This window comes from Dipteris shenzhenensis, chromosome 7 (genome assembly GCF_047967505.1).
Source record: "Dipteris shenzhenensis isolate YYH24624 ecotype China chromosome 7, Dip_SZ_1.0, whole genome shotgun sequence".
NCBI classification, from domain to species: Eukaryota; Viridiplantae; Streptophyta; class Polypodiopsida; order Gleicheniales; family Dipteridaceae; genus Dipteris; species Dipteris shenzhenensis.
The window spans coordinates 57344993-57489171 of NC_141602.1; the positions used below are offsets into that span (position 1 = coordinate 57344993).

Sequence of the window (144179 nt, forward strand, 5' to 3'; positions counted from 1 at the left end):
TCTTTCTTCGTACAGTGCTCTGACCTTTTCTTCTTTTGTCCTTCTTGAATAGGTTGCTAGCGTCTTGCATTTCACTAACCTCAACATGCAACTGGTGGAGTATCAATGCGGCACATATGGTGAAACACGCGTTAGTCACGACCCATCGCACCCCTATTGCTATGCATGTGCTAGTGTCCAATACATCTCGAAAGTTCCTTGGTTGAAAGGTTGCATTTGCCACCGTGAAGGTCTCGATGTGTCAGTGACCATTCGTGGTGCACATGTTGACGCTCTACTTGGTGCTCCTACATGCTTCCTAGACTTGTGCAAAGAAAGTGTCCTTGGTGTTAGGTCTATGCTCCTTGACCTGAAGCCTAGTGGTAGTTTCACTATCAATAGTTTAGATCATTTGGTGGCCTTGGAGCCGAACGTATAAATCCTTGAATGCCTTTGTGGTTTCTACTTATAGTTGTCAATGAAGTTTGTTTGCTAGCCTCCTTTCAAAATGATTGGCCATAAGATGATTCATTTGTGACTTTCTTCAAAGCCCCATAGCTTGGCAAAATGATCGACGAAGTCAACATAGAGCAATACGACAATGCTAAGTGGTGATTGTTCAGAACAAAACATCCAACAAACCATGACTTAATGTTGTGCTTGCTAGATTTTTGCCTTCTTTCACATACGATGTTCTTGCACAAGCACATTGCAACTCTCCAAGAACCAGCTCTTATTGCATCGCCTTAGAAAGAGTTGTTAGACAACTTGTATGCTTCTAAACCCACTAGCACACTGATTGAGCACATCATCTCGATTGTTTCAAACGCGTCAAACTCATGCGCACTACTCCAAAATTATCTTGTCCATCTCGGTGCCACTTTCCAATGTTATTTTATGTTAATTTGGAATGATGCCATAGATGCACATGTTCTCTTCTGCACCAACCAGCAAAGTGAATCTCGGTACACCTTGATTATGGATGAGCTATGCTGTCCTACAAAGATATCCCTGCTTCACCCTAAAGTGCATTGAAATAATCTAAGTTTGAGGATACAACACAAATGATATCTTTATCTTTCTCGACGTGCGTTAATTTATCGACTCCAGATAAGACATCACTTTTGTAGTCTTTTTCCTTCACAGTACCATAGAACTCACCGATGATATCTTTATCTTTCTCGATGTGTGTGAATTCATCAACTCCTGATAAGACATCTCTTCTAAAGTCTTTTGCCTTCACAGTACCACTAAACTCATCTACTCCTGATAAGATGTCACTTCTATAGAGGATTGCATTGAAATCATCTAATTTTGAAGAGGCAACACTTTTGACGCCTTTGCCTTTCTTAGTATGCAATAATTCATCCACTCCATAGTAAGCATTGCTTCTAAATTCTTTATCTTTCTCAGTATCAATGAACTCATCCATTCCTGATAAGATGTCACTTCTGTACTTGAGATCATTGAAATCATCCATGTCTGAAGGGACAAAGCTTGGCTTGTAGGCATATTCTTTAAGTCCTTTAAAAGTGTAGTACACTCTATCTTTGTCATTAAAAACCACATTTCTCTTTTTAATCTTAAAAAATTGCATCCTCCATCTCAAATATTTTCCCCATACCATCATTAGTAACTTTCACAATCCTCATCTTTGCAAATGACCACTGATCCCAGTGTTCAAACCCCAAAACTTGACCTTTTGCTATGTTCCTATTTGCAAATGATATCATTTGCAAAATATCTCCCACACTGAAATCCAAAGAATTGCACTTTGTATTCTCGATGATATGTGTTGGATAAGTGTCATCTCTATCCCATGCAATAAATGATTTATCGAAAACATTATAAGGCATAACATCTCCAAGTACTTCCATATCTCCACACTTATGCTTTCACTCAACATGTGCACTAAGAATCTTTGATACAATAACTGCAACCTTATCTTGGCCAAGTCTTTGAAAGTGACAAAGAGAATTTAGATCACTATCATGGATTAGCAAATGCAACTACTTCTCTTCGGCAACATAATATCACCTCCATCCCAGGAATGAAATCTTTTGCCATCTTCCTGTGGAACAATTATAGAAAATATTAGTCTCTTTTGAATATTTCTCCTATTACTTGTAGCTTTTTATTTGATTGATCTATTTTATTTTACTTTTTCTTTATTTTATTAAATTTTGATGGTGATACAAGGATACAAGCATTTAGCTAATAGCATCTCTAATTTAAATTTGTGATTTTTTGCGTGCTTTTTGATGGATGTGCATCACACTGAGGCAAAAATGGTGTTTAATATGAGAATCGACCATAAAAAGCATATCAGATGGGCACAATACTTTGCACGTGCCTCAACCTAGGTGGTTTATACTTGCATGCAAAGTGGTACACCCATCCCATAAGTACTTGTTCAAATAACACACCTCGGACTGCATTTTTTTACGGTTGTGCATAACACTAAGGGAAAAACAGTGTATAATGCGTGATTGACCATGCATAGCATATCTGATGGCCATAATACTCTGCACGCACCACAACCTAGGTGGTATTGAGTTGCATACAATGTTTTGCACCCATCCGATAAGTACTTGTTGGAATAACACACTTAAGAGCGTGTTTTTTTATAGATATGAATCACACTGAGCCAAAAATGGTGTTTAATGCTTAATCGACAATGCAAAGCCTATCCGATGGGCACAATAATTTGTACACACCTCAACCTAGGTGGTATTGAGTTGCATGCAATGTGTTGCACCAATCCGATAAGTACTTGTTAGAATAACAAACTTAGGACCATGTTTTTTTCCGGATGTGAATCACACTGAGCCAAAAACAGTGTTTAATGCTTAATCAACAATGCAAAGCCTATCCAATAGGCATAATAGTTTGTACATGACTAAACCTAGGTGGTATTTACTTGCATGCAAAGTGAAGCACCCATCTGATAAGTTCTTGTTCGCATAGCACACTTGGAAGCGAGTTTTTTTAGAGTTGTGCATAACATTAGGGGAAAACCCGAGCATAATGCGTGATCGAGCATGCAAAGCATATCTGATGGGCACAATACTTTGCATGCACCTCAACCTAGGTGGTATTGAGTTACATCAAATGTGGCACACCAATCCGATAACTAGTTGTTGGAATAACACACCTAGGACAATCTTTTTTAACGCTTGTGCGTGACATTAAGGCAAAAACAGAGTTTAATGCTTGATCGACCATGCAAATCATATTTGATGGGTACAGTACTTTTCACAGGCATCTATTCAGGTGGTATTAACCTGCATGCAAAGTGAAACTTCCATACCCTAAGTAATTGTTCAAATAACACACCTAGGAGTGCATTTTTTGACGGTGGTGCATAACACTAGGAGGAAAACTATGTATAATGCATGATAGACCATTCAAATCATATCATATGGACACAATACTTTGCATGCATATCAAAATAGATGGTATTGACTTGGGTATAAAGCGATGCATCCATCTGATAGTACTTGTAAGGATAACACATCTAGGAGCGTTTTTTGAGACGGATGTGCATCACAGTGAGGCAAAAATGGTGTTTAATGTGGGAATCGACCATGCAAAGCATATTAAATGGGCACAATACTTTGCACGCGCCTCAAAATAGGTGGTATTTACTTGCATGCAAAGTGGCACACCCATCCCATAAGTACTTGTTCAGATAACACACCTGGGAGCACGTTTTTTGACGGTTGTGCATAACACTAGGGGAAAAACAGTATATATATATATATATATATATATATATATATAATGTGTGATCGAGCATGCAAAGCATATATGATGGACACAATACTTTGCATGCACCTTAACCTAGGTGGTATTGAGTTGCATGCAATGTGGCATGCCAATCTGATCAGTACTTGTTGGAATAACACACCTAGGACAGTGTTTTTTGACGCTTATGCATGATACTAAGGCAAAAGTGGAGTTTAATACTTGGTTGACCATGCATATCATATCCGATGGCCTCAATAATTTGCACATGTCTCTATTCAAGTGATATTAACATGCATGCAAAGTGGCATGCCCATCCCATAAGTACTTGTTTGGATAATGCACCTCGGAGCGCTTTTATTGATGGTTGTGAATAACATTAGGAGAAAAATGTTGTATAATGCATGATTGAGCATGAAAATCATATCTGATGGACACAATACTTTGCATGAGTCTCAGTCTAGATGGTATTGATTTTTATGCAAAGTGGTGTGCCCATACGATAAGTACTTGTTCGGATAACACACCTATGAATGTGTTTTTTGATGGATGTGCATCACATTGAGGCAAAAATGGTGTTTAATGCTTGATTGACAATGCAAAGCCTATTAGGTGGGAAAAATAATTTGCATGTACCTCAACCTAGGTGATACTTATATGCTTGAAAAGTGGAGCACCCATCCGATAAGTACTTGTTGGAATAATACACCTAGGACCATCTTTTTATATGGTTATGCATGACACGAAGGCAAAAACGATGTTTAATTCTTGATTGACCATTTAAACCATATGAGATGGGCACAATAATTTTCACACACCTCAACCTAGATGGTGTGGACTTGTGTGTAAAGTTGTGCATCCATACGATAAGTTCTTATTCGAATAACACACCTACGACTATGTTTTTTTATGATGGTGCATAACACTAAGGGGAAAACGGTGTATAATGCATGATCGACCATGCAAATCATATCCACTAGACACAATACTTTGCACACATCTCAACCTAGGTGGTATTTACATGCTTGAAAAGTGGCACATCTATCCGATTAGTACTTATTGGAATAACACACCTACAACCATGTTTTTATATGGTTGTGCATGACACTAAGGAAAAAATGATGTTTAATTCTTGATCGACCATACAAAGCATATCCAATGGACACAATACTTTGCACAAATATCAAACTATATGGTATTGAGTTAGGTGCAAAGTGGCGCACCCATCCAATAAGTACTTGTTCAGATAACACACCTAAGAGTGTGTTTTTAACAGATGTGCATCACCATGAGACAAAAATGTTGTTTAAATGCAAGAATCGACCATGAAAAGCATATCAAATGGGCAAAATACTTTGCACATGCCTCAAAATAGGTGGTATTTACTTGCATACAAAGTGGCACACCCATCGCATAAGTACTTGTTCAGATAATACACCTGGGAGCACGTTTTTTAACAGTTGTGCATAACACTAGGGGAAAAACAGTATATAATGCATGATCGAGCATGCAAAGCATATCTGATGGGTATAATAATTTGCACACATGTCAATCTAGGTGGTATTGAGTTGCATGCAATGTGGTGCACCAATCTGATAAGTACTTGTTGGAATAACACACCTAGGACAATGTTTTTTTACGCTTGTGCATGACACTAAGGCAAAAGCGGAGTTTAATGCTTGGTTGACTATGCAAATCATATCATATGGACACAATAATTTGCTCACATCTCAACCTAGATCGTATTGACTTGGGTGCAAAGTGACGCATTCATCCGATAGTACTTGTAAGGATAACACACCTAGGAGCATGTTTTTAATAGATGTGCATCACAGTGAGGATAAAACGGTGTTTAATGCGGGAATCGACCATGCAAAGCATATCAAATGGAAATAATACTTTTCACGTTTTTTGACGGTTGTGCATAACGCTAGGAGGAAAAACAGTATATAATGCATTATCGAGCATGCAAAGCATATCATATGGGCACAATACTTTGCAAACACCTCAAACTATGTGTTATTGAGTTGCATGCAATGTGGTGCGCCAATCCAATAAGTACTCGTTGGAATAACACACCTAGGATAATGTTTTTTGATGCTTGTGCATGACATTAAGGCAAAAACGGAGTTTAATGCTTGGTCGACCATGCATATCATATCCAATGGCCTCAGTACTTTGAACAGGTCTCTATTTAGGTAATATTAGCATGAATGCAAAGTGGCATGCCCATCCCATAAGTACTTGTTCGAATAACACACCTCGTAGCGCTTTTATTGAGACGGTTGTGAATAACACTAGGAGGAAAACGTTGTATAATGCATGATTGAGCATGCAAATCATATCCGATGGACACAATAGTTTTCAGGTGTCTCAAACTAAATGGTATTGACTTGCATGCAAAGTGGTGCACCCATCCAATAAGTACTTCATCAGATAATACACCTAGGAGCATGTTTTTTGACGGATGTGCATCAGATTGAGGCAAAAATGGTGTTTAATGCTTGATTAACAATGCAAAGCCTATCTGATGGGTAAAATACTTTGCACATGCCTCAACCTAGGTGGTATTTACATGCTTACAAAGTGGAGTACCCATCCGATAAGGACATGTTGGAATAACACACCTGGGGCCATGTTTTTATATGGTTGTGTATGACACCAAGGCAAAAAAGATGTTTAATTCTTGATCGACCATTCAAAGCATATGCGATGTGCACAATACTTTGCACAAACCTCAAGCTAGATGGTATGGACTTGGGTGCAAAGTTGTACTTGTCTAGTGATGGAATCATAGCAATTATATCCCTTTCTCTCATCCGAGTATCCCAAAAACACACATTTTATATCCCTTGGCTCCAACTTCTTCCTTATCTCACTTGGCACATGCACATAGCAAACGCAGCCAAACACCTTCAAATAAGCCAAGGTTGTTGGGCTCGTACCCATAAAGCTTTTCAAAATGTGTCAACCCATGTATGGCATCCATGGGTGTTCTATTCATGATATACACGGCCATATGCACCCCTTTAGTCCAAAAAATAAATGGCTTTTTTTATCTCATCCATCATGGCTCTAGCCATGTCACCAATCACCCTATTCATTCTTTCCATAACAAAGTTTTGTTGGGAGTATATCTACAAGTGTCAACCCATCTCTTAATGCCTTGACCATATAGAAACTCATCAAATTCATAAGGCATATATTATCCACCATTGTCCATATGAAAGCACTTGATATAGCACCCAAGCTCCTTCTCTATCATTCTTTTAAACTGCAAAAACACTTGAAAGGCATCACTTTTTGCTTTCAAGAAATAGACCCATGTCATCCGGCTGTAATAATCTATAAAAATGATATAATATCATGCTCCCCTAGGTGTTGTATGATCCGTTGGTTCCCAAATATCTGAGTGAAGTATTTCCAAAGGGTACTTGCTCATTCTCCCCCTCTTTGGAAATGGAAATTTTGTTTGTTTTGCAAATTACATGTAGGGCATACATGGCTAAATTTTAAATGGCCAAATATGGGCAGCCCTCTCACCAATTCTTTGGTTCGCACCTCCTTCAAGCATCTATAATTAATGTGCCCAAGTCTTTTGTGCCAAATTTAAGCCTCTTGATCTTGTTTGGGGGCATTATTGGCATACATACCTTGCTATAAATAGGGATTTCCTGCATCAAACGTGAATAATCTTCCTCTCTTTTTCCCTTTGGCAACATTGCCCACTTTGCCATTATGAAACTCCTCTACATAGCATCCAAACTTACTAAAGCACACTTGGTAATCTTCATCAGCCATTTGACCAACGAAAGCAAGATTTTTGGGATTGTAGGCACATATAAAACATCTCCCAATGTATTCTCTACACCATATTTATCCCTCAAGGGAATATCACCAATATGAGTAATCTTGTGCATAGTGTCATATCCCCTAGAAACAAACTCCTCACTGGGCATCTCATCCTTGTGAATGAACCAGTCACCATGATGCATTATATGATTCATGGCTCCTGAATCTATGAACCAATCATCACCAAATGAAGGCTCTTGCATGCTGATCATAACACGCTCCATATTAAAGAGGTGAGCACCATGTCCATGCTCATATCCATGCTCTCTTCCACCAACATAATGATATATTTGTGGTCTTCCACCATGTCGTCTATGTGTGGCATTATGCTTGGCATAACAATCTCCTTCAACATCCACATATTTTCCACAAAAGTGACAATTTTTAGCTTGTGGAGTATGAGTGACCCTTCCTCTACCACGGGGTGTGGCTCTCCCCCTTCCTCTTGGCATGTAACCACGTCCCCTTTGCACAAACTCATTTCTGTCCATAGTTTTTTAGGGCCATATGAGGCTCTTCCTACTACCGGCTAGATTGAGAATTGTTTTCTAGTGATTATGTTCATGTGGTTGTTTCCAATTTGGACCTCTTGGGCCACGCATAGTAACGGTGTCCACAAGGAAGGCGTGCCATTGTTGTACAGTTGCCTGTTATCGTAATGCGCTCTTGTACCTGCCCTTCTATCACTTTATCCAGACAATTGCCAATGAACATTCCATATCGGAGCGTTTGAAAACTCCATCTGCACCGTTGACGATGCCGTCATTGATGTCGAGGTTTCTTGAGCATATTTCAATGATCATTCTTGGTTAATATTTGGCTACAGCTCTTGTGCTGGACATCCTTTGCATGGAGAATGTGTGGACTACCTGGCAAAGTTTCAAAAACTTGTAGATTACATTTATCCTTTGCATTGTTCGTGTAGAAAAGGTGTGGAACGATATTTTTATGGGTGGGGATGTGGAAGTGTTGCTCGTTCAAATTTTGGATGTCCTCATCGCTTTGTGTATTAGTTCTTATTTTGTTTAATGTATGTAAGAAGCTTGTGTTTGCCACATTGGCTGCAGCAACTCATAGTATTTGACATGCGTTCTCCAAAATGATCCTAGCATTGATGAGCTTGTTGCCTGCTCCACAAATATCCAGGAGTCTTTGACCAAGCTTGCTTGGCAGAGGTCGCCACAGAGCAGGACATCTACCCCTTTGAACGGTTTTTTGTGGTTATGCTTGATCTTTCTCATATGCATGTCTGCCACCAAGAACGTGTTTATTCCAACCAAAGATATCTCATCTATTAAGACTACCTCGATGTCCTTGTATTGTGTGGCTAGCAGTTGAAACTTTTCAGAGGAAAGACATGTATATGTACTTGTTAATAAAGGTAGGTGAAGAGCAGCGTGTATCATGTTACCGTTAATTACCCTTGCCACTTTCCTTATATAGGCCAGTAGCATGATCTTTGGCAAGTCTATGTCTGAGTTTATTTTGTGTGAGTGGTGTCAATGCAAGGCCTCTGCTATTGATGTTGCTATGAATGTTTTGCCGGCTCCTGCATTGCCTGACAAGAACAAATGCACCTCTTGACTTGGGTTTGTTCTCTTCTTTAACGTAATGTCATCCAGGATGTGAGTCATTGACTGAGGTTCATTTTCCTCAACTGCTCGTAGTAATTAGTGTTTGTTAGAGCTTCTTGCTTAAAATGATCGAGGTTGTTGTTCTCTTTTCTCTTGTTGGCAGAGTCGATGTCAAGGCCAACGTCATATTTTTCTGTCGAACATTTTGACTGGCTTTCACGTGTGCTTTTGGAAGTCATGCTGCTGTCATGATCTATTTCTGTCGCAATGGCAATGATCTTGCAAAACATTGCATGATGAGTGTCAATAAGATCTTGATGTTCTGTATACATGTCTTTCCATGTTTGGTGGGTGCTTCCTAATGCATGCTCGTTATTTGCAAATGGTAAGTAAAGCAAGCAAAGCTCTTTGTGATAATTTTCTGGGTCTTTTGTTTTGTTGTAGTTATTGAAGCGTATGATTCTATCTCTTTTTCTTTTCTTGGTGCTTCCTTTTAACTTACGTTAGAATTCTTATGTTATGATACTGATGTTAGCATACTTGTTAGCATATATACGTTAGCATACTTATGTTAGCATGCTTATGTCAGGATACTGATGTTAGCATAATTATGTTAGCATACTTATGTCAGGATACTGAAGTCAAGATACTTATGTTAGCATACTTGGGTGAAAGCAAGGTAATGTGCAATGCTTTTTCTACTATATAGCATGAAAATATAGCAAAATACATAGTCCTCCTTAGATGAAGAAAAAACAAGTGTGGTTGTTATATTTTTCAATAAAATATAGAGAGTTCGTTGCATGATTGCGTGCACCACTACCAAGTAGCTAAAAGACTGATGAGACATTTCGGGTAGTTCTTAGATTCCAACTCCCAAAATTCTGCTTCCTCTTGATCATGTTGTCAACCATTCCTACAAGCTAAAGAGCTTCATATTCATCGTTTATGCTATTTGTGCTATTGTGCAGCTCATGACTTCAGTTTCCCCATAGTGAGGAATCAAAAATGCCTGAACTAGAGGGTAAAGTCTTGACGAAAGAAGTCTCTGCTTATCACTTTCTACTGTTTATGAAGTTTGCCTTGCAGATGTTGGCATAGACTAAATGAGGCCTCATTTTGTTGAAGTTTAACACATCGTTTCTTGAATTGATAACATGGATATAGCAACTCATTGTGCTTGGAAGGAGGAGGAAGTATGCCATTCGAGACCTTTCAGTAGATGAAACCAAGCAAACGTCCTCCAAACCAGCTTTCCAGGTGGTGTACTTCTTAATAACGTCATCGAAAAATATGTCGGTGTTGTCAGGTTGTAGTAGCTCCATTTGAGCTTGACGCTTTAGTAAGAGGCTCCTGTCCTCGATCAAGTTGGTATTTATGTATTTGAATTCCCTGGTGGTCATATTCAGTGGAAGTGAGAGGCATAGGTACACCGCTTGCTGCACGCTGATATGCTGTGTGTTGAGTATTGCGTTGTCGACTTTATAGATGCGCTCATCCGCAGGAGCGTTTTCTTTGATGCTTGTTGCCATTGCTGATTTCATTGTTGCGCTTGTCTCTTGGTTGACCTTGATCATGTACGATGTACAGTACGCTGCTGCTCCGTGTGGATTAAGAATGAATTGGACATTGGTGTTTGCACCCCAGAGATTGGTCAGCATGGGATTGAAGTTATTTGTGAAAATGTCCTTTGGTGCTCTTTTGATGAATACTTTTGTTTGGGAAATACTGCTTCTTAGAGTGAGGTTGTAATCAATTTCAGACATTGCCAATGTCTCGAGGAATCCATTAAATGTAAGCGCAACAACTGCTATGCCTTGCAAAGCTGTTGCTATCTTGAGATAGTTTTTCTGGTGTTTCTTCCTATTTGCATCGTTGTGTAGTGGTGCAAGAATCTTGGTTTCTTGCATAGGTGGGCGTGGGAAACCGAACCTGCAATGTATGTTCTTCCTTTTGCAAGTTTGTATGTGCTTGTGGGTTTGTAAATCCATTTGGTCGGTATTGAGTGAGTCATTGTTCGTGGTGATGTTTTTGTCAATGAATTGCTCTATGCTACTCTCACTGTCTCTGTTGTAACAAGGCGCGTTGTCTATCCAAATTAGCCCATGGTCATGCTAACTGCCCCTGTTTTGAAACTCCGTCACAAAGAAGAAATCCAATATCCGACCCAAAATGCTCTCCTCCTGTCGCAGCAAAGTCTTCAAAGCTCTAAACTTATGTACGTAATACTGCGCTGTTGTCACGGGGTCACTTCTCATTAGCTCCTGTACATCAGGGATTGCCTCACCTGGCTCCAACGGCAGGTTGTTGCCTCTCAATTTTGTGAGGCACCGCACTAGAGGCAGCCAACATTTCTCAACTGCGGACAGAGTGATGAAGAATGTTGGTGGACCGAGTTGCCGAACCATGGCAAAAACATTCCTTTTGAGTCGTAGCTTGTAGTCTGCAGATGTCCTTAGGCACACAAAGGCACACAAGCCTACCCGCAACTGTAGCAGCCTCTCAATGTTTGTGTCCAATACGGCTGTTCCTGCGTCGAGCCTTCTTCCACACAGTTGCCTTTCCTCATGTGCACCCACGTAGAAGACAAAACTTGTCGCACCAAAACTTTCATTGTTTTGCAGAACAAAGTTTCAACTGACATTGTGAAGCGCCGATCTTGGTTGCGCAGTTCCCATTTGGCTATTTCCTAGTAGCTTGTTGTAGCTGGTATAGCATACGTATGCAGGTGGCCGAAGAACAGCGTGGGGAAAGCGAGCTCTTCGGAGTGTTCGTCCTTGACGAGACTCAATGGGGTGAAGCCCTTCGATGGAGCCACTATCACAGGCCCATTCTCAAAATCAACTACTTGCTGCGAGGTGTATATGCCATGGACAAATGTGTCTGTTGCGACGGGCAGATGATTGGGGCTGCTAACAATCTTCACCATCTGCTGGGGGCGATGCGTCTTCTTCTTCTTGGATGTTTTGAATATGCGAAAGACACGCTTGGTTTATTTTTACATTGTTTTGTTGGTACAAAGGAGTTTCTAGCATCTCTTGCAGTGCCGCATTGTTAGCATGGGTCGGACCAGCCCGCGCATCTCTTTATCGCTAGTGTGACTGTTGGAAGGTGCCTGCACTTGCTTTCCTTTGCATAGTGCGGCTCTCATTTTGTAGATCTTGTTGCATGTGGCAACGACGTTGTGAATAGTTCCATGGTGGCCTTCCTTAAATGCAATTGCAATCCTCTTTGCACGTGCGTCCGGGTCTTAATGCAGAAGCTGCATCAATGAAACCTCATCCTCCTGGTTCCAATTGTGGTATGCTCCTTTTTTTTGAATGCGCGTGAGTGGCATGATGGTGGTGGCCGGAACATGGTCCTGGTCAATAAGCAAGGCGTTGCATTGGCCGATGCCTGAAGAACGTAGTTCTAGTATTGAGTGTGTTGAACCGGAACATTGCAAAAGGACAACGTATGCGTCCTGTGTGGTTTCATGGAACCTCTGAATCATTCGGCACACAAAGACGACCGAGGCGCCGCAGCGAAGGAGCGTCTTCGGGCTTAGTTTATTTCCTGCGCCGCAGATACTTGGAAACTCTGATGGAATGTTGGGAAGCCCGGATGGCATCATGGCTTCATCGATGTAAGTAGCCGCTTCGGAATGCAAGGTCGCAGGAAGGAATGCATGGACGTGCTGAGGAAAGAAAGAGGCAACAGAAAAAAACAGATCAGTATTGCCTGGGTGTTCCGTTGCAAATGCCGGGTCCAAACCCATGTTGACGAAGCATGGATCCACATTCCAGGTTCCATCACGAAAGCTAGTTTGTCCTTTGCTGCAGCCGTGTCGTCCGAAGTGCATCGAGCGTGCCAAGCAACAGCAAAGAGGGGGAAAATGGTATCGGAGTCGGGGATTCCAACAAAGCGTACTGGAGGGGGGTGGAATGTTGGCTGTGCGCAGAGAAAATGTGTGGGTTCTTGTATCGTAGTGATCGCACACAAGCACTTCTGCAAGTACCGCGTGCCACAAGCCCTGTTCAAAATCAGAAATACTCTTCACAGGCCCTCGGTGATAGTGGCGGCGTTTTGCGTGGAGACTGTGTTGGCGATGCAATAGTTTCGCCATGCACAACGTTTTTTTAATAGCAACGCATAGGCTGTGCCATGTTACTTTGATATTATGACATCGAAAGGGCCACATGCCTTCGGGTCGTTGTGTAGTGCGTAGCCAAACTAACGGCATCGATCACATGTGGTTGTGCGTGGCTCAAAAGCGAAGACAATAGTATCCATAAAAGCAAGAAAAGATCATGTAGCTATCAAAGAAACCATGTACTAGAACTTGATGGAGAAATGAAAAGGCTTACTAGGCGTAAACAATGAGTAGTGGGTGTGGGGTGGAGTGAAGAGGCTAGGTATTTTCCGCGAATGATGCAATGGAATCTATGTCGCACCACTATCCTACACGAGATGGAACAAAATGTCTTGCAACTTACTGAAATTACGACAACCTATTGATCACACGAGATTGGCTTGCAATAGCCTACGAAGTTTGCTGACACATAGGTTTATGTACAATTTTTTGTTTTATTCATGGAAGTAAGTACAATGGAGGGGGCTCTATCAATATCAAAGACCAACGTATCCACAAAAGCAAGAAAATTCCACATAGCTATCTAAGAAACCATCTACCAAAACTTGGCGAAGAAACGAAATGGTTTGCGAGGCATGTATAGCGAGTGGTGGGTGTCGGGGCTACGCAATCTCCGTGAAGGATATAATGAGGCTAGAGCTATTAATGGTAAACTCTCTAGTGGGTCTCTTTCCAAGAAGCATAGACTGGATTGCAACCACACTACTGCGATTGTGAAACTTAAGGAAGGAGCAATACAGGCCAAGGACCTCGTCAATATGCAGGCCACGGACCTGAATAGCAACCTGGTGGCCGTCATGCTGCACCACGTAACCCTTGAGGGACGGTCCTTGGGAAATGGCTTGAGTGTTGTCGCAACTGTAGCAGAACGGTCTTGCTGGATCACGACTGACGTGTGCTCCACCGCATGTCTCACAGTGGTATTCAACAAGGGGGTTGTTAAGACTGATTAGGTGAAGTACGCCTACAACCTACATCAAGCGCAAACATCATAAGCGTAAATTGAAACAACTAGAAGTATAGGCGTAAGCAATTGAAGTTCGAGTTTCACCTTTTTCTCATAGCCAAGATGCGAGACTTGGCTGTTGAACGCGTCGAGAAGCGTGGTTTCTAGATGCCCCTACGGGACTGCACCGAGGATGGTGATGTCGAAAACCCCTATGGCATGCCTTGCCCACATATAAGAAACGTTTTTTGCCACATACATTTCGACCCCTTCATCCACAAACTCTTCCACTAGTCGTGCGAGCGTGTGCCTCCTATTGACCATGAAAGATAGCTGCTGCAAACATGAGAACCTAAGTTAAAGAAGGCAGAAAACATTGTCACTCTCTCGAAAATCATGACTGGGAGTAGTGTGTGTTCTTTACCGTCGCGCGGTCCTCGGGGTTGGGGCCATCCACAATGATCAGTTGGTCTATTGGAGGGGCATCCAGGTCCCCCTTGCGATAACAAAGGCTATGGTGTCGATTACTGAGGTGAATGGCGCTCGCACATTCTCCATCTGACTTGCTGCCCAAGGTGTGTATCGCTTGATCACGTTGTCAGGGACGAATGAAATATCACCATCGAATGGCTCGCCCTTTAGGATTGTGGTCGTTGCATCTATACGAAGGGAAAATGAGCACATGCCTCAAAAGCATCTACTTGGAAGACATCCTTTAGTTCGTTTACGTACACGTGCGGGACATGTAGCATGATCATTTTCGAAATGAAACAATCAGTCATGTCAACGCACATGTGAACAGGGTAGGGTACATCCTTGGCTTTGTATGTCCCAACAAACTCTGATAAGGCACTAGTACAAAGGATCGGCAATGCGTTTGGGTTTACAAGATTCGAAGCAGTGGGTGAAATGATCCTACTAGGGCCACTCTCATCATCCATCCGTTGCATATCTACACTCTGTTATATGTTATCAGGGTCAGGTTGGAAAAGATGCCCCAAAGGCATGGGCCTGGCATTGGAGCTTGTTGAAAAAAAGATGTTGCATGATGCGAGTGGCTGTAGTTATCTGCTATGGGGAGAATACTAGACAAGTGCATTCATGTACTTTGTGTTTCTTTCTTTGTTTTGGGGGGTTTGTACTCATGATCTAGTTTGGTGGAAACTCAGTGTCTACCAAAGCCATGGGTTCAACAACGGGCAAAATACACTTGTTGAGAATTGTCGTAGCTTTAATAGGACTTTCCTACAATGTGAATTCCGTGCTTGGTTGGGAGTGAACATGGCTTACAAAAAATAAAGCGCATTGAAAGGTGTCTCCGATAATGTATGTTGTTTATATTATTTGGTTAAGAGTACGTTTTTCCTAAGTATCACATCACAAGAGAAGTTTGCAAAAATTGGAAGCATGGTTGAGTTTGAAATATAGTGCAAAAGTAAATCCATACGATGGCAAGCCATCAGAAATCCATGCATAATTCATTGCAATCAAAAAAAGTAGAGTAAGAATTTATCAAAAGCATTTCCAAGTCATACCAAGTTTCAGTGCGCAACCATTCAAAAAAACAGAGTTTGCGTATTATAGCATATAAACGAAATCTTTAGTAGTAGTGTTAAGTAAAACGCATTGGCTTCCTTGGTGACATCCATGTACGAATGATGACCAAGCACCGTGCCATCGAAAAACAACAAAAAATACAAAGCCACGCTGGGACTAGGTGTCGTCAACTTCCAAACCACCATTTTCCTCTGGGACCGGGGGTCTCACATACAGAGGATGTGCTACGACTAGTTAACAAGGACAGGGTTGCAAAGCATCCCAACAAAAAAAGGAGCTTGGGCGCTATATGCGGGTAGTCTCCCTTGGGATCAAATCGTCCATTCTCTTTTTCAAAGCCTCATCGGTCAAGTCATCAAGTGGTGCGTCTTGGAATACGATCATGTTAGAGGAAGATGCTGGCTGTGATAATTAATAGACTGAATTCAAAACCATGACAATTAACAATCCATAAAGGATTGTCTTCACCATAACAGGAAATCCATTACAAGAATCCTTCACATTATCAGAGGTCCTCCCTCCCCAAGATCTCCCATAAGGTCGGGTTCATCGTGTCTGCCCACTAGCGAGGTGACATTTACAAGAACGGACCAATCAAAGGCCTCGTCATCTTCAAGTTCACGCACAAATGGAGCACGGCTGTCTGCAGAAGAGAAGCTTCAGTCTAGGAAATCATGGAATAGGCAGATTCACGACAGACACGCAAGAACTTACAAAAGCCCAGCGAAAACAAGTATGGAAGAGAGGTCTTTGCTCGCAGTGGAGTCTGCCTCCGATGAAGAGTCTACTGACAATAGATTTGAATTGTGGCACAAAAGCAACGAAGAGCGAGGAAAATGGACCGTCCATGCAAACGAAGCAAAGATACATGCAAACGAAGCTCAAATGCATGCGTCGAGACACGTGGATGGCTAGATCGCGATGGAAAAGGGCCAAGTAGACACGTGATGAGTGTATCATAATGCCATCCCCTTGACACGTGGAAGGCCAAAAAAGAGGAAGCGAGTATTAATAGTGGGTTTGGCCTTGATAAAGCCAAAATTGCAATAATAAAAAGCTCATCATCACCACCATCATCAATCAATCAAAAAGAAAAGAAACAAGCAGGTTCCGCTCTTCCCTCGCATTCTCCAACTCATCAATTCTGCGTGCTTCCTTCTGCTCATTCATCCCCTCCAGGTACCTCTCAACCCATTTTCGTTTCAAAGGAATCGTCTCCATCTTGTCCTTGGCTTCAGCTTCTAATTTGTTTTCTGCATTTGCTCCTCCCTTTCCTCTGCTTTGCCGGAGCCTCTTTCCAATAAACCATTCTCCAATTTCGCACGCCCACATTGTTTGCCGCCAGAATTCAATCCGGGTTTGCCATTCGTCTCCCGAGTACGATTTAGGCTCTCCGACACTCTCCTCGATCGTGCGATTCGCATTCTTAAGGCTGCTTTGTTGCCCTTGCACCTTTTATACAATTCTCAGGATACGAGAAAATGTAACTCGTCCAAAGCGCTAGTTACTACCTGCGAATCTTTTCATCGTCGAATCTGGCTTTCGAGTAATGTGGTACTCCACGGTCATCAATTGCCCCTAGGCCCTAGTTTTCCCCCATAAAGTTGCTTCTTATCAAATGAAACGTGCAGCAAAAGAACTCACAGCGTACAGCAGTCACACCATCCCGCTGGAAAACACTTTGCCCAGATTCTATTTTATTAATAAAGGTCTGGCTCCAGATTTCTGCGTCTCAGTCTCTTGAGCGTATACGAGTTCCAGCCATCAACGTGCACTGCTAGTTCTAACCTTCGGAGATTGGGCCTTCCTATGTATCATGCTGCTAAGCTCATAACGGTCTCCATGTAAACCCATTTACTGCCCTTCAAATATGAGGTCCTCATCTTTGCCAGCTTTGGTAGGCTGTGTGGGTCCTTCCATGAGCGTCAACGCACTATTCTTGGATCTTGGCTTATAATTGATTGCACGACCAGTAAGAGAACCCGGTACCGTTTGGGAGTGGTGCCTGATGCTGGTGAGAGAGCTGCCAGTTTCTGATGATGGCAGATTAGAATGACCTTGTGAGGCAGGTTGGAGGCATACGCCTTACTCTCCAAAGTATGCATTTTGTGGTCAAATTTATATGTGGCACACGTATGTTGGGGCTTCTAGTAGTATCATGTCCAGAAGGGATTCAGCACTATGAGGCCATGGGGTTAAGGGGCGTGTGTGTGTGGATATCTCTCTCCTTCACCGGTGAAAACTAGACCGCCTCTGGACCCTCTGGAAGGACCGCAACCATCAGGTCTTTGGCGATCGGTGTCTGGCTAAATATCAGTTCTTCCGTGCCTCTTTACGACAATTGTTTTATGATTGCCAGCACACGGGACATAGATTATCTTGCCTTCTTGTCATATAATGATGTCTTCTGATGTTTGTAGTTCTTAGTCCCTTTCTTTGGGACTATTTTTTGTAATATAATGACAAATGGATTTAAAAAAAAAAGTGTGTGCGCGCGTGCGCAAGCTCTTTTAGATCTTCTACTCTGGACTTTGTGGGAAGATGTTCGTCAGATAGATTACATTGTTTACTTGTCTTCCATGAAATTTTCTGATCTTGTATTTTGCTGGTCTCCACTTTGGGGACCGCCTCTTGTAATATAAAATTCATGGATTTCACACTTAAAAAAAACGTGTCTGTGTGTGTATGTGCCCACACAGTTGAAATCTTCGAGTGGTTTTGGTGGCCTCCACACGTCTCATCTTTGGATCCATCAACAACATGGGTCTTGAGTATTCAAAACCTGGCAAACATCCTATGACTTAAATCCTTTCTTTAACCTTTGGCTTATTGATGGCTCGATGGATTTCTCTTTCCACACGACACTTCCCATGCGGCACATCTTCATGAGAGCTGTAAGTCTATGGAAGAGAGACTCTTTCATGAGGAAGGACAATTTTATTTCTCGCTATACACGCTTTTGGAAAGGGTCACACCGTTCACAAGGATGCACACCTCTTCAAAACACGTATCCTTGTGATATGTACCTTTTCAAGTGTGTCTTGTCACTGCCAATATAATAGAGCCCATAGTATAGAACATGTATTGAGACAATCAAGATATTGTACTAGTGCTAGCCTTCGTCATGGCTGAGTTTGCCCTTCACCTCCGGAATGCCGACAGAAACTCAATACGAAGACTTTGTATAAATCGATGCTCAAGTATGTGTGGGTGTGTGGATTTGTATTTGTGAGAGCATACTTTTATACTATGGTCTACACCCACTGTTGGGTGCTGATGATGTCAGTGGGGATGTCATAGTAGCTAGTCCTTGCTATGCGTGATAGAGTTTATGGTTTTCAATCTTATGAGTAACTATCGTGAGATTGCAACTGCTCTATGTTGTGTTTTTAGACGATGAGTTTGGGAATGTTCCTGGATTCATCTAGGTATAAGATATTGTACATTCTTTGCTATTGTTATACTCTTGTTTTGTTCAATAGGACATGGTCAAATCATCATGGTTAGAACCCAGTGTTGCCAAGAACATTTCGTTTCATAGGTTTCGAACAGAAACGTTTCGTGAGTTTACCGAGGGTTTTGTTTAGAAATATCTAGATATTTTATATAATACAACTTATTATTAATATATAGATAATCGTATAGATCTCTCTCTCTCTCTCTCTCTCTCTCTCTCTCTCTCTCCCCCCCCCCCCCCCCATCGAGTGACATTGATCGTCCAGTCTCTAGCCGCAGACGTGACAGAGACCCCGACCCGACGACCGCAGCACGACACACGAGACATCGAGGGGACACAGATCACTCTGGGGACCTCCCGTCATTGTTTAGACCCGGGATACGTCCCACGGGAGTCACGGTGGCTCTGGTCTTGCGTCGAGCCTCGTCCAGGAGACTGAGACGCACAACACCCCTTGACGGGCACCAACGTCCCATCACCGGCTATGCACCAGCCAGGGCAACATGACATACAGAGGATTTTGCTCCGCTCCAGTCTTTTTCTTTTCATTGTTACACTCAGATGTATTTGATTATGTATGATCAGACTTAGGATTCAGCATGGGTGATGATGCTCGTTTCAGTAGCTCCACCCTTACTGTGATTTGTATAAGGTTTTCTTCCAGTCTCATAGACCTATCGGTCTTCCGAAGACTAATATAAAATCTCTCTCTCTCTCTCTCTCTCTCTCTCTCTCTCTTCTCACACATAGGATGGAGGAGGTGATCTGATCTTCTCAAGGGGGAGACCCTACCATTGAATGGGGCCTCTTCTCTGAGGGAAAGCGACCTATTCCCATCACAGATCTAGCGGTTTGGCACACTTATGTGAGTTCACTCTATGATGTCCTGATGCAGACACCACTTGACATGTCATTCATGCCCACACAGAATGTATGGGGTGCGCTTTGTCGGCTCCATAATCAGAGAGCTCAGGATCATGAGGGACTACGGATTGAGGCACATGGGCAGGATGTCCTAGCTCCGATTTTAGTGGAGATCTTCAACCACGCTGTATGCCACGGTTCCATCTACTTGGAGCACTACCACCATTATGCTCATTCACAAAGCAAGAGACCCCATGGACACTAGAATTACTGCATCCTTATGATTGGCCACACGCTGGCCAAGATCTATGGGTCGGTACTAGGAGGGAGATCAGCAGTCACACAAAGGCACATGGGTAGCGGGCTCTTGGACAAGGAGGTTTTCGACGACAGCACTCCACCCTTGACCACATCTTCATTTTGAGGGCCATCATTGAGGAGGCAAATTCGAGGCACTAGAAAGTCTACGCTTGCTTTGTAGACTTCCCCTTCGACATTGTCTCATGCTCTCGTATGATCAGGAGACTTTAGGAGGTGCATATTCTAGAGGTTTTGATTTGGAGAGTGATGAGTCTATACGATTCCGTCAAAGGGAGAGTTCTGTCCATGGGGGGTCTATCAAATTTGGTTTAGAGCACCGTCGGAGTGAAGCAAGGATGTCCTCTTACTGGCCCTCTTCGGGGTCTACATTAATGAGATCACATCCTTTATTGACCACCTAGGAGGCGAAGGATTACTATTGGCCAACTTGATGATACATATATATTGCTATATGCAGATGACAGTCCTTATATCATCTTGAGCAGAGGGGCTGTAGAGGCATCCAGAGGCACTAGAGGTGTTTTGCAAGGAGAGAGGTTTGGCAGTCAACCTTGGGAAGACCAAGATCATGATATTCAACACCTCACGTGCTGTACTACACTGACATAGATTCACTTACCGAGGTGAGTCGATAGAGATAGTGTAGTCCTACACATACTTGGGGGCAGTCTTAAACACAAGGCCAGTTTAAAGGTTGACACATGCAGCGAGAGCACGACTCATGCGTGGATAGGGAGCCTTGGCCCGACTAGAGAGGCAGTGCTTTCAGGCTCACTTTTAGGACCCACCGATGCGCTTTTTGACTCTCTAGTGAGGCCAACTGCCATGTGCGCAACACCTTTCCTAGGGAGCGACATCTTGGCAACAGAGTGGAAGAGATTTGAGTGGCTATAGGTGATTATGGGTTCCAGGATGATTCAAAGTAAGCCTTCAGTCCCACATCAGATAGTACAGGCAGAGTTCGCTATGACACCTCTCTAGGTCGATGCCATCTTCCTGATAGTGACTTATCTCCAAAGAGTGTGGGCCTTACCTCACGGGAGACACCGAGGTTGGCACTAGAGCCTTCCATATGACCAGCAGAGAGTGGGGCTGATACATGGTATGCATGCCTCTCCACATGGCTTGCCAGCCACAATATCCACATGGACTGGCTGCCCCCTTCCAGTATAGCATGGATGCACCACCCGAGTCGCTCCCTCGTGATGAGATTAACCTTATCATACGGTTAGATCTCCTCCAGTTCTATACATCTTGGACTTGGGGAGCAGACTAGGAGTTCCCCACCAAGATCCGGTTCTACTATCCGGTTCTACTGTGATCATTTCTTGAGAGTATTGGAGGATGGACTCATCATTAGACTCGAGTACCTTGAGGATAGAGGAGTCTCACATGCACTGAGAATTGCTATTGGTTAGATGCGGGTCTCGTCACATTAGCTATGGATCGAGGCAGGGAGAGCCGCATGCATACGTAAAGAGTAGTAGATCTGCAGATTATGCACATTGGAGACAATTGAGACAGAGGAGCATTTCTTATGTGTGTGCCAGCCTATTATGAGATCTGGCGATGCTATCACTACCTCTTTTAGGAGGGGCATGGCTTTGGTCCACTCTCCCGATTGATCCACTTTCATGATCAGGTATGTATTGGACTCTATCTAATCGAGATGCGACCTCATCAACAATTTCAGGCTGCTTCACATCTGGTACTGCGGTTAATGCCGAACTCACATATGATTTGAGCCATAACACATGAAACAATGGATGCATGGTCCATATCGAAGGTCCAAAACGTCGATGAGAAAGCTTCAGACACTTCCTTCCAATCTGCTTGAGACGTTTCTTCATGATCCAAACATAAATCCATTGCCCTTCCTTGTTACTCACGTCATGGCTGTGCTTGTTGGCTGGCGTTCGATAGGTCTCTTTTGGGCTTGGCAATGTGGTCCTTTACTGACTCCATGATCTGCTCATAGGTCTTTGTCATACGATCCGTTTCGTAGACCTTTTCGGATGTCCTGGTGAGAAGGAACTTAAATTTCTTGCCAAAAGCTGCTTCATAGGGCACTTCAAAATGTCAAATGATAATTGGTTTTAGACTTCTGTCTTGCCATCTGATTGCTGATGAAAAGCTGAGCTTGGTACCAAAGTTGTCAAACAGGGCTCTCCAAAAATGACTGGTGAATTTGGAATCCTTGTTGGATACAATGATACGGGGCATGCGACACATCGGATACCATTTGAGAAAAAGACGAGCTATGTCCTGTGCGTTGATGGTACCCTTGCATGGAATAAGCATAACAAACTTGCTAAACCTGTCCACAATGGTTAGGCACATGGTGTTTCTGGTGGAAGGTTTGTAAGAGAATCCATGCTAATCTATTCAAAAGGCTGATCCGGAATCTCAAGGGGTTGGAGTAATCCTGGTAGCTTCTCGTGGAATATCTTCGCTTGCTAGCACACCTGGCAATGAGATACATACTGATGAACATCACTGTGTAAATGAGGCTAGAAAAACTTGTGCTCCATCTTCTTGAGAGTGCTTGTGACTCCTCTGTGTTCGCCTGCTAAAGAATCGTGCATATCATGGAGTATGGTAGCACAGTATGAGGGCAAAACACAAAGTCGTCCTTTGAAGAACAATCACCGGTCATGTATAGCATAGTCGCCTGGGTGTGCATCAAGCATGACTTTGTGCCATGGTGTCTGGAAATTTGGATCCGTATGGTACTGGTTGCGCGTCTCTTCTATTGAAGACTCTTATACTCTGGAAATATAGGTAACCATTCCTCTTCTGCTAAGAGCATCTGCAACAACATTCTCTGAGTTGGGCTGATACTTGATCATGCCGCCAAAGTGCTGAAAAGTCTGCCTCCATATGGTCTGGTGATTGGACCAGTGAGCAGCGGACATGGTTTGAAGCCACAGCAAGGCCTAATGATCTGTGCGAACTGTGAAATTCTAACCATAGAGAAAATGTTTCCATGTCTTGAGGGCATGGATGACTGCACATAACTCCCTGTCATAGATTGAGTATCTGGTCTCTGCTCGAATCAACTTGCATCCCTCGACTGCGACTGGATGACCGTTCTGCTCCAGTATTGCGTTTGGCATTGGTCCGTACATCGAAGGGCTGATCCCATTGTGCCAATGCTAGGCACTGTGCTGTGGTGACTACCTCCTTCAGTTGGTTGAAGGCCAAAAGAGCTACTGGAGTATAGGTGATGGGTTGCTTCCTAGTCTTCACTCCTTGTAAAAGGTCAGTGATGGGAACTATAATTTTTGCCAAGTCCTTGATATGTTTCTTGTATGCCTGGCAAATGCCCATGAACATCCAAACCACTTGAGCTGTGGTAGGTATGTCCCACTCCACTATATCCTTCACCTTGGCTAGATCAAGGTGAACACCTGTTGGAGTGATGATATACCCCAAATAATGTACCTCCTCCAAGCAAAAAATGCTTTTCTTGGTGTTGATGTACAACTGGTTGTCCTTTAGAAGTTGAAAAACGTGTTGAACGTGCTTCACATGCTGTGGTAGATCCTTCAAGAAAATTAGAATGTCATCGAGAAACACAAAGACACTCTTAGCGATCAACGGTTTGAAGATCCTGAGCATCATACAATTGAAGGATGTGGGCGCCCTGTGAGACCGAAGGGCATCACCACGAACTCATGCTGGGCTTTCTCTTTACGGAAGGCCGTCTTCTGAATATCCGGCTCATGAATCCGGATCTGACGGTACCCACTCTTTAGATCAATCTTTGAGAACCTATTCAGGCGCTACAAGATGTAGTCTATCCTTGGCATGGGGAACCTACTCTTGATGATCAGCTTGTTTAGTGCGCGGTAATCCACATGTCCGAGCTGAGTCGTCCTTCTTGACGAAGAGGATCGAAGCTACGTACGGTGAGTTACTAGGGCAGATGAAGCCATTGCGTAACAACTCCTCTAACTGAAGCCGAAGCTGCTCCTTCATTGTCTTGCTGAGACGGTGAGGATGCTTGTTAGGAGGTGATGATCCAAGTAAAAGCTCAATACGATGGTTCTCTGGCTGACTCGGTGGTAAGGTTGGAAGCAAGCTCAATGTGATTAAAGTGTCGTGGTAGTGCTGAAGCAAAGCTTCCTGCTCGGGGGTCCTGGCTGGAACTTCTGTAGTGGTTGCGTTGACATAGACAATGTATGCCTCTCCTCCCTTGCGAATCTCGTGTGCCATTTGGTTTGCGGAAATCAAAGGGCGAGGCAAAGTGTTCTTTAGCCAAGCGATGAACTTACCCCCGTGATTTGGAATTGTGAGATCCAAACCCTGATTCTGATAGTTTGGGCGAACTTCGAATTGGAGCCACCATCGGGCTTCCAAGATGATGTTTGTTGTTGGAGTTGGTGCTACCTTGAAAGTACGGGTATCTGCCCATCCTCCTATCTTCAGAGTGGTTGCTGAGGCCGCCTTGTTGCTCTCCGCCTGTTGTCTTATGAATGCCCCATTCAGGGCGATGGTATTTGATGGGGTGACAGTCAACCTGGCTTGCCGAGCAGTTTTGGTAGAAATGATGTCCTCGGAACTCCCTGAATTTGCGAGAGTGAGGACTTTTTGGCCGCTGATTTGACCATAAATTGGAACATCGTGGGAAACTGTTGAGAGTCCCCCTCCCGTTGATCTTCGATCCCCTCTATGACCACTGAGGTCGTCTTGGCTGGAGTCAAAGCTGTAGAAGAACCACTTGACGTGGATCCATTTGCTTGTTGCTTCTTAAAATGCGGTAATCTTGCTTTTTGTGCCCTTGCTCATAGCAAAAGAAGCAACGGTTTTCTTTGGCATAGGTCACTCGGGCTACTGCATCCAAGTACCCTCCATGGCCAACTCCTAAAACGTCAGAGGTTTGGTCCTCTGTCCTACTGTCACAGTCGTAACAAAGCTCTTGAAACTCCGAGGTAGTCTCCTCAGTACCATCAAGGCCAAATGGCATGAGTCTGTCGTCTGACCAATTGCTGCCAGCTGATCCCTCACCACCTTGACCTTTGTCAAATGGCTATGTACCGTATCTCCTTCTTCCATATCAAGATTGTAGAGTTGATGCTGAAGAAGCATAATCCGGGAGGTGTTATCCGTCTCATACAGATCCTTCAAGGTGGCCCACGCCTCTACTAACGTCTCGGCCAGTTGGATATGTGGAAGAACAGAGTCCGCCGTAGTCCCTATGATTATTGTCAGGGCATGGGCATCTCTGTCTTCCCGAGCTTCGAGCTCCTCTCTGTCTACTGCCACGACTATCTCCCCTTTCCTGTCCGCCATGTCCTCCGGCTTCGACTCCACTCCCGTGGTCAGCTTCCACAACTTTCGAGCCACTAAATGACTCCGGATCTTCACTTTCCAGATCGGGTAATTAGTCCCGTCCAGTTTCCCAGACTCTCCAAAGTTAGGGGTAGTGAAAGAGAGAAAACTGAAGGGGCGGTTGCAAAAGAGAGAGAGAGTGCATGTAGCAAAGGGTCATATGATAGTTCAGCCATCACGTCAAACTTAGATGATGAAAAAATCTAAGTACAAGGTACTTGTACCTAGACCTAGGACTAAGTGTCCTAGGTGTCACATAGGACTAAGTGTCCTATGTGGACTAAAAGGCACTAACACTACAAGTGCCTACACTTATGCCTACAAGGCACATACCATGGCCTATAGGGCATCACTAGAACCACCAGAAGATGGCCTACAAACCCCCCTCCATGGGATGGGCTGAAGTACTTTGGAAACGTCAAGAATACCTGGTAGTTTCTGGTCATGGTGGCACATGTTCATCCAAAAGGATATAGCCACCTATGAATGTACAAGGGATGTCAGATCATGTAACAAAGGGAACCAAGTGTAAAGCCTGTCGGAAGACTTCGAACTTGGGACGAGGAAGTGCCTTTGTAAACATATCTGCTATGTTGTCCTCTGTGGGAAGATAGGACAACTCTATGTCTCTTGCTGACAACCGCTCCCGAACATAATGATAGTGAACTTCAATATGCTTGGTACGCGCATGAAACACTGGGTTACGCGCAATGGCCAAAGCACTGTGGCTGTCAGTGTAGACAATAGTGGAGGATGCCTGGCAAATACCAAGATCTGTAAGTAACTGTCGAAGCCAAGCACACTCTATTGTAGCGGTGAAAGCTGCCCTGTACTCAGCCTCACAGCTAGATGTGGCAACTATTGGTTGCTTCTTGCTGAGCCAAGAGATACATGAGTTGGCAAGCAAAAAACAATTGCTAGTATGTGACACTCTGGTGGCGGAACATCTTGCCCAGTCAGTATCCGTGTAAGCATGCATGGTAAGTGAACCCTAATCACCATAGAAGAGGGCTAAATCTTGAGTGCCTCTGAGATATCTGAAGACTCTCTTCACTGCCTGCCAATGCTGTGAGCTGGGCATGTGCATGAATCTGCTGAGCTGAGATACTGCATACTGCAAGTCAGGTCTGATGTGACATAAATAAATAAGGCATCCAACAGCCTGCTGATAAAGAGTGATATCACATGGTGGGCTCCCATCATGAGCTGAGAATTTCAAGCTAGGGTCCACTGGAGTAGAGATTGGCTTGCAATCCTCAAACTGAAAACGATCAAGGAGCTGTCCAATATACTTGGACTGAGACATCATGATACCCCCCTCAACATGAGCAAACTGAATGCCCAAATAATAATGGAGCTGTCCCATGTCTGACATGTCAAAAATCTGCTGCAAATCAGCCTTGAAAGCTGCAATTTGCTGAGTATCTGGGCCCGTGATGAGCATGTCATCTACATATAAAATCAGCACTAAAAAATCAGATCCACTCCCACGGACATAAAGAGTGGGTTCTGTGGGACTATTCTGAAAACCAAGGGATAGTAAGTGTGCATGAATTTTGGCAGACCATGCCGTGGGTGCCTGCTTCAAACCATAAAGGGCCTTTCTAAGCCGGCATACCTTATTTTCAGAATTAACAACCTCAAAGCCAGGAGGTTGTGTGACATAGACTTCTTCCTGCAGATCCGCATGAAGAAAAGCGGTCTTGATGTCAAGTTGCTGCACTTGCAAATGATGATGGGCTGCAATGGCAATGACACATCGAATGGTAGTAATCCTGGATGTGGGAGCAAATGTCTCCTCAAAGTCAATGCATTGTTGTTGGGCATACCCTTTTGTAACAAGACGGGCTTTGTATCGATCTATGCTGCCATCAGATTTCCTTTTTAATTTGTAGACCCACCGCGTTCCAATGGCATGCTTGCCAGGAGGGAGATCTACTAATTCCCATGTGTCAATTTTGGCAATAGATTGTAACTCAGCTTTCATTGCATCCATCCACTCTTTGCTGTCAAAAGCATCTTTATGGCACGAAGGCTCTTCATTGCAAGCTGTAGCAAGAAGTGCAAAATCAAGAAAGTGACCACGCTGTCTATTTCCTGATCTTGTCCGGGCAGCAAAAGGCTGATCTTGTTTGCTGTCCCTTGATGTATCAAGAAGCCATCTGGGAACTTGTCAAAAGCATCTTTATGGCACAAAGGCTCTTCATTGCAAGCTGTAGCAAGAAGTGCAAAATCAAGAAAGTGACCATGCTGTCTGTTTCCTGATCTTGTCCGGGCAGCAAAAGGCTGATCTTGTTTGCTGTCCCTCGATGTATCAAGAAGCCATCTGGGAACTTGCCTTTGCTGTCTATTGACAGCTCTTTCTTCAATGACTGCATCATGAGTAGTGGGATCATTTTGTGCCGGAAGAGAAACCTGCAAATCAGCACGAGGTTGAGGCTGATTATTGCTTAGTGGAGGGCCTGCAGGAGGCTCATGTTGCTGGTCAAAATCCTCTTCTGATGATGGCAGAGGTAACCAAGATTCAAAGGCATCAAACATGTCAACATTTGGCTTTGCTTTGCAGTCCACAAGAGGAGAAGCTGAATGTTCAGCAAAGATCACATCTCTACTGACAATAATCTTCCCAGTATTTGGTTGATATAACCGATACCCTCTGTTCTCCTGGCTATAACCAATAAATATGCATTTGATTGCCTGGTCGCCAAGCTTATGTCTCAGCTGAGATGGTACATGAACATATGCAAGAGACCCAAAAACTCTCATGTGTGAAAGTGAAGCTTCCTGCCTTTCCATGCTTCATAAGGTGTAATAGTCTTCAATGCCCGTGTAGGTGATCTATTCAGCACATAGTTGGCACACAGTACTGCATCAAGCCAAAATTTATTAGGCAAAGACTTGGCCTTAAGCATGCATCTGGCCATCTCCATTGTGGACCTGTTTTTCCTTTCAGAAATAGGATTTTGTTGAGGAGTATACGGAGTAGTGCATGAGTGAATAATGCCCCGTGAAGAAAGAAATGCATCAAACTCCTTTGACATATACTCTTCCCCCCTACCTGTGTTGAGGGTGACAAGCTTGCATCCTGATTCATTCTCAACCATATTCAGTCATCTCTGAAAGCATAAGAAAACTTCAGATTTGTCTTTTAAAGGATATATCCAGCAATATCTTGTGAAATAATCAATGAGTCATGAAATACTTGTACCCCCCAATGGCATTTGTCCTCATTGGGCCACAGACATCACTGTGCACTAGCTGCAATTTCCTTTGTGAGAGTTTTGGACAATTCTTTTGAAAAGGAAATCGATGCATCTTACCTAAAAGACAACCCTCACACACATGTTTGGAAACTGTGTGAGTTTGAGGTGCATGAGTTGCCATCTGTTGTGAATGTAGCTTTGCAAGAGCTCTATAATTGAGATGGCCCATTCTCTCATGCCAAAGATGACTTTCAGCAAGCTGTGAATCTGAAATAGCCAATGCTTCAATAGAAAGTGCAGCTGAATGATGATCAAGGTGATAAAGCCCTTTTTGTCATCACGAAGATCATAAACTAGACATCTGTAGCCATAAAAAATTACTCTGAAACCTGAAGTAGCAATTGCTGAAATTGAAATCAAGTTGACTTCAATGCCAGGCACAAAAAGAACATTTGTCAAAGTGACAGGATGGCTTGAAATGGATGTGAACTGCACATCTCCGACTCCTTTTACAGCATATGAAGCATTATTAGCACACGTAACAGTATGCGATTGGTACACCACCCACGAATAATAGCTTGATGACAGCTAAGCTTATCTACTTTAGTTCATGGCTCAGTTAGTATGCCACCTTAGATAGTTGAGTTTGGTTTGAGACCCACATATAGGGTTCTTCTATTTCTTTGTACTAGAGTTCTTTTGGCTTTCACAACTAAGAAGAGGAAAACTATTTTTAGCCTCCACCTGTGTGTGTATTCCCCCATTGTGTATGTGAGAAAGCCGCAAGTGAGACTCCTTCCCTCTCTCCCACTATCTTCACACATAGTGAGATCCAAAGCTGATTGTTGGCTCTAGCTTTGCAGGGTTCACGGTTACAAATATCTAACAGCATAGGGTACTTTTTCCACTTGGGGGCTCTCAGAGGTCTTATGGAGTTGACATTCCTTAGAAGGATTTGGGCCCAATCCTCAATGAGCAATGGACAGCCCATGCCCAATCATCCTGAAGAGCATGTGCATGTGAAGCATCTTCTGGCTCATGGGATTCAATAGCATGAGAGGCACTGACTGTCAATCTTGCTTTCTTTTTCTCTGAAGCAATGCACTTCCTGCATTCTGAAATGTCATGTCCAGGCTTGCGACAATAGTTGCATCTTTTCTTCTTTACCTTATCTGCTGTATTTTTAGATGAATGGGAGGAATTGCAGCTGCTATGCGCAGATTTTGGCTTGCCCATAGGCTTGGAAGCCTTGCCTCTTCCTGTCTGCTGTGAAGCAAATGCATGATCAGGAATAGTGGCTTGTCTATTAGCTCTACTTTGCTCTTCCTGCAAAAGCAAAGTAACTAGCTGATCAAAAGAATAGTGGTTTGGATTACCCATGGCCACTAATCGAAGGGTTGTAGCAAACCCTTGATATGTATCTGGCAGTCCATTCAATGTGGTACTAACAAGCTGTGAATTTGGCACCACCTCATCAATGTTGGCAAGTTGTTCCATGAGGTCCTTGACCTTTGTCAAGTATGCATCCATTGACTCACCTTCATTCATACTGACTTCCTGTAATTGCCTTCTCAAATATGCAACACGAGCTTCATTGCGAATCTGATAGAGAGAAGCCAATTTATCCCAAGCATCCTTTGCTGTCCTGCAAGACCGGATGTGTGGAATAATGATTCTCTTGCATGATAAAGCAATGCATGAATGCGCATTTGCATCTCTTGCATCCCATCTTGACTGTTCTTGAGTTGGAAGAGCAGCAGCAGGAGTGCTAGAGGAGGAGGCTTTAGGAGGAGTACCCCCTGCAAAAGGACCAGCAGTAGAAGCAACCACTGTAGCATTGGCTGGCCTCAGATCAGCCCCAGAAACAATATTCCACAAATGCTTTGCAACAAGAATATGTTTCATGAGATAAGACTACATCGGATAGTTGGTGCCATCCAACTTATCATCTTCACGAAGAACTCCAAATAAATCTTGATTGTTCCCAACCATAGCAAATGTGATACCCTGAAAAAGACCTAAAAACCCAAAAGCCTCAAGGCTATCACTGCAAAAAGCTGGCTGTCCAAAAATGACAGCAAATATCTGCAAATTTTTGACCCAAATCAAAGGGCAAATGCAGATCTGACCCAAATGTGACTGTGAGAGGCAATGTTCACTGCAAAAAACAGCAAATATGGCAAAAGCCCCAAATTTAATGAGGGCAAATAGGCGAAAAAGAGGGCAAATGTAGAAAAGCCCCAAATTTTACTGAAATTTTTGCAAATGTGACCCAATGTATGATAATGTGATTCAATGTCCTGCAAAAGTGACTCAATGTCTTGCAAAATGACTCAATGTCTTGCAAAATGTGACTCAATGTCCTGCAACTTGACCCAATGTACTGCAATCAAAAAGAGATTGCACACCAAATCCCAAAAAATAGCCTCAAGGCTTGCAACTGCAGAAATAGGACTTGCTGTCCACAAATTGACTGCAAAAGTCCTCAAAAAGCCCAAATTTTTTGATAGTGTCTTGCAAATTTCACACGTGCCAAACCTGTACGGAAATCTTGTAACAAGTACAACTGTATGGATGTACGAAACAGTACAATGTACAGATTGTACGACGTACGGCTGTACGATAGTATGGTACCCAATGCACGATGTACAACGATGCAGGTATGACCTGTACGGTTGTACGGTGTAGGAAGTACGGAACAAGAACAAATAGTGTACGGATGCAGGTACGTGAGTGTACGGGTGCATATACGCTGTACGGATGCGTGTACTACACTGTATGTTGTGCAGCTGTACGAAATACGAGTACAGAGACCAGTACGGTGTGCGTACGGACCCGTACGACGTAGGTACGACGGTGGTGCAGAAGATACATAGATTGGCGCAGGTATGGTGACAGTTGTATGGTGACGCAAATACGTACAGTTGTACGACGGTGCATGTACGGTGATTCTGGTACAGTGACTCTGATACGCAACTGTACTGCTGTACGGCGGCTCAGATTCGAAAGTTGTACTGCACAAGTACGATGGAGGTACGGATTTGTACGACGCAGGTACAGATCTGTACGACGCAGGAAACCTGTACGGATAGATACAACAGGGAGTCTTGGGGCAGAAAGACAAGTCAAACCTTGCTCTGATACCACTGAAGGGACGATCGCAAAAGAGAGAGAGAGAGTGCAGGTAGCAAAGAGTCGTACGATAGTTCAGCCGTCACGTCAAACTTAGATGATGAAAAAATCTAAGTACAAGGTACTTGTACCTAGACCTAGGACTAAGTATCCTAGGTGTCACATAGGACTAAGTGTCCTATGTGGCCTAAAAGGCACTAACACTACAAGTGCCTACACTTATGCCTACAAGGCACATACCATGGCCTATAGGGCATCACTAGAACCACCAGAAGATGGCCTACAAAAACTGTGGGAGGAGGAAGGGAAAGCAGGGGCTGAAGAGGCTATAGAGGTCGACATCTCTGCTGTTTATACCACACAGCAAAGTCAACCAAACTCAATTTCAGTAGGCCAGAATTCTGAACGCACTTGACTAAACCTGAGTCACCCTCCTTCTCGCAAGGGCACAATCCTCGAGTCGTGGAAGTCGATTTCCTAGAGCTTCTGAATCAGGGTCGTCCTTTAGCAAGGTCCCTTCCTTCAGGCTCCCACACCTGTGAGCCTCCTACTTGGGCTCTGATACCATGTTAGAAATAAACCCAACAGAGGGTACGCTCAGCGGAAGACTTATAGTAATGCCCAGGAGCTCACACAGTGTGGTGTAGGGTGTGGAATCACAAACTTCTTTACTTAATGTGCATCACACAGATGTGTAGACTCATCAATAGACAATGAACCAGCCAAATAGAGAAACCACCAAAATATATATTTCCGTCCAAAACTATGGATACAATACAAAAGAAATAGATCCAGAGTCCCACCAATGATGTGGTCCTCTGATCTTACCACAAGGTCCTTCTCCTATCTGTTAGCTATCTCTAGACTCGAGCCCGCGTGCTCCACCTAGACTTTCTATCGAGATCCCTTCCACCTTGCTGTCTTTGCACCAGCCTAGGTGGGCAGCTCTCCCAGCTCTCAGTCTGCAGCTCCTTGTCACCTTCTTTACCTCCTGATATATAGGCCCAAGAGAGGGTTCCTTGCCTGCTCCAATCTGCTGGTTCCTGCTGCGGCAAGTGATGATGAAATGAGGCAACAAGCCTCTCCTTTTATAGGGCCCGAGGGGCCTGTCAAAAAACCGACCAGCCAGCTCCATACTGACCGACCAGTCTGCTGCTGGTCCAGCCCTTTAAGGGCTCTAAAACTGGGGCTCTTTGGCCCAAACTTCTAAGGCCTTTGGCCCTCCACTCTAGGCAAGGGCCCAGCCTATATAAGGCATGCCACTGCCCACTAGCAGCCTCATTTGCTGCTCCACCAGGCCCCAGCCATGTCAGCGCCTGTTCACCCTGCTGCTGCTGGTTCTGCCCTCTGCCAGGTTCTTCTCCAGCCACATGTGCAGTGCCGTACTGAACCGTACTGCTGCTGACGTCATCGTGCCCTGCCAGGTCAGATCTAGGGCTTGCTGTCCCCGCCTTCTGCTCCTTCCACAGGTTCCGTCCTTTGCAGCCATGCTTGTCTCTGTGAGGTGCTGCCCATGTGGCAGCCCCCTCTCTTTCTCCTCTCTTGGGCACATCCTGCCCTAGGTCTCCCTCCCCCACGCTCTCCTCATTTGGGGGCTTACAGATGGGGAGGTGACCTTTCCAACAGAAATATTCTAGTCTTATGAAGGTATATCTAAATCTATGTGCACGTGCACACACACACCTCTTGTACCAGCTACTTGAAGGAGGAAGATAAATAGAAATTAGCATGAGCTACTGAAGAAATTAGCAAATGCTACTGAAGAAATTAGCATGAGCTAATGTAGACCAGTTTTAAGCCTTTGTTATGGGAACCGTGGTTGCTGTTACAAATATTTTTCCTATGAAATTTGTGGAGACACTCAGATACGTTAGGTTCTTGGAGATTGTTTATATGGTGGGAGATTTCAAAACTTACATGTGGTTGATGCTGTCTTTTTCCGTAGTTCCTTTGGAGCTTATCGTTGTGTTGGGTCACTGCCTTTGGATATGAAGGCACACTGTTGTCTAAGCATGCTGCAAGGCAGATGTAGGGAATGTCTCTTTGTTGGGCATGCAAGCCATATGTTTCTTACTAAAGTGCCACTATTTTGTCTCTTCAGGTGGATTTCTTAAGCAGTTGCCCTTGGTCATGTTGCTTTGCTTTTGCTGGATCTCATAATGATGGATCTGCACTGGATCTGACCTTACTGAACTTTACTCAATCATGCAAAGTAAAACACATAGGCATGGTCAAGGAAGGTCTTCAAAGGTTTCCGAAGACAAAAAGCACAACGGATGTGAAAATATCTTGGTCCAGTGGCTGCATTCTCAGACATCAAAGGAATAAGCTGTGCCTTTTCAAGCAGAAATGGGAATGTCTGGGACGAAGTCAGACAAGAATACACGCTCACAAAGAAAACAGAAGCAGCATTCTAAGGATCCTCCCAAAGATGATGTATCAAGGATCATCAGGCGAGTTAGGTACCTTATGAATCGTATGAAGCGTGAGCAAGATCTGATAGATGCTTACTCTGCAGAGGGATGGAAAGGGAACAGGTTCGTTCATTTACTAATGATGTTGGCATGATATTTTGTGCTAATTTGGAACATTGGAAGCTGTGATTGTCATGGGAAATTGACTTATGGAAATCTTAAGAATCACATAAGAGCATTCTTCAAAAGAAATTATGTTAAAGTTTAGGAGTGCATATTGCATGCACACAAGCATCAGTCCAAGTGAATGCATAGCACTAGTACATATGGCTCTGCATGTGGGGATGATTGGAGATTTTGGATCTTCAGTGGTTCTCTGTCTGTTTAGAAGATATTTTCAGTTCGTGGGGAAATGCAGCTTTTAGAAAACATATTTTGGTGTTTCTAGAAAAGCTTCCTTCTTGATGCTGATGGGGTTGAGGATGCAGTCCGCACCCCCCCCTGCTTCCTGCCCGCCACCCCTCTTTCTGTCTTTGTATGGGGCCTCACTATTAGGGAGTGGCCAACACCTTGATAACAACTAGTGGCATGAACATCCAGATACTTTGGTATTCAGTTGCAAAACTCACCAGTTCTGATAGCTTTCATTTCACTCAATTCAAATATGTTGGTGGTTTTTTTGGAAAGTTCAGTTCTGCTAAATTGCAATCAACTAAAAGCTTTTTGACAAGGGAGTTGCAGTGGTGGACATTTTTGTCTTTCTGAAATGACATGTCTCTTCCTGGACTTTGTTTGTGCAGCCTTGAAAAAATCAGACCTGAACAAGAGTTGAAGAAGGCTGAGACACAGATTCTGCAGTGTAAGCTTGCAATTCGTCAGGCATTACAGCAACTTGATTCCTTGAGCTTAGAAGGTTCTATTCAGGTTTCTGCATTTGACTCTGAAGGGCAAATTTTCCACGATGATGTAAGAGTTCCTGTGTGAGAACCTTTATATGCAGGGATACATTAGCTTTGTTGTTTGACCCTGAATGGTGTGGTCACAATTTAAGGACTCATAACATAAAATTTTTAGGCTGCTTTGATTTCTCCGAGTTTACTGAACGTGATTCTGTGATTATAGTTTGATGCTATTCAGCTGGTTGCAGATATTTTGTGCAAAATGCAAATCAAAAGACTCCTTACCTGAAAATGACATCATACTTTGTGATGGGGCTTGCAATCGAGCGTTTCATCAGTTTTGTCTGGAGCCACCTTTAAGAACTGAGGATAGTAAGTTTCACTAGTAATGAAAATACTTTGACTTCACCAGGACGTGCACTCATCATTGTCTATTTTGTATGAGATATATATTATCATGCAGTTGAAAATGAGCTTTTTTTTTGCTGCAGTTCCCCCTGGTGACGAGGGTTGGTTCTGTCCTGTTTGTGATTGTAAGTTTGAATGCTTGGATATTATCAATGATTATTTAGAAACCGAGTATGAAGTGGAAGATAGCTGGGAGGTATGTTAGGGTATTGCATTTGATACTGTTCTTACATATGCTTTTTGATCATCTTCATTTCATGTGAATTTCTCTCAACTCTAATAGCATTCACTGGATTCCAGAAAATCTTTGCTGAAGCTGCAGAGGACACAACTGTTGATGCAAAGCTGCTTGATGAGAAAGAAGATTGGCCTTCTGAAGATTCAGAGGATGATGATTATAATCCTGAGGCAGAAAACAACAAGAAGTCTGAGAAGCCTTTCGAGCACAGTACTTTTGCAAACACCAGTCATTCAGGTGGAGATGATTCTGATGATGGAGATGATTCTGATGGAGGTGATCCAGAGTCAGACTTCAGTGATGATTCAGAATCAGATTCTAGCGATGATAGCTCCGGTGTGTCCTTCTTTGATGAGTTTGCAGAGACATCAAGGACTAAAAGTAGAAAGGCAGTTCTAGTTGAGGAGAACAGTGAAACAGAGCAGCCTTCACCTGAACAAGCTGAAGATGTGGTTTTAGTATCAGGAAAACGACAACGGAAAGAGGTGGATTACAAGCAGTTGCATGATGTATGTACACAATTTTCACTCCTTCATACTTGCTGGACCATCCCACTTCCTTTTTGTATGTGCAAGGTTTTCAATGGCATTTTACATGTGGTTTTTCCTATGCGCGGCCATTCTATTGCTGTGCTCTATACAGACTTCATGCTTGACAGATTCTCATCCCACTTGGGACAAAGATTTAAATGTTAAACATGAAATCAAGGTTTTCTATATCTACCTGAACTTGACACATGATTTCACACATAAGTGAAAGGTAGAAAGACAGTCACAATATCTCATCTTATATTTCAAAGTAAAAGGAAGAATCTTTCAGCAATGCGTGTTAGCTATAACAGTATGGGATGGGGGGGTTGGGCAGACCCAAAGCGAAGGTGGCTTGGTCAGCTAAGTGCATGCAGAACAATTTGTTTCTTGAGTATCTTGTCCAACGCTTTTGCTGCAATCACCTGTATTAAGAGCCTGCAACACCCTTTGTTTTGTTTTTGCATACCAGATAATCAGGGCATCTATTTCCATAAAAAATTCCCCTAAAGATCTCATCCATCACATCCCAGGGTCGCATCACTTAATCCATATCCAAATCAAACAAGTGCCTTGAGAATGAGTAATCATACAAGAGTCGAGTACATGCATCTTAAGAACACTACCCACTCATAATGTGCTGTCCCTTCACAACCTCAACTCTCAATTGATGTCAATTTCATTGGCTGCAAAGTTGTTAGTGTAGAGGGGTCACTGTTTCGCCTGTGAAGACAATGGGGCAGGATGGAATTGGTATGAGAGAGGATGCAAAGTGGGCACACTTGGTGCCACATGGGCAGATCTAGGAGGAGGAGGGCAGGTCATGGCACTTTGGCCAGCCATCTAGGCTGCACTGGCCCAGCATAGGGGGCTGGATGGGGCCGATGGAGACAGCCCTAGTGGCAAACAAATGCCCAAGCTGTTTGAGAACCCTGCAAAGGGCAAGTAGAAAGGTTGTGAGTGGCTTTCTGGGCCTTAGATCTGGTCGGCCTAAGTAGCAGGTCAGCCAGGTCATAATGCTGGTTGCCTGGCCTTGGAGGTGTCGGCCACTATCTCTCTCTCGCTCTTTTCCTTTAATTGAGTGCCAAGAATGTATGTGATTGCACTTTAATCTCTAAAGCTATTCTGCTCTTTCTTCTAGCATGAAACAAAGCTTCAACCCTTATGCAGCATATATTGTAATTCCACCACTCCAGTTTGACTCATTAGCTGTGCCATACGCTCGAATGAGCGTCTTCTTTTGGTGTGAGAGGTCGATCTCCTTCTTACCTTGAAAGACCATCGTGGGGGCGGCGTTCAAAGCAGTGAAGACGGCATTTGTAGCTGAGGCTGTCACTTAGGACAATCCTTCTTGCCGTGCCCAGCAATGTGGTGGCAATGAAAGCAACGATGTTCTTGGTGGTATCGCTTTTGTTCGTCGGGCTGTAGATAGCCTCCCGTAATACTTGCTTTAGCCTTCTCATCTGGAGTCATCTTTGGCTTGGACTCCTTCTTTTGACCAGAAGCCTGATTTGGATTCATCTTTGGCTTGGACTCCTTCTTTTGACCAGAAGCCTGGTTGTCTTTCTTTTGGTACTGGCTGTCCTTTTGATCCTTACCATAGTTCAATGAAACGTTTCAGAACGTTGAAACGTGAAACGTTTCAAAATAATAGGTGAAGTTTCAAAAAACCAAATTGTATTTTTTGGGTCCAAAAAATATAAATTTTATGCATGCATACATTTGGTATGCCAAAACTGTGCAAAACTAGCTAAAAACATAGAAAAAGAGTCAAGACTTGACAGAAAGCCTATAATGGCCAATGGTAGAATAGATTATAGACTCCAGAATCCAGATTAGAAAACTCAATCAAGCCTTCGACTTTATCAACAAGCCTATAATGGCCAATGCTAGAAATTAGAATAGAGTGTAGATTACAAAGCTCAATTAAGCCTTTAAATTTTAGAAATTAGATTTCAGTTGAGTAGATACTAGAATCTAGATAGGTCGCAAAAAATCAGATTTCAGATTACAATTTACAAGCTCAAGAGTCAAGCCTTAAACTTTATCATATTTCAGTTTTCACAAGTTCAGGAATCACAACCATGGAGTCTGGACATAAATCAAGTTCTCAGTTTCACTCTTGTAAATAGTCTGCTAGTCTATAGACTAGAACCTAGATTACATAACTCAAGAGTCAAGAGTGAAGGCATCAACTTTAAATTTCAAACAAAACTAAAGTTCAAACTCTACTGAAATCTGAAAGAAAGTAGCAAGTTAATCAGCAAGAATCAAGATCTGTAGGTGCTTGGGCTGCGGGCATCTTCTCCCTGGCCCTCAGCCCCCTCCTCCTCCTCCTCCCCATCATCACTATCAGAATCTGCAGAAGTGGATGAATCCTCTTCTAATGATGAGGAGGTCTCCTGTTCTTCTGGAGCGGCTGCTATTAAAGTTGGTTCTGTTCTCCCTGCTCGTCTGCCTGCCTGAGATCGTGTGGCACGTGCCAACGATGCCCGCTCCTCAGCAATGAATGCATATGCATCATCATCCTCATGCATAGGATGAAGCATTTCATCCTCAGGGACTTGCACACGTATCTTATCAGGATCCACCTCCTGTGGACCTTCAATGGTCTTCATTCGTCGAATAAGTCGTAGATTGGCATGGACATATACAAGCCTACCATACACCAAATGAATTAACAGTAAATACATGTATGTTGTAGCATAACTATAATTCAAATGCTAATAATGAGCTGTGTGCTGAGTGCATATATGATATAAAAGAAAATAGATATGCTGAGGCCGGAGTGCTCACACACAAAATTATGAATTACCTGTCAAGTTGTCCAGTGCCTAGTCTATTCCTTTTTTTAGTGTGTATAAGTGAGAACACACTCCAATTCCTTTCACAGGCGCTAGATGAGCAATCTTGTGAAAGGACTCGGAGGGCAATGCGCTTCAACTCCGGCGTGCCCCGACCATACTTCTCCCACCAAGTAACAGGCCTCAACTGACCATCACGGAGACATGCACGAGCTGATCCAAACTCCCCAAAGGAGTTCCTAAATGAGAGGAGTTGGTCCTCCAAAGCATCTTGCAATATTGCATCTTGATATGCACGTTCAAGGAAACCTGTCCACCCTGCAGTCAACTCAGCATCATTCGATTGGTCCTCCCTCCTCCATAGAGGATGCAAAATGTGTGCTACTGCATGAATAGGCCTATGGAACCATGTCCATCTTTTTCCCACAAGGCCATAATCTCTTGCTCTCTGTAGGGTGCAAATGAAATATATTTAGGTTGCTGCAAACCTAGAATCTAGATTCTAGATTCTAAATACAAATGTAACATCATACATGCAATTCCTTAAAGCTGCAAATAAGAAAATTAATTGCAGCCAACAGTGAATTGAAAGTCAAGATTCCTGATTTGCATTTACCTTGTTGCATCAAGCCATGTGCACCCTTTCAATGCCTCTCCAACCTTCTCCATGAACTCATACACGAGTCCAATTGTGCATCCTTCTCTATCAACAAGTCGAAGGGTACTGAAAAGGGGCTGCACAATCCCCACAATCTCCTCAGCTGCATGCCAAAAATCACCATCAAACACAATGTCCTCAAAGGCACGTGCCTTTGGTTTGCTGGACTTATCCCAGCTCAACCATTCCTCACAGACTACCATGCGCCTTAAGTTAGGCTTCACCTTTACCAAGCGTGACAAGACTATAAAGAGATAGGCAAAGCGGGTCTTTGAGGGCTTCAGAATCTCATGGGAGCTATGTTGCCGAAAAATTGCAAGGGCTCTATGCTTCCTCGTCAAGAAAGTCACCATGCTCCGTGCCTTGTCAACCACCGAGGAAATCCAAGGAAGCTTCCCTATGTCCTCTATAAGAAGATCCAAACTGTGTGCAGCACAGGGAGTCCAAAAGATATGCGGATAGTCACTCTCAAGTAGCGCACCCATGCGCTGACAGTTACTTGCATTAGCTGTAACCACCTGTACTACATTATGAGGCCCCACATCCTCTACTGCCTTCTTAATGTGGCTGTAAATGTACTCACCTGTATGAGATTCATTTGATGCATCTATGGATCTCAAAAACATAGTACCCACGCAAGATGATACAAGAATGTTAATGAGCGGGCGCCTCCTGGTATCTGACCACCCATCACACAAAATGGAGCACCTGTATCTAGCCCATGATGCCTTAATAGGCTGCAGCTCCTTCTCAACTTGCAAGACCTCTGCTTTCAGCTCCCGAGTGCGTAAAGTCTTTGAAGATGGAGCCCTAAATGAAGGGCCAGCCTCGGCCACTGCCTGAACGAACTCCTGAAAAGCTGGAGTACGAGCAAGGTTAAAGGAAAGGTCACACTCATAAAAGAGCTTGCGAGTTGCCCGACGAGTAGATGCAAGCAAAGTTGTGACCCAACTAGCTCATAAAGTCCCTGGCCTGGGTGGTAACCTGGTTGAATTTGGAAACCTTGGAGGCTTCACAACTCGCACTGATGCCCGTCTAGTGGAAGCACTACCAATAGAAAAAGAAGCCCCTTGTGTAGGTGGTGAAAGTGGAGGAGGGGGTCCAGATGTCACAGATAGAACAGGACTCTTGGGAGGAGATCCAGGACGTACTAGTGTTGATGAGGCCTCAACTCGTGCCCTCTTTGACGGGCCACTTGGTGTGCCTCCCAAGGAACGAATTACATCATCTGGAACTTCTCCTACACATGGATTCACACCCTTTCCAGTGATACCAAGAAGATGTGCCCTTACACGAGGTGCACTACCACAAAATGAGCCACCACAATGCTTACACTTCCATTGTTTCGAACCCGAAGCACCATACTGTTGCTCCACATGCACTTGCTCCCAAACAATGTCCTTTGCTCGCCCCATCTCTAAGCTATACTACCTGCAAGACAACCATAGATCCTTTTGATTATTTGTTGCTTCAAGCTTGCAAGACAAATTACAATAAATTTTGTATTGTGAATCGTGAATGTTACAAAATTTATTGTAATTTGTCTTGCAATAAATTACAATTATTTCGTGCAAGACCAACCAACTGCTTCCAATGCTCATTGCTCACAGCAGCTAGCTAATAGCTAGCTAGCTGGCAATTAGGAGCATCATGCATGCAGCATGCAACATGCAGCTTGCCACGCTCCAACGCAACGGACAAAAGGGGCTACATAGTACAGGCTTCTATCGTGATTCGTCATGCATGTACAGCAGCCAGCTGCCAGCTAACGTACCTGCGTCACGCGTCCACGATGCACTTGGGCGCTCCTGGGACCTGTTCGTCGTTCAAACTTCAAAGGCGTTGGAGTAGACTGTAGAATGTGAATATCGAATCTCGATTGCTGCCTTGAGCCTTGCGTAGGGGCCAAGGCGCTTGGAGCTAGCAGCTAGCTAGCGACGCAGCCTGCGGGTGTCCTGTCGTGACTCGTCAAAAAGCCCCTAGCCTGCAGGTGTCGTGATTGTCGTCCAAAGGCCCCTTGCGCCGCGTCGTCGCCGTACGGGAGACGTACGGGAGATTTGGCCTTGCAAACTCTTATCTAAGCTTACCCTAGCCACGTTTCATTGAACATGAAACGTTTCGAAACGTGCTGCACGTTTCGAAACGTTTCAAATTCAATGAAACGCGTTTCATTGTGACTATGATCCTTACCCATTGTGTTGTTTGTCTGTTGCGGGACTTTGGAATCTTTCTGGACTTGCTTGGGCTTTCTCCCGTTCAGCATCATGTCTTGATTTTGAGAGTCAACACTCGCTCGTAATTGGGTGGGTTGAAGTTTCGGATAGTAAAACGGATGTTAATGTCCAATCCTTGAATAAATTGCTTCATCTTATCGCTCTCAGACATGCCCAATTGCTGTGCCAGAGTGATGACAGGCAAACTATTTTGGGAGAGACGAGAAAACTCATCCCCCAGGCTAAGCATATACTGTGGCGGTAGAAAATGGGCTTTGAGATCAGTAACAAATGTTGCCCTTACGAAATTCGTCTTAAAAGTGATTGGGTTCGTATGCTTACTAGCCCAATGTTGTCACCAGGTAATTGCCTTAACGGTAAGATGAGGGCTGTTACGCGGACTGTGTCTTGCTCATCTTGAATCCACGCTAACGGAAAATGAGCTACGAACTGATGAATGAACTGAAGAATATAGGAATGGTCACACTTACCATCATACTTAACAAAATTTGAAGTGGACCGGGTGAGTGGTGTTACCTTTGTTGATGACGAAGCTGTGGCAGTGACTGCTGCCACACTCAAGCTTGCCTGCATAGTGGCTAACATCTGTTTGTGTTGGAGAAGCATCGCCTCTCGGTCTAGCTTTTGTTGCCTCTCTGCCTGGGCGAGCTCTGCGTGTCGTAGTGCCTCCTCATTCTTGCGTTCCTTACGCATCACTAAGAGTAGTTTTTCAAAATCTGTGGTTCCTCTTTCTTCTAGCGGTTTTTCTGCCTCTAGACGTGGTTTTGTCTGGTCAAGCTGTCTTCTGCTTTCTTCTAGCTGGGATGAATGTTCTTCGAGTTGTTGTAGGAAGATTCGCCATCACTTCTTGAGCACTAGGCGGAAGTGTATCATTCTAGTTGTCTTTCTCCTCTTTATATTCTTCAAATATGACTTCTTTTTCCAACCCTTCCATGGCTCTTGATTGTGTGTCCTTTTCGGATCTCAACACAACCATACACTCGCGGTAGTCAAGCTGGATACAGAGCGAAGCTCTCATACTAGTGTAACATGCAACGGTAATCTGATCGTGTAATCACAGCAAGACCTTTAAACCTTTAGTAAGGAATTAGCGTTCTGCACCCTAGAGAGAGAAAGGAGATAAGGGTAGAGAGAGAATGGAGTCGACAACCAATTGGGTCCTTGTATCCACTCAGGGCCCCCTCTCCCAATCAGTGGATAATTTGCTTTATATTGAGGGCCCGGTCCCCCCATTCAAGGGAGAACTTGCTTTATACTTGGAGAATTGAGAAATACAAATAATACTCTTTGTGAGAGCACGGAAACGTGCTTTTGAAGAGTATACCGTGCACACGTGTTGCAGACCCAAAGACCTGAGAGGCAATGTCAACCAATATCGAGACCTTGATGTTGTCCACACTGACAATGTAGGGCACTTCTGCAGGGCAGAAGTGCTCGTTTGGGAGAGACTAATATGAAATCGTTTAGACTTCACAAGCAGTTGTAGCTTGAATAAAGAGATTTTGGACTACTTTTTGATTAGCCTTCTCCTTTAGTGCTAGCCTTCATCATGGCTGAGTTTGCCCTTCACCTCCGGAGTGCCGACAGAAACTCAGTACGAAGACTTTGTATAAAAGGATGCCTCTCATATTTTTATACTATGGTCTACACCCATTGTTGGGCACTGATGACGTCAGTGGGTATGTCATAGTAGCTAGTCTTTGCTATGCGTGATGGAGTTTATGGTTTTCAATCTTATGAGTAACTATCGTGAGATTGAAACTGCACTATGTTGTGTTTTTAGAGGATGAGTTTGGGAATGTTTCTGGATTCATCTAGGTATATGCTTCTGTCGTATTAGCGGAAATGCAAATTTCACCTTGTGAAGTTTTCGTCCAAGTTGCGGCTTGCTGGTATTGTGATAATTCTTTCTATCTTAAATGGTGCATTGCCCTATCAGCTAGATTTAGATGCTTGTTTGGGAGAGACTAAAATGAAATCGTTTAGACTTCACAAGCAGTTGTAGCTTGAATGAAGAGATTTTGGACTACTTTTTTATTAGCCTTCTCCTTCAATGCCAGCCTTCATCATGGTTGAGTTTGCCCTTCACCTTTGGAGTGCCGACAGAAACTCAGTACGAAGACTTTGTATAAAAGGATGTGTGAGTGTGTGGATTTGTATGTGTGAGAGCATATTTTTATACTATGGTCTACACCCACTGTTGGGCGTTGATGACGTCAGTGGGTATGTCATAGTAGCTAGTCCCTGCTATGCATGATGAAGTTTATGGTTTTCAATCTTATGAGTGACTATTGTGAGATTGAAACTGCATTATGTTATGTTTTTAGAGGATGAGTTTGGGAATGTTTCTGGTTTCATCTAGGTATACACTTCTGTAGGGCAAGGAAGAGGCTTGTGCTGTCCACCGGGATGCAGGGTTACTGCGTGAGTGAGAGAGTGAAAGCTAGGAGTAATAGATTCTAAAAGAGAGCTGAGAGATGACTGAAATATAGAACTGAGAACTGAGCTGTGCAAAACTGTAAATAGAATGGTAAAGAGCTGCCAAAACAGTACCTTAAACCTTACGTTGTTTGCTGATCCGAATGTGCTGCGTGGACACCTTCCAGGAGATGCAATGAAGAGGGGAAATGGGCTAATTTAGAGGCCCTTTTAGAGGGATTTTAGATGGGACATGTGGAGGGACTATATAAGTCTCCATCCACCACTCATTGTAGCACCTTTTGATGTGACATCTAATCCTATCTACTCCCACCTCCTTCCTTCCTACCAAGGTTAGCTGGGTAGACATAACAGAGATGTGATCTTCTATATTGAAACACATGAAAGACCAGAGAGAGGGCTACCCACAGTGACAGGATATACCTGGGAGTCTGCCCATAGGAGGGAATTGAGGAGGGATAGTGGGGTACGAGGATCCGGAGGGGTGGTTGTCCTTTTCAGATCACATCTGAGGCCACTCCTCACTATGGTACAAAAGGAGGAGCATGCACGACACATGTGGATCCGCATCCAGTTACCAGACACACATCCGACCTTCATTGCAGTATGCTATTTTCCCCCAGAAACATCATCCTATGCACGAGAGGTCACCACTGATGGGCATAGCCCATATGAGACTATTCATGATGATATTACGGAGTTCTCCAGACATGGGGACACTCTCCTTCTTGGTGACTTCAATACTTCAATGAACGAACTGGGAACAGACAAGTGGACCTATTAGATTTTGATGAGGATTCCCTCATAGTACCGGAGATGGATGTAGCAGAGCTGGGGATCGTGAGGCAGTCGGCAGATGCAGAAGCACTAATGACAGCATATGGGAGACATTTACTCGAGCTGGGAGCCATACACGACTTGATCATATATAGTGGTCTTCGTAGATGGCCATCATCTGGTGGCCTCACCTGTTTCCCACATGGAGGGGGAAGTAGCACTGTAGACTACTTGCTCGGCCCACTAGCATTGGCCCCACGAATACATGATTTTATGGTGCCATCTCCTCCACTTGGAGCTGACCACTCATATCTCACTTTTTGCATATTGGTCGCCATGCCGGCCATGAGGAGGGCCCCTCCACCACCCGCTCGTGTCCAGATTCATTTTGACTGTGCTCTTGACCCAGTGTACATGAGCCACGTGGCTTCCGAGCTTCCAGTACTACTTGGGAGATGGGATGGACCTCGCACATGCATCAGAGACACTCACATTGGTGATACAGGATGTTGCCGCCAGATCCTTTCCCACGACACGATCTGCACGTGTTCCAGATGGGAAGATGTCCCAAAATCCATGGTTTGATGATGAGTGCAGAGAGATGAGAGCCCACCTTACATGTGAGATAGCATTGGGACATTTGACTCCGCCAAAGGCACATCGGAGATCACGCCGAGTGACACGGCGTAAGAAGCGGGCTTTCCTCATGCGCAGGATGGACGAGGTGATCAGTTCTTTTCACGGAGGAGATCCTACCACTAGATGGGGACTCCTATCAGAAGGGAAGTCACCCATTCCCATCACAGATCCCACAGTCTGGCACACATATGCATGCTCCCTATATGATGTCCCAAGTCAGGCACCACCTGATATGTTCTCTATGCCTAGGCCCACCACATGCCATTTGTTTACTCCGCAGAATGTATGAGCTGTCCTTCTCCGCCTTCATAACCGATGATCACCGGATCATGAGGGACTACGCACTGAGCATTTTGTGCATGGGCAAGAGATCATGACCCCAATATTAGCATAGCTGTTTAATCATGCTGTATGCCATGGCTTCCCACCTACGTGGAGCACTACCACCATAGTACCGATACACAAGGCAGGCGATCCCATGCACACTAGGAACTACCGTACTCTTATGATTGGCCATACTTTGGCTAAGATATATGGGTCGGTACTAGAGAGGGAGATCAGCTGTCACACAGAGGGCCACGGACAACGGGCACTTGGGCAGGCAGGATTTCGGAGACAGCACTCCACCCTGGATCACATTTTCACTCTGAGGGCTATTATTGAGGAGGTGAAGTCGAAGCATCAGAAAGTCTACACTTGCTTCGTAGACTTTCGTAAGGCATTTGATATTGTCCCACGCTCTCGACTGATTAAGAGATTACATGAACTACAACTCCCAGCCATCATGATTTGGGGGGTCATGAGTTTATATGAGTTTGTTAGAGGGAGGATACGCGCCCCAGGAGGCTTATCAGACTGGATTGAGAGCACCATCGGAGTAAAGCAAGGCTGCCCCCTGTCACCAACTCTCTTTGGGCTCTATATTGACGAGATCACTTCTTTCGTCGATTGATTAGGCGGAGAGGGTTCGCTCCTAGCTGACATGATGGTGTAGATACTGCTGTATGCTGATGACATAGTCCTCATATCATCCTCCGCAGAGGGACTGCAGAAACATCTAGAGGCTTTGGAGATGTTTTGCAAAGAGAGAGACCTGACAGTTAACCTTGGGAAGACCAAGGTTATGATCTTCAACACCTCGCGAGCAATAGTATCCTGTCACCGTAGTTTCACATACCGGGGCAAGCCTATGGAGATAGTGTAGTCCTACACATATTTGGGGATAGTGTTCACTGGACCAAGTCTCACGATGATCCATGCAGGTACGGCACGACTCACACGAGGACGGGGTGCTATGGCCCGACTAGAGAGACGATGCTTCCAGGCACACTTCCAGGACCCCCCGACGAAGGGTTGGCTCTTTGACACACTTGTGAGACCAACTGCCATGTACGCAGCACCTTTCTGGGGGAGTGACATTTCAGCGACGGAATGGAAGAGATTTGAGAGATTACAGGTGACCATGGGATCTAGGATGATTTAGAGTAAACCGTCAGTCCCTCATCAGATTATACAGGCAGAGTTCGCCATGGCTCCCCTCCAGGTTGATGCCATCTTCCAAACGATGATGTTTCTCCACAGAGTTTGGTCCTTACCCCAGTGGAGACTACCGAGACTAGCATTAGAGTCCTCCAGGCGACTAGCGGAGAGTGGTGTCGATATAGCATGGTGCGCACGGGTATCCACATGGTTTGGTAACCACGGCATTCAGATGGATAGACTTTCTCCCTTTCAGTACAGCCTTGATGCACCACCCGAGATGATCCCACGAGATGAGATCAACCGCATCATACGGTTGAACCTCCTCCAGCTCCATACATCTAGGGCTTGGGGGGGAGAGGAGCTCTCCACCAAGATCCAGTTCTACCGTGATCACTTCCTGAGGATCTCAAAGCACGGTCTTGTCATGAGACCTCAATATCTTGAGGACAGGAGAGTCTCATGTGCACTGAGGATCGCCATTGGTCAGCTAGGAGTCTCATCACATCAGCTATGGATCGAGGTAGGGAGAGCTATAGGCATACCCAGAGAGCAAAGGACTTGCACACTATGCCAGATGGGGGAGATCGAGATAGAGTAACACTTTCTATGTGTTTGCCTAGTCTACTATGAGATTTAAGGATGATACCATTGCCTCTTTCAGGAGGGACAGGGCTTTGGCCCACTCACACGATTGATACATTTTCACGATCAGGTCTGTGTTGGGCTCTACTTGCTTGAGATGCGCCAACAGAGAGACACACTGATGTGAGATGCCAGAGAGCAGCATGGGCCAATGCCACAGCAGATCACAGACTTGTGTCACAGATTTCTATGCATCTGAGTCAGCTGCCAGTGCAGCCAAGGGAGAGGAGCTTGATGAGATGAGAGCATCATGGATCAGCGGTAGGGGTGCACGAGGGGGACACACTCCACGCGCGACGCGGAGAGAGCCTAGAGTACGCACGATCGAGGTCCAGTCTATCTCATCCCTTCTCAGAGGCGACCACCAGAGAGGAGGCATCACCCTTGACGTAGCACATCGGATCCAGAGATTGAGGAGACCACGCCCTCCCCCGCGTCGCGAGACAGCCCGACAGACACAGATATGAGAGCTTCTCACATCTCATCAGAGTGCCACCAGGTTACTTGGATATATGGAACCTGAGCACGTACTAGGAGTGCTAGCCCTGAGCGATTGACACGCTCCTATTACTCTGCTACTCTAGTATTTTGTTCACTAGCTGAGCATGTTAGTGTTTTAGCTTTTGTTTTCAGTCAGTTTTTTCAGCTTTAGTTCTTAGCAAGGGTCTTAGTGAACCCTTTGCTTCAGCCCTTAGTGGCTTGTATGATGTATGAGGTTCTTGTTGGATTCACACTTTGTCTCATAGGCCCGCAAGGCCTCTTGCAGACTTTCTTTTTTCTTTTCTTTCTCCCAATCTCTCTCCATCTCTCTCTCTTCCTCTCCCTCTACCCCTTTCCCTCCTATCTCTCTCTCCCCTTTCCTCCCCCCTCTCCTCTTTCCCCCCTTTCCTGCCATCTCTGGCGCTTCATCAATTCAGCCCCTGCCTCCTTCATTGCATTGGTATCAGAGCATCGACTATGGCATCTCTGTCTCCTCCTTCACCCTTTCCGTGCACCAAGCCATTTCTTATGTAGATGAGTGGCGCCAAGCAACATCATCGTCAAGGCAACAAATGATTTCTGCCCTCTTTCAAGTGGAGACCCAAGGGAGAAACACCCTTTGTACGTCAGACACGTCGGAAACCTGAGAGCCATCAGGTCTTTTGTGCAAACAAGCTAGCTCGTCAGTCGGGACTCCCTAGAATTCACTTTCGAATAATGAGCTGGTGCTTGCCAGCGAGCAGCCCAAGGGAGAGGGCCGACGAGGCAAAGGTGGGAGGAGTACTGGCTCATTGACACCTCGTCCGTGCCGCCCTGCCAGTCTTGTCTAATCCTTGTGAGTGTCGAGCATGCCATAGTATTTGGTCTTGTTAATAAGCAGAGCTACGTCTACGGCCTCTGACTTTGAGGGGAGCCTCTTGGAGTGTAAGACGAACAGAAGCGCTGTGAAGAGCTTAGGATCTCCATTGCCAAGCCCGCCCTACCAGTTCCGTTACCCATGCTGCTAACTTGTCGCCTCGCAAGTTGCCCCACGTGCCCTCGCCACAACTTCTCCACCACGCTGCGCCCGGCGATGCCGCCTTTCATCAACGTTGCGCCGCTACAGACCTTAGCAATTGCTAAGGTTCTGCAGGTTAGCTAGGGTTTAGGTTAGTTAGGTCAGTCAGGTTGGGTTAGGTTAGTTAATTAGGTTAGGTTAGTGCTAGCTAGGGTTAGGTTGGTAGTTAGGGTGTGGTCTGGTTAGTTAGGTTGAGTCAGGTCAATCTAACTGGGGTTGGACTAAGGTTTGGTTAGGTTAAAACTAAGTCAATGTCCTAACTGTTGTAGCTGCCCTAGGTTAGTGTACTAACAGTCCTAGGTGACTTAGGGAACCCCTCCCCCCCCCCCCCCCAAAAAAAAAAAGGAAAAAAAAGAAACTTAGAATTTTCTTGCCTCTTTTAGGGGCTTTCCACAGCCCTATTTTGGCTCATTCAGACCCCGTTTCGAAGCTTCTTCAACGACCATTCTCTCGAGCCTCTCCATCGACCTTTTCATGGTTCCACACACTATCTAAGGTGCTCACTACAACAGGGAATTGCTGTCCATTTCTCTTTGCCTACATTCGAACTCCTCTCTCTAGGGCCAGTCACCATGCCACCGAAGCGTGCCCCTCGTGATATATTGCATGACAGTGATGAGGCTGCTCAGTATGAGCAAGTGGCTGCCACAGTGGTTGCATCCACTAGTGATACATAGGTTCCTTCCACTTAGCCTCTCTCCTACATTTTGGGAAGTGCAGGCAGTGCAGACACAGTTTTTGGATGCTGTAACCGGCCTTTGACCCGACAAAGGGCAGTGTAATTGACTCTATTGTCTCACAAATCTGAAATACAACCAACTTGAACCATTGCCATTGCCCACAAACATAACTTAGAGCATATAACTTCACATCATAGCATCACTAAACCATTGAGGACAAGGGAGGCTAGAATGCCCCTACTCAAAAGCATGAAAAGTGACACCTATTGGCCCGAACACTTGGCAGGGATTGAAAACCTGTTCTTGATAGTAGCCTTATTCAAGTCTCTGTAGTCAATGCACATGTGGTATAAATCATCTTTCTTCTTCACCAGGAGCACTAGGGATGCAAAAGGAGAAGTGCTATGAGAGAGAAAATTCTTATGAAGCAATTCTCGCACCTGTGTGGCCACTTCTTCTCGTTCTACCTTCGAGAGACGATACAGAGCCTTATTAATTGGCTTGCTACCAAGCTCAAGCACTATGGCATGATCAACATCTCTTCGTAGAGGCAATTGTGAAGGCATATCAGCAAACACATCTGTAAATTTTGAGAGCAATTTATGCATATCACAATCCTCAACATGGGAAGTTCACAGCCCAGGACAGCATTGATTGGGCCCATATCCAATCCCAAGAGATCACCTGCAAATTCGTAATCATCTGAGACCTTGATCCTTGCATCTTGCCAGCTATATTTGCTAATCATGAGCTGTCCATTTGCCACCTCTACTCACAGCCCCCGATCGATTTCAGTAGCAATCAGTCCCACCTTCTGTAAGGTTCTGAAATTAATAACACTGTGAGTGCTACCGCTGTCCACCAACACGTGAACAGTCCTGCAATTAATGATCCCTTGCAATCTGATAGTTTCAGCACTGTTGGCACCCATCACGGCATGAAGAGAGATGGTATAAAGTGTTGGCTGAGCATCCCAATAAATTTCTTCTTCGTCCACAGGAGCATTTCCACGAGAATCCTCACGTGCATGAAAATCCCTAGCAACGTGATGCTCCATAAGAAAAGACGTAGGTCTACGACCTCGCATGCCACAAGTGGACTGAATGTCCAGTGATGACATATCGTGAATATGATGACCAGTTGCACCACCCGGATCCAAAGGTAAATCAATCCCCTTCGTGGCTCCATTGTCAAGAGCCTCATCCGCATCATGTGATCTTGTTGTCTCATCATGAGAGGCATCGAATGAATCTGTGGCATCAACCAAATCCTCATCATCAGAGATTTCAACGATCATACCGAGCTTGGCTGAACCATTATTCCGCATCTTGCAAGCATCCCGATGCTCAGGGGTCCATTTCTCCCCACACTTAAAGCATAAGTTTGCCCTTTTTCTACTGTCCATTATGGCCCTAGTATACTACTTAATTTTTGATTTTTCATTTCCAGCACGTTCCTGGCTTGGCGTCCGATGGCCTGTATGGCCTGGCATAGGGCATTTTACTACCTGAAAACAAGAGGAAACCTTGGGAAGGGCGACGCTGCAAATTTTTTATCATGCCAGTCACCCATCTTAGGCTTCTTCTGAGCCTCATTTGCAGCACCATGTATGCTGCCCGTTCGACTCTTACACTTGCTGGAATATTTCGGCTCAAATACCTTTTTAAGCTGGGCTAATAGTTTGAAGACTATGCGCCTTCACATCTGCAGCCAGAGGACTTAACCCCTGGACGAAACGCAGCAGCTTCCCCTTTTCAGATACGTCCTGCACAAACAGGGACAGCCTCCAGAAGTGCTGCAAATACTCTTGGACCGTACTTGTCTACGACAAGGCATAGAATTCAGCCAAGTACTGATCCAACACAAGTGAGGATATGAACGTAGTGATCATCAATTCTTTAAAACCCCTCCAGGTGGTTGGTCTCTGAGGTGAATCCCTCATGTATCACCACCATGTGTGGGATAGTCCTGCATATGCATACCTGCAAAAATGATGCGCTCCTCCTCAGACTTGGGGTAGAAGCGGAAATAGTCTTCCAACTTCGTGAGCCACTCCTCCAACTCATTGGAAGTGCGAGTGTCCCCTTTAAACTTATGCATCGAGAGCTTATCCTTCACATCGTTGGCTACATACTGCTTACTGTACCCACCAGAATGTCGCGCATCCTCACGCTTAAGACTCACATACTGAGGAAAGGGCATCTCATCCCGCACTTCCTCAGGCAAGGCTCTGTAAGAACGTAAGGCATCTGAGAGCATATCGTCTGTGGTCACTTGCTGCCCATTTACAGCATTCTGCTGCATAGTAACACCACCAGCCTGATGCACGGGCTGTGTCTAACTAAAGGTGTTCCCTGACGGAGCCATAGAAACATGCAGCCTTGGATGAGTCTGCCTTCCAAAGGCATCCCTCTGAAAAGATGGTGCGGTAAAAGCCTGAGAAGAGGACTGACCTCTTTCCCAGCTGCCCTGTAACCCAAAACCAGATCCAAGCACGCTCACGAATGCAGTACTGAATGAATGCATACCCAAAGGTCAGCACAGTATAAACAGTCCAGCCTGCATAGAAGCAAGAAACTGTGAGCCAAAAGGTGGCCTGGTATCTGTCAAGAAAGTGCTCTGCGGCACAGAAAAAGCATCACCCAAATCAATGTAATCCCCATGCTGGGGTACATGTTCATAGGCACGACATGCATCAGCCATAAACCCTCTACGTGGGCCCGAGAACTCATCATGGCTATCTGATTGATCCGCATGCTGGGGAGTGGGCTGCTTACCCTCATCCTGCATAGCAATGGCAAATGTGATCTACTGACCAATCTGCTGTCCCATCTGGGCAAGAGCGGTATCTTGCATAGCCATGGCTGTGGTAAGCTGTTGGCTGAACTCATGTCCTATCTGCCAGAAAGGACCCTAGAGCATCGAGGAAAGGGCATCTATCACGGGGATGTGGTGGTGATGGTGAAGTGTCCAAACTAACTATCATTGAATTTAGCCTAGGGTGCCAGGCTAGGAGCCTTAGTTAATGCCCAAAAGGTACCTATGATTTCATGTGCAATAAGTGCACCTCCTAGTGCTATTAGAGTGGTTTCAATTTCTAAGGTCATTGGTTTGGTTCAGTGGGATCATCCTTTAAAGATTGACCCCCTAGAGATCCTACAAACTAGGGTCATTGGTTCCCAAGCATCAGGGTCATGGTGTGCCAACTAACCCCCCTAGGGGCATTAAATTCCCACGCCTCATATTGCCATGTGTCTGTGTGTGGAGCTAGTGTGGCCTCTCTGCTTGCCTTGTGGCACCTAGGTGTCACCTCTGGAAGCTCCTGGAAGGCCCTAGAGCCCTTCCTTTCCTTTCCATGCTGTTTTGAGTCTTCATCCCTACTAGAAGTCCCTCATTCGGAAGATGGCAGATTTTTGCAGCTTCTCTCTTGCTGGCTGAAGTCAATTTTGGAGCTTTCTTCACGACAGTTCTCTTCCCCTTGCTGCTCTCTGCTGCTGGCATGCTTCCTGGACTTGAACGCCTCCATTCTGGGCCATTTATGAAGCTTTTCTTGACTTTCTACACGACAAAAGTCTTCCTTTCTTGCAATCTGAGGCCGTATTCTTGGACACCTCACTTCCTGCTCCTGTCTGGTGCAAGGCGCACTGAGAACTGAGGTGCTGGTGGGCTGGAATCTCCATTCTGGGGGGGGCAATCATGGCGGATCTGTTTCAGCTTGCTGAACCCTCTCTTTCTTGATCTCTTCTGGTGTTGGAGGTCACTCATAGGCAGCTTCCTCCTACCAGAGTCTATTGTCTGCTGTTCAACCAACTTCTGGGGCTGCTCCGGGCTGAAACAGGCCCTTTCTATTGGCTGGATTCTTATCTTCTTCTTCTGCATTATGCTACTGTCATTCTTGCTGAGATTCTGCAAGGTTGGATGCCCTGCCATTGGCCCGGAAGAGGGTTGGGGCATTGGTTGTGATACTCTCTTCCTGGGGGTGCAGTGGCAAGCCTTTGGCTTAGTAATGGCTTTGATCTATGTGAATGCATTGTTGGGCATGCTGTCGGGTTGTTCTACTTGTGTTATGCATGGCTATTGAAAGGAACCAAGGGAATAGCACTGGGAGTTGATCACTGGCACAGCCACGGGTTGGCATTGTACTGGGTTGCACTTGCGGGTGAGCTCTTGAAGGGAGTCCCTTGTATTTGAGCTAACCAGTAATTAAATAAATACCGCAAGGGGCAGGATAGATGACCCATTGGATGAACTCAAGGGTGCTCGATTTTTCACTAAGATTGATTTCAGGTCAGGCTACCATCAAATCAGAATGTGAGAAAGAGATGAGCACAAGACAACCTTTCGCACAAAAAGAGGTTTATATGAGTTCAAAGTTATGTCTTTTGGATTGACCAATGCACCGGCTACTTTCCAGGCACTCATGAATAAGATTTTGCAACCTCTTCTTTACAAATATGTGCTGGTTTTTTTTAATGACATCCTCATTTACAGCAAAGACAAGCAGGAACATATCAGACATGTAAACAAGTCTTGGAAATCTTGAGATTGCATCAGCTTTATTGAACGCAGGAGGAGCTGAGTGAGGAATGAAGGCCAAGGGACCCCCTTTTATATAGGGCTGGAAATGAGCCAACCAGCCCCAAAACTGGCCAACTTTTGGGTCGGCTGTTTTGGGCTGATGGTTGGGCTCATTGCCCCATGAAAGGGCCCCATAAAAGTAGGCCTAGGGAGGGGTGTAGGGTGGCCTATAAAGGCAGCCCTTCCCTTGCATTCTCCTTCACTTGTTCCAGCCTTGAGGGGGCCCAAAAGGGCTCCTATCCTTTTTTTTGCAAAGAAAAAGGGCTTCTATCCTAGGTTGGACCTAAACCTATCTCTAAACCTAAGACGGAAACACTACCCTACTATTCTCCACCAGTGAACAAGGACTGATCTGTCTAACTTGACCTAAGGCTGAGAGATTGACTTACGTAGCTTTGTTGGAATATGGAAGCAAGAACTAGAACTAGAAACTGGAAATGAAATAACTAGACTGAAAAACAAGAAATACCTTGAGAAGAGTGTAGACAAGACACAAGCTAGACTGATAGATTACAATGATGTGACCCATTGAATATATGGGCCAAAGTACAAGACATAAAGCAAGAGTGCTTATGGGATAATTGTAGAAGTGCCACATGGCACACACTCAAGACATAAAGACTAGACTTAGACAAATGTAGACTAGGAAATAGTACACTTAGTGTGCACTTATCTCCAACACCCTCCTTAAGTGGACACTAGGAGTAAGACAGAAAGACAAGACTAGAAGACAGACATAAAGACTGATAGACTGAGAGACAAGATAGAAAACATGACAGACAAAAGATCCTGAGACACCCCTCCTCAAGTGATGTCCTCATATGGGTCCACAAGGGTAGGGACAAGATGGATCTAAAACACAGTCAGATTGATAGACAAATAGACAGACAGACAAGACTAGATAGACAGAAGACTGACTGTAGACAAATAGAAAGACCAAGACACTAGAACCCCTTGACCTACATCATCGGTGGTCAAGGTGGTAGACAAGACATAGAAGTAATCAGAAAGCCCACTTCTCATCATGTGAGGAAGGAACAGCAGGATCAGCTGATGGAGATGTTGCAGCAACATGGGCTGAAGTAGATGCAGGAGCTGATGTAGAGGTTTTGGAGTAGCAGTCCCTCTCCCGGTGATTATCACGGCCACAAATGGTGCATGGCTTTCTTACCTTAGAACTTCCTTTCTTTGCTAAAAATGCAGTGTCAGTTACCTTTCGTTGTTGAGTTCTTTCTTCCTCTTGGAGAGCATTGATGATACCCTCAAGAGAAGGATTATTATGATACTTGGAGGTAGTGACAAGAGTAGCATAGGTGTCAGGTAAGCTTTTGAGAAGCATAGCAATAGCAATATCTTAGGAGATAGGAGACTTGACTGACGCAACCTGAACCATAAGACTGCGAAGATAATTGACATGAGAGGCTATAGTAGCTCCTTCCTGCATATGTAGATCAAAGAATGAGATCATAAGTACAATCTTAGAGTTTTTAGATTGGGCTCCAAAAAGGGTATCCAAAGTGATCCATGCTTGAGGAGCAGAGTGTATGTCGGAGATGTGATGAATGTAATCATCTCCAAGGCCGAGCAATATAATAGCATAGGCTTTGTCATTCTTGGCAGTGACAACTTGCTCAGAAGGACCTTCGGGAGCAGCACGTTGAACAATGTCCCAAAGACCTTATTTCATAAGATGGCACTTGATTTTGATCTGCCAAGTATGAAAGTTGGTCCCATTGAATTTGTTGATAGATATGAGAGAATGAGAGGAAGATGCCATGTGGGAAGGTCTTACCTCTTGCTAGGATGCAAGGGCAGTGTCTATTCCCTTACAATATTGCAGAAATAAATGAGAGGAGAGATCCAAGAAGTCGGTTCTCTCACCACTTTGTCAAGGCCATAGCATATGACAGCCCATCGAAGCAGGAGGAACCAGCAAAAAAAGGAGAGACTGCTCAGCAAACTGAAAGAGGCAAAGCACAGTACCTTAATCCCAGGCAGAGGTAGAGGTGCAAAAAAAGGGCGCAGATCTTCGTGTAGATGGAGCAGATTTCGAACAGCATCTGGAAAAATCGACCTGTGCAAGTACGGATTCCGTACGGACTGTACGGACTGTACGGACAGCTGAGTACTGACGATGTACGGACGGCGAGCAGAGTACGGAGTACGGACGACGTACGGATGTCGTGCAGAGTACGGACGACGTACGGATGTCGTGCAGAGTACGGACGACTGTGCAGAACTGTCGTGACAGCAGAGTGTTGCGCAGATCTGGCGCTCAGATCTGTGGCTGAGCTGCGCAGATCTGGGGCAGATCTGAAGCGGGATACACACAGATCTGTCGTACACATAGATCTGGAATACACACAGATCTGGAGCACAATGACTGGACAGAAAGAGGGGAAAAGGCGGCCAAGGGCTGAGGCAGAGGGGGTGCAGCTGGCGGCCAGCAGAAGCGTAGAAGAGGGCGGTGCAGGTTTTTTTGGGGCAGATGTCGGAGAGAGAGGTAAACTGAAAGGAGAAGACGAAGCTATGGCTGCAGCAGAGTGAGAGGAGAGGAGAGGGGATCTACATGCTCTGATACCATGTTGGAATATGGAAGCAAGAACTAGAACTAGAAACTGGAAATGAAATAACTAGACTGAAAAACAAGAAATACCTTGAGAAGAGTGTAGACAAGACACAAGCTAGACTGATAGATTACAATGATGTGACCCATTGAATATATGGGCCAAAGTACAAGACATAAAGCAAGAGTTCTTATGGGATAATTGTAGAAGTGCCACATGGCACACACTCAAGACATAAAGACTAGACTTAGACTTAGACTTAGAGTTAGACAAATGTAGACTAGGAAATAGTACACTTAGTGTGCACTTATCTCCAACAAGCTTGTGCCTGACTGCCCTAGACTAGGGCTCACAAAGGGGTCACAGCATACGACAAAATCTCCTTTTAGGGAACTATTACGCACTTGTCGGTGTAGCCAGTGTGTCACATTGTGCAGGGATACATGTGACACCACTCCACTTGATCCTGGAATAGCTGCCTTTGCTTACCTTGCAAGTTACCTGTGCCACATGTGGCCTCCAAGCCCAATCTAGCCAGAGGGATTTGTACCCCTCTCTAACTTTCAAATCCTTGCCTTGGCGCATGGAATTAATTGCATTGAAGTGTCCTTTGAACTGTTTTAATCAGTTTGAGGCTATGGCAGTCACCACAAATTCCTAAAGCTTAGGGAAAGTATGCAACTAAAGGAGGTGAATGAGAAGTTCAACTGTAACTGTCTCTCTAATATCACGGGCAATGACACAAGGTTGTTCCTCCCAGCCAACCTTTGCGACAGTAAGCTATCGTATATGCATCTCTCACTTTTTTTTTCACCTTGCATGCTGAGCCCACAAGTCCCTAGATGGTTCTGCATGCCACATGTCACCTTCCTAGGGCCATCCTTTGGTACACTATTTACCCCTCTGTTGGAGTATCATTTAATTCCATTTATCCCTTGGTAATTACACATTTTGGTGCACCTAGGCCCTTGACCTTAGAACCATCTAGTCAGTGCTAATTCGCCCTCACCAAGGACCTTGACATTGATTCCTTTAACCATATACTTGAAGCGCTATAAAATAAAATGCGATAGTTGGTGTTTGAAAGGAAAATGTCCACTGATGTTGGTGTTCTCAGCTTGAGCATAATTTTCCTTCCCTCTTCAAGTATTAGCGTCCTTGATGATAAAATCTGGGAGTGCTCTTCGTATCTAGTGCACGGATTCCCAGGTAGCCTCAGATAGAGGTAGATCATGCTATACAACCAACACTGTGGGTATCTTTCGATTGCGTACTTGCATTGTTCCTTGGTCTAGGATTCTTATTGGTTTGCATCTTGCATTATCCTCTATCTCTTGAAACAAAACAACATTCTCAATTAGTGAGTCACCTAGGTGTAAAAACTTCTTTAAATGAGAAACATGAAACACTAGGTGCACCTTACAACCCTGTGGCAATTCCAGCTTATAGGCTACCTTGCATATTCTTTTAAGAATTGACGACGGCCCACAATATCGGGGTGATAACTTAGCACACTCTCCTATAGTCAAAGACTTGAGTGTGAACGAATTCCGAGAAAAACTTTTTCTCCTTTCTTAAATTCCCTAACGGATCTTATTTCATCCGCATATGCCTTAGCTCTATCGATAGCTTGGTGGATGTTAGCTCTCGCAATTGCTAGCATCTCCCACATCTAAACTACATAGTTTGCGGCACTAGGCACTTTTTGAGGTATTCCAATCGTAGTTGGATTTGCTGGTCTATAACCATAGTTCAACTCAAATAGACTCATTCTTGTAAAGGAATGTTTTTTATCATTGTAGGCAAATTCTAACAGTGGCAACCACTTGTCCCACGTATGTTACGTCAATGAAACATATGCTCTAAGCATATCCTCTAAAGTTTGGTTGAGTATTTTCGTCTTACCATCCGTTTCAGGACAATCCCCACTACTCATTCCCAATTGAGTCTTTAGTGCCTCAAACACAGTAGTCCAAAAATGATTGGTAAATTTAATGTTCTTGTCTGACACTATCGGTCTTGGTAATCCATGCGGACGAAATATATGTTTATTAAACAAATCTGCCACTTGCGGGGCACTAACAGACTCCCTAGTCGGAATGAAGTGAGCCATCTTAGTAAGACGATCAACCTCCACAAGGATAGAGTCATATCCACCTTGTGTCGTAGGCAGGCCTACTATAAAGTCCATGGAAATGCTCTCCTACTTACCTAGTGGTATTGTAAAAGTCCAGGTGGCTTCCCCCGCTGTGTCTTACTTGACACAAAAAACAACGTCGCAAAGCATACATCACATCGTTCATCTTGAATTGATAAATGTTTTTCAATCTATGTTTGGATTCTTCTTAGAATGGCAAGTCTTTACCCATGGCTATATCTGCATGAGCAAGTCTTGTCATTTCAAAATCAAGCTTCTCCGTATAGTCTTGAATTCGAAGTTCCAACTGGGTGACCCTTTGGTCCCATAGTTTAGTTGAACTTCCATCTGCCATTCTGATTGTATATGCATAGTCAGATGGGCTAGTCTTTCCTTTCAACCTCTTTACAAGCTTAGAGGTAGTTACATTGTGCGTTGATGTTGAGTCAAACAACACAATGACATCATGATTGGCCATTTTTTCCTTCATCTTAATTAACTCCGTATCGCTAAAGGTTGTATACCACGTGTCAAAAACCCATCTCAGCTTGTTGATGTGATCAGTTTGTACAGCAGTGTCGAGGTGGGAGGTGTTTATACCATTGAAAGCCAAAAAATCATCCAAGAATATCTCAAGAAACCTTTCAATATTCTCTTGGAAGAGTTTAGTGAGACCAAAAGGCATCATCCTATAGGCATATGTTCCCCATTGGGTGACAAAGGTGGTCTTCAAATGATTGTGTTCTCGGACCCGAACTTGGTTGTACCCAGTGTTCCTGTCCGTGAAGGAGTACAGAGCATGACCAACTACTGTCTCCAACACCCTATCATTGAAGGGAAGGGAAAACCTATCTCATATTGTGGTGGCATTTAAACTCCGATAGTCCACGCACACCGAAGCTTGCCCGTCTCCCTTTTGGGCATGATTACAATTCCACTAATCCACTTAGAGTAGTCCATGCGATATATTAACTGGGCTTGTTTCGTTTTTTGGATGCCAAGTTGGACCGCCTTGCCATAGTTGGGATTCATGCGGTATGGGCCTTTGATCACTGGGTTTGCCTTTGGGTATAGGTCGATGCGTTGCTCCATGAACTCAGCCCGACGGAATCCCTTTAAATCTTTGTAGGACCAAGTAAAGACATCCACATATTCCTTGAAAAAATCATTTAAAGCAGCAAGGAGATTCTCATGCTCCCAAACCCATAATAGGAGTAGGTGGTTGGTACGGTGTATAATAGGGCTAAGGATAAAAGTATGTGGCCCCAACTAGATTGGGTGCAGGAGCTTGAGGCAAAGGGGGATTAGGAAGTAATGGAGGTGGAATGATAGGAGGGGAAGGTAGCTCAGATGCTCTTCCAAGAGCAGGAGGTACGGGTGCCAGGCTAGAAGCTATCGGTGCAGTTGTTGACTGCAGCAACTAGGGGTTCCCCTGAAGAATACTCTAGTAGAAGCTTCCTAACCCTTTGAGGTACCTACACTCGGAGGCATCATGTCCATGGATTTCACAAAATGTACAAAATGAGGTAGAAGTAGGTACCTTGTGCTTAGAGGGACACTCCCAGTGACCATGGCCAGACTCCTTGCATTCTGTGCACCAAAGACCACTTCTGATTTGGTCCTCAAAGGATGATTGTCCATCCACCCTTGTTTTGTCTTTTAGACCTTCTTTGATTTCTTCTAACTCCTTCTTGAGTTGTTGCCATGTCGATGATCCCTCCTCTCTCAAGAGCTGGGTGGTCGAAGTCGGTGATGAGACAAAGCTTAATTGCGACCGTTCCATCTTTATTACTTCCCTCAAGATGTCTTGTAGTGAGGCATATTCAGGGGATTTGTCAACCATCCTTATAGCAATGGTGGGAGGTAATGATTTCAAAAACTACCCCTTTATGACAACATCATTAGGTGACACAGACATCTTCGCGGTCAGGATCCTCATCCTTGTGTACATCTCAACGATGCTTTCCCCACGCTTCATGGTGTTAGTGGACAACTCTTGGACAATCATATGTTCAAACTTCTCTAATTTGAAAGTCTGTATGATATGTCGAAGTATGAAAATGATCAAGGGAAAATTGATTGTACCATACATCAACTGCATCCTCCAATGACAACAAAAAGATGTGTAGGAAGGCATGCTCATTCTCCACAACTTTAGCTTTGCATGCCGTGAGAAATTTCCTCACATGAGCTTTCACATCCTCATGGAGGTGACCGTCAAACTTCTAAGTCTTCACATGGACCTTGTTGAGTAACTCAAGAAGTCTAGCTTTTTCTGCAGGACTGAGAACTACCATATCCACCCAAGAGGCTGCAAGAGTTGAAGGGCCTCCTGATGGAGTAGTACTAGATGTGTGTACCATGGAGACATACGGTGGAGAGGCTAATGAGACAACACCCCGTGCAGAGGACCACACTGGTGAACATAGTTACCAGCCGAAACGAAAACGGAAGAAACGGAAGAAACGGAAGAAACGGAAGAAACGGAGTTTCCGGGCCCCGCCGAAACGGAAACGGAAGAAACGGCAATATGATACAATTTATGTATAAAAATTTATTTTTTATACATAATTTAATTATCAATAGAGTGCAAATCATACATAATACAAATTACAATTATCTATACTTGAAGGCTGAAGCTTCAGGCTTCAGCCTTTAAGCATCAATGCATCATTCATGATTCATGCCTCTATGATTCTAAATTCTTGAATGATGCTTCAATAATCTGAAATCAACATGTATCATGAGTCATGACTAACAAGTTTGGCATTACAAGAATCTGAAATTTAGAAGTTTGAAGTACTTAAAAGTTTAAACTTAGCACACAAGTTGAAACTTGAAACTTGAAACTTGAAACTTGAAAGTATTCAATGTCCAGACTCCATAGATGATCATGATTCATGGTCCACAAATTTCATGATCATGATTCATGACTCATGACTCATGAGTCATGCAAGACTCAAAATAAAAGCACTCATGGATGATATAAAAAAACAGCAGGACTACTGATCATCTGCATCATCCATGGCCTCCTCGTCATCGTCATCCTCTGCGTCCTCAGATAAGTTCGAGGCATCTGTGTCACTGTCTGAAGAAGAATCATCAACATCAGGATCAGGATCATCGGGTGCAACTGAAGTACTAGCACCATCTCCAGATGGTTGAGTGTATGATCGTGTGTGGTGTGCTGGCGCTGACAACTCCTCATACAACATGGTGTATATGTCCAGCTCCTCCCGTGGGATATCTGGTATGACCTCCATCTTCTCCACGTCCACCTTGTCTACATTCACTTGGCGAGGTTCGGGGCAGCCGGCGGTGAACTCAAGGAGACGGAGGTTGCAATGACAAAACACCAACCGCTCCAATTGAGCCGTGCTCAATCTGTTCCTCTTCTTTGTGTGAAAGAGGGCCCAAGTGCTCCAGTTCCTCTCACAAGGACCGGAACTGCAGTCCTGTGAGAGAACACGTATAGCAAGGCGTTTCTGCCATAAGCCAATTAAGCCGAGATAAGTATCAGGAACTTGATAACTTTAAACATATTTGTAGTAGATAAAACTTCAAATTACTTAACGACTAAGCTCCAACTAGTGGCGTTGGAACTTGTCTCTTAGACTCTTACCAAAGTAGGAGTACAGTTGCCATATTTCTCCCACCAGGAGACAGGTTGCAACTGTGTCTCTCGGAGCCTAGCTGTAGGTCGACCAAAGGAGAGGCTGTGATTGCGGAACAATAGAAGTTCATCCTCCAATCTTCGTTGCATCTCCAAGTCACCACCTGTCCAATTTTGTAGATACTGTTGCATCCCCTCCTCCAACTCGTCATTCTCATATTGCTCTTGACTGCGCCAGAGCGGATGCAATACATGTGCCACCGCATGGATTGGGCGGTGGAACCAATTCCACCGCTTATTCCATATAGCACGGATGGACTCAACCCTAAATCATGCCACAAGAAATTAGAATGCATTATGCATACAAAATTGATAGACTATAGATAATAGTACATACATAATATATATCTGAAAATTCCAGGCTTCATGATAACAAATTGCCATTTAGTAACTGCAATAATTATACATATTACAAAAGTAAAAAGTCTTACTTATCAGGCGATAGGGAAGTGTTTCTGTTGAGGGCCTCTCCAATCTTGTCCATAAACTCGTACAAGAGCCCTAATGTGCTTCCCTCCATGTCTGTGATGCGAAGCACCGTGTAGATAGGATTAATCGATTTGATTAATGCCTCCGCCTGATTCCACCAAGACTCATCCATGATCATGCGAAAAAATTTGATAGACTTTGCTTGGCCTCTATCATCCCAATCTCCCCACTCCCGAGACACAACCGTGCGCAACAAGCCCTGGCGCACTCGCACAAGCCTCTCCACCACTATGAACATGTAAGCAAACCTTGTGGTTGGAGGTTTCAATAGCTCAAGGTCACTGTAAGCCCGATAGATGCTGAGGACTTTGGGTCTCTTCGTGACAAACTTCACGATACTGCGGGCTGTGGAGAAGATGGCATCAATCCAAGGTATCTTCCCTAGGTCCTCGATCAAAAGATCAAGGCAATGTGAGGCACAGGGTGTCCACACAATCTTAGGGAACTCATCTTCTAACATGGCACCCATTGACACACAATTGCTGCCATTATCTGTCACCACCTGCACCACATACTCAACACCTATCTCCATAATGGCTGCCCGTAAATGCTCCCAAATATACAGCCCTGTAATCACTGTACCTGCAGTGGAAGCGTCTATGGCTCTCAAGAACATGGTTCCCTTGCAAGAAGACACTAAAATATTGTACACATTCCTCTTGCGTGCATCTGACCATCCATCGCATAAGAGTGTGCATCCATATTTTTTCCAAGTCTCTTTCAAGGGCTTCATTTGGTCTTCCACACATTCCCTCTCTCTTCTTAGCTCTCTTGTCCGCAAGGCCTCATATGTAGGCCCTTCCCATTCATACCCAATGCGGCTTACAGCTCTCATGGCCTTCCTCCATCGTGTAGTCTTCGCCACATGAAAGGGTATTGCACATTGTATGAAGAGCTTTGTGAGCTCACTAGTGGCCTCCTTCACTGCTTGCTTTTGCAAGCGTGCTTGAATGCTAGACCTTTGCAGTGATCCTCTTTTCCCCGCACTAGCATCCACACTATTTGATCCATGTGGCAAGGGTGTTCTTGTGGCACTAGGACCTGCGCTCGATGTAGTTGATGCCCCTCTACTTCTCTTTGCAGAACCCAATGTGCTGGCATCATCCAATGGCTCAGTGTCAGCAGCCTCTTCTTCATCTTGCAGCCCTTGTCCTCCACTTTTTGCAGCCAAGGCTGCCATACGCGCACGCTTCCATTCTGCTAGGCCACCTTTCACTGCAGTAGGCACGAACTCACAAGGTCCTACATCCTTGCAGGGAACACCTGCTAGATGGTCTTTCACCCGTGTGACAGACCCCGTCTTGCTTATGCCGCAATAGTTGCATCTCCACTTCTTGGAGCCACCGCCTCCTTTATAACTATCCAGGAGGGAGACATGGACCCAATAAGCATCTCTCGGCATTGAGGAGGATGGAGAGGTCACAAGTGACTCGTGAGAAAGGATGGGAGGTAGACTGTAGAAGGAGGATGGAGAGATAGAGGTAAAAGAGGATGGAGAGGATGGAGAGGTAGAAGTGAAGGAGAATGGAGAGGAGGAGGACAGAGAGGTAGAAGGTAAGATTAAAGAGAGGATGGAGAGAAGAAGGATGGAGGGATGGAGTCAGGAGAGCAGGCTGCCAAGCTGCAGGCTGCAGCTTGCAGGATGGAGAAGATGGAGCAAAGGATGAAGAGGATGGAGAGAGCTCAGAGAAGGATGGAGGTGAGGGCAGGTCCAAGAGCAAAGGATGGGATGGAGAGAGCTTGAAGGATGCTGAAAGGATGCTAGAAGGAGGCTGAAAGAATGCGGGAGGCGACGAAAAACGGCAGCGGCGAAATTCTGGAAGAAAACCCAAAAAACCCGTTTTTAGGGTTTCTGGGAAAACAGGAAAAACGAAACGCCGTTTCTTGACGAAACGGCGTTTCCGTTTCGCCGTTTCCGTTTCCTCCCACGAAACGAGCGTTTCGTGCAACTATGCTGGTGAAGTCACTATTGATGTAGCCATAGAGCATATGTTGCAGGCACTACCGTTGCGAAAGTAGATGGTGAGGACATAGGAAACGTGGGAGTAAATGAGGATGCAATATATGATGGATAAGTAGTAGGCAAAGATAGAGATAATGAAAATGGCAGCGTAGAGGGTAGGGACATGACCGGAGCAAAATGAGAACCCACGGGTGTCATGGATTTAGAAACTAGACTTGACGGACTGGGGTTATGCATAACAGGCGAAATAGTAGCTTGACCACTGGATGCAAAGTCTAGTGTTGTTGCTGAAGTAGGCACTACTCCCATTGAAGTGGCTGTTGATGAAGACATTGTTGCAAGGGGAGTCTTGACCTTGATTAGCTCCTGAGGAGTCCTCATCCTTCGTACTTTCCTCTTTCACCCGCTCTCCGGTTTGTATATCTTATTGGTTCAGATCGAGAAGAGTTTCGATGAAGTTACTTGCTCTGGCTACTGATCCAATGGGTTCACTTTGTGCTCGACCTGAGGACTTTGTGAACTTCCATCTCACGTAATGATTTTTGTATCAATTTTGGTCGGCCGGAAGTCTTCTCTCCAAAGTACCTCCTAGTTCTCTCACTAGCTCCTTCAAGGGTATCATAACTACTTAGCATAAGAACTATCTCCTATAGGACCCTCGAACCCCACTTCACTCTTACTACTCAACACCAGCAATGTCCCACCGTGATCGCCATAAACTGTTTGAGGGGGAGATCTGCTCACTTCCGAAGGTGTTATCGGAGGCCTAAGGCCATTGATGTAAGACGCGTGAGGTCGGTGATGTGTAGACCTATGACATAACACTACGTCCAACCATTGTACTACACCATGTGATGTGTGAACTTATGACACAACACTACGTCGATTGCACTACATTGCGTGATGCGTGAACCTATGACACAACACTACGTCGACTACACTACAGTGCGTGATGCGTGAGCCTATGACACAACACTACGTCAAAGGATCGTGCGTGCTACGAAGTGCTGGGTGCTAGAATCGGAACACATGATAAATAAACCCGGAAAGGAGATAAGAAGGAGCAACACTGATGACCAATAACTGAGAAAGTAGTAGACAAGAGCATAACACAAGCAAAGTGCGTAACATAGAATGAAATGAATCCTCGTAAAGCAAAGATTAGAGATCAATCATCCACAGTAGCAATACACCATAACAATGCAATAGGCGAGCTCGTAGCTCTAGCCTCTCTCCTTCTCATTCTCAATCCCTGTACAATGATGAATGAATCCCCATGCCCCTGGCAGTGGTCTTTGTAAAAGATGAGCTTCACAAGGAGCTTCCAGGGCGGCAACCAAGTCCTCTATGTGTGTAACTGTAAGAGATCCTCTGGGATGACCTAGTTCACCTCGTGATGTGTGTAAGTGTAAGGGATCCTTTGGGATGACCTAGTTCACATCGTGATGTGTCAGCGGGATGGATGGGGCCTTGACGGTTTATTTGAAAGGACGGTTGCCTATCTATGTGGAGCCCATGCTCTCAAACCATTTGCATGTGTGTGCATACCAACATCTTTGGTCACCCTCTTTCGCCAGTGCCATGGATAAGGACAAGGCCAACCAAGGAAGCCTACCTCGCTCTGTGGTGAAGGAGCCATACTGTCTAATGTGGTAGAGATATGTGATTACGAAACATTGCATCAAGCTGTAGTAGGGATGCTCTGAACTCAGCTAGGACTATCTGACATGGGATTGAGAAGGGTTTTGGTCCAAGGGTCCTAGAAGTGAGTATGAAAGCACTACCGCTCGAGTCAGGCCAATGTGGCATACCCCCTGCTCAATCAGGCCTGTAATGATGGTCGCATCGCGAAGATTGGGCCAGAGAAAACGAGCCCCAAGTATGTGTGTAGGATGCAACCACCTCCACAGGAAAACCCATCCAAGGTGAAATTCTCTCTGTGCATGGCTGCCCGAGAATTGTTGAAGATCATGACCTTAGTTTTGCCAAGGTTTACCTTCAAGTCATGTGTCTTACAGAAGGTATGATGTGCATCTAAGTGTCGTTGGAGATCCTCTACCGAAGAAGAGAGTAAGACCACGTCATCTGTGTACAAGAGAATTTGGAGCAAGGATCTGGCTAGAGAGCAACCAGCCCCTCTCAGCGTCCCAATAAAGGTCTTAAGCTCATCTATGTAGAGGCCACATGGTTTGACTCAATGGTGCTCCTGATCTTCTTCGTCGACCCTGCACTTGTATGAACCCTGCCCGAAAAGATTGTGGTCATGCATTAAAAAACAACACATCATGACACTTATGGTTATGCTTACAGCTGGCCTCAAACCCAAAGCAGTCAACATAGTCTCATCCATAAATATCCACATAGCCTCAGCATAGCACTTGAATGGGACCGAGGTGTGTGTGAGGGACCAGCAGGTGTATAAAGGTGTATTCTGGTGATTGCCAGGTCTCAAGAGTGTGCCCAGGAGAGGAGGGTCAATGGAGGAGATATAAGGACTGCATCGGCTGCTGCTGAAGGACTGAGTGCTGCTAATGACTCATTGCTTGTGGCTGCCCCTGGAGCTGTAGGAAATGTCACGACTGTTGCTGCTGGAGCTGCTAAGGCTTCTGAAACTGTTTATCTGGCTGGCATCTACTAGAACTGATGGAGCTGCTGCTGGCGGTGCTGTACGGACTGCTGCTGGAACTGGAGAGCTACTGGTGGAGCTGATGACATGGTCTGGAAATGCACCTTTATATAGGAATGGGGCTGCTGCTGCTGGGCCAACTCAGTCGGTGGCTTGCAGACTCAGAGAGTGTTGGATTGATGATGCCATTTATGCCTTGCCACCATCCCTCCTAGTTTCCTAATCAAATAGAGACATTAGAGGGTCATCCATGCAAGGATTGATAGATTCTCTGTTGATGATTGGGCTTTAGATTAGAGGTGGTAGTATTTATATTGCCCCTGGGGTTTCCACGTCTGACCACTATCTGGTGGTTCTTACTATCTTTGAGGCACACACTCCTTCTTGCTCTTGTCCGTATTTGGGATTCTTATTTGCAGGATGTTTTGTGTTTTCCTTCTGCTTTGGCAGCGGCTCTTCTTCATAGTAGTGAGTGTTATCATTCTGTTGCTAGGAACAAGAGACACAATGTCCTTAGATAGGAGATTGCCATCTGCCAGCAACTAGCAGCCCTGCAAAGGGAAGCGCAGAAGAGACGATCAGATGCTTGGGTCCATGAGCGCCTTGTTGCAGCAAGGGCTTACCAGCAGAGGGCTGGTTTTCGTACCATGCTTTTGGTCCTCTCATGAGTCCTCTCATGACACTTAAAAGTGTTTCACAATAAATTGACTCTGATGGTACTTTGCAGTTAGATTCACATACCATCATCCAAATTGCTGCAGGTTACTATGCTTCCCTTCCATTGCAGTGAGAGAAGTGCTAGATTAAGGGTTTGGCAGTCTCGACTGTTTCTTTCATACTTAATAGAATAGAAGTCTATTGTGGGAGGGGAACTAAATTAGTGATGAAGAGACCCTCAATACTCTTTTCTTGTTTACTTCGAGTGTTATGTGGCAGCTCTTGGGATCACAGGGGAAGCATAGAGAACTCTTTCCTTATTGGCAGCGGAAAGGTCTACAGTTGGTCCTTATGTGCCTAATCCTTTTGTAACTCTACTTGTCTTGGGTTGCCATTTTAAGTGAGAAAGTGGAGACTTGTTGTCAAGGGATTCTCAGATGCTGCTCAAGCTGTTTAACCTTCTGTATCTATTTTGGGTTTAAAGGCATCCTGAACTTATATTTGGAAACTTCTCAGATGCTTATGAGACTCATGAAAGTACCATGACTTGTAATTGGGAAATATGTTTATGGAAGATAACTTTTGGTACTGCCTTTTATGACTTAATCACCTCAGTCTGCCTGTGCAATTGTATTCGTCTAATTTAGCTATGTGTATCCTCTTGATAATCTGCATGGTTATGATGTTCATGTCATTGATATGGGCAGTTTTTTTGGTTTGAGGACTGGTTATTTTGCAGGAAGTGTATGGGCCAAATGCATCAGATAATGATCTGAGTGAGGATGAAGACTGGGGGATGAGAAAAAGACCGAGGAAAGTTCAGGAATCCGATGGAGTCACTGAAGAAGAGACTTTTGAGTCAAAGCAGTCGAAGATGAAGAAAGACGAGAAGTCCGAAGTTCTGCCAGGCAGCATGGAGGCTTTACAGGCCAGAAAGAGTTTAGTCAGGTTGCCAACAGAAGTGGTTGTGGTAGGTCCTTGTCAATTCTCAAGGTATCTTGATTCTGGTGAATTTGTCAGTGGTTTTGTAATCTGTTTCTAAGACTCAGGAAGCATGGGATAGGAGTTATCAAGTTAATGAAAAGAATCTGATGTATATGCTAATGATGAATTTAAGGGTCTCACATTTAATTAGTAACGTTGTAGGTGACTTGGAAGTTTGTGGCTATATGACCATGCTTGAGTTCAAAGCTTTGTGAGAAGCTATAAGAATGGATAGAAATTCGCTGGATGTGATTTACTTCTGGGTTGTTTTTTGTGGTGACACAGAGGCTGCGGGAGGTGTTCAAAGAATGCCAACTTCCCTCTAAGACCTGCAAGGAGGATCTATCCCATCAATTTGGGGTAACCTTTGCCCAAGTAAGCTTCTTAATTGCCTTAGCAGGATCAAATGTTGCTGCTAATATTATTAATTTGTGAGCTTTTTCTTGAGCAGAACTAGGCATGGCATATGTAAATGCTTCAAAGCAAGAGCATGAAATGTTTCTCCTCTTCAATGATTCTACAGCCCATGAAAGGGTGTACCATTGGTAAAATAGGTAGTCCTACTCGTGCATTTAGGAGCTTTAATTTTGCAATCACAGGAGAGGACTGGGTACTTTGTCGACGTTTTGATGAAGGCCCAAACGATGAAGATGCTTGATGATCAAGTGGGGCATGTAAGCTGTGGATAGAACATGGCATAGGCTACTTTTCAGGTAGCCTACCCGAAGGACAGGCTTAGACGCGGGTGTTTAGTGGCCATGATTTGGTTGATGTGAGTGAGAAGGCCCGTAGTGTTACTCATTAGCCTTTGAATTAGTGTTCCAACAAGTTGGGAGTATTGGCCCCAGTGTTTATGCATTGGGTCCTCAAGTTGGGTTTTGAGCTAGTGATGCCTTCAGTGGTTTCCGACATAAATCTGGACTACTCTCCCTCCAACCCCCCTTGAAATCCACTCATTCTGAAGTTGTTACGTTGGCATGAGCTAGACATAATTGTCTTGGAACATGCATGTGTTTCATGACCATGCATGTCAACAGTTGCACCACTTGATCTTATGGTGGTATGATTTGCAGTGAGCCCTCGGTGGGTGTTTAGTGTACATTCTGTCTTGGCCACAGACATATGCCAACATTGCCAACTTCTATGGAGGGGGCTGGGGCTTGCACATTGGCCCTCGAGGGTGGGACAGAGCAAGAGAGTGTATTTCCATGGGACAAGCCCTTTCAGTGGAGGTTTTTGACTAGGGATAGCTAGGGGGCTCGTTTCTCCGCGATGCCTCCCTCTGAGTGGGACATTGGGCGCAATTCATTTTCTCCTATAGTAATTGAGATCCATGCAAGAAGTAGAGTGTACTAGGATTTAGGTGAGCTTGTGGTATGAGTTGAGAGAGTTGACAAGGAGGGAAAATTCAAAATATGGGATGAGAAACCCTAAACCTAAATGTGTATATAAAGGACTCCCTCTCTCACAGTCTCCCTGATTCCAACTAAAAGAGAAGAAGAAGAAGAAGAGAGAGATCACATCAAGAAGAGAGAAAGAAGAGAGAAATCACTCTAGTCCACTAAAGTGAGTCCCCTCTCTCCTCCCCTCTTCCTATGAAGACCCTACCCCTTCCCATGGACTCTCATGGAGACCCCTCCCCTCCTGGCCTGCCACTTGGCAGTCCGGGGAGAGCTATCCCCTCCATGTTGTAGCTATGCGGTAGGGGGGGGAAGGGGGAGGGGAGGGGAGGGCTTTTTCTTGGTCTATCACGGACAGGCCGAACAGCCATAATCATAACTATACCGATACATAAAGAGGAATCTCTGAGCTCATGGAGAAGATGGGGCTAGCAATACTGTGGTGGTGATATGGGAGCTGGCGGAGATGTCAAGCCTTAGAGGGGGTTGGCGATGTATTCAAGCTACGGTGGTAGCATAAAGCCCTTGATGGAGCGTTGACAGTTGTCGGTATGTGGACCCTTGTGGTCTCCTAGCTATGGCACTGCAATGAACAAGTGCCACTGTCAGTCCCATCGTCCATGTCCTCGATCTGGTAAGCATGGAGGGAAGTTCCCCTAGTCTAACCTGTGCCTTATCACTCTGGTCCTTGGATATGCCATCTCATTGAGTCCTGCTGGGTTTTATTTATTTGAAGTACTATCCTATTCTAACCTTTGATAGCTTTATATTTTATAGGTTCTGTCATAGATACTTTGAAGTTCTACTACTAATTGACCTATTGTGGGTTAGATATCTTCTTCTGGTATTGTGGAGGATCCATACGTTTATAGAGCAGTGGGTCCAAGGTCTTATTTTATGCTTGGTCTTTGGGACAGTATTTGAGAAATGCTTGGATGCTAAAAAAAATTTCATAGTTAAACTGTGTATGCAAAGGTGCGTACAAGTTTTAACTGGTGTATATAAGCAAGATGTTATGTTTAAATGATTGATTGTCTGGTCGGTCCGTCCGTATTCATCTTTTGAGGCTAGTGACGTGCATCTCTTGGCACCTTCAAGTGCGATCGGAGGAGGCAACTATGAAACCTACTTCCTTGTTTCCAACACAATAAGGTGATCTTTGGGGCCTTTCACACATGTCAACAGCTCCATGATGGTTCATTTGGCATTTGAAAGACTGTACAGTTGGCGCTTCAAATAACATCAGACATATTTGTGATTTGTCTTATATCTTGAAGTGCTCTAAGCCTTATCTTGAGCTCACTTGGCCTCTTGAATTCTCTATATATGGATTGAACTCTAAACTTGAGGAATGATAGCATTTTTCATTGTCATGATGGCAAAGACATTCACATCCTTTCCTGCCCACTTGAGGGTCTCCTAAACCTTTGTTGTACTACAGGCCATAAGCCACCATAAAGTGACTTTTAGATGTTGACCTTCGATAGAGTACGTACACACACACACACACACACACACACACACACTCTTTTTTTTTTGGGGGGGGGGGGGGTGTGAAATCCATTTGTCATTGTAATAAAGCCTTATCATGAGCTCACCTTGCCTCTTTGAATTGGCCTCTAAATTTGAGGAATGCTAGCATTTTCCATTGTCATGGTGGCAAAGACATTCACATCCTCTCTTGCCCACTTGAGGGTCTCCTGAATCTTTGTTGTGCTACAGGCCCTAAGCCACCATAAAGTACTTTTAGATGTTGATCTTTGAGAGGCTACGTACATACAACACACTCACACACACACACACTTTTTTTTTTTTTTGTGGTGAAAACCTTTTTTGGATTATACCTACTAAGTAACTATCCCAAAATGGGATATGTCAAAGTACAGAATTCCCAAATTAGAACGCTGAAAAATACATCAAGAGAAAATATCACTTTAGGACAAATATACATCATACTCTATGTAGTGAGTTTGCAGGCAATCAAATAGAGATTGCTGCAAAGAGAGGCGAAAGAAACGGAAGTAGGACTGTGGTTTCTAGCTTTCCAGAGAGTCCAAAGTGCCCAGTACCGAACCCACACCCACACCCACACCCACACCCATACCCACACACACACACACATTTTGGTGAACACACACACACACTTTTTTTTGGGGGGGTGAAATCCATTTGTCATTATAATACAAAGATAGTCCCAAGGGAAGGGACAACCAGCTACAAAACGTCAGAAGATGTCATTATTAGACAAGGAGGTAGGATATCTAGATCCTGCGCATGTAGACAATCATGTAGAGATGCTTGGAAAAACTGATTTTTAGCCAGAGAGGGATCACCAAAGGTCCTATGATTGCGATCTTTCCATAGGGTCCATGGTGCCTAGTAACATACCCAATAAAATAGAAGATCATATCCTTGCCTCACACGATGAAAACCAAACAGCCAGAATTTATTGCCAAAGCAAGCATTGGGGAAACGAGCCTGAAGCCGCCATTGTAGCAAAAGCAAGAAATCTTGAGACTTTGGGCCAAAATAGATGAGGCATAGATTCCCGTAAGGACAAACATCATCGACAGGTGGCAGGAGCAATACAGCAATGACGTAAGCCCAAATGATGTGCTGCAATCTTTTCGGCCACCACCAAGAGGTGTGTGTCATAGACCCGATGCGATTGGCATGAAGAGAAACCCAAAGGGGAGGCAGCAAAACTTTACACACAGATACAACCATGATATCAGTTAATGGCAGGGCATGGCAAGCACAATCATCCGATGGAAGAACCCAGTCTTTGAGACGGTCAAGAATCTCAAGGTGAGGTACAGGCTGAAAATTATGAGCATCCGTGACAATAAAAACATAAGGGCCTGTAATGCTGTCCTAAAGCATCCTGTTTAACCTCTGCAGGGAAAGAAATGACCATACCAGCTGTATCAAGCAATCATCCACATGGCAGATTCCTTTGGACCAGAGAAAATAAGAGCGGCGAGGTTCTTGTAAAGCCAAAGGAGGCGTGAATGCATTTGCTCAATGAAGACTCTCAGTGCACAAGGATTTACCTGCAAGAGTGTCCCTGCCATTCCTTTTAAATGTGCTTCCAATCAGCAATCAAACGAGAGACAAAAGGGCATCCCTTTACTTTGCCTTCAATGTGACCTTGAAGGACGTCCTATTGAGTGGGTTGCCAACGAACAAAAGCAGGAGAAGACAAGTGCGAAATCAAATGTGGCATCATGAAAATCCATGGCTGATCACCCTGCAGGATTTTTTTCCCCTTGTGAGCTAGAATAAGTATGTGAATATTGAGGATATTAAGACCCCAATGCATTTTAGGTGTGCAAAGGTGATCCATTGAAAGCAGCCTGGCGAAAGGGAGAGCGCTAGAAAAACTCCATGATAGTAGACATCAAATGTCCTGCTTGGCAAACTGCATCAAAGGCAAATAAAATTAATATAGGCAACCAAAATGGACTAAACCATGCGATAGTGGACATGCAAAGGCCATGTTGCCAGTTTCTAGTATCCCAGTTTCTTCTTGAGCATGGTCAAGCACCAAGTCCATTTGCTGACGGAGAGTGGCCATCCACCCGAAAGGTAACCAAGAAGCCATATAAGCTGGGTGGATAAAAGAATGTGCCCCGGCCATAGTATATGATACCAAGCTTTCTCATGGATAGGAAGAAGCCTAGATTTCTGAAAATATACTTACATATAACTACAAAGCACGCATGAGGCAGGAGAGATCCCTTTCAGTGTTTTGGGGCAAGAAAAAGGAATCATCGGCAGATGCCTGCGCAATAGGGTCTGCTGCCATGTGTCTCCAAACCATGCAAGGCACCGGTATCTACCAAATGATCCATGTATTGTAGCATGCGATGAGTAGCTATGGCATAGAATAAGTGGTGAGAGGACAACCTTGTTGTACCGAATGAAAAAGTGTCCAGTGATCTGCAATGTCTCCTGCCAGAATTCCAGCAGCTTTACTATCTACATGTAAGCAGTAAATAACATTCTTCCCAAATCCCAGAGATTTCATGGTGTATGAAATGCAATCTCATTGTACCGTGACAAAGGCTTTAGCAATATCCACACACACACACTCACACATACTTGTATGAAAAATATCAACATTTCCCACTTAAAATCTGTTGGATGAATGCCGATTGTGTTTCACTTCCTATGCTGCTTAAAGAAATCACAAGCTCATCAGATATCTCTATTGCAGAGCTTCGAGATGGAGTTACTGAAGGTGTGATGTGGTAGCAACCTTTAAACAGGGTGTCAAAGCCAATGGCAAGAGTTGATCCCGCAACTCGTTTACAAATAACGTTTTTGATAGACTTTGGTTTAGCCAATCAAATCGTAATTTGTCCTGGAGCAAGATTTTATCTTGCAGGCAATGTCCAACAGGTCTGCTTCCAATTTGTGGTGAATTCAAGCTGTCAAAACAGCAGCAAAAGACTAGAATTCTGCCTGGAGGTGTCTGAGGTAGGAAACTGGAGCCATGAGGTAAGCAAGAGGCTAGAATTCAAAGCGAGTTTGCTGTTTTGGGGTGTAGGAGCTTCAAAAACGAGGGCGTAGACAATATCTCAACAGCAAGGATGCAAGAATGAGGCAAGAAAAGCAATTGGCGTTTCATATGGCTGGTTCTAACCTTAAAACTGATAAAAAGCTGTAAAAGGAAGCTAAGAAACGAAATTAGACTGGGAGGTTAATTAAAATATAAATATATGCATTGAACCAAATATTCCTTTTAATTACTTAATTAAATACTCTTTTTAAAATTTTGCCCCTTGACCCCTCTACCCATAAACATAATTAATGCACAATTAGGCCTAGAACTTTTAATTGTAAACTAGGCTTGCTAAGGACATAACTGAGCTAGACCTAATCCAAACTGAGACCAATCGTTGCGGTTCGTAATGCTGGGACAGCTATGAATGTAAATGTTTTCTTAATGCAAAATTCCTTTACCAAAGAAAAAAAAAAGTGTATAAACATGCTTGCATGCACCATATATGGTCTATCTACTTTTATCTTTGAAAGATCCCTGATTAGAGAGTGTAGAGAAGCTTTCTACAAGAAGTCTCTGATCCAACCAGAATCTGGAGGAGAACCAAGCCAAAAAGAGTCACCAGCAGCCAACAATTGCAGAAGGATCCAAGGCGAATGGTTGTACTCAAGCATCCTGGAGACCAGAAAATTTCAATGCAGGAATTACCAGCATGCAGGAGGAACTGGACTCTTTTCATTCCTGCTCTCTGATTTGATTGACATTAGAGGGCTAGCTCCCAAACTTAGTGAATGGACCTGCTGCTTAGAAATACAGATATGGCTCATAAACATTTGTTTTTTTGAGCTTGTTTCAACCCAGAGTGGATGGTTGAAGGTGTAAACTGCTGTTAACCTTTAAACTGTGTGAAGCCCTAAATCTGCTGCAAAACAATAAGTGACTGCCATGCAGCTACTTTGGATTTTGTATGCAACCAAAACCAGCTTGCTATCCGACTGCTGCATGGGCAGTTGGAGAGCCCCCCATGGCACCTTGGAAACTGCTCTTGTGCCATTTGGAGTGTGCATCCCCTATGTAAAATACCTACACATTTTTCCATGGACATTGTCACTACACTTTCTATTTTTCAGCTGATATTTATTCCTTGTGCACATATTTACTTGTCAATCATGTGAGTTCTTTCTTACAAGACTTACACTTCTAGTCAGACATCTTCTACAAATCCAATGCATTGGTTTTCATCAGTTCAATTAATATCAATTATCCATGTTCTTGAACCATGAAACCGGGCACCTTTCTGCAGAAGGATCTGCCATAGCTGAAACTTCCTGTGTGTACAATCAGTCACATTATGGTGACAGGATGATGGGAGTAGTGCATGGAGTGGACTCCACTACATCGGAGTTATTTCACAACCCATAGGGTTGCAAGTCCTTACAACTTAATAATTATTTACTGAATCACCTTCCACCTGCCAGCATGCCTCACAAGGGATGCTCCGAACATCGACCGGGGTTCTGTACCCAACACAAAGGGGATTTTATACCCTTTGGTTCGTAGTTGCCTTAATACAGGCCTTGGGGGTGAGCCTTGGTGCATCTAGGCTGAGTTTTACGAGGACATAACGAGATTACATAGGTTAAACCTGTAAGTAGGATGTGTTGTAGGCCATCTTCTGGTGGTTCTAGTGATGCCCTATAGGCCATGGTATGTGCCTTGTAGGCATAGGACACTTAGTCCTATGTGACACCTAGGACACTTAGTCCTAGGTCTAGGTACAAGTACCTTGTAACTAAGATTCTTTCATTATCCTAGTTTTGACGTGATGGCGTTTCTCATCGACCTTTGTACTTTGTACCTTGTACGTACTCCGTTCAGTCTCATTGACCCTTCAATGGTATCAAAGCGGGTATTGCTTTTGTCTTCCAGCTCTCCTCAGCCCCCCGAGTCCTCCGTTGCTCATTGGGAGTCTGTTGCTCTGCTGGTCGTCACATCTCCAGCATGTTCGAGGATCTTCAACTGCTGTCTAAGGCTTCCAAAGCCATTTTTGTCGCCATAACTTACCTTATTGCTGCTTTCCAGCAGAGGCGACTACTTCTAGGCCCTGCTGCAGCTTTTTCGAGGTCTCCTACAGCACCCGTGGCCATCAGTCACCATTTTTTGTGTTGCAGATCCAGGTGCCCAGCTTCCGCAACCTCATACAGATCTCAGATCTACCTGTGCTCCATCCGTACAATCAGTACGACTGTACGGACTTCCGTACGGATCACGTACAGATCCCGAGTCTTGTCGCCCAGCTACGTTGCATCTTCTTACGTACCAACTGCGTCGCACAACTATACGGTTTCGTACTTGCTCAGCATCGTCATCGTACTTGCGTTAAGTACTTTGTCGAGCTGCCTTTCGTACCTACGTTCCATACTTCCGCCGTACGGAACAAGTATTTGCTACAGCCGTACGCTCTTCTCCATACAAGTGTACTTGCACCGTACCTGCTCCGTACGTTCACCTACAGATCAGCCGTCAACAACTTGTACCTGCATTCCATACACATGTACTTGCAGAACAGCTGACCGTACAGCTTGTACCTGCTCCGAGTGTTTTGTACAATTTCGCACGTGTGAATCTACTACCAGTGGTATCTACAAACATTTGCAATTTGGGGCTTTTGCAGGACATTGGCAAATTTGGGGTTTTCAGTTCTTTTCACCTCCTTTGGTTGCAATTTCTTGCAAGAATATTGGAGTTTTGGGATTTGGTCTGCAATTTCTTGTTTAGATTGCAGTACATTGGGTCAGATTGCAGGACATTAAGTTACATTTGCAGGACATTGAGTTAGATTTGCATACATTGGGTCACATTTGCAAAAATTTCAGCAAAATTTGGGGCTTTTCTGCATTTGCCCTCTTTTTGGCCTATTTGCCCTCAATAAATTTGGGGCTTTTGCCAGATTTGCTATTTTTTGCAGTGAACATTGCCTGTCACAGTCACATTTGGGTCAGATCTGCATTTGCCCTTTGATTTGGGTCAGAAATTCCAACTCAAGAACAGTCAAGATGGGATGCAAGAGATGCAAATGCACATTCATGCATTGCTTTATCATGCAAGAGAATCACACATCCGGTCTTGCAGGACAGCAAAGGATGCTTGGGATAAATTGGCTTCTCTCTATCAGATTCACAATGAAGCGCGTGTTGCATATTTGAGAAGGCAATTACAGGAAGTCAGTATGAATGAAGGTGAGTCAATGGATTCATACTTGACAAAGGTCAAGGACCTCATGGAACAGCTTGCCAACATTGATGAGGTGGTGCCAAATTCACAACTTGTTAGTACCACATTGAATGGACTGCCAGATACATATCAAGGGTTTGCTACAACCCTTTGATTTATGGCCATGGGTAATCCAGACCACTATTCTTTTGATCAGCTAGTTACTTTGCTTTTGCAAGAAGAGCAAAGTAGAGCTAATAGACAAGCCACTATTCCTGATCATGCAATTGCTTCACAGCAGACAGGAAGAGGCAAGGCTTCCAAGCCTATGGGAAAGCCAAAATCTGCGCATAGCAGCTGCAATTCCTCCCATGCATCTAAAAATACAGCAGATAAGGTAAAGAAGAAAAGATGCAACTATTGTCACAAGTCTGGACATGACATTTCAGAATGCAGGAAGCGCATTGCTTCGGAGAAAAAGAAAGCAGGATTGACAGTTAATGCCTCACATGCTATTGAATTCCATGAGCCAGCTGATGCTTCACATGCACATGCTCTTCAGGATGATTGGGCATGGGCTGTCCATTGCTCATTTGATCCCTCCAAAGCTGATGCACTCTTTACTGCTAATGATGCCTACCAGTCTTGGTACTTTGATAGTGATGCTCTCACATCTTGCAGACAGTTGTTCCATTCTTTAGCTGATGCACCTCGAGGGGGTACTGTTACATGTGCTAATAATGCTTCATATGCTGAAAAAGGAGTTGGAGATGTGTAGCTCACATCCATTTCAAGCCATCCTGTCACTCTGACAAATGTCCTTTTTGTGCCTGGCATTGAAGTCAACTTGATTTCAATTTCAGCAATTGCTACTTCAGGTTTCAGAGTAATTTTTGATGGCTACAGATGTCTAGTTTATGATCTTCGTGATGATAATGCCATAGTTCTCACTGGCACTTTGCAAAAAGGGCTTTATCACCTTGATCATCATTCAACTGCACTTTCTATTGAAGCATTGGCTATTTCAGATTCACAGCTTGCTGAAAGTCATCTTTGGCATGAGAGAATGGGCCATCTCAATTATAGAGCTCTTGCAAAGCTACATTCACAACAGATGGCAAATGATGTACCTCAGACTCACACAGTTTCCAAACATGTGTGTGAGGGTTGTCTTTTGTGTAAGATGCATCGATTTCCTTTTCAAAAGAATTGTCCAAAACTCTCACAAAGGAATTTGCAGCTAGTACACAGTGATGTCTGTGGGCCAATGAGGACAAATGCCATTGGGGGATATAAGTATTTCATGACTCTCATTGATGATTTCACAAGATATTGTTGGGTATATCCTTTAAAGGCCAAATCTGTTTCAGAGATGGCTGAATATGGTTGAGAATGAATCAGGATGCAAGCTTGTCACCCTCAACACAGATAGGGGGGGAGAGTATATGTCAAAGGAGTTTGATGCATTTTTGTCCTCACGGGGCACTACTCCGTACACTCCTCAGCAGAATCGTGTTTCTGAAAGGAAAAACAAGTCCACAATGGAGATGGCCAGATGCATGCTTAAGGCCAAGTCTTTGCCCAATAAATTTTGGCTTGATGCAGTAATGTGTGCCAACTATGTGCTGAATAGATCACCTACACGGGCATTGAAGACTATTACACCTTATGAAGCATGGAAAGGCAGGAAGCCTTCACTTTCACACATGAGAGTTTTTGGGTCTCTTGCATATGTTTATGTACCATCTCAACTGAGACATAAGCTTGATGACAAGGCAATCAAATGCATATTTATTGGTTACAACCAGGAGAGCAGGGGGTATCGGTTATATCAACCAAATACTGGGAAGATTATTGTCAGTAGAGATGTGATCTTTGCTGAACATTCAGCTTCTCCTCTTGTGGACTGCAAAGCAAAGCCAGATGTTGACATGTTTGATGCCTTTGAATCTTGGTTACCTCTGCCATCATCAGAAGAGGATTTTGACCAGCAACATGAGCCTTCTGCAGGCCCTCCACTAAGCAATAAGCAGCCACAACCTCATGCTGATTTGCAGGTTTCTCTTCCAGCACAAAATGATCCCACTACTCATGATGCAGTCATTGAAGAAAGAGCTGTCAATAGACAGCAAAAACAAGTTCCCAGATGGCTTCTTGATACATTGAGGGAGAGCAAACAAGATCAGCCTTTTGCTGCCCGGAAGATCAGGAAACAGACAGCATGGTCACTTTCTTGAGTTTACACTCCTTGCTACAGCTTGCAATGAAGAGCCTCCGTGCCACAAAGATGCTTTTGACAGCAAAGAGTGGATGGATGCAATGAAAGCTGAGTTACAATCTATTGCCAAAAATGACACATGGGAATTAGTAGATCTCCCTCCAGGCAAGCATGCCATTGGAACGCGGTGGGTCTACAAATTAAAAAGGAAATCTGATGGCAGCATAGATCGATACAACGCCCCTCTTGTTGCAAAAGGGTATGCCCAACAACAAGGCATCGACTTTGAGGAGACATTTGCTCCCACATCCAGGATTACTACCATTAGATGTGTCATTGCCATTGCAGCCCATCATCATTGGCAAGTGCACCAACTTGACATCAAGACCGCTTTTCTTCATGGGGATCTGCAGGAAGAAGTCTATGTCACACAACCTCCTGGCTTTGAGGTTGTTAATTCTGAAAATAAGGTATGCCGGTTTAGAAAAGCCCTTTATGGTTTGAAGCGGGCACCCAAGGCATGGTATGCCAAAATTCATGCACACTTACTATCCCTTGGTTTTCAGAATAGTCCCACAGAACCCACTCTTTATGTCCGTGGGAGTGGATCTGATTTTTTAGTGCTGATTTTATATGTGGATGATATGCTCATCACGGGCCCAGATACTCAGCAAATTGCAGCTTTCAAGGCTGATTTGCAGCAGATTTTTGACATGTCAGACATGGGACGGCTCCATTATTATTTGGGCATTCAGTTTGCTCATGTTGAGGGGGTATCATGATGTCTCAGTCCAAGTATATTAGACAGCTCCTTGATCGTTTTCAGTTTGAGGATTGCAAGCCAATCTCTACTCCAGTGGACCCTGGCTTCAAATTCTCAGCTCATGATGGGAGCCCACCATGATAGATTTATGCACATGCCCAGTTCACAGCATTGGCAGGCAGTGAAGAGAGTCTTCACATATCTTGGAGGCACTCAGGATTTAGCCCTCTTCTATGGTGACTGGGCAGGATGTTCCGACACCAGAGTGTCACATACTGGCAATTGTTTTTTGCTTGGCAATTCATGTATCTCTTGGCTCAGCAAGAAGCAACCAACAGTTGCCACGTCTAGCTGTGAGGCTGAGTACAGGGCAGCTTTCACCGCTACAGTAGAGTGTGTTTGGCTTCGACAGTTACTTACAGATCTTGGTATTTGCCATACATCCTCCACTATTGTCTACACTGACAGCCAGAGTGCTTTGGCCATTGCGCGTAACCCAGTGTTTCATGCGCGTACCAAGCATATTGAAGTTCACTATCATTATGTTCGGAAGCGGTTGTCAGCAGGAGACAGAGAGTTGTGCTATCTTCCCACAGAGGACAACATAGCAGATATGTTTACAAAGGCACTTTCTCGTCCCAAGTTCGAAGTCTTCCGACAGGCTTTACACTTGGTTCCCTTTGTTACATGATCTGACATCCCTTGTACATTCATAGGTGGCTATATCCTTTTGCATGAACATGTGCCACCATGACCAAAAAATACCAGGTATTCTGAAGAGACGTTTCCAGAGTACTTCAGCCCATCCCATGGAGGGGGGTGTGTAGGCCATCTTCTAGTGGTTCTAGTTGTGCCCTATAGGCCATGGTATGTGCCTTGTAGGCATAAGTGTAGGCACTTGTAGTGTTAGTGCCTTTTAGGCCACATAGGACACTTAGTCCTATGTGACACCTAGGACACTTAGTCCTAGGTCTAGGTACAAGTACCTTGTACTTAGATTCTTTCATTATCCTGGTTTTGATGTGACGGCGTTTCTCATCGACCTTTGTACTTTGTACCTTGTACGTGCTCCTTTCAGTCTCATTGACCCTTCATGTGTAACATGTGAAACCCATAATCTTTTACTGTAATGGTCTATACCATGATCACTCACCCACAAATTTGTCTCAGACACACACACACACACATTTTTTTTTTGTAAAGTAAATCTTGCATTAAGACAGAATTTACAGATAACTAAAAACAGTAATGAAAAACTTCCAACTGGGCCTGAGAAAGGTCTCCAAAGGAGTGAGCATCCTGTAGGGATCGAAGCAGAGAATATCGAAATTAGGGGAAGACATTTACTGAAGAGTGCTCCTACAGTCGAATGGTTGCTTCCCAAAAGAAGTGGATGGAAAACGAGTTTGAAGCCCTCACACAGACACAGACACACATGCGCGCGTGCTCATGAATGATGTTATTTGGGATATCTGCAATGTGCATGCTTGGTGCTTTCTTGGTGTCCTTCTTGGCCACCTTCTCTTCTTTGGGATTTTCATCTTAGTCGCTCTCTGGTACTTGGACGGAGAGAAGCATGGGGAAAACCATTAGTCTTGGTGCTTCATTTATTGGGTGCTTAATATACTCCCTCTGAAACACACTTTTGAAAAAAGCAAAATTGGTGCAGTGATTTGTTATTTGCACCGTTTGTTAATATGTTCTGATTCTTCTGATGTTCAATTGTGATGTTACTTTCTGTGCTTCAAGCTTCCTAGTATTTGTTGTACTATTTTTTATCTCCTGGCAATTTAAGGATACTTAAATCGATAATTTATTGTCCCCACTTTTGCAGGTGAACAGTTGGTTCAAAAATGCACGCCGGGCTGCATTGAGGAAGGGCTCTTTACACAGTAATGATACCAAGGGACCAGGGGGCCAATCTTGTGAGATTCCTGATGCTGGAATTGGCTCATAGATACTTCAACAAGGTGATTCATGTTTAGGGAAGAACATCAGCATGTAGCTTCCAATGGACCAAGTGTTGACACTGCTGAACTTAGGGGCAAGAGGGGGTTTAGGGACATTCAGAAATTATGCAGGTTTCTGATTGAACGACTCAAGAAAAATGTTGAGATGTATCTGTGATCTCTGTAGCCGTGCCTTAAAGCTAGTATAAAGGCATTAGAGATGACCATCAAAGGATGAGGTTCCATATTCATTCACTCCATACAGTTCATTGGGTCAGAAAGTGCTACCACCTGTCAGCAATTGTTGTGGTTAATGGGGGGTTAAAGGCAGAATTCCATTTTTTAAAAATGACTTGTGTCAACATACAACGCATGGGAATGTCATATTCAAGGGTATCCTTGAGCATGTTGTACCAATGCATAATCATCTTTAGTCAATCCATCATCATTGTTTAAATGCATGTGGAAATAGAAAAACTCACATCCATTTTTTATGATCTTGCAAGTAGCTGTTTTTTTTAAGATATCAGTCAAAGTTTTGGTTGCTCTCTCTCTCTCTCTCTCTCTCTCTCTCTCTCTCTCTCTCTCTGTGTCTCTCCAGATTTGAGCATTTTTTTTTTTGTACATGCTTGTTCACATACGCAGAGTAGGATCCATATCAGTAAATGATCTTGTGGGCCAGTTATCTTTACTTTCCACTGTGTATATTGGTTTGGGGTTCGCGTAGCAAGCAAGGCCCATTGACTGTTAATCTCTAGCAGTCTTAACCTTGGCCACAACCAATGCTGTGTTAGACAGCTCATAAACCCTAGTTGTAACTTAGATCCCAGTTATTAGGCTTCAACCTTAGAGCTCTCAATCATTGTTTAGTGCTTGTTAGTCCTGTTAAGGAGGTAACATTCTTTCCCCCTTAAAATAGATTTATGTTATCATACATCTGTAATCTTTCGACATTCAATTATTCTGTCATTAAACTTCTTTTCTTGAACTGGATAAAGATTATCCTATAGCTAGAGAAGATTAACCTGTGCAAAAGATTGGGTGAATTGGCCCTTGTAGGCCGAAAATCATGGATGCAACAAAGCAGAAAATTTTATTATGGACATGCTTCAAATGGTATTTATTGCAATGTACATGGGTTTGGCATGTTTGCTTTGGTCATCCTACAAATGTAATTTTTGTTTTGTGTCCTTACTGAGCACTAGATTGGACCCCCTTTTCCTCACGTGGTGGAAATCAAGCAACATATATTGGATTGAGTTGATTGGGACTTGAAGCCAAGTGATGATGCAGAAAATCTATCTTGATTTTTGGTCCCGTTTTGTTTATTTGGGTAGCCTCATGCTTTGGTAGCTTCTCTTCATCCTGGCAGTGAGTTTTACTACTCTATTGCCAGGATAATCTCAGATAAGAGGTTGCCATCTATTAGCAAGTAGCAGCCCTCCAAAGGGAAAGGTAGAAGAGACTAGCATCTTGTGCTCTCCAAGTTTCACTTATGAGCAGAGGGTAGGCTTTTCTTATCATGCATGTGAGGTTTTTTGGTAGGGGTACTTAGTATAGGTTTCTTTGTTCTGAGCCCTTGACATGGCAAAGAAATTGTTTCTATTGATTGAATATCATGGGACTTTGTAGTTAGATCCATGGACCATACAAATTGGAGAATTACCAAAAAGCAAGTGAGGAAAAGTGAGCGAACCAAAAAAAGCAAGGAAGAAAAAGTGAGTGAGCTAAAAAAAACAATCAAAACAAAACAATAATAGATTGACAAATCTTTATTTTAGCAACTGCCTAAGTTCTTTAAAAGTCCATGAGAGAGTTGGACCTATGTCATTGCCAAGGCATCATTAGTAAAGATGCACCCTATCTTTGCTCACTTTTACTCATTCAATTTTTTGTAATCTTGCATAATCAAGTTCTCTCTCTCCACCAACATAAGTGAGATCACTAATGAAATCTTCCACACAAGTCAAAAGTTTCATAGAACTTCTTGAATGGAATAGTCCACATTACATGCATGTGCAAATGCTTGGTTTTTTTAAACTCTATTCACTCTTGGAACAAAACCCATGTTTTTTTGTTTGCAAAAAAATCCTCCCAAATGAATCACTCTTACATCCCACCAATCCAAAAGATGAGAATTCCTTTCTTTAAATGAATTCAATTCCAAAACAAATCAATCTTTACTTATAGAAATCAATTGTAGAAGCCAAAATAGACAACATATTGACATGATTCCTATTAGGTAAACTTTCCTCTAGATTTGATGCAAGAAATTAGCTAATTGTTTATTAAATTCATATTTTGATGCATGAGTTTTTACCAAATGGTGCAAAAGGTCATGATAATCATATAAATCATGCCTCGCTATTCGTTTTGATATGTGACATGATTCCATTTCGTGCTGCTTGTTTTGGTCCAAAGGATGAGAATTTTGACGTCCTGTATCTTTTGATTTACAGATAATTATAATGACCTTTTGTACCATTTAGTAAAAATTCATGCATCAAAATGTGAATGTAATTGAATTTTTGCCAGTTTCTTGCACCATATTGAGAGCAAGGCTACTCGTAATAGGAGCATGTTAGAACTCTATCGATATGTTGGGACAAAAAAATCAAATGCTTTCTATGCAAGTTAATCTGATGAAAATATATAGAACACTTTTACCAAAGTAGACTTTCAATAATATGTTATGATCATGTTCGATGTTGAAGTTTTTATTGAATGATGCACTTCAACTATATACTACTTGTTGGTAGCCAAAGAATTTCTATGCAAGCTCATCTGATGAGAATAAATAACACTATCACTAATGTAGACTTACAAGCTTATATTATAATCATCTTCAAAATTATGGTGATACTATAAAGATTTATTAACGATCAGTACATATATATAGTGAGGTTATGTTTTTCTCAAGTGATGCACTTTAACTATATAGTACCTATTGTTGATAGCCAAAGTATTTCTATTTAAGCTCATCTCATAGAATATAGAATACTATTACTAATGTGCACTTGCAACACTTGCAATATAATCATGTTTAATGTTGAGGAAGCACTATAAATCTTTATTAATAATGATGAGTACATACATACAATGAGATTATGTGTTAGTAGCCCAACCATTTCTGCTTTGTTCGCTTTTTCTTGCTCGCTCAGCATCACTCGCTTGATCTACTGCCTCTACAAATTGTACAAACTTTTATGCCTCCCTTGTCACAGTAGACCTAGACAATTCGGGGAGAGAGTGCTAGATTGAGGGTTTGGCAAGTCGTTCCCTTGTTGATGATGCAAGGTATAATAATACAAATTCATAATTGTACTAGATGCCTTCCATAAAGGTAAGTGCCTAGATCCTTACTTCTGCAGATCTCAAGATGTTGCCTTCTTCAAGACTTATGGTTCCCATAGTCAAATTTTGGCATAGTTTTAAGGGCTCCTTATGGAGAATTTTGCTTTTTATACAGGATAAGATAGATAGCAAAGTATGTGCCCTTTGACTTGGGAAAATAGAGATTGGGGGAACCATAGACCCATTAAATTGATGGGAGCATTTTTTGGCATAATTGTCGTGGGATAGAGATGAGACCACCATGGTCTTCTCTGTGCAATCTAGGGGAAGATTGGTTAGATCTTTTGATGAGTTTGTTGATTTGAATGCATGGCTAGAGCTAGTTAGAGTGCTTGGCTAGTTAGAGTGGAGTAAATTTGTCATGCTACAAGTTGGTACATTGACCCTTGTCCCAAGACCATTCCCCTAGGTATTTGGAGGCTTTGGATTTATGGTGATGTATCCATAAAATATCTTCAAAGGGACGTACTTCGACTTTATTGTCAAAAATGCTAAGAAATTAACAGAGGTTGGAGATCTTCTAGGGCTCATCATTGGAAGAGCTTTCAAGTCACCTCAAATTTATAAGAAGTCCTTTTGGAGAAGGCTTCGGATATTCTTCAGAAATAAAAAGTCACTCTTTTGTTTTGGCATTTCATTCATGTGGGAATTGCAAGATTAGTGGAGGAGCTCTTTTTGAGCTGATTCCTCTTGGCCTTAGTGCTTCAATATCAATGCGTCTATTTAGCATTACCTTCAAAACTGCAAATAGGCCAAGATCATTTGGCTTGGAATTTTAATACCTATGGGACAATTTGTTTCCTCCACATTGTTCATCACTTGGGACTTTGTGGCCTGACTTTCTTAAACCGGGCCTCAAATCCTTTATGAGAATCGAGTCTCTTCTTGCTCGTTCAAGGTTCACCATCACTTGGTAGAGGTTGTTTGACTTGACACCATTCTTTCTTCTTAGTACAAACCTCTCCCAACATTGGTGTACAAGGCCTAGAGATTATTGCAAGCATTACCTCTGGGCAAATTTGGAGATCCAAATGTACAAAGGCTATTGATAGCATATACGTCCACCCTTCTCATACCTTAGCTTCCATTGCTAAAGAATGAGGCTAACAAAGGTAAAATTGTTCCAATAATTAGATTAGTAATGATTGAAACTGATAGTAGTGTGGCCACCAGACCTTAAGCAGAACAAATGACATATATATAGTAGTAGTAAAAGAAAAGCTTCACCGAATCACCTAAGTAACATCTTCTCAAAAGATTCCCAAAAATGTTAAGAAAATAAGCTACTTTTTAAAAGTTGTAATTTTTTGCGTACCAATATTCCATAAAACATTGTAGCCAATGGCGTTATCATAAGTGTAAGAGCCTACTGATTAGATTAGTAATGATTGAAAATTAGCTTAGTAAAGTGGTGCAATAATTAGATTAGTAATGATTGAAACTAATAGTAGTGTGGCTATAAGATCTTAAGCAAAACAAATGACATATCTATAGTAGTAGTAAAAGAAAAGCTTCACCAAATCACGTAAGTAACGTCAAAATGGCAACTATAAGGCAACTTCTCAAAAGATTTTCAAAAATATTGAGAAAACATATACTTTTTTAAATTTGCAATTTTTTACATACCAAGATTCCATAAAAGATTGTAGCTTTGGATCAATGATGATGACAATCCGAACTGGGGGGGTTGATTTGGGCTTCACTTGGACTCAGAGGGGTGTGTCAATCAGGTACTTAGGATGCCAGGTTGGTTTGGGTATCTCTTCTTTGTAGCAGTTTGCTCCAGTGTTGGAGAGTATCAGGAGAAAAATTCTTCTCTGGAGTTCAGCCAGATTAGACCTTGCACCCAAGGGTGGTGGTTGTCAACCAAGTTCTGCTAGCCATGGCTTGGTATGTTTGCTCCTGTTGGTGTACCTTCAAGGATTGCATCACTCAACTCATAAGACCTATAAGGATTTCTTTATGGAGTGGGTTAGATGGCACAACAAACACTATTGCCAAGGTGGCTTGGGATGATCCTTCCCACACATGAGGGGGGTCTCAACATCATAGACCCAGATTTGCAATGCTAGGCTATGCTTTGCAAGTTTGTGGTTAGAGGCCTTTTGCCTGGGGATGAGCCTTGGAAAACTTTCTTCATTCATGGCATTCAAACTTGTAGACCCTCCTCAGATGGAGATTGGATGGATAGCACTAGATGGATTTTCAACTTAGCCCATCTCAGATCTTCGTCCTCCCCCCTTTTGGTTGCTATTCTGAAAGCCTAGTCAAGCTTTAGAAATACCCTTCGGAGAGTTACTCCCTCCTCTCTCAAAGAGATTGACAGGAAACCTATCATGTGGAATGATTGCATACTTGATGAGCATGGTAGGCAACTTGGTTTATCTCATTATATGCAGTGGTCCACGTGGGAGAGAGGCCCAGTCACTTCTGTCGGCTCTTGGAAAGCCTTCAAAAGGATTCCACAAGATCGTCAACAACTTTTGGTCAGATAGATGCATCCTTACCCCATGATTGGGCGGTTACATATGACAGACCTATGGCTTGGTCACTTTTGATAGGGGCTTTCTCCAGGAGTGGTATTCCTCTTCAGGTCATTGCTTTTTTAAGGGCACAAGAGGATGCCTTGGTTTTTTATGTACAGTCAGGTGGCAGGTTGTCTATTTCCTCATATGATATTCTTTTGCGCACGCCATTTTCAGCCTGTTAGGATCATAGGCTATGTGAAACAAGGCAACGACTCTGCTTGGCATATAGATCTGAGCCCTCGTCTTTCTATTTTGGGTTCTTGGAGGTTGTGGTTCTACAGAGGAGTCCCCATAAAGCATCTTGGAATGGATTGTTGCAGGGAACAAAGAAAGGAGTCTTCCTTTCTTTGGTTACATGGTCAGTAATGCCAGAAGGTTCTAGATCAGTTGTAGAGGTTGGAGACCTTCCAGAGCCCTTCATTAGGAGGGCTATCAAGTTTCAGCTGACTTGCAAAGATGCTTTTGGAGAAGGCTCTAGAAATCCCGAAGAAATAGAAAGATATTTTTTTGGCTTTCTGTACATGGAGGGATTGCAGAGTGAATAGGTGGAGGTCCAGGTTTGGGGCAGATTCTACTTGTCCGAGATGCTTGTCTGTAGATGAGTCGATTCATCATTGCTTATGGTACTACAAACTTGCAAGAGTCATTTGGATAGCGGTTGTCGGGATTCTCAGCACTTGTTCTCCCTTTCATTTCTTCATGACATGGGGATCAGTGGCTTGGCTCTCTTTATCAGGTCCTCAGATATTCTACGAGTGGCAGGATGCTTCTTGGGCCATTTCTATTCGACAGCACCTAGTTGAGCCTTGCTCTCTGGAGGACGTGCCTATCTCTTGATATAAACTAGTGCATGTTGATGTGCATTCTACTTGGGAGATACTAGCTAGTATTACTACATGGCAGATCTGGAGGGCCAGATGCACAGAGGCCATTGATGGGTCTCAGGTCCACCCTTCTCATACCTTGGCCAGTATTTGGACTGATACTATTCACACTCTGATGGCCAGTTGGCGAGCATGCAAAGGTCCTCCATGACAGCCTTTGTCAAGAGGGCTATATTCCTTACAGAATGGAGGGACTCCCCTTTTTTCTTAGAGACTACATTAGGGTTGAGGTGGCATTTTTAGCCTCAACCTTGGTTTCTCTCTAGCTCTTTTTGAGTTTTTGCTTACTCTTCTAGAGTATTTTCTCATTTCCAGCATGATGTCTTTCCGCATTGAGCTTGCTTTCGCGGGTATTTCTCATACTTAATAGAAGTCTATTTCATGAAAAAAAAAAACATTGTAGCCAATGAAGACCAAGGCGTTGTTGAAAGTGTGAGAGCCTACTGAGGGAAAGTGTATTTGTGAAGATATTTGTGACCTATTCTTTTGTTGGATATTGAACAGGGTATATTTGTTCACTCGGGACATTTTCTTAGATGAAGTGGTGATGCGCTTCAATGTGTTTTCAAAGTTGAATGCTACTTATGTTGTCTAAATAGGGCCCTATAAGTCCTTTAGAAAGAATCTCTACTTCTATAGAAGTATTTCGACCAACCTACTTAACATGAGATATTGGTGGATCTTCTATACTGTGCTTTTGTGGAAGACAATGGCACTATTGGTTTGTTTCTTACTTTGCCACACTTCATGGATTTCATATCCAACTTATTACACAGTTCATCTAGAATGTGTGCATATGCAAGAGATCTAAATTTAAAGGTCACAAAAAGCTTTACCCGTATGAAAGATTTCTTATAGATTTATATCCTACAATATGGCTATTGGACTTATATTCATGAGATGCATTACAGCTTCATAGGCTTTGACCCAATAGAGATGGGGAATGTTCTTCTCATATAGAATTCATTTGCTAACTCTACTATGATTTTGCTCATCCTTTTGCAATTCCATTCTATCAAGGAGTTTACTTGCATGAAAATTATCTCGTTATGCCATGTTGTTTGCTGAACTAATTGTACTATCCAACTTATATTCTCCTCCATTGTCACATTGAAGGGTGTTGATGAACTTTCTTTTCAACCAAATATGTATAGTCTGGCTTTTGGAGTTCTGTGGAGAGCTACTAAAGGTAAGGACATTGCTTGAGGCACTAACCAAGGAGATCCCATGCTGGATTGCATAGTCGAGGTGCTAAAGAGGAAGAAGGCTGTCCAAAGAGTTGGCTACTCAATGTAGTTCAAAGCACCCTCTTCAAAGTCTCACAAACTCCAAAGTATGACACTTAGGCAGGAGGTACTTAGGCCAACCCTAGCATCCACATACACATCACCTCTACAGACTTATGCTAAATGAGCTTACACAAATCCTAGAGTTAATGCTATTCTTCTTCCAATTGGAAGGATTGCCTTGGTAAAACATAATGCATGCCTTAATCAAACACAATGCATGCCATGTCCATACACACTAAATTAAATACCCACTATGGATCTGAAGATTCACGTTCATGGGGTTGATAAGGTCGTAAAACTAGGATGTGGCATTAATACCCAAAAAATGGTCACTCCCCCTAATTCTAGAGGGAAAGTCCTCCAACACATCTTCCCCACAATGTGAGATTTTAGAAATTTATCCCAATCATTTTAATACAAATCATCATGCTCATCAGGCATAGTGTCATCATCCACGAAATCAAAAGGGAAGATCGGATAAGAGAAAGTTTTCTTTAATTGACAATATATCATTCATCCTTGAAAAGCATCAAGCTTTATGCATATCCCATTATTTGTCTAAATGACCATGTCATCAATGCTCCACGTACTTTGTTGCATTCTTCTTGAATATCTTGCATGTCGTATTCTATAAACATCATCAATATCTTAGCCATTGACTGTCTGCTTCGTAAGGCAATTCTTTTGGAGCCATGAGATTCAAGGCATCAATTGGAGAATGGGAAGTGTCACTATCGATCAATTTTCTTAATTGCCTCAGCTAACTTCTCAAACCAAAATTTGGTAAGTCCCTCTAATAAAATAGGTATCACCATGATCCAAAACAAGATAAACTTGAGGGCTTTCACTTGAAAAATATGATGAGAGATTTCATTTTTCCTACCACAAAAATGGGAACCTCTTCCCTATTTTTTACTATCCAATGAAAATTTGAAAAGAAAGATATAGCATGATTTAAAGAAATATTCTTTAGCAAACACCATGTGGGATGTTCCACCGCAACTACCATGAAGTTGCACTAGAAATTTCCATATGGAAAGTGCATGAAATTCTCCAAGTGACTTCACCTTGCACTTTTCAAAATTTTGATTTCACAATCATGTAGAGCTTGGAAAAACACACACTATCCCTTTTCTAACTCTGAAATCCAATACTTTCATGAAAAGATATAAAATTTTGAACGTTGGAGTGGATCTCATAAAATAGGTTAAGGAGACACTTATAAATTTCCATTGTTCCAAAGGACCTCGATTGTAATGTTCAATTCCACAAGATCGAAGATTGGAAGAGTTAAGCCACTTACATCTTCTTTTGACAACCCCTGCATCTAACTTTTTCACCAAGGGTTATCAGTCATTAAAACTCCTAATGATTCCCTCAAAGTGTTGAGATTCCTTTGAATTATTAGACATTCGAATTGGATTTGGTTCCAAAATCTACTCCCACAAACTTCAAGATCTTGAAAAACAAACCATTATCCTTCTTGGAATCAACTCAAAATTCCATCCCTACCAAGTGATATGGCCATCTGGATGGTGCTTGTAATTATAACAAAATACCTCTTATTAAATGGAGGTAGCCTTTGGATTCGTACATGATGTGGAAAAGGGAGAGGTCAAGATTTCAGGTAGTCTTGCACATGGCAAAAAGACAACATTCCATTTGTTTTCTTTTGCAATTATAAAAGCACATTTCAAATGCCAACTTATGCCACATGTCATTTTACTTGATTGCTATGTGTCGATTGGTCGGCTTACCGGTACAGGGAGCGGAGGTTGAAGGAGAGAGGAGAGGGGTGGGGATTTGTCAAGAGAGTTGCGAAGGGGATTATGAAGAGATTCAAAAGGGGAGACAAGGTAGCATGAGGGGAGGGCGACGTAGGTTGAGTGGAAGGGGGGTTGAAGAAACAATGAGAAGTAGAGATGCCAAGAGGATCGATGTGAGAATAGAGCGAGCCAAAGGGGTTGGCGGATAGGTGAGGCAATGAAGGGTGTTGAGAAAAGGCGAGTGGGGGGTTGAGTGCACTGTATGGGAGGAGGAAGTGTGAATCCTAGGCAAGCGGCGAGGGAGAGAGGCCAAGACGGGGATTCATGTGTTTTGAGCGACATAATGAGAGGACCCAAGCCTTATCATTGAGGAGGTTGACCATCAAGATAGTCCATAAGTGATCAAGGTGAAATCTTGCTTGATTTTCTTGACAGTGTAGCATTTAGGTGGCACGAGGCCTTGTCAAACTCTACCAAGGACTAGGACCAAGTGGTGGCTACAATGAAGCTAAGGTATGGGACAGTAAATCACGAAACACTTTCTTGCTACAATTGGATTGATTTGGTCAAGGCAAGAGTGAATTCAATCTCTACATTGGAAATTCACTATGAAGCTTTGTGGACCAAGTATAAAGGAGTAGCCATCTTGCAAGCCATGGCCTCTCCATCAAGATCCCCTCAATGTATTTCTGGGCAAGAACAAATGATGGCGAAAATGATGCATGGGAAAGCAAAGAAAGATAAGCAAAGAGGAAACAAGGAATAAAGGAAAAGCAAAGGAAGATAATAGAAGAGGAAGCGAATGAGAAAATAGTAAAAGGACGCCAAGAAGAGAAACATTGTAGTAAGAAGAAGGTGGCCTCTCAAAGAAAGATTAGCTAATCAAGCTCTCATTTAGTAGCAAGCAATGATTTGTTATTATATCTTAAAGAGGAAAGCTCATATCACCTTTATCACTTTTTATACCAAAATGGGAAATTGGCATCTCTGAAGATGATAAACGTGTTCATAGAAGCTAATATAGATAAAAGCCCTTTCTCGCTGCTCCCAACTAACATAAGACATAGGAGTCTCTTCCTTCAAAAACAAAAAAACACGAACTGTGTTTAGCAAATGAATAGTAATATAGGATGGAAGTCGCAAGCAAAACAGGGGTTGTTGGGGGTTTAGGGTGGGAGGGGCATAAGAGGAGAGAGGCAACAAAGTGTGCGTGTATGCGTGTTTGTGTGAGCAAGTGCACGCGGGCACTATTGCACACACATGGGCAAAGGGCGTTCTCATTTGTCCACCACAAATCCTTTTCCCAATCGAATTGATTTGGAAGTTCTCACAAAAAGCTAGTAAGAGAAATAACAGTCTCTTCCTTCACCAACAAAGAATGGAAACGTGTTTAGTTTAATTAAAACGTATTAGGGGCAAAGGGTGTCCTCATTTGTCCACCTTAAATCCCTTTCCTTATCAGAAGTTCTCACAAAAGAACATTTTTAGACTCAAAATCTCCCCTTTCGAGCCCTCCTCTGACAGCATTCATAACAAAATTGTTCATCTTGGTGCATGTCTTGAAGCAATTGTTGATAACTGCATTTCTCAACAGCTTGCTGAAAAGACAGACAGCAGAGATGGCGTAGGGAAGATGATCAAAGGTCCTAATGATTACTCTCTAGTGGCCCCACTATAAAGACAAATACCTATAGGCAGAATACCATTCTATAACCTTCCAAATCAAGAAGTTCACCTCAGTAAAGGGAGGTAGAGAACATTAAAGAGTAAATAGCGAAATTATTGCACTAAAACAAATTACAAATGCTACAATATATATTGTACTTCTTTTACCTCACAAGGATTCATGTGCATTGATGTAAAACAAGGCTAATTGCATTGCTGCAAAGCATTTAAAAGAGAAGACACCAGATAGGGAAAAGCCATGCTGATATTGGATCGCTCAAGGAAACTTGAAAGAATATACATTCCACCATGTTCAACAAAGACCAGCTAAAACATTACATTGAACCAAAAACTAGCTTTGGTTTCCTGACTATGCCGGGAGAAAGTACAATATTTTTCACAATCAGACCTTTTTTTCTGTGTTTATCAACTGAGCTTTTCTCAGGTCTGACTCCGAAAGAAGCAGATGCTTTCCTAGCCTGGAAGATTAGAAAATTTTGTGACCAGGTTAGTACATGTTTCGACTTTGGAAAGGTGAACAAAACTACCACAAAAGATATTGAATGCAATCTGCTATCATGCAAACTACCACAAAATAAGTAAAAAAGGAATATTTTTTAGAAGCTACACAGGATTCATCAGCATAGGCAAACATAGAGTTCTGAGAGCTCCATGATCAGGGTAACACCAATCCCATCAGTGAAGGTACTGTACAGAGTATGACGTAAAGTCCACCACTATATACTTCACTCATTTTGTCGTGCTCAACAAAAAAGAAGCGCCATGTGCATTTAAGAGACTTGATGAGGATGAATCCAGAGCTTGGCTAATCAAAATTTAACAGATTCTTGGTACTCACAGATTCTTGGTACTCTCACCATATTGAGATCAAACTTGACCTTTTTTTAAAACGTAAGCAATCAGGAAAAATTATGCGAGTCCACAGTCTTCCAATTTGCAGCACAATAATTCCAGTTCACATGCCATTCGACAAACATGGGCATGCATGCATGCATGAATCAGCAATTTGCCAGAGAAAGCAGACACCGGTTAAATGAAAAAAAGCAAACCAGCTCACTCACATCTCTTGCAGTTACGCAAGAAGTGAGCTTTAGGTTAAACATAGACCTAAGGCTCAGCCTTCTCAAACTTGAGAAGAACATGTCCACTTGACTTATGTCCAATGTGTCGCACCTGTCAAAGTACTGCGCTACACAATTGTTCACATTATCAAAATGCAGGAAATAGATTATATTCTCTTATGCTTAAGGAACACGTAAACAAGTGTCGGCATTGGAAATACACCAAGAGAGAAGGATAGCTAGGAAATAAGAGAGAAACTACTTGGTAAATATTTGTGAAATTCTCAAGAGGCAAGACTAAGATTTAGCAAAGAGCAACTCTCATATCGCGAAAATAGCTTCCCTAATTAGATTGATAAGAAGCCTAACTTCTCACAAAATTATATAATTTATTAATAGAAGCAACCATGGGAGATGAAGGTGAAGAAACAAAGGATCTGCATCCACAAAACACAGGATATACTTACGATAACCCAACCTCAGAAACCAGGGAATCTGACAACTTTCTGATGACATGGCACAATGTTACCATTGGACCTATCACAAGATAAGCTTGTATTTGATTGCAACTCAATTGTTATTTTCACAACTCTAAATGCCAGGATGTGAGATGACAAAAAAAGAGCGAAAGTTCCCTTCAATAATCCCCTTGGAAATGTGCTATCATCTTTCATGCCTAAGGCCGCAAGCTGCTCTAAAGCATATCAAACGTTTGATGTCAAGAAAGTTCCCTTCAATAATCCCCTTGGAAATGTGCTATCATCTTTCATGCCTAAGGCCGCAAGCTGCTCTAAAGCATATCAAACGTTTGATTTGACATAGATGTTTGCCAGATGGTCCCCCATGGGGACAATAATGAAGCCAATGAAGCCATCTCAAATCTTACCAGATATTCAGGCATTTGAGACACTCAAGGCCAAGGCCACAATTCCAATGGAGACTCTTCAAAAAGCAGCTCTTCCACTTGTCCTGCGAAACAGAGCATCACACAAATAGCCGCCCACATGGACAAGTGTGCAAAATAGTTGATAAGACGTGAGTGGACATATGCCCCTGAAAATGTACCTTAACATGCTTGCTGCATGCACGAAATATAGATTCTTGGTGATAGCAATTATACTCTAGCTACCACGGTAATGAGGATGGTGTACATGAGCAAAAGATGTGCCCTATGTTCCTTTCACTGGATGAGAGAGCAACCATAGGTTGCAGCTGAACCCAGCAAAAAGCAATACACAGGATTGCATTCCTTTAAGTTATTATTAGCCCACCTGAATAACCAAAGCTACACAGATCAAAGGTATTGCCTTTAAGTATGCATGGTGACACCATAGAAGTGGAAGTAGATGTCTCTACCTACACAGACTACCGGTGTCAAGGAGTCAGTAAGTTCTGGTCAACTTCAATCCTTACCAGATCCAAACTGTATGATGTAAGTAGACTCACAAGTTTTGATTCACATGGAAAGCCAACCAACTGCCATGTCGTAGTTGGGTATGCATGGGGGTGACACATGGCAATGTGCTCTCAAAGAGCGTCTTTTGTATTTCAAGCTCTCCAAGTTTAAAGCAAATTCTCCCCTATATTGGGGGAGGGGGACCTCAGTGGGTACAAGGACCCAATCGGTTGTCGACTCTATTTCTCTAACCCCTACCTGTCTCTCCCTCTCTGTGGTGCATACACAAAGATGCCTCACAATACGGTTTAAAGGTCTCGTTGCGACTTGCACGATCATTTACTATTGCATGTTACATAATGCAACAACTAAATCTAGCTTTGGCTAGCCAACATCATGGGAGCTACCTGGATCCCATGCTCTCTTCCTGGTAACAGAGAAATTTTACTCATCCTTCGTTCCTATTTCTATTATGCCTAGTTACTACAAGTAGCTAGTAGTAGAAGTTCCTGTTGCAGATTTGAAGCAATTGCTACTTCAAGCAAGACTTGTTATACGGCTGGGCAATTTTCCTGTCAAGCAGTTACATCTATGGGTTGATCTGAATCAATAAGCACTCTGAAGCGACAACTAACTTACGCCTTTCAAGGTCAATACGCCAATGTCATCAAACCAAAGACGAAGTAGTGTAATTCAATTCGCGATACTCTATTGGACACGATTGGCCAGGATTGCATTGAGGACCAAAATTGAATGAAACACATGGCTAAGTAACAATGATGGAGAACAAACCGCCCAAATAAATGCAAGTCAATCATCAAATTGTCACTTTCATATAAGCATTCTATAACTTTGCCCTCCCTAATTTATCTTTTTGCATCTGCATATTCGCATAAGCCAGTTACAGTCAGCTTTCAAGAGGATTGAGTGCTCATGAACTCAGATGGCACAATTACATCAAAGTAGCAGTCTAGCTAAGGTGAGAAGAAATGTGTGAAGACAAAGGAGATTGTGTGCAATTGAACAATGACGGTCAATCTAAATCAGACAAATTTGATACTGTCGATTTGCAGAATTAGAAATTAATTCAATACATTGTCATCCCGGGCTTTGGGATTCTTCAGCACTGCCATATATAGTACAGAATCCATATTTTCAATCAGCTTTTCATTAGAATCAAAACTTAAAATCTACTTCAAATCATAGGCTCTGGTAACACGGTGTGTTCACTATTGACTGACTCCTAGAGACAGATGGAATTTAGGTAGAAGACCAGTAGTACGTCGTTAAAGGGAGTGATAGCTGATTCACCTTCTTCCCATGGGCTTAGTACATTGAGCCACCCTTGAACGTGGGAGTAAGAACAACGAAATGAAACTCTGAAGAGGACACTGTGAACATGTAGAGCTGACCCAGTAAGCCTAAGAAACAGTTCCAGCCACAACCAAGGCCTCAATGCTGCCCACACTGATGTTGTAGATCACTATGCAAGGCTAATGATGAGGCTAGTGCTGTCCACAGGCATACAGAGTAACTGCGTGAGTGAGAGAGATGAATGGAAGTGAGTATGAGGACTAAGAGAGCTGAGATATGGAGCTGAGAAACTGAGACGAGCTGAGTGAAAACTGAGAGACGAGAGCTGAAAGGTAAACTGAAAAGCTGAGCTATAAACTGGCAAAGAGCTGCTGAAACAGCATACCAAACCTCATCCCCGTTTGCTATCCAAAACCCCGTCTGTGTGCTGCGTTGACAGGCTGCCACCAATCGCGATTTGTACGGCTTTGTGTACAGCTGCTCCTGGCTGGTCTTGGTGCTGCACAAGGCTGGGAACTGAGGGCTGAAGGCAAGAGGACTGAATGGGACTGAAGGAAGTCCAAGAGCCCCTTATATAGGCTCCCAACCAACCGACTGGACCAGCCAACCCGGCTGACCAGCAGGTCAGTTGGTTGGCTGATTGGGCCTGCAATTGCAGCCCTACTGGCCAACTTTAGGGGGCTTTGAAGGCGCCTCTACCAGCCCTTTTTCTACATATGTGTGCTTTCCTTGGGGGCCTTTTTGGGCTCCTATCATGGGCTGACATACTCTACCTAATCCTCAAACAGAACACTCTAACCCACTGGGCTCTCCAGTGGGTACCCGTGAACATGGACATGGCCTAAGGCTGAGCGACTGACCTACGTAGCTAGTGCCTGACTGTCCCTGGACTAGGGCTCACAGAGGGGTCACGGCATACAACAAAATCACCTATTTACGGATCTACTAAGCACTTGTTGATGTAGCTAGTGTGTAACAATGCATCCAACTGCAGGGGTGCATGTGACACATTAGCAGCCACTCAAGGCTAATGCTTGGAACTACCAAACAGTTATGGATTACAAAAGGGTACTCGACTTGAATGTCCCTGCAAGTACAGCTGAAGTCCCTTTTATAGGGCTAGCAAAATGGGCTAGCACCTAACTGTATATGGACAACGGTGCCACATGACATGCCCTCGTTAAAAAACCCACTAAAACTACTGTATGTTCAAAAATACTGAAGAGACTACAACTATTGCGACTAATAGGTCCCATTATTTAACTGATTACCAATACTCATACAGCCCCCTCCTACTTATAAGGAAAATTTCCCCTCAAAATGGACAAAAAGAATACAACCGAGTAGGAAAGAGGATGTGTATGTGCTGTGAACAGCTGTGGATGTAGAGAGATCCAACTCAGCTCAACAGATGAGGAAATTCCTGCACAATACTCCCAAGCTGCCACACTGAATCCTCTTCTAGTAACCCCTTCCATTTAATGTACTATTCCCCCAAGACTTCATTTCTGAGGATTTTATCTCTATATCCCAAAATCTTTTTGTTGGATATGGGGAGCAATGGAAGGAACTTGGAATAAAATGAGGAGATAACAAGCTGCAGGAACTGAAGTTGTACTTGGAAATGGATAATGTGAAAGTACAAGAGATGGCCTATATAGGCCTCAAAGTCAACTTAGGACTAAAATATATCCGAAGTGTAGTAGGTGTCCCAATAGGACTAGGGTCCTAGAACTAATTGTCCTAACTAGCCTACAAGGCCATACAAGGGCTAAATGTCAACAAGCCACCATCCATGGTATGGCTGAAGTATCCTAGATATATCTCACATATACCTGGAAGTTATATCATGGTTGCACATATTCGTCTGTCATGGATATAGCAACCTATGATAGTACAGGGAAGCAAAATCACGTAACAAATGGTAAAGCTTGCCAAAAATCTTCAAACTTAGTGAAAAAGATCTGCTAAGCTGTCCTCTACGCGAACGTAGGACAACTGTATATCTCCAGCTGATAGTCACTCTTGAACATAATGGTAGTACACCTCAATGTGCTTGGTATGCGCATGAAAGACAAGATTACGCAACAGCCAAAGCAACTCTGGCTGTCAGTGTAGATCATGGTAGAAGATGCATGATTGACATCGATATCTCCAAGTAACTTGTGAAGCCAAACACACCATACAGTGGCTGTGAAGGCTGCCCTGTACTCAGCTTCACAACTCGAAGTAGCAACTGTAGGTAGCTTCTTGCTGAACAAAGAAATGCATGAAGAGCTGAGTATGAAACAGTTTCCATTGTGAGACACGCATATACTTACGCTCAAGGGGGTCATCAAGAGAGATGACGGCATGGAGACAGGAGGTCTATTGCTGCTTTGTGGATTTTCGTAAGGCTTTTGACACAGTGCCGAGAGCCCGACTTATCAGCAGACGCCTACAGGAGCTAGGATACGATCAGGAGAACCTAGTAAGTCATATCACTTTATGAGAATCTCAGGTAGAATTCAGACAGGTGCAAGGCCCTCCACCCACAAAAAAAAAAAGAGAAAAAAAAGTGGTAAGCAAGTGAATCCGCCTGAGGGCCAACGAGTTTGGCTAGTGTGGCATACCCCTTGTACAGTCGGGCTTGTAATGGTGGTCACATTGTGAAGATCGGGCCGGAGAAAAGGACCCCTAGGTGTGTGTAGGATGCAACCACCTCCACTGGCAACCGTCTAATGTGCAATGCTCTCTTCACATGGCTGCTCGGGACGTGCTGACGGTCATGACCTTCGGTCTTTCCAAGGTTAACCTTCAAGTCATGTGTCTCACAGAAGGTATGAAGCACATCTAAGGCTTGCTGGAGACCCTCTACCGAGGAAGAGTAAGACCACGTCATCTATATATAGAAGAATCTGGAGCAATAATCTGGCTAGAGAGCAACCAGCCCCTCCTAGGGTCCCAATAAAGGTTTCAAGCTCATCTATGTAGAGGCCGATGAAGGTTGGTGATAATGGCCGATGAAGGTTGGTGATAATGGACAACCTTGCTTGACCCCGATGGTGCTCATAATCTCCTCTGTCGGGGGGACTTCAAGCGTAGTTGACTATTACTGACTTTTTCGTCTCACCACCACCCCAAGAGCAAACCACACCTATCTATTTTTTAGTATATTGGCACCACTCACACACACTACTTACCATGGCATACACTTCGATCACAAATTAAAACCCGAGTACTCCATATGTCTCTCGATCTACTCAGAGACATTGACCACATACCACTCTTAAATGATCGAGCCACCTTGATCACACACTCTCTCCACAAGACCGCCTTGCACACTTTCTCAACCCCCACCTGTTCCATGTGCCCCCCACCTCTTAGCTCAGTACCCTGCAATAGCTAGTACGATGATGAGTGTAAGGCTTTACCCCGACAACTCCAACTTGAAACTAAGCATCATCTTCCGAGACATGTAGAGATGATACTACCGTCTGGTTCACCAGAAGAAGCCGGCTCTCGTTTGCCAGAACGAGTAGCAGTTAATAAACATTTTATTTAGTAACAGCTCCAAGGATTTCTGGAGGTCCTTGGGTGGCGAGCCCCATCTCCTCTCACGGACACCAAAACATGCCACCCCTATGCATGCACGCTTTCTAATGTCCCTAACCAACTAGTACCTCATCTCTCACATGTACTATGCCCCACTTCATGCACACTTTTCACAACCTACAACCGTAGTTGACGAAACAGCTTTGGCTTTATTTCTACGATGGAAATTAACTCTCCAAAGACTCTCCCTCACTCCCTCTCTCTGAACATACACTAGGGCCCATGACAAATTGTCGGGCTGGACCCCCCCGAAGGTCTTTATTCATTTCAGAAAATCTATTACAGAAATTCAGCTTCAGCTTGGAGCTGTCTCGTAAGTCTCTCTCTCTTAAACGTGAAAAGAATTCTTCTTTTACAAGAGCTTCAAGCCCCATTCAAATTGGCAACATGCCACTTGTCTAAAATCTAGACTAAAACCTATTACAAGCCTCTAAGGGCCATTCTGGAGTCTTCAAAGCTCTCGGTCACACGAACCGCCTCCTAGATGCTTGTCAGGCTCCCATTTCGCTTAGGAAAAATAATCCTTCCTAGTATCTGCAACAATTAATTAAAAGCGCACCACCATGGTACCCGTTAATTGTTAGCACTTTGCATGCAAATAACACACTGTGGACTAATCCTAGTCACGGTGGGCGTCCCCACTGAACACATGTGCACATCTAAACAAATATATATATATTTTCTCTGGTTGACCGGAGTCAACACTCTTGATTATAATTAAAGAGCTTTGACCAAAGGTCAAGGCGCCTTAATTATAGCCAAGTCTCTCCAACCGAAGTTGGCACATCTTGGTTAACCGGGGTTAACCCTCTTGGCGCATGCCAAGTCTTGTTGACCGAAGTCAACACTCTCTGACCGCAGTCAGGTTTACTTGACTAGTGTCAAGTATCTTTGACCGTAGTCAATCCTTTGACCATTAAAATAACTCTTTGACCATAATTAACACATATAAAACTCTTTAATTATGATCAAATAAATGGTCAACTGTACTTTGACTTAGGATATTTACATTGTGGTGACATCCCCTCGGCTTCTATTCAGTTGACCTAGCTTCCTTGTAAACATCCAAAAGCTGTGGATGATCGGATAACATGTCTTCGTCCATCCACTTGGCATCTAATGCCGTATAATTCTTGAATTTTACAAGATACCTGCAAAATTCCTTACCCTGAGGGCCTTTACGTACAGTATGGTACACAATTTGCTCTGGCTGAAGGACTTCCTCCAGCTCATCCACTTCTGGTGGATCTTCTGATACTGGTTCTGTAGGCTCTGGTCCCTGAAATTTCTTTAGAAGACTCACATGGAATGCATTGTGAATCCTCCAATGCTCTGGCAATGCTAATCTGTATGCAACCTCATTTATTCTTTCTGTAATTCTGAAAGGGCCATAGTATCTGGGAGATAACTTTGCATACACTTTCTGTTTGCCTTTAAACTTGCGGAGCCTAGCTTTTTCAAACCTCAAAAGTATCCAGTCCCCTTCCTTGAGATCTAGCTGTCTCCTATGTTTATCTGCAGCCTTTTTATGTTTCTCTTGAGACCTTTCAATTGCTGTCCGGACTTGGCTGTAAGCTGTCTGGAGGTCTCTTACAAACTGATCAGCTGCAAATATTTCATCTTTAGTCCTCAATATAGGTGGCAAAATCACCTTCCCATATATGACTTCAAAAGGGGCTTTCCCTGTAGAGCTATGTACTGTATTATTGTAAGCAAACTCTAGTAAGGGTAGGTACTTTTCCCAGTCTGAACTCTGGTCACCCACGTAGCATTTCAGCATATCCAAAATGGTAGAATTTGCTACTTCACTTTGACCATCTGTCTGGGGATTGAAAGAAGAAGAAAAATTCAGATTCGTCCCCATGTTATCAAATAAAGCTCTCCAGAATAGACTGGTCATTCTGGGATCTCGATCACTAACAATGGACTTAGGCATACCATGATGTTTAAAGATCTGTGCCATGAACAGCTTAGCCATATGATCTGCCTTTATGGTTTTGCGAACCGGAATGAAATGAGCTTGCTTGCTGAATCTATCAATGATAGTCCAAATCCCATCATTCCCTGACTTTGATCTTGGCAAATCAAAAATAAAGTCCATTGTAATACTTTCCCATGGTGCCTGAGGCACGGGAAGAGGCATAAGTAGGCCAGGTGCCTTCCGTCTATCGTACTTTATTTTCTGACACGTAAGGCATTCAGTAACAAACTGATGTATATCTTTCCGCATTCCTGGCCAAAAGAAATACCTCTCTAGTGCTAGAGTTGTTGCTGTAATTCCTCTATGTCCAGCATAGGGAGGTGCATGGCATTCCCCCAAAATCTTTTTCCTCATCTCCTGGGTGATGCATAGGCAATCATCTTTCATTAAATACCCATCTTTCAGGGAATAGTGACTGGTAGATTGTCCTTCTTGCATCTGCTGTAAAATTTCACCAAAATCAGAATCATGAGCATATTGTTCCCTCATGCCTTCCAGGTCCTGATGATAAGCAATAGTTACATTATTGACCTAGGGTCTTCGGGACAAGGCATCTGCCACTCTATTCCGAATTCCTGGAGTATGGACAATCTGAAAATGATACATTGACAGCATGTTTGCCCATTTCATATGCTTCTCTGAAAGCTTGGTCTGAGTCAAAAAGTATCTTAGACTTTGGTGATCTGTTTTGACAGTAAAATCTGCACCCAAAAGATAGTGTTTCCATGTATGGATGGCATGAATTACAGCTAATAACTCTTTCTCATAGATTCCTAAATATCTTTCCGCATCCCGAAGTCGCCTGCTTTCATAGGCTACTACATGACCATTCTGATGCAATGCAGCCCCAACACATTCTCCACAAGCATCGCAATCCACATCAAAAGACTGATACAGATCCAGAACTACCAGAATAGGCTCTGTAGTCAACTTTTCCTTGAGTGTATTGAATGCTTTCTTCTGTGATAATCCCCATGTGAAGGCTGCATTTTTCTTAGTAAGGTCATGTAATGGAGCTGCGATATCAGCAAAATGTCTGATAAACCTTCTGTAGTAAGAACACAGGCCTAAGAAGCTTCGAACTTCATGCACAGTTTTCAGCTCTGGCCATTCCTGGATGGCACGGATCTTCGCTGGATCCATTTGTATCCCATTCTTGGATATTATATGCCCCAAATAGTGGATTTCTTCCAAGAAGAACTCACTTTTCTTGCTGTTTGCATAGAGCTGATGATTTCTCAGCTCTTGAAACACTATAGCAAGATGTTCTCTGTGCTCTTCCTCTGTCTTAGAAAAAACTAAGATATCATCAAAGAAAGTACCCGTAAAATGCCTGTACTTCCGAAAGATGCGATCCATCATTCTATTGAATGTGGCTGGAGCATTTGTCAACCCAAAAGGCATCACTAAGTATTCATACAACCCGAATGTAGTGCGGAATGCTGTCTTGTGCACATCCTGAGGCTGTATCCTCACTTGGTGGTAGCCACTCTTTAAGTCTATCCTGCTGAAAACTGAAGCTCCATTTAACTGATCCAGGACATCATCAATGCGCGGAATAGGGAATCTATTCTTGATGGTCATTTTGTTCAGTGCGCGATAATCGACGCACATACGGAATGAACCATCTTTCTTTTGTACTAACAGTACAGGGGAACAAAAAGGAGACGAGCTGGGCTGAATCAACCCTTTGGACAGCAAGTCCTGTACCTGAGCCATAATCTCCTCTCTCTGAGTCGCACTGACTCTATAAGGGGGTCTGTTTGGTGGCTCACTACCAGGCATTAACTCTATCTGATGATCTTCTGGTCTCTCTGGGGGTAACTCCCCTGGCAAAACATCAGAAAAGCAATCTTTAAAGTTTACCAGAAACTGAAACCTATCTTTGTCTGCATCATTCATTTCAGCATGCATATCATTCTCTTTTTCTTTTACAAAAACCATGTACGCAGAAATTGCAGACTTTATTGCTTTACCGCATGAAACATCAGATACAATGGGGATAGTATCCCCTTTATTCCTGGCAATCAAACGCTGATTTTTCCCCCTATGCACAAACTCCAACACTCTTTCAGGAAGAGTCAACTTCACTGCCTTGCGGTGAAACCAAGGCATCCCCAAAACTACATCATAATGTTTCAGTGGAGAAATGAAGAAGTCTTCCTGATCCACATAACTCTGAACATGTAGACGGAGCTTCCCTATCAAGGGAGTAACTGGCACAGGATTCCCACAAAACATTTGATCGGCATCCAAAGCCCTGCCTAACTCTTCCGTCTTTATTCCCAGCCTCAGGGCTAGATCCTCTGATATGAAATTATCAGTAGCCCCTGGATCAAATAAAATTAGCGCTTGCTGGTCTCTAACTTTGCCCCATGATAGCAGCAATTCTCGTTCTTCTGGGTTCAAAGCATGACCCAGTATATCAGGAATTCCCCCCGCCATTGGCTTTTGCGGTCCTCGTGGCTTCTCTGCCTCTTTTCCCTTCGATGTTGAAGGCTTTTCTGGACATTGGGCAGCCACATGCCCCTCTTTACCGCACCTGAAGCATTTCCCATCTCTACGGAATTCCGCTATCTGTTCAGGGGTGAATAGAGATTTGCCCTTATAGGTCTTTGAGAACTGAGTACCCCTCGACTTCTGAGGCTGAAACCCTTTCTTTTCAGCCTTGGGGAACTCTTTCTTTTCTGATTTTGTAAAATCAGATTTCTTTTTATCAGCACGTCCTGCATGCAAGGATGGCATTGTAGATGGATCTTGTAGCGGCACAAGACTCGCTACTGAGGCTGAATGCATAAGATCTTGAATATTCTTTGCCCCCAAAGCATTCACTACTGCCTGAATTCTTGGAGTGAGACCTGCTTTGTACTTCCTCATCTGGGTACCTTTGGAGATCTTTTTGAACGGTGCAACCTGCAAATAAGCATCCCAAAACTTTTGGTTGTACCCATCCACTGTATCTCCTGCATCCATGTGCAAGCTGTCCCAGTCTTGAAGAACATGGTCTCTAAACTGTTTAGGCATGAACTGCTGGTAGAAGGCTTTCTTGAAGCCCTTCCACTTTCTTGGGGCTGATCCATCTGTGGTCAGTGCACTCCACCATGCACTAGCCGTTGCTGTTAAGTGTAGGCTGACCATTCTTAACTTGGAGGATTCTGAAAATTTCTCAGTACCGAATGCAGCATCAAACTGTCTGATAAACTGCAATGCTTTGTCTGTATGACCATACTGTCCATTGTAGGTCATAAACTTAACAGATTTTCCTCCCTCTTTAAATTCCCTGGTCGCTTTGGAAGACTTTCTCTTCCCAGACTTCTCGTGTTTCCTTCTTTTCCTGGATGGTTTATCTGATAAGGAAGAAGAAGACACAGAAGTCGAACTCGAGGTAGACGGTGATGGACTAGGAGATCGGTGATGACGCCTCGATCTCTTTTTACTATGGGACCGTCTCCTATGAGATCTATGAGATCTCTCTCTCTCAGACTGTACACGAGAGTGTGCCTCTGGCATTGGCACGTCATATACTGGATTAGGCATAGCTTCTGCTGGAAACAAATGCTGAGCCCTGGGATCCCTTTTAAGATTTTCCAGCTCTTGTATACGAGTGCGTACCATTTGTTCAAATTCTTGTTGAGTTTGTGGCACATTCCTCTGTCTTGGATGCACATCCCTATCTTGAGAATCCCACTGGATAGGTGATTGATCCATATTCTGAGATCTGCAGATTTTCTCACACAGTGCGGGTAACTGATGCACACTACTTTTGCTTTTCCAACAGAAAAAAAAAAGTACCTCAACAAGAGGTGTTTTGCATTCACAATCTATGCCAGTACTGGCTGTCAGTTCAAGGCATATACCCACACAATTTCCAAAGCATCAACAATTTATATTCCCCTTTTTCTGGCTGCTGCAGATGGCTTCAAAAGGCATCTGTTTCCCCTTTTCTGTGCACAAAGGCATGCATACTCTTTTTTCTGCAAATCTCTGTTTTCTCTGCTTTTCTCTGGTTTTCTGCTACTTTTCTGACAGTAAAAGTCTGACAGGCAGGAGAAAATTGATAGCCGAAACTGTCTCTGCAACTCTCTTTTTTTTTTTTTTTTTTGAAAGAACAGTAACCAGATGGAGTAACTGCTAGTTAGTCTAACCAGACTAACTGGTTCTGGTCTGGTTAGTCTGTGACTGGATAGTTACTGTCTGGTCAAACTGACCAGACTGGTTCTGCTCTGGTCTGGTTTGGTTGGGCCAACTAACTGGACATCTGATCAAAGTCCAGCTAACCAGACTTACACTAACCACAGTTTTACCACCTGTCTGCCACGTGTCAGTGCTATGTCAGCATCTGAGCTGACTGCCACCTGTACTGCCACGTCAGGAATCCACACGTGTCTGCCATGTCACCTGCCACGTGTCAGATTACACACGTGTGCCACATCAGCACCTTGCAAGACCTCTGCCACGTGTCCTGCGCCACGTGTCCCGCGCCACGTCAGCGCCTGCAAACCTGCCCAAACTTTGGTCATGGTCTGTTCGTCGTCGCGCGTCGCGCCCTGTTCGTCGTCGCGCGTCGCGCCCTGGGTGACCGTCAGTCTTAAGTTTGCACAGGAGCGGTGCGTTACAACTACCTCCACGCCTCTTTTCGCAACCCACGCTACAGCGCCTTCGTCACCTGCGAAAATCTCCACGGCACCCTGCGTGGGCTTTCCACTAGATATATGCATAGATCTTGGGCATGACATGTCCAATCATAATGGTCCTGTAGTTTTCTGCGCTTATGGGATCTCCTGTCTTGCATGGGGATGATGCTGTTAAGGGTCCAAGTGTGTCGGAAGCATGTGCAAACCGCTTCGTTGAAGAGCTTCACTAAGATCAAGGGAGGTATTAATCCCGTATGCAATGAATTCAGTATGTAGGTCCTCATGATCTGTGGCTCGGCCGTTGTGAAGCTTTAGGACTGCCTGTTTGACACCAAGAGGGGCTGGTTGCTATCTAGATCATTGCTCAAATGTCGTGGTCTTACTCTCTTTGTCACAGAGTGTCTCCAGCCACACTTAGACACGCTTCATACCTTTTGTGAGACACATGCTTTGAAGGTCAACCATGGAAAGACCGAAGGTCATGATCTTCAACACGTCCCGAGCAGCCATGCACAAAGAACATTTCACCTTAGACGGGTTGCTAGTGTAGGTACACATACCCTCCGGGTCCTTTTCTCCGGCCCGATCTTCACTTTGTGACCAACATTACAAGCCCGACTGAGTAAGAGGTACACTGCACTGGCCAAACTCGACTGGTAGTGTTTTCACTCTCACTTGCTGAGACCTCACCGTACACGGTCTTCTACCCCGACATCATAGATATTCAAGCCGCGGGGAAGTTCTCCTTGTTTGGGACTTCAAGGCAAGGACATGTGCATGCCACATATCACTTCTGGATTTACGTGATGATTCTATCTTATTACCAGATGTTGATATAGATGAGGTTGGGATGTCTCAAGTCTCCACAGACAAAGGAGCCCTAGTCACATCCTATGGACATGCACTACTGGACATGGGCAAGATACCATCTATAATGGCCTAGATCATTACCCGACCTCAAGCAGGTTCACTTGCTTCCCACAAGAGGGGGGGGGGTCCAGCGTAGTTGACTATCTCATGGAATCTCCTGCCTTCAGTTCACATATTACTGACTTTTCGTCTCACCACCACCCCAAGGAGCAGACCACACCTATCTACTTTTTAGCATATCCACCCCATTGCCTACTCAGATACTACGTTGCCACCCGCACACAATACTTACCATGACATGCACTTTGATCATAAATTAAAACCGGAGTACTCCGCACGTCCCTTGATGTGCTCAGAGACATTGACCACATACTGCTCTTATAGGTGGTACGATGACAAGTGTAAGGCTTTACTCTGACTCGAAACTAAGCATCATCTTCTAAGTGAGGCAGAGATGATACGTGAGTACCGCTGTTTGGTCCGTCGGAAGAAACAAGCTTTTGTTCACCGGAAGGAGTTAATCACCATTTTATTTATTAACAACTCCGAAGATTTCTGGCGGAGGTTCCTTGAGCGGCGAACCCCATCCCCTTTCAAGGACACCTAAACCTGCCACCCCTATGCACGCATGCTTTATGATGTCCCTAACCAGCCACTACCTCATCTCTCACGTCTACTACGCACCACTTCATGCACACTTTCAAACACGCAACCCTGAAGCTTCACAATGGTCGAGCAAAAGATCACGAGGACCTACGTACTGAATTCATTACATACGGGATTGATTCCTTCCCGAAACCTCACCATACGCAGCCCTGACATGGATATTTCAAGCCGCGGGGAAGTCTCCTTGTTTGGGACTTCAGGGTGAGAACATGTACATGCCAAGTATCACTTCTAGATTTCCATGACAGCCGGGCCCAAGTCACATCCTATGGACATGCACTACTGGACATGGGCAAGATACATGATCTTATCATCTATAATGGCCTGGATTGCTAGGTCTCCTCAGGTGGGTTTGCTTGCTTGGGCGTAGTTGACTATCTCATGGAATCTCTTGCCTTCACTTCGCATATAACTAACTTTTCCGTCTCACCACCACCCCAAGAGCGGACCACACCTCTCTATTTCTTAGGATATCCGCACCACCACCTACTCGGACACTATGGCACACACACACTACTTACCATGACATACACTTTGATTATAAATTACAATGCGAGTACCCCGCATAGGCTCAGAGACATTGACCACATAGCGCTCTTATAGATCGAGCCCCCCTGATCACACGCTCTCTCCACAAGGCCACCCTGCACACTTTCTCAACTTGTTAGGGGATAGACCCGTCGGAGACAAATTGGGCTCAAGTTGAGAGGCTTCAAGTTTTGATGCTTTCATGGACGATTCGCCGAGAACCTTAAGTCCCACTCCAAATAGTCATGGCTGAGTTCGGGGCATCCCCACCACAACTGATGCAACATTTCAAGTATGTGTCTTGCAACAGAGGACTACGTAAGCTTCCTTGGTTGGCTTTAGCCTCCTCCATGACACTAGCGGTGACCAAAGGTGTTGAAATGCACATACATGCGGATGGTTTGAGAACTTGGGGCTCCACATAGATACGCTACCTCCCTTCCAATACAACGTTGAGGCCCCCTCCATCTCGCTTACATATCACAAGGTGAACCAAGTCATCCGACAGGATCTCTCACAGTTACACACATTCAGGACTTGGTTGGCACCTCGTGAGCTCCTTGTGAAGCTCAGCTTCTATAGAGACCACTACCTACAAATCTTAGCAAAGGACTTCATCGATCTTCCTGGATACACACGGATGGATCCGCCTGGATACGAAGACCCGGCCCACGTAGTGGCTCCACCCCTCAGTTCATTATATCAGTTTCTTTCAGTCTCATAGACCCTTTTGGTCTTCCGAAGACTTTTAATAAACTTTCTTTCTTTCTTTCTTTCTCACCTTGCATATACGTCGAATAGAAACAAGTACTCTCACGAGGGCGCTGCTCCTCCCCATTGGAGGGCCCAATCATCGTCAAAATTCTGCATGCATTGCACCCATTTGCATTCTTGTAAGCCTGGTTCTTCACACACGATGCCCCCCGAAGACATTAATTGTCACGTGCATAAGTGCAAGGCACACGTGGCACTAACATTGGCTACACAGTCATTAATTTAGGGCTATCCTATTTACAAGCTAGTTGGATCACCCAAGGTCGGCCCAAAAGACTGACCAGGTCGGGTCAAAACGACCCAACCAAGTAGGTCACTTAGCAATTCTCATCATCCCTTGGGACATCCTAATCACAATCATGGAACTGCTCTGCAGTTTCTACTGAAGAAGATTCACCATCAGACTATGAATAGCGCAGATTACCACATCTTCACAAAAAGAATATTTTTTTAAGTGAAAATCAATTCTAATAGAAGGACTTTTTCCTTCCAATACACGTTTTGACTACTTATGCTGTAAGCATTTGGAAAGCCAAGGCTTTCTATATTCGTTCAAGATATCTAAACATGTTTTCCTTTCTCTGCCGAGGTGAGATTTCTATTTCATTTTCAAGTCTCCCAGCCATATCAACACATGAAACAGAAAAGCGCGTGGCATCTTTGTCGCTGAATGCTCCATATTTGATAATTCCCAGCCCCTAATGCATATATGAAAAGACTATACTGACTATTACACTAGAACTAGCTGGAAATGATTGCATGAGCTCCCGGCGCTATCATCTGATGGGACCATGGTTAGCATTACCAAGTGTTTCTTGTTAGATATGCTCAATGCCCCACCCTCCCCACCCTCTTGGTAACCACCAGTGATCCAAGGTGCTCAAGTTGTAAGGCCCCCATACGAGGAGAAGCCATGTGTGAGCCCGGGACACTAGATGAATCCTGACTTGCATGTCAGATGAGGTCTATCAATGAGACCGTTGATGATAGAAAGGTGATTGTGTGGGAGCCCCTTGCTCTCACTGGGATTTGGGGGCCAGCTGGCCCCCAGCTAGGGGATCCTAGGGGGACCAGCGGCCCCCTTGGTGGGGGTTCGGGGACGAGAGCCCTCGAGGCAACGGTATAAATATACCATGGACAGCTAGTCGGTTCCACCGACTAGCTTGACTGGTTGGCTCCACCGACTACGTTGATCCGACTACCATCCTAATAGCTATAAAAAGGTGTCTAGATCGCCATCTAAGCTCCACTTTGGGAGCGCATGGGTGGACGGAGCCATCATCTGTACTACATCAGTATTGAAGGAAAATTTGTTCGTCTCTAGTTTGCTATGTACTCTCTATTCTTTGTTCAGTTTCTATTCCGCTGCGCCGTGTAATTTAACATTTCTCCCCCAAGAAAGAAAAGAATCTTGGCCTATGCATATCTTATACTTGATAAATTGAAAGTAGCTCAGGTCAATCCCGAAATTTACCATCCAAAAAATATGTAGCCTTGATGTGCCAAGACATAAGCTTTGTCATGCATACCATGTGGCTGCATGCCTAGTTACATTTTAGTAGCCTACAAATAAGTGCCAGTGACATGCATACAGCTTATCAAGAAACCAACCATGCCACAGTAAGTTATGTTCCCATGATGTATAAGTTGCACAACTTCAAGAAGTATACCCCAATGTTCGTGGAAGGCGATATCCACCAATACGCACACGCTTCAGCGCATGTACCTTCATAGAAATCATAAAAGTCATGTAAGCCTAAATTTTAAATGTCTACAAGAAACAAAAACAAATGATTCCATTTTAATTACCCCCTACCGAACCCACAAGGATGGAGAGGGGTATTAAGATACACGTTTTTTCAAGCAGTCTTTTGAAACTCATCAACATGTATGGTGAATCAATCTAGTAAAATAGAAAACTGTGAAATATCAAACCAAAACACATAAAATAGGCCTATGAGATCACTCTCCAAGAAAAAGCTAATACGTAGGTGTCTAGGAGGAATCGCCTCAATGCAAGAAATGTAAAATACTGATTTTCATGTGAAATCCTAGTTCTCTATGAGCACGTATTATTGATCTCATGTTTCTTTCTTTCAAAACTTCAATTAATATGTGTATTGCCCTTTGTGCTACACTGATCATTCATTTCACATTAATCATCCTCCGCAATGGGACAACCAGCCTTTCTATTTTAGTTTCCCTTAGATCCCGGTGACTAGTCATCCTTAAAGCTGTAATGACTATTTACCTCCCATCGTAGTGCTCATGGTTGTTAAGATTCGTGTGTTTTACAAGTAAGACACATTCAACACTTTAGGCACGTATAATTCTGTCATGACTCTCGTCCTGTAAGTGCCAAACGTCAAGAGGAACTTGCTGTCCATTGCGGCTATCATTGATCGTGACCTCAAAGTTCTCATTAATAAGAATGGTGCAGAAACCTTGGATGCTAGTGGCATAGTCATTAGAAGGGGCAAAAGCACAACAATATCTATGAACTTTCAGCTTACACTGCTCATGCCGATGTGGACACAAGTAAGCGCTGGCCTGAAAGGTTTGTCCATCTAAGCCTTATTGCATAAAGAGAGATGCAGGAACTGGGATGGTGGCCAACATACCAGTACAAACGGATTTGCCATATGTGAGTGAAGCTTGTATGATGGGCAAGCAGCATTAGCAACCATTTCCACAAGAGGCGAGGAGAGCACAGTAGAAAGATTTGGATATATTTCTTGAAGACTAGGCCTTTTCAAAAATCAAAAGAATAGCATGCAATGGTTGAGAATGAATCAGGCAAGAAGTTTTGAAGACGAGATCGTATCAAGGTCACACATCAAATGAATTATCAAGTTACTGCAAGCGGCACGAAATCAAGCGACAGAAGGCCCCTTCCCATACACTATGATAGAATGGAGTAGCAGAACGCAAAAATCATGTCATCTACAAAATGGCGAGGAGTAAGATCAAAGGCCATACACTACAATAGAATGGAGTAGCAGAATTAAAGTCATCTACAAGATGGCGAGGAGTAAGATCGAAGGAAAGGATCTGCCAAACACTTTCTAGGCCGAAGCATGTAACACAACAATGTACATCCCCAACCAAAGCGGTAAAAGGGGCTGACCCCTCAACCAGCTTACATCCATAGTCCATGTCATACTCTGCCACATCAGCAACACAACAGGACAGATCCAGCAGTACAAAAGTCAGCAGAAGACAAAACAGGTCAAAAAATGCAGAGTTGAGTTTTTCTATGAAAATGTCAATGCATTGAACATTGATCGTTCACCAAATTGGTCAACGATCAGCATTGACCAGCCGACTAGGGTCAGCCAGTCAGCAGCCCTATCTATAAAACCCACCAGTCCTCTCTTTTTCGAAGATCTTCATCAGTCCCTCCACGTTCCCCTCCTTCAAACAACAGGATCCTCCCTCACAAGAGCAGCAGCAGCCCCTCCAGTGGTGGCTCCACCTGCAGCAGCATGCCCCAGTGCAGTAGCAGCACCCCCAGTAGCATGGGCAGCAGCACCTTCAGCCACAATAGATGCAGTCCACACAGAAGCCCCGCACCAACCCCAGCAGCCCACACAACTCTCTCAGCAGCAGATACCATAGTCTTCACAGGATCATATTTACCATGGGGACAAATCAGCCATAGCCTCTACAGTGCCATCTCAGCCATGGCCTCGGCCATGGATAGCTTCACAGCCTCAGCATAGCACTTTGGTGGCACTCAGATAAGCCCTCTTCAATGAGGAAGACTCACATATGTACAAGGGGGTATTACTGGTGTTGCCACCCTCATGAGGGCGTTTAGATCAAAAGCAAAAGACTATTGGAAACTGGGGAAAATAAAAAATCGATTTGGTATCTGACAATAGCTTCCTCCCAAACAAAAACATTGTAAAGGATATGAGATCAATTTTCATACAAGAAATCCTTCTAGACAATAAACGTTACAATTCCAAAACTCAAGTTGATTAGTGAAAGAACACAAAGACTCTCCCCAAGAATTAAATATCTCACAGAGACAAATACAAAGACTACGTTGCAAATATCGAAACAATTTTGTAAATACATAGAAATTCAAATAAGCATCACAATGGACTTGATCCCTATCAATCTAGCAACCCTGTAAAGGAAAACAACCAACCGAGATTAAATCAACTTTGTCATGCTCATCCCTACAGACTTTTACAGGCTCATATGCCTACGGGGCTTTTTGCATTGTACAAGGAAAACTGTAAACTATCAATTCCCTGCTACAGACACAACATTGACTACCTAAAGGTGCTGCTTGAACCCGGAAAGACTCTCATGAGCAACGAATCGACTCTTGGCACAGACAACCACCTGCATCACTGAGAACTTAATCGACTCTCATGTTCGCAGACTGTGTCTCCGTAGCAAAAGCGTAGCATTTATATAACTGATGTCGCTCCTGCGTAAGAATGCCGCCCAGCAGCTAAACTACATTGGAAACTAGCCTGAAATTGCTCCTATGTTTCACCAGTGTCAAAGGGCGCCTCCGTTAATGATTCGGCCACCCAATTGCTCCAATAATCAACTGATGGCCACTTTGCATCAGGTTATGCTTTGCCATAAGCACAAATCGATTTTATCTTGCAAACACCTATCATCAAGGTTTGCAATTCCAAACAAAGCTCCCTCAAACCAAGATAGGAAAGCTCGAAAGTAGATGACCTGTCAAATTTGCAGATTCCGAAAAAGTTGCAGAACATGAAAAAAATCCTCCAACGATCAGAATTACTACCAGGAAAAGAGGGTGATTGCTCAAACTGAGAAAAAGAGGGAATTCTCACAAACAGCATCATGATTAGGGTTTCTTCTATAAATCCTACCTTATCCATAGCAGACAGGTGCATTCTCAACAAGTGCATGAATTCTGCTTTGTGTGAATACAAAGTTCCAAACTCCTAGGTTGTGCCCAACCTTAAAAGCATTCATGCTCTTGGACACCCTATGCAGCTTACAAAATCACTACCTATCTAATTGAAAGTACCATCAAATAATTTAACTTAAGAATCTTTAGGAGGGGAACAGAAAATGCATACATACATACATATAGATAGATGAATCCAGAAACATGCCCAAACTCATCCTCTGAAAACACAACAAATAGTGGAGTTTCAATCTCCTGACAAGTCACTCACAAGCTTGAAAACCATATAACAGGGACTAGCTACTACATATTTATTTATTTAGCTATGGATTAAAATTTAAGATGCTGCTCACATCTCAATGTCTGTGATATGTCCAACACCAAGAATCAATCCTAGAGAAGGCTATATGTTGTAAATGCATGTCCCATGTTATGATGTCAAGAAAATCTGAAGAAGAAAAACTTCTAAGATTCTCAGAACAATCATCATGAGGAGACTGGCTTGAACGTCCATGGGACTCGAGAACATGAATTGACATTGCATGATTTTGTGAAGATGTACCAACTATGATTCTTTGCCTAGGGAGACTAACCCAAAAGACGCAAACGTAGAGAGGATAAATGAATTATCCTCATCCATAGAAAACAAGAAAATGGAAGACTTCAATACATTTTATTTTTTTTGCTGAAAATGTATCAAGATATTAATGTCCCAACATGAGGTGTGTAAACAGGAAAATTTTCACCCGTGATGAGACAAGAAGGCAAAAAGGGATTGATAATTTCTTTAAAAAAGATATGTTGTTGACATGTATGATCAAGCTGCCTTTTGAGTTAGAATCCTATTAATCATGAGAACAAGTTTCAAAGAACGAAGCAGCAACATGGACCACTGTTGATGATTTAAGGAGGATGACAGTTCAATGATGCTAGGGGAGGAGACCCTACTTAACATAGTACCAATTTGTACGTAAATTAAGATAGCACCCCGTTTGAGGGGTAGAAACCATTTGTGGGGAAGTTATGGTGAGGGTACACTTTGGAGGAAGTTTCGGATGGTACCTAGGAAGTCATGGTAGTACCCATTCAATCAAATATATCCATTTCTCATGGGGAAGTTATGATAGTGCCCTTTTTCAAAGAAAGTTTGACACATACCAATAGTTCCCTTAAAGGAGAAGATACAAATGGCGCACTAGTAGCTACTTTACAACCTTATGCATACTTGACCATATTCGGATTTCCTTTTGATGGTTTTAAATTCTCTCTCTAGCAGTTCCACTTGCTCAGCCCTAAGGCTGCTTCTATTTGGTGATTGCGTTTTAGAAAGTTTTCTGAGATATCTGGCTGTGATCTTCTTATATGCTAGCAAGGAGAGAGATCTTGAAAAACTATAGCCATGTTGCTCCAAGATTACCGAGGAACACTGAAGACAAATGTATATGATGACAACATCACAAAGAATAAGAGAAAGGGCTTGAGAAGATCCAAATGGTGTTCATTTGTTTGTGTCTCGCATTAATAGATGATATCATAAACATTTCAGGGTTTGTTAGAAAGCATGAGCTATGTTCATGCCTTTAAGGTTGTTGTATCTCAATAAAGAAGGGGTTCAATGGATGATGTCATACTTGTTCGATGGCATGAGCTATGCTCAAGCATCCAAGGTTGTTTTATCTTAAATAAAGATAGGAAACAATGTGTGGTGTTGTTGTTTTGGGGAGGACTGGGGGCGAGGGGGGATATGGGAGGGTTTCAGTGTTTCTCTCTGGGTGGGTGTTTTTTTTTTTTTTTTTTTGGGGGGGGGGGGGGGAGGGTCCATTGTTATTTTGTGGTAAAGTAACTTAATTCTAGGGGAAGTTTGTGTGGTCTTGAATATGCGTTTATATCAGTGTATAATAAAATTTTGAAACTGATGTGTACTCTATGACCCATATTAGTTATGACGCCACGATATGTGGATAACTGTTCATTGTCTATTTCTTGAATTACAAATTGTGTTCCCTTGGTCAGAAATTGAATTGTTGTTTTGGACACTATTTCTACTATTGGTAATTTGGAATAAATCTGGTGATGAGAGACAATTTGAAGGGAACATACGATATCTGTTGACCAGGAGAAGCTTGAAGGAAAGACATAAGCATTGGAAAGACACTGGCAAATGATGGGAGATAAACATTGACTTGTACATCTTGTTGCAAAACAGTACCTTAGAATCTCTGGTTACAGGAGAGACATGACTGAGGGAGGTCTAATAAGTATTTCAGCGTAAACATTGACCAAACTGAGACGAGAAACCCTGCTACAACTAGACAACCTAAATGGGGTTTGCATTCAGTTGCCGCCACAACACAAATAGGTACCCACAAGATAAACAAATTAATATTCCTAGGGCATTATTGAGGACATGCAGACCATTTTCTATCAAGACAGTGACTTGCATGGTGTCATGTTCTCTTGGGCCATCATCGATGATTATTGGGCCAAAAGCTCAATGTGTGGAAGTGCTCAGGACCTGTCGACAGTGCCATGTCCTTCAACACTGTTTTTTGAGTGATAATGAGTAGAATGATTAAGTGGAACCAGGATCAGAGCCAATTGTTTAGGCAATGTTCTTTACTTAGGAAGCAGTGATATGTCTTACAAAAAGAAGCAACACTCAAGGACTGTTCAATGATGGTTGGTGAATAACCTCACACCACAGAAGGCCTAAATGAATGTAGAGCCCCCTTCTACATAACTACACAAATAGCAAGATCCAGCAATTTTGCTGGAAGAAAGGAAATGGTGAGGCAGCAGCTGTACCTGTCAGCTAGATGAAAGAAGTAAATGCTGAGGCAAAAGCTTTGCCTGTCCACTAGATGGACTTCGTACAAAGTCAAAAAACGTCAGCTCAAGATATTCTGAGATAGCAATCATGCCAACAATTATTCTTCTGAATCTCATGCCAAGACCTACTCGTTAATGAGCTAGAACACACTCTAGTCTGGATTTTATCTCCCTATCTTACCTAGATTTTTGTACAAGCCAAAAGAGAGAAATCCTCTAATTGTCTCTATGATTGCTTTCTTGTTTCCCCTTGAGAATACCAGGTAATTGTATGAAAACAATGAGGCCTTTCTGATAATGAAAATATATTGACTTTTAAAAACGGCAGTGCATATATAGAACCACCTCAATAGATCAAAGCTATAGTATACAATAGAGGCAAGTTCATCAAAATAAGCTTTGCATTTTCTCTACTTGCCATGAATTGCATTCCATTTTTATCAGTTCTTTGAATTTGGTTCAAAATAGCTGGGAGTAAAAGGCAAAACTTTTGTCAAAATACAAACCTCCAATCCTGCATTCTCTACAAGATTGCGAACTTCATGGTTACGTCCCTCAGAAACCTGGAATACAAGACAAATGATTCTAGGATCATGCCAGTAGAACCAACAAAACCAGCACAATGCTTTTTTCTCGCTTACACACCACAATCCGCAATCTCTTCTTGGTATCATCTTTGTCCCCATCAATCAGCTCAACAGAATCAGGAACACACTGCACTCCTTGAACTACAGTCCCATCAGCAATAGCCTGAAGCTGTCGCTTTGTAACCTTATCTCCAACTGCAGCAATGTATCTGCATCATCAATTTTATTCAGGTGATAAAACAAATGCTTCTAGTACAGACAGGGCAAACGAAAAGAACCTATGATGTCATGAATCTCCAGGCACACTAAATTTCGAGAGCAAAAGTGGTCGAAGAACAAATATACTAGTGCCAAAAATTAAAGTTGAAGTTAAATTCATCAATGCATACGAGGCCAGCACATGCATGTACATCAATAAAACTTTCAGGTTACGTTCAAAACTTGACATCATAAACTTCAACAAATAAAACATGGCATCCTTCAGAAAGAGTTCGTTCATAAAGACATAATAACTTCAGTGACCATTTGCAAATTGACCATACATTGCAGATTCATACATTGAGCATTATACATTTATGCACCCACAAGTATACTCGTTTCTTTTCTTTTCTGAAGGGTAAACAAAGCTAAAGGCTAGCATTAATCTGATCAAAGAGAGAACAAATTTAGTGAGAAAATGGCCAGTTTTCTTTGCCCTTTGATTTGCTTGAACATTTTGCTTTTATGTGCTCTTCTGAACTTGGGGCACTGCATCTACATCTTAAAGTCATCATTTAATACGTGATCAAAACCACCACCTTCGAAGCTTGGGAGTGCTCACAAAATGTGACGTATTCTCAAACGATGATCATGCAAAATGCAACCATGCCAACTAGAACTACACATACAAACACGAAAAAGCATACAGAGACACAGAATGTTTGAATCTTGCAAAAACAAGAGAAAATTAGAACTGTTATTCAGTAAAATCCTTACTCTTTTGAGAGATTTGAAGATGGATGGGATACACCAAAGGCAAAGTCTCCTGCCAAAATGCACACAAATGTTTGTAAATGCACTACAAATCGTCCACAAAATTAGAGGACAACTGTGAAATTGTCTGCATGTTCAAGGACACTGGAAAATAGGCATTGCAACAGCAGGATATTTCTGATAAGGGTACCATCATTCGTTACAAATAGCAAGCCAGAAGTGGCAACATCAAGGCGTCCGACTGTGAACAATCTAGGTTTTGGTATCCTTGGATTTCTTTGGGTCTGTAATATTAGGAAAAAATATCACATAAGCATACTAGTTCCTGTTCGCCACCATATAATCGATTTCTAGCACTAAATATGACTGAGGTTATGCAAATACTCCATCGTGAATCCAAATCTGGTCAAAGCCCAAAGCCAACCCAGATCTTCATGTAATCGTCAAAGAATGATAACACCGACTTGCTTTCATTTTCGCCACTTGAGCAGATATATCTGCAGCATCCATTTACACTTTTTAAAAGGCTATGCCACGCAAAATTGCCTAACTTAAACTCCCCATGTGACAAAGATTTATCACATTAGAGTATAATGAAATTGATACATGCATGGGACTACCCTGACCAGAGAATTTAAAACAGAGTACCCTACCCTTTGGGCTTGTTAAGAACGAAGTACAATTTGGGAGCCAGCTTCCTTGGCAAGGAGTATCCGTCCACGTATATCACGTCTTTTAAGGGATCAACTAAGGTCTGCAAAAGCTTTGGCTACATTAGGACTTTGGTTCTATCGTAGGATTAAAAATCAAAAACAGAAATACAATATGGAACGCATCAACCTCGAGCAGAAAAGAACCAGTGTTTCTCACGGATGACTACTCATCACAGCTCAGAATCGCATATGGATTAATTGAAGCAACTTTATCTACAAATTAAATTATTGGGAAAGGTTTTGCCCCTTATTGGCTTCTAGTAAAAATATTCTATAGCCACCTTCTTGCCAAGGAATGGACGTTTTGGTTAAAATGAAACTTCTCCACAGAAGAACTGCAATGATTGGGTGTTTCATGTACATCCAAACCTTGGGTGGGAAATACAACATTTTGGAAAGGCTTAACAAGAAATATATTAAGCATCAAGGGAAAGAAAACAGGATTTAATTAACCCCAACTCATATTGCATAATCATGGGTCAATTGAGGAAAATAGCATGCTGCTGGCACAACTAGCAGCAGGACAAGGAAGCAGGATAAGGTCCCCTTCGAGGTCAGGAAGCACTATCACAGCACCTCCTTCACTGTGAGCTGGCTCAAGAGATGGGTGATGATGGCTAGTGGCAGCCCAGGATAACTTGATCGTCTGGTTGACAGCATAAGGCCTACCTGAGCTAAATCAAGTATTAAAGATGATACATAAAAGGGAGGACGAGACGCAGATGTAGACAAATATATAGGCATGTCATATTCAAGACATCTATTTAAAAAAATGAGGATACAAGCTTAAATAGAATCAAAAAATAAATCACTAGAATGTGATTTCTCCAACTGATCCCATGAATCTTTTGCCATTGAGACCTTGCCAAAAATATGCGCGAGTCTATAATCTAGATGAAGCAAAATAAAAGCGTGATCACGTCATCTTCCTTTGATTCATTTGCACTCTCCAAAAATATCCTCCCATAAATATATGACAACAAGCTCGAGTATCAAGAGGTTTATAATAAATGTTTGCCATATTTTAAAATGCTTGCCAATAAGGATCTCTTGGCCATTGAAGCCCAAGGAATAAAAGAAAAAAACAGCCAATACAAGGCACAAACAGCCCCTTTCAAAATGGTTACCAAGGCTGTAAAGAATACAGTCAACACACAGGTTGACCAGCATATAGCCAAGGTGGTAAGGCCAAAAAGGTATGTGCCACGTGTCAGCAAATTAGAAGGCCAATAACCTCAGCCAAAAAAAAAACTTAGCCAAGCTCTGCAAACCAGTGTCGTCGACGTTGTGGCAAATCTGGCTGAAGAAGAGAAGAGTTCCCTGTAGAAAAACGACACTTGAAATGCTATCACAAACACTTTATGCAGAAGATATACACCATTATGAACAATTTCCAGAACTCTTCTGAGAAAGGTGATGGCTACAGCAGACACTCAGCTGACTGGTAATGGAAGAAAAAGCGCGACAAAGACACTATGGTAGGAAGCCATCGGTGCACAGCAGTCAAACCTTCTAGCAAGTCGCTCAGACAGCAGCATAAAGAAATCAGAGGACGTCGCTGGCAACCCATAGCCTCAAACCTTCAGCAACTGGTAAATGTTAACAGCAGCATGGAAAAAAACATATATTGCAAAAAACAGCCTTCTACAATCAACCCTTCATTAACAAAACTCCAGGTGACTATGAACCACTAAGCATTGGCAGAAGGAGATAGCAGCTGGTAGCAATACAACACTGCTGGCAATAAAGCATTGCTGAATGTATCTTCTGAGAAAAAAACTGACGACGACAGCAGCATAGCACAAAGTCTGGCAACCAAGGCTCCACAATCCTATCCCAGATATGAACCTCCAATCATCCTGATGATAAAATCTCAATACATCTAGGCAGTCCGGACACTAGAGAACGGGTATCAGGCAAAGTCATGACGACGACTAGATGGGTAGAGGAGATCACAAACAACATTGGGGTCAAACAAAGTTGTCCTTTATCACCAACCTTGTTTGGCTTATACATTGATGAGCTTGAGTACTTCATTATGACACTAGGCAGAGCAGGCTCACCTTTAGCTGGATCTCTGATCCCGATTCTATTATATGCGGATGACATGGTCCTACCTGTTGGAATCAAGCCACGGTTAGTCTTAAGGGGGTCTGGTTATTTTGCCACGTTGCCTCTTCCATGCATGGCCACCTGCATGCATAGATAAGGGTGATAGTGGCGTCTGGAGGTTGTTGATGGCGTTGTTTTCTCCACGCGGTTCTCCCCGAGATTCATGATCAATCTGTGGTGGTTTTTGTGCTGCGTCCCGGCGCTCTACTTCAAATGGCTCGTGTCTTTGAGCACTCTTGCTCTCTCGAGATGTAGCTAGTTTCATTCCCCACACTGAAGAGTTTTCTATTGCGTACTCTATTGATTCTCCTGTGCATGATTGTTGTAGAGCTTTACAGTTGGTATCAGAGCATGCGACCCAATTTGGCTTGTGAATACTCGTGCATGCATGCAAAGCTAATTGGTTGACCTGACTTGGATGCAGATATCTTGACATGGAGACGAAGTCTGAAGCCCTAAGCTCGCCACGTTTACTGGTGCCAATTTTCCGGCATGGCAACTTATTGTGCATTTGTATCTTATGGAAAAGGGACTCTAGCAAATTGTTTCAGGTGCCGAGAAAGAAGACTCAGAAGGTTCGAGTTCGCTCCAGTGGGAAAGCCGCAATCTACGAGCTCTCGGAATCATCCGTAGGGCATTGGGTGCTCGGTATCATCATCATCTTGACTTGACAGCTACTGCAACTGAAAATTGGATCGCCATAGAGGCTTTGTTTGGTGCAAGACTAAAGAACTCTAAGGTGTTTCTGAAGCAAGAATTATTTGGTCTCAAGATGGAGGAGAATACAACTCTCGAAGAACACATGAGCAGGATGCGAGCTATCTTGAGGCAGTTGCTAGATCTCCGTGTCAAAGTAGAAGATGACGATATAAAAGTTGTTCTCTTGTCTAGTCTTCCCTCCTCTTATGATGGTATTGTGAAAATTCTTCGTGTGAGTGGTGAAGTGATAGTAAATGAGATGGTAGCCACCCTTTTGGATGACAATGTTGGAATGGTTACCTCCCCATCTGTGAGCCCCCAAATGAGGAGTGCATCGGGGGGGTGAACCATAGGTAGAATGGCCTGCCACATGGACAGCATCTTGGCTGTCATATGGGCAGGAGACTCATGGTGGAGAAGGGGCTGCCACATGGGCAGCACCTCACAGGGAAAGGGCTTAAGGGGCTGCCACATAGGCAGCACATGGGCTGCCATGTGGGCAGCACAACGGCCTGGAAGAGGCCGCAGCAAAGCATGTGTGTATGGGCTGGAACAGGCTCCTAAAAGAGGCGCGCAGGTGGCGGGATAGAGGCCGCATGTGGCGCAGCAAAAGGTGCCTTCAAAGAGCAGCGCATGGGGCTGGCAGAGGCGCACAGGTGACAGCATGAGCAGGGCCAGTAGGCGCCTGCATGGGAGACCTGGAGCAGCAGCACATGGGCCTGCAATAGGCGGCAAGGGTTTTGAGACGCTCTCAGGGCTGATCTACTTTCATGAACAAGTTTGCATAGGCCTCTATCTGAGGAGATGTGGTACCATAGAGAGAGCCTATTGCGACAAATCAAGTGGCAACACCACCAAAAGACAGAGATAGATCGAACACAACAACATGCAAACGATTTCTGCAGACAGGGACAAAGCCAGCAGCCCAAAAGGGCCTGGCAAAAGCCCTTATATAGGGCTGGTTGGACCAGCCAACCAAGTCGGCCAGCAAGCAGACTGGTCGGCCAGTCTAGGGGCCTATAAAAGGAGGCCCTCATTCATCATCATCTGGAGCAGCCCTCTGACAGCAGACAGGAGCAGCAAGAAGGCTAGCCTTGGGCCTATCCACAAGAGGTGAAGGTGACCCTGAAGGAGCTGCAGACTGAGCTTGAGAGGCAGCCCACCTAGACTGGTTTCCAGACAGCAAGGTGGAGAAGATCTTTGGACGGAAAGTCTACTTACGTTCGAGGTGGAGCATGCGGGCTCGAGTCTAGAGATAACCGACAGATAGGAGAAGGACCTTGTGGTAAGATCACAGGACCACACCATTGGTGGGACTCTGGATATATCTCTTTTGTATTGTGTCCATAGCTTTGGATGGAAATATATTATTTTGGTGGTTTCTCTATCTGGATGGTTCATTGTCTATTGATGAGTCTGCACATCTATTCTATGCACATTAAGTTAAGAAGTTTGTGATTCCACACCCCACTGTATGAGCTCCTGGGCAATTCTATCAGTCTTCCGCTGTGCGTACCCTCTGTTGGGTCATTTCTAATAGACGAGAGGCGTAGAAACGTGAATCTTTGGTGAGAGTGCTAAGAAGAATGATCTGAAATGTGCCTACTGTGGTAAGTCGGGCCATAAGGAGGACTATTGTTATCGGAAGAAGGAAGCCCTGGCTAAGCAGAACCAAGAGATCACTACTACTAGCAAGGAGCATGCACATGCAATAACCGAGGAGATGGCGGATCTGTGCTTCGTCGAGGGCGACATGGATTATGATGAGTTTGCTTTCTGAGTGGGTGCTACAGTAGCAGCATGTAGTGTAGGGTGTCAGTTATAAGTCAATAAGGTGATCTTCTTTTGTAAGCCAACAATACCCAGTAGGGTTGTGGCGAGATATCTTTGATCATAGTAGTAGTCGTGTCTGTCAAACGAGGGGTTGAGAGTTATATGCACTTCGGGTCTCAGTTTGTTGATGAGTCTAGTCGATGAATCAACTGTATGTTCGAAAATTTGTTGGCTGAGCAAGTTTCATGCAGTTGATAATTTTGCCCAACCCCAGCTCGAGGGGGTTGTTGGAATCAAGCCATGGTTGGTCTTAAGGGAGGCTGGTTATTTTGCCACATTGACTCCTCCATGCATGGCCACATACATGCATAGATTAGGGTGGTAGCGGCTTCTGGAGGTTGTTGGTGGCGTCATTTTCTCCTGTCGGTTCTCCCGAGATTCATGATCAATCTGCGGTTTTTGTGTTGCATCCCAACGCTCTACTTCAAATGGCTCGAGTCTTTGAGCACTCTTGCTCTCTCGAGATGTAGCTAGTTTCATTCTACACACTGAAGAGTTTTCCTGTTGATTCTCCTGTGTATGATTGTTGGAGAGCTTTACACTACCCTCCTAATCAGTCAAGGTCTCTAACAATATCTAGATGCACTTCATACTTTCTGTTAGACACATGATCTAAAGCTCAACCTTAAGGCCATGATCTTTAACACACCTCTCAGCTGCAGATCAAGTGCAATTCAAGTTTGAAGGGGCATCGATTGATTTCTCTTTTCACAACCAACCTTCACAATGGGAGCAGCTATGCAGGCCCAATTGAGCAAAGGGTATCCCAAACTTGCTAGACGAGCATCAGTGCCTTCAATCTCATTTTCAAGACCCTAGGACCAAGTCTCTCCTTTTCGAGTCTCTTGTTTGTCCAGCTATGATGCATGGCAATCCCTTTCGAGGGCAGACTTGTTTGCGACAGACTGGTCCATGTTGAGAGACTACAAGTTGTACTTCTTGCTCGGATGATTCGTAGTAAGTCATTGGTCGCACATGATATCTTGTTAGCAAGTTTAGGACTACCACTCTTTGCGCTTCATGCATCCTTCCATGTGGTCATGTACCTTTATATAGTCACCACTACATCCGGTAGGGAGGGAAGCTTCCCCCAGCTTTTGTTACAACACTTGCTGATGTCAGACTCCTTTGACTCTTGCTTGGACAACTCTCCCTTTTGTTGATTCGGCCTTCTTTTTGCTCTTCTTTCCTCCACCACCAGAGAAGTCCTCATTGGCATTAGATTTGTCATCTTTCTTTTTGTTCGGCTTTGCCTTTGCCAAGCTTCCCCCTTTTTCGGGCCTTTACCCTTGCCTTGCATAGCAAAGGCTTTGTCCTTGCCACTAGATCTTTACCTTGGCCTCTTCTTGTACCAACATAGCCCCCAACTCTTCAAAAGTGAGTGGCTTTTCCCTTTTCAAAGTCATAACGTTGGTCATAAAATCTCCAAATCTCCTTGGCAATATATTAAACACAAGCATCCACAGCCCACAGTATCACCAACTATTGACAAATGATCCTTCACTCTCATGAGGTAGTCATGCACAAGATCTCCCTCCTCCATCCTTATGGGGAATATTTGATTCTAGCGGTTGAGAATCCTCATAGAGTTTTGTCTCATACAAGTTCTTCAAGATGTCTCGTGCTTCCTTGGAGGTATCCGCCAACTGAAAGCGGGATCACTCCATCTACTATCATTCCGATGATCATGGACAACGCCTCAACATCCTTCTCCTCCTACTCTTCCACATCATCTGTGTCTGAAAGTTTTACTACCCATCCTGTGCATCCAATGTGACCTGGCTTTTCAACTCCCCTCCTATCGCACCTTACAACCTTCCTTGCCACCATGTGAATATTCACCTTCCAGATCGGGTAATTCTCTCCATTCAATTTGCTTCCCCCTCCAAATTTTAGGAACGGCATCTTTGACATCATTGAATAAAGATCCTGGAATAGACGTAACACCAAAGATGCAATCGATACAAACTCTACGATCACTACTTGACAAAGGCTATCTGCATCTAGGTCACAAAGCTACCTATCCTTTAATTATTGGACTCAAATTTGGAGAGCTGGATATATGGCAGCATGGAGAGCTGAAGAGTGCTGGAGATACTTGACCACATGGGCTGCATCAAACAGCTAGCAGAGGTGTGCAGACGGCCTTGTAAGAGGGAAGATCTAAGGCTAAGAAAGGCCATGGATGGGACACGCAGTGGGCCCAGTATAGGGCTTGACAATGGGATGGCGGAGGTGTTAGAGAAAATATGCACATGTCTCTGTGCTCCTACGCATCCAATGGGCTGGCAAAGTGCTCTCTTTATTGCTCTCCCCCCCAGTTGGCTGAAGCACGACTAAATGAATCCCTAGACCTCCTCGCTCTCTCTTGTATAGTGTAACGAAGAGGATGGGGCAGATTAGGAGAAGGAGACTGTTTTAGCAAGAGGTACAAGAATAGGCAGAGATGGGGAAACGTGAATTAGAGGACAGAGGAAGAGAAGGGAGCGTTGAGAGAGTCGCAGGTTGGGAGAGGAGAAGCGAAGAGTAGATTGGATAAACATCACTTCAAAACGTGGCCACAAGAGTGAGGGCGGGATCTCTAAAACCCACAATGCACTCAGAGATGTAAAAATGGCCTTCTTCATCCATAGATGGCAATTCAAGGATAACATGCACATTCTAGCCCACGTGGTTTCAGCAGTGAGACATGAAAGACATTGTGGATCCAGGAAGAAGGTGGTGACCCTAATTGATAAGCCACCGCTCCAACCTTGTAAATGACTATGTAAGGGCCATGATACCTATTACCAATGAGCTAGGTCGGTGTTGGTGTTACCCTTCAAGGAGGCATAGCGATTCTTGTAGAGATGCAAATGCACATAGTCCCCTTCGATTAGGACTAGGTACCTCTTTAAGAGATAGGGAAAGGGTAGTGATTCTTGTGAAAACATAGATACACATAGTCCCCTTTTTTAAGGACGAGGTACCTCTTTGAGAGATGGGGAAAGGGGAGGTAGAGGAGAGAGGAAGAGTCGGGACCATGAGAGAGAGAGAGAGAGAGAGAGAGAGAGAGAGTCATAGGTTGGGAGAGCAGGAAGCAAAGAGTAGATTGGATAAGATGTCACATCAAAACATGGCTACAAGAGTGAGGAGGAGAATCTCTGAAACCCACAATGCACTCGGGGATGTAGATGATATGGCCTTCTTCATCCGTATGTGGCAATTTGGGAATAGCATGCACATTTAGCCCATGTGGTTTCAGCAATGAGACATGAAAAACATTGTGGATCCTACAAGGGGGTGGTGACTCTAGCCCACATGGTTTCAGCAGTGAGAGATGCAAATTCTAGCCCACGTGGCTTCAATTGTGAAAGACATTGTGGATCCTAGGGCTGGGTGGTGACTCTAATTGATAAGCTACCACTCCAACCTACGAATGATTTTGCAAGGCCATAATACCTATTACCCATGAGTTAGCTTAGTGGTGGTGTTACCCTTCAAGGAGGCATAGCGATTCTTATAGAGATGTAGATACGCATAGTTCCCTTCTTTGAGGACCAGGTACCTCCTGTGCGCATCCGCATGCGCCAAGCATGTTCCTTTCAGCAAGTTGTGGAAGAGCTTCCATCCTTTCTAATCATCCAGAGCTTGTTGAACTTTCACAGCCAAGTCTGAAAGTGTCGAAGGCATCCCCATTTAGCATCCATACATTCCTTCGAATTGACTCATCTCAATAGTTAAAAGCTTGGTTATGTTATAACAAAATTCTACAAGTCCAAACCACTTATCCCAAGACTTCTAAGATGCCACGGCATAAGTGCCTCACGTATTCCTCCACCCATTTGTTCACCCTCTCAGAAGAGCATCAATCTCCGGACGTATGCTATGCTAGGAGGGACTATGGTGCCCACTTCAGTGAATAATTTCTGCCAAAGTGACCCATGAACTTTGCACCTCTTTCACTAACAATCTCCTATGGAAATCCATGACGCTTTGAACACATGCTCTATCAATTGCTAGGCCCCTTTGAAATGCTGCCCCCCCAATCCTCAACCCCCCACGAGAGAGAAAGAAAGAAAGATGTATTAACGTCCACAGGAGGCCTCACGGGCCTATGAGACAAAGTACACAAAAAAGAGAACTCATACAAGCCTCAATGGGCTGAAGCAAAGGGCACGCTAGGACCCTTGCTGAGTACTAATCTATGCTAATACAATCATAATCATGAATAGAAATAGGCAACCGCAACTGCAACTGCATAGTGGACCAGATCATTCAATCTATCCAGTATCAGGTACAAACTTAAAAACAAGTCAGTCTTGGCGCTATGATTCAGAAACAGAATCAAAAACCGTAGCCTCATATAGTGATGGCTCTCTGGTGGGCTGTGAAGATGTCTCGTATTTGTGTCTATCGAGCTATCAAAAACCGTAGCCTAATACAGTGATGGCTCTCTAGTGGGCTGCGAAGATGTCTCGTATTTGTGTCTCGTATTTGCGCTGCGGTGGGGGATGCGGTCTCCTCGCTCTTTGAACTTTTTGAGCTACGTCCAAAGTGACCCCTCGTCTCTGTAGGTCCCCCTGAGAAACGCTGTCATAGGTCGGACCTCAATAGAGTGTACTCTGAGGACTCTTTGTCGCGCATGTGGTCTCTACGTCCCTCTCTCGGTGGTAGTGCGTTGGCTGCTGATCCAGACTGCTCTCATGTCAGCTAGCTCCTCCTCCTCCACTCCACTATGTCTTGGGGCTGACTCAAATGTATAGAAGTCTGTGACACGTCGATGTGCCCATCCTCTATGTCTTGTGGTGGTTTGGCCATCCCCTACTGCTCTTTGATCTGTCGAAGTAGTGTCTCCCTGTGCTGACGCATCTCCATCAATACAAACGTGATTATGGAAATGGATCAGTCGTGGTAAAGGACCGAAGCCACTCCCCTCCAAGTAGAGACAGTGGTAGCACCCCTGAATCTCATAGTAGGCTGGGCAAACACAAATAAAATGCTCCTCTGTCTCAACCGCCCCAACGTACATAACATGCAGACCCACTATTCTCTAGGTATACTTGTTGCTCGATCCTCAGTTGATGGGACAAAACCCGCATCTGACCAATGGCAATCCTCAGTGCATGGGAGACTGGTCTGTCCTCCAGATACTAGGGTCTGATGATGAATCCCTCCTTTGATACTCTCAGGAAGTGGTCGCGGTAGAATTGGATCTTGGTGGGGAGCTCCTGGTCCTCCCCCCAAGTCCGAGATGTATGAAGTTGAAGGAGGTCTAACCGTATGATATGGTTAATCCCATCTCGTGGGACCGACTCAGGAGGCGCATCCATGCTGTACTGAAAGGGGGGAAGCCTGTCCATCTGGATACCGTGCCTGGCAAGCCATGTAGATATGTGTGCATACCATGTGTCTGCCCCGCTCTTTGGTAGCCGTCCGGATGACCCTAGGCCCAACCTTAGAAGTCTCCAGTGGAGTAAGTCCCAGACGTTGTGGAAAAGTCACTATTCAAAAGATGGCATCAATCGAGAGAGAGAGAGAGAGAGAGAGAGAGAGAGAGATTAACGTCCTCAGAAGGCCTCATGGGCCTATGAGAAAATGAACTCATATAAGCCTCTAGGGGCTGAAGCAAAGGGCGTGCTAGGGCCCTTGCTAAGTACTATGCTAAGCTGAAGAGCTCAAGAGCTCAAACTCCAAGCTTAGACTAAGGGCTGAAAAAATAAGACTCAAAACCGAAACCTAGTGCCGTAGTGGCTCTCCGGTGGGCAGTAAGTATGTCCTAGACCTGCATCTTTTGGCCAATCTCTCGCTATGGCAGAGGACGTGGTCTCTACGATCTCTGTATCTGATGGCGGCGACAAGAGTGACGGCTCATCTTTACCAATCTCTTCTTCGTCAAATGTGGTCTCTATGTCCCTAGCTCATCAGCGTTGTGTCGTCTCTCCCTGATGATCCACGTTGTACTCATGTCAGCTAGCTCCTCCTCCACCCTACTATGCCCTAAAGCTGACTTAAACGATAGAAATATGTGACACGTCGCTATGCTTGGTCTACCTCAAACTCTTGTGGTGTAGTCACCTCCTATTTATGTCTAATATGTCTCAATAGTGTCTCTTTATGCATTGCATCTCGATCAGATAGAGCCTAATGCAGACCTGGTCATGAAAGTGGATCAGTCGTGAGAGAAGTGCTCCTCCGCACATCTGTCCAATGGCAGTCCTCAATGCGTGTGAGACTCCTCTGTCCTTTAGGTAACAAGGTATGATGATGAGTCCATCCTCCAACACTCTCAAGAAGTGGTCACGATTGAACTGGATCTTGGTGGGGAACTCCTCATTCGCCCCCCAACGTTCGAGACGTATGATGATGCGGTTAATCTCATCTCGTGGGATCAACTCGAGCAGTGCATCCATGCTATACTGGAAGGGAGGAAGCTAGTCCATCTCAATACCCTAGCTAGCAATTCCGAAGAGAGTCGGTGAAAGGGGGGAAGCCAATCCCTCTGAATACCTTAGCTGGCAATTCTAGAGAGAGTCAGTGAAAGGGGTATCCCTACTTCACTCGATGGTGCTCTCAACCCAATCTAATAGACCTCCTAGGCATGAATTCTCCCTTTGACAGAATCGTACAAACTCATCATCTCCGAAATCATGGCCTTTGAAATCTGCATCTCCTGAAGTCTCTTGATCATATGAGATCGTGAGGCCTTCCGAAAGTTACAAAGAAAGCATAGGCTTTCTGGCGCTTCAACCTCGCCTCCTCAATGCTAGCCCGCGGAGTGAAGATATGATCTAGGGTGGAGTGCTATCTCTGGAATCTGGAATCCCTACTTCACTCAATGGTGCTCTCAACCCAATCTGATAGACCTCCTAAGCATGAATTATCCCTCTGACAAACTCGTATAGACTCATCATCTCCCAAATCATGACCTTTGATATCTGCATCTCCTAAAGTCTCCTGATCATATGAGATCGTGAGGCCTTCCGAAAGTTACAAAGCAAGCATAGGCTTTCTGGCGCTTCAACCTCGCATCCTCAATGATAGCCTGCGGGGTGAAGATGTGATCTAGGGTGGAGTGCTATCTCTGGAATCTTGCCTGTCTTAGAGCCAGCTGCCCATGTGCCTCTGTGTAGCCACTGATCTCCCTCTAGAACCTACTCGTAAATCTTGGCCAGTGTGTGGCCAATCATAAGAGTGCGGTGGTTCCCAGTGTCCATGGCATCTCCTGATTTATGTATCGGCACAATGGTGGTAGTGCTCCAAGCAGGTAGGAAGCAGTGGCATATAGCGTGGTTAAACATCTGCGTTGAAATCAAACCCAGAACCTCCTGCCCATCTGCGAAGTGCTCATTCCCTCATGATCCTGAGCTCTCTGGTTATGGAGCCGACGGAGTACAGCATGTACATGTAGGCCATCTTTTGGTGGTTCTAGTGATGCCCTATAGGCCATGGTATGTGCCTTGTAGGCATAAATATAGGCACTTATAGTGTTAGTGCCTTTTAGGCCACATAAGACACTTAGTCCTATGTGACACCTAGGACACTTAGTCCTAGGTCTAGGTGCAAGTACTTTGTACTCTTTCTTTTTCACTACACTAGTTGACGTGACGGCTGATTATCATCAACTCTTTGTACTCTCTCTTTTGCCTATCGATCCTACAGTGGTATCAGAGCTAGGCTTGACTCGTCTTCTCCTGCACCTGGACTCACATTAGCTCCCTTTAGCTTCACCGCCCCTTCATCTGTACAGTCGTACGGTACGGACGACCATACCTACAGCCTGCTCCATACTTAGTCGTACAACCGTACAGCTCTGCACCTGAGCAGCCGTACAAACCGTACTCTACTCTGTACTCCATTCCGTACTGCGCCGTACATCTCTCCGTACAGACGTACTGAAGGTCTAGTGCATGTTACGTATTGCATTCAGTACTTCCGCCACCGTACATCATGCTGTGTGGTACCCTTACCCCGTACCTACATCCGTACATTGGATTCTGTACTTTTTGTAAAACGTACTTGCATCACTGTATAGCCATCGTACATGTTTCTGTACTGTGCTTCCGTACAGCCACCGTATAGTGCTCCGTACAGCGTACCAGATCCGTACAGCTTATACCTGCTCCAAGTATTCCATACAATTTCACACGTGTGAAACTGTTGTCAGAATCCGTACTAGCTGGCATTGGCTGTGAATCCGGACATTGGCAGTTCTTAGGGCTTTCAGTTCTTTTCACCTTCTTTGGTTGCAATTTCTTGCAAGAACATTGGGACTTTGGGATTTAAGGCTGCAATCTCTTGTTTGTTTGTAGTACTTTTGGGTCAGATTGCAGGACATTGAGTCACTTTTGCAGGACATTGAGTCAGATTCTCACACATTGGGTCACATTTGCAAAATCTCAGTAAAATTTGGGGCTTTTCTGCATTTGCCCTCTTTTTGGCCTATTTGCCCTCATTACATTTGGGGCTTTTGCCAGATTTGCTGTTTTTACAGTGAACATTGCCTACCACAGTCACATTTGGGTCAGATCTGCATTTGCCCTTTGATTTGGGTTGGAAATTTGCAGATATTTGCTGTCATTTTTGGACAGCCAGCTCTTTGCAGTGATAGCCTTGAGGCTTTTGGGTTTTCAGGTCTCTTTCAAGGTATCACATTTGCTATGGTTGGGAACAATCAAGATCTATTTGGCGTTCTTCGTGAAGATGATAAGTTGGATGGCACCAACTATCCGATGTGGTCTTATCTCATGAAACATATTCTTGTTGCAAAGCATTTGTGGAATATTGTTTCTAGGGTTGATCTGAGGCCAGCCAATGCTACAATGGTTGCCTCTACTGCTGGTCCCTCTACAGGGGGTACTCCTCCTGATGCCTCATCTTCTAGCACTCCTGCTGCTGCTCTTCCAACTCAACAACAGTCAAGATGGGATGCAAGAGATGCAAATGCACATTCATGTATTGCCTTATCATGCAAGAGAATCATTATTCCACACATCCGGTCTTGCAGAACAGCAAAGGATGCTTGGGACAAGTTGGCTTTTCTCTATCAGATTCGCAATGAGGCACATGTTGCATATTTGAGAAGGCAATTACATGAAGTCAGTATGAATGAAGGTGATTCTATAAATGCATACCTGACAAAGGTCAAGGACCTCATGGAGCAACTTGCCAACATTGATGAAGTGGTGCCAAATTCTAAGCTTGTGAGTACCACATTGAATGGATTGCCAAATACATATCAAGGGTTTGCTACAACCCTTTGATTAGTGGCCATGGGTAATCCAGACCACTATTCTTTTGATCAGCTAGTTACTTTGCTTTTGCAGGAAGAGCAAAGTCGAGCTAATAGACAAGCCATTATTCCTGATCATCCGGTCTTGCAGAACAGCAAAGGATGCTTGGCATAAGTTGGCTTTTCTCTATCAGATTCGCAATGAGGCACATGTTGCATATTTGAGAAGGCAATTACATGAAGTCAGTATGAATGAAGGTGATTCTATAAATGCATACCTGACAAAGGTCAAGGACCTCATGGAACAACTTGCCAACATTGATGAAGTGGTGCCAAATTCTCAGCTTGTGAGTACCACATTGAATGGATTGCCAAATACATAAAGGGTTTGCTACAACCCTTCGATTAGTGGCCATGGGTAATCCAGACCACTATTCTTTTGATCAGCTAGTTACTTTGCTTTTGCAGGAAGAGCAAAGTCGAGCTAATAGACAAGCCATTATTCCTGATCATGCATTTGCTTCACAGTAGACAGGAAGAGGCAAGGCTTCCAAGCCTATGGGCAAGCCAAAATCTACGCATAGCAGCTGTAATTCCTCCCATGCATCTAAAAATACAGCAAATAAGTCAAAGAAGAAAAGATGCAACTATTGTCGCAAGCCTGGACATGACATTTCAGAATGCAGGAAGCGCATTGCTCCGGAGAAAAAGAAAGCAGGATTGACAGTTAATGCCTCACATGCTATTGAATCCGATGAGCCAGCAGATGCTTCACATGCACATGCTCTTCAGGATGATTGGGCATGGGCTGTCCATCGCTCATTTGATCCCTCCAAAGCTGATGCACTCTTTACTGCTAATGACGCTCAGTCTTGGCATTTTGATAGTGGTGCCTCCAAGCACGTCACATCTTGCAAACACTTGTCTCATTCTTTAGCACCTCGAGGGGGGGACTGTCACATGTGCTAGTAATGCTTCATATGCTGTAAAAGGAATTGGAGATGTGCAGCTCACATCCATTTCAAGCCATCCTGTTGTTAGAATTATTATTATAATTCAGCAGTGACCAATGTAATGTAATAAGTAGGTTAAGGGCACTTTTCCCTCAGTTAGAGGTTTTTTCCCCTAACCACAGTTAGTTCACTAACTACGGTTAGTGAAGGATAAGGTTTTGTCACTTAGACAAAACCCATCCCACTTCTTGTATTAGTTACTTCTTCTATTGCAAGCACTACGTTCAGCTCTCTTGCTTCCTGCTCTCTCACTCTATCTGTTTTTGTAACATTTGGTATCAGAGCATCTGCTTCTCTCCCCGGACTTCTGCCATTGTCCGTGTGTGAGAGTGCTCTTAGATCCTGAGCTCCTGCTTTCTGGACTAGCTCCCACATCTTCTACTCCAGCTTACAAGCTTCAGCTCAAGCGTGAGAAGCTACCTACCTGCGAATCATTCCGTACAGCCATAGTTGGTTGTTCCGTACAACTCGTTGGTTGTTCCGTACCAACAACTTCCGTACTAGTGCAATCGTTCCTACACCCAACGTCGCGTCAGTCGTACGGTTTGCCGCTGTACATAATGTACAGGTCCTGAGCCACTCGTCCGTACAACAAGCGCCACAATCTTTCCGTACAGCAGGAGTTACCCGTCCGTACACGTACGCTCAAGCAGCTGTACAACGTCCGTATGCTGTACAGATTTCGAACTTGCCATCAGTACAACACCTGCGCTGACTGTTCGTACAGTCATGCGTCAGCCAGCCGTACAGAGCCGTATAGTCCTGCGTCAGCCAGCCGTACGTCCGTACACCACCACCAGCCTGTGCCTCCGTACAACAGCAGCAGCAACCGTACAGCCATACAGCAAGAGCCGTACATCCATACAACAGCAACCCGTACAATTGTACCGACTGTCAGTAGTGTCGTTGCTGTCCGTACAGGATACATCTATTTTTGTTGATTCCTACAGTTCTGTTCTAGTAGTTTTTGTTTCGAAGCAGATTTTCTTTGTCAGGCATTTGTGCAGTGAGCCATTGTTTGGCTGTGGATTCAAGCAGGTGCATTTTGGGATTGAGGGTGTGCTCATTTGCGCACGTAGGCCGTAGAATTTGGTTCTTTTTGCAGATAAATTGCAAATTGGGGATTTCAGTTAATTTGCTCCTTTTTGAGTTGCAATTTCTTGCAAAAATTTGAGGCTTTTTGCTTTACACAGCAATTTCTTGCATTTTTGGGGCTTTCGGGCAGTTTGCCCTCTTTTGGATGCAATTTCCCTGAAGAAATTGGGGCTTTTAGCATTCTGATGCAATTTGGCAGTGTACAAGCATTTTGGGACTGTGGCAGGCCATTTTGGACTCATTTTGAGTGACATTGCAGACATTGGCAAATTCTGCAGTGTTTTTTGGAAGTTTTTGAGAGCATTTGCAAGACAAATTGAAGTGCATTTTGAGCCTTTGACAGGCTGTGACAGTATTTGTCACTGTGGGCATATTTTTCTTTGCAGATTTTACTTGTACATCTTACATCCCAAGAAGGGATTTTACTTGTTCAGTTTCTTGTATTTCTGAGTTTATCTGGCAAAAATGGCACAGAACAACTCAAATGAGGTGTTCGGGGTTCTCACACGGGAGGATAAGTTGGATGGTGATAGAGTGTGAGGGAGATAGAGTAGGGATAATCACAATGAGTGAGTGGTACCTCCCCAAGTACACACATATATATCTATTATGGATAAGGTAGTAACCCTTAAGTACATCTAAATACAAATGTGTACTTAGTGTACTTAAGTGTCCTACATTAAAGTACAACATAAAGTACTATTTACATAGGGTGGCCAGTGCCTTTACCCCAACAACCTCCCACTTAAAGGCAGTGTGCCCTCAAGTAGAGAGAGAGAATATTGGCCTCAACCAATACCCATAAGAGATCTGCAGTGTGCAAACCTCTCTGCAGCTAACCCTTTGGTTAACAGATCTGCCGGATTGTCATCAGTGTGAACTTTCACAAGCTGAAGTTGCTTGTTCTCAAGCACCTCCCTGATAAAATGATACTTCACGTCTATGTGCTTCGTCTTTGCATGAAAGACAGGATTACGTGCCAACTGTATGGCACTCTGACTGTCACAATGCAACAATGGAATCTCCAATGGATAACCCAAATCTGCCACTAACCTAGATAGCCATATAGCCTCCTTGCATGCCTCAGTGGCTGCAATGTATTCTGCTTCTGTGGTAGACAATGCAACGCATTGCTGCATTCTAGATACCCACGACACTGCACCTCCAGTGAAAGTGAAAACATAGCCGGTAGTAGACTTCCGGGTATCAGGGTGACCGGCATAATCAGAGTCTGTATAACCCTGCACTTTTGCATCTTGACTGCCGAAACATATACACAAGTCCTGTGTACCCTTCAGGTATCTCATGACACCTTTCACTGCATTCCAATGCTTCTTGCCAGGTTTAGCCATGTATCTGCTAACCACTCCCACTGCAAACGCAATATCGGGCCTGGTTGCAACCATAGCATACATGAGACTGCCACACGCTGATGCATACGGAATCTTTGACATCTCAGCTCTCTCAGCATCTGTCTGAGGGCTGTCCAAAGCACTGATTTTCACATAAGGAGGTAATGGAGTACCAATACTCTTCCCCCCCTCCATGTGAAATCTCTGCAAGACCTTGCCAATGTATTCCTTCTGAGACAAGTATAGCAACTGCTTTTCCCTATCCCGAAGTATGCGCATACCCAATATATGGTTGGCATCACCAAGATCCTTCATATCAAAGGTCTGGTGCAATCTCTTTTTCAAGGCATTCATCTCCTTATGAGATTTTCCAGCAATTAACATGTCATCCACATACAAAATGAGGATAAGTAAACTGCCATCTGAAGCTTTCTTGGTATATAAGCAGTGATCAATGTCACTTCTCCTGTAACCCTGTAGTCGTGCAATTAAGCACTAGTTACTCCAAGAAAATTCCCCCGCAGCGGAAGAACGATCAGAAAATGAACTTGGTACTGTTTCAGTGGCATAAAACCGACTGAAAGTCTTTCTCCCACTTGCTGCAGAAACAGTACAGCACTCGGTTCCTGTCTTGTTTGCTGGCGAAAGTGCGGTACAGCTCCTTCAAAGTGCACAGAAAAATCCCAGAACTGTTTTCTGAAAAAAATAGCAGTACTTTTTGACTTCTTTGACAGTGAAATCTGGTCAAACTTGCTGGTTGACAGTCCCGGACTGTCAAAAAACAGTGAATCTCAGATTGTGGATGAAGATCTCTGATTTTAGACCTCCATATGCTCCAGAAACTTCCCCCCCAACTGAATTCACAGTTTGGAAGTGAGATTGCTCAAAAGCCCTTTGAATGCATGAAGAAAATCAGAGATTTGACCTCCAATTAAAAAATTGACCTTTGACCAAAAAAAAACTGTAAGTCAAATTTGCACTTTGAAAGCATAGTAGTGCTTTACGAGATAGCCTGATGCATGTTGAGTGCTCCCACTTGACAGATTTCTGGTCAGGCTACAAAAGCCCCAAATTTGACTAAAGTCAAACTTGGTCAAAATCGACTAAATCTGTACCAAATGTGGATGTACTTGCAGCAACAAACTAAAGCATTTGTCCCAAGCATAATAGCATCAAAAGCCCCTTGAATTGACAGCACATTCCGTGCATTAACACAGTAAATGGCATCAACTGCTACTGCTCACAAGGCATGTGCGGGTACACACTGACAAAAGCATAAACCTCTGCCCAAGTGTCAAGCATACACACTTCTAGCACAGAAACTTTGGTAAGCTGCTCTGCAAATCCACAAGAACCTTAACAGCATAATCACCCTCTTCGGGCTGTCCCAGCATCACTTCCCAGACACAAAAGGCCTGCACACAACCCGGAGCTGTTACTGGAAGCCCAACTCAGTCACACAGCTCTCACAGGCTGTCACTAATGCCAAATCCCTGAAGTTCTGGCCTGCGCAGATGCAGCTCTTGGCTGCGACGTGCAGCCACGCAGTACGTCCTGCAGCTTTGGCTCGCAGCTTTGGCTCGCAGCTTTGGCTTGCAAGCAAGCGCAAAGGCGCTATTGCAAGCCTTGGGCTGCGTCGTGCAGCCACACGTTGGCTGAGCCGCCCGCGCCCTCGCCGTTGCAGCCTGCGCCCTTGCAGCCTTGCTATCGCGACTCGTCTGGCATGCGCTGATGCAGCCGCGTCAGCGCTCTTTGCTACTTCTTGCAGCTAAGCCGCCCGCGCCCTCGCCGTTGCAGCCTGCGCCCTTGCAGCTACGACGCCCGCGCTTGCAAACGCCTTCGCGATCCGTCCGTACGGCTGTACGGACGACGTACGGCCGTACGGACTTGTCCGTACGGTAGAGGTAGGCTAGTAGATGGGAGTGGAGGCGGAGGGAGAGAGCCCGTTGGCTCTGATACCAGTTGATAGAGTGTGAGGGAGATAGAGTAGGGATAATCACAATGAGTGAGTGGTACCTCCCCAAGTACACACATATATATCTATTATGGATAAGGTAGTAACCCTTAAGTACATCTAAATACAAATGTGTACTTAGTGTACTTAAGTGTCCTACATTAAAGTACAACATAAAGTACTATTTACATAGGGTGGCCAGTGCCTTTACCCCAACAGATGGCACCAACTACTCCTTGTGGAGTTTCATGGTTCGCAATATCTTAGTTGGCAGAAATCTTTGAGATTATGTCAATGGAGATGAAGAAAGACCAGATACAACGCCTATACCTGTCACTCCTACAGCTGGAGGCAGGGGTAGAGGTACAAATACAGCATAGGTGATTGGAGCAGCCGCTCCAGGAGCTCCCACAGCAGAGCAGAAAAGATGGGACTCCAGAGATGCACAAGCTCTTTCAGTAATTTCTCTTTCTGTCAAGAGGTTCATTCAACATGCATGATTGCAAGCCTATGTCCACTCCCATGGAGCCGGGGCTGAAGCTTACAATGCATGATGCGGGTGAATCAATTGATGTCACACTCTATAGTCAGGCTGTTGGATGCCTCATTTATCTCTGCAATACACGACTTGATATTCAGTTTTCAGTTTCTTAGGTGAGCAGGTATATAAACGCATCTTCCGTTACTTGCAAGGTACAAAGTCTTTTGGCTTGATGTTTCCCAGGGGAGGTGACTTGCAGACGCGGGCTACCTCCTCATGTGAAGCTGAGTACAGGGCAGCTTTCACAACGACAGTTGAATGTGTTTGGCTGCATCGTTTATTTGCTGATCTTCATCTTTCATTGGAGGGTCCTTCTCCGATTCTCACTGATAGTCAGAGTGCTATAGCAGTGGCAAAGAATCCTGTGTTTCATGCTCGCACAAAGCACATTGAGGTTCACTATCACTATGTCAGAGAGAAGTTGCATGCAGGAGAGATCAGTATGATCTATGTGTCAACACATGACAATGTTGCAGACATCTTCACCAAAGCACTTCCACGTGAAAAGTTTGAGGCATTTCGCAGTGCCCTGAACTTATCTCCTTTTGGTGATTGATCATTTCCTTGTACATGACATTGGCACTGCAGGGGGGTGTTAGAATTATTATTATAATTCAGCAATGACCAATGTAATGTAATAAGTAGGTTAGGGGCACTTTTCCCTCAGTTAGAGGTTTTTTCCCCTAACCATAGTTAGTTCACTAGCTACGGTTAGTAAAGGATAAGGTTTTGTCACTTAGACAAAACCCATCCCACTTCTTGTATTAGTCACTTCTTCTATTGCAAGCACTACGTTCAGCTCTCTTGCTTCCTGCTCTCTCACTCTATCTCTTTTCTAACACCTGTCACTCTGACAAATGTTCTTTTTGTGCCTTGAATTGAAGTCAACTTGATTTCAATTTCAGCAATTGCCACTTCAGGTTTCAGAGTGATTTTTGACGGCTACAGATGCCTAGTTTATGATCTTCGTGATGACAATGCCATAGTTCTCACTGGCACTTTGCAAAAGGGGCTTTATCACCTTGATCATCACTCGGCTGCACTTTCTCTTGAAGCATTTGCTATTTCAGATTCACACCTTGCTGAAACTCATCTTTGGCATGAGAGAATGGGTCATCTCAATTATAGAGCTCTTGCAAAGCTACATTCACAGCAGATGGCAAATGATGTACCTCAAACTCACACAATTTCCAAACATGTGTGTGAGTGTTGTCTTTTAGGTAAGATGCATCGGTTTCCTTTTCAAACGAATTGTCCAAAACTCTCACAAAGGAAATTACAACTAGTACACAATGATGTCTATGGCCCAATGAGGACAAATGCCATTGGGGGGTACAAATATTTTATGACTCTCATTGATGATTTCACAAGATATTGCTGGGTATATTCTTTAAAAGCCAAATCTGAAGTTTTCTCATGCTTTCAGAGGTGGCTGAATATGGTTGAGAATGAATCAAGATGCAAGCTTGTCACTCTCAACACAGATAGGAGGGGAGAGTATATGTCAAAGTAGTTTGATGCATTTCTATCTTCACGGGGCATTATTCACTCATGCACTACTCCTTACACTCCTCAGCAAAATCCTGTTTCTGAAAGGAAAAACAGGTCCACAATGGAGATGGCCAAATGCATGCTTAAGGCCAAGTCTTTGCCCAATAAATTTTGGCTTGATGCAGTGATGTGTGCCAACTATGTGCTGAATAGATCACCTACACGGGCATTGAAGTATGTTACACCTTATGAAGCATGGAAAGGCAGGAAGCCTTCACTTTCACACATGAGAGTTTTTGGGTCTCTTGCATATGTTCATGTACCATCTCAGCTGAGACATAAGCTT

The 144179-nt window shown here is 43.8% G+C and overlaps 2 protein-coding genes and 2 pseudogenes across 4 annotated transcripts in view; 2 read left to right on the plus strand and 2 right to left on the minus strand.

The window, feature by feature from the left end:
• The first annotated feature begins 16856 nt into the window (after positions 1-16856).
• On the plus strand, positions 16857-84694 carry LOC147900557 (pathogenesis-related homeodomain protein-like). Of its 3 annotated transcripts, XM_087377609.1 has the most exons (10): positions 16889-16966; positions 17133-17270; positions 34200-34635; positions 35313-35478; positions 35660-35783; positions 35903-36015; positions 36120-36566; positions 69906-70136; positions 70436-70525; positions 84086-84694. In XM_087377609.1, the coding sequence occupies exons 3-10, from the start codon at positions 34448-34450 to the stop codon at positions 84206-84208; spliced, it is 1482 nt and encodes a 493-aa protein (XP_087233735.1). In that variant the 5' UTR covers positions 16889-16966; positions 17133-17270; positions 34200-34447; the 3' UTR covers positions 84209-84694. The 3 variants fall into 3 exon arrangements, with proteins under 3 accessions (XP_087233734.1, XP_087233736.1, XP_087233735.1); XM_087377608.1 differs by lacking the exon at positions 17133-17270 and having other exon boundaries at positions 16857-16966; XM_087377610.1 differs by lacking the exon at positions 17133-17270 and having other exon boundaries at positions 16857-16966; positions 69906-70159; positions 84086-84226.
• On the minus strand, positions 38855-41461 carry LOC147900558 (uncharacterized; annotated as a pseudogene).
• Positions 46920-51220, plus strand: LOC147900559 (uncharacterized; annotated as a pseudogene).
• Positions 84695-95878: 11184 nt separating the features above from the next.
• The window catches only part of SVR1 (pseudouridine synthase family protein), a 75456-nt gene continuing 27155 nt past the window's right edge, over positions 95879-144179 (minus strand). The window contains exons 3-10 of the mRNA XM_087376978.1: positions 122473-122573; positions 122244-122316; positions 122010-122103; positions 121823-121871; positions 120906-121056; positions 120767-120823; positions 114196-114251; positions 95879-96165 (exon numbers count right to left, since the gene is read on the minus strand). Coding sequence (XP_087233104.1) covers positions 96090-96165; positions 114196-114251; positions 120767-120823; positions 120906-121056; positions 121823-121871; positions 122010-122103; positions 122244-122316; positions 122473-122573 — 657 coding nt within the window. The 3' untranslated portion in view covers positions 95879-96089. The remainder of the gene's footprint in view (positions 96166-114195; positions 114252-120766; positions 120824-120905; positions 121057-121822; positions 121872-122009; positions 122104-122243; positions 122317-122472; positions 122574-144179) is intronic.

Coding starts and splice junctions, on each gene's coding strand:
- LOC147900557 (XM_087377608.1), top strand. CDS start 34,448: ATGGGAATGTCTGGGACGAAGTCAGACAAGAATACACGCTCACAAAGA. Junction 35,479..35,659: donor GGCAAATTTTCCACGATGAT/GTAAGAGTTCCT, acceptor AGCTGGTTGCAG/ATATTTTGTGCAAAATGCAA. Junction 36,567..69,905: donor ATTACAAGCAGTTGCATGAT/GTATGTACACAA, acceptor GTTATTTTGCAG/GAAGTGTATGGGCCAAATGC.